The 144,179-nt window shown below is 41.1% G+C and overlaps 2 protein-coding genes across 3 annotated transcripts; one reads left to right on the top strand and one right to left on the bottom strand.

Moving 5' to 3' along the window:
• The first annotated feature begins 17,740 nt into the window (after positions 1 to 17,740).
• Positions 17,741 to 20,667, top strand: TEX37 (testis expressed 37). Its single transcript, XM_046660694.1, has 3 exons — positions 17,741 to 17,767; positions 18,501 to 18,593; positions 20,245 to 20,667. Exons 1-3 carry the CDS (start codon positions 17,741 to 17,743, stop codon positions 20,665 to 20,667), a joined length of 543 nt encoding a protein of 180 aa, XP_046516650.1.
• Positions 20,668 to 39,929: 19,262 nt separating this feature from the next.
• EIF2AK3 (eukaryotic translation initiation factor 2 alpha kinase 3) lies at positions 39,930 to 108,357 on the bottom strand. Of its 2 annotated transcripts, none has more exons than XM_046661866.1 (17): positions 107,844 to 108,357; positions 96,113 to 96,242; positions 76,761 to 76,955; positions 75,170 to 75,300; positions 73,278 to 73,512; positions 71,648 to 71,810; positions 70,574 to 70,714; positions 69,827 to 69,949; positions 68,012 to 68,232; positions 67,536 to 67,648; positions 64,226 to 64,348; positions 60,898 to 61,047; positions 58,841 to 59,621; positions 54,782 to 54,949; positions 48,897 to 48,998; positions 42,419 to 42,481; positions 39,930 to 41,132 (listed from the first exon to the last, which is right to left on the bottom strand). In XM_046661866.1, the coding sequence occupies exons 1-17, from the start codon at positions 108,143 to 108,145 to the stop codon at positions 40,932 to 40,934; spliced, it is 3,342 nt and encodes a 1,113-aa protein (XP_046517822.1). In that variant the 5' UTR covers positions 108,146 to 108,357; the 3' UTR covers positions 39,930 to 40,931. The 2 variants fall into 2 exon arrangements, with proteins under 2 accessions (XP_046517822.1, XP_046517823.1); XM_046661867.1 differs by lacking the exon at positions 107,844 to 108,357 and adding an exon at positions 94,717 to 94,768 and having other exon boundaries at positions 96,113 to 96,228.
• Positions 108,358 to 144,179: the final 35,822 nt, after the last annotated feature.

Here is a 144,179-nt window from a genome sequence, read left to right as displayed (position 1 = left end):
ATATTCTTGTTTGTACCTGTTCTCCTTCCAGAAAGGGAGTCAGGGTGGCTTGCAAAAATATTGACTATGCAACAAGAATAATAAGTAGGGAAAATAAGAACAGGAAAAGTTAAAGCCAAGATCAAGATGGCCCACAGCCTGTGGATGAGAAGCAGAGCTGGCTGGACTCCTGGAAGCTGGTGCGAGAGGCAGAGGGGACCGTTCTTTCCTCATCTCTGAGCAGGCGCTGGGGCACCATGGGGGCAAGTCCAACAGCAGTTGGATGACAAAGAAATAAATACACAAGCAAGGTAATTGCAGGTTGTGATGAGGGATATGAAGAAAATAAAAGTTAAACATGGTCACGTGATTTGCAGTATCCATGAAAATAGAAACATGTCCATTTTTTTTTCTTAAGAAACAGTTTTTCCTGGGGCCAGCCCCGTGGTGGTGTGGTAACTGCATGTGTTCCGCTTTGGCATCCTGGGGTTTTGCCCGTTCAAATCCTGGGCATGGACTTAGCACTAGTCATCAGGCCATGCTGAGGCAGTGTCCCACATAGCACGACCAGAAGGACCTACGACTAGCATATACAACTATGTACTGGGGGGCTTCGAGGAGAAGAAGAAGAAAGAAAAAAAGGAAGATTGGCAACTGACGTTAGCTCAGGTGCCAATCTTAAATAAAAAAAAGAAGCAGTTTTTCCTGATTCTGAGAATTGAGAGAAAAATTTACCATGAGTCTTACTTTTTTTTTTTTTCCTGAGGAAGATTCATCCTGAGCTAACATCTGTTGCCAATCTTTCTCTTTTTGCTCTAGGTGGATTTGCCCTGAGCTAACATCTATGCCAGCCTTCCTATATTTTGTATGTGGGTGCTGCCACAGCATGGCCGCTAATGAGTGGTATAGGTCTGCACCCGAGAACCAAACCCATGCTGCTGAAGTGGAGTGTGCCAGACCTAACCACCAGACGATGGGGCCAGCCCCCGAGTCCTACTGTTTTTATTTTTATGCATTTTTTTATTTTGGAGGCCCTATTATGGTTGCTCCCTAGGGATATAATGGAGAAAAAAAGGACAAGGACTCCCCCGCCCTCTAGACCTTTAGTGACATGAAGGAACCAGGTCCCAGGTTCTGATGATGTCTCTCTCTTTCAATAGCTTTGTCTCTCTATCTCTCTGTCTCTCTCTCATCACCAGGTCCTGTTGGTTCTATGTCTTTCCTGTCCTCCGAAAGGTTAAATGAGCCGCCTAGAGTAACACAGCTGATTACGGCAAGCTGGGCCAAGAAAACAAGTTTCTGAATAGTAAGTCCACTTTCTTTCCATAACATCCATCCCTCTGGGTAATCAAGTGTTAGAATCTAAGCTGTTACCTTCTTGGCTTTGACCAGTCATAGGCCCCGTGTGGGCCCCACAACCTTTGCTTACCAGTTAAATTGAGTTCAAATGAAGATCAAAGGCAATCTCAAACGAGAGGTATGATTCAGCAAAGACCAGCTTACCCGCTGAGAGGTGTGTGTGGGAAGGAGAGGGCCCTTGTCACTGAGAACAGCTGTGCACGACACAGCTGTGCACGACACAGCTGTGCACGCAGCCACCGCACCCCAGCTGCCACCCTAGGGCTCAGCTCCTCCAGGAAGTCTTAGACGCCCTCACCATCCCTACCACACGCTTACTCTGAGTTCGGAGCCCCTCTCTGGGTTCCCACAGGACCCTGTGTCAGCCTGTTTCCCTGCATCGTAATTGCCTCTTGGAGGTGACTCTTCGGTGTCACTGTTTCACTAAGTGGGTTCAGGAAGCACCTGCAACAGGGTCATCTGGGTGTTGTTCGAAATGCGGATCCCCTGGCCCTTCTCCACTGAATCAAATTCTCTGGGGTTGAGGCCCAGGCACCAGAATCGCTAAGAAGCTCTCCAGGTAATTTATAGGAACTGCGTCTTGACCTCTGTTTTAGTCTCGGGTTCTGCTGGACCCTTTGTAGCCTCTTCATCTGTATTTGTCAGTTCATTGATTAATAACAAATAAGTCATGTGTATGGGGGATTATCCAGGGACGGTGTGCCTTGAAGGCTTGCAGCTTCTTGAGCTCTAGGAAGATCTCTGGCCCTACCATGACTCCGCTTTGCCAAGAAGCCTGTTGCACAGATTTAGGCTTTAGGAAGTGTCCTGGGACAGAGGGTGGAGGTGGATTGGCAGAGATCCAGGCTAGAGGTTCCTTCAGCTATCCAGAGGAGAAGAGCTAATGATGAGACCAAGGAGCCTTATGAGGATGGAGAGAGAGAGGCAGATAAGGGGGCAGGAAGGAATGAGGTAAAGCAATAGGACCCAGCGATGTGGGAGACAGGGAGGAGGAGGCATCAAACCAACTCTCAGGTGGCTTAGGGGACCAGTGAGGCCTTTTGTAGAGAACAGAGGAGTCTGCATTTGAGTCACTCACAGTGAGTCTGGATAAATTACACAAATTCTCTGAGCCTCAGTCACCTCATCTACAGAAAAGATCTTATTGCAAGGGTGAAAATGCCGTTAATAGGGTTACACTACTTGTTGTAGCATCCAAGAAATATATAGTTATATGTATGAATGTTGTTGTCATCGTTATTGCTATTACAGCCAAAATGGTACTAGATATGGCTGGGATTACCAGGGGAGGAATGCTCTCAGTTTGGATATGCTGAGTTTGAGGCATCTGTGGGGCATCCTAATAGAGATATCTGGAAGTTCTGGATGGGGTGCTGAGAAGACAACAGTTGGATGATCTAAATTTGAGATTTTGCTGAGCGTTGCAGCAGATGAACACTGTGGTAAGGGGGCTTGAGGATAAGAGAGTGGCTGAAGCGATGGGCCATGGGGGTGCGGCTGGGAGGGAAGAGGCTGAAAACAGGAAGAGACTGAAAATGAAATGGGTGAGGGACTACAGTGGAGTTGATGAAAGTGTAGTGTTTCGGAAAGAGTGAGAAAGCCGGAAGGAATTGAGTTGGTGGTTGGGGATGTGGGTGTTTAAGGTTTAGAGGGGATGAGAGATGACACATGGGACCTTGAAGTTAAAGTGGAGGGAGGAGAACTTAACTGGCATGGAGAAGGTGATGGAATGCTGCTCCAGGCTGTAGGGTGGACCTTGCAATGACCTGCAATCATGCCTGACTTGGATGGAGACGGTTAGAGAGGAAAACCTGTGCTCAAATCTGATAGAACTCAGGAGGTGGGCAGACGTCTGGGACACGTTGAGGTTTCAAGGGGTAGAGCCAGATGCAACTGGCCTCACCAAGCAGGGACTGTCCACAAGGGCAGACGAGGAATACGTCAGATGCGCTCTCTATTCTGGAGCTTGGAGAAGGCCTTCTCTGCCTGGAACATTCTGGTCTGTAAAGCCTAGAAGAATGAAAAGACATCACTCACGGGGCTGAGGTGGGGGCTGGTTATAGTAAAATGAAAGTGCTTCACAGCATCTCCAAAGGTCCTGCCTGCTCTGCCCTTCTACGATTTGAGCATAGGGACAAAGAGGATATGGCACTGTGCTTGCTGGTGTGTAGAAGCTGGAATATGTGAGTCTGAAGGAAAAGATAGGTATTTTGAGGGGCGGCTGAGATATGTATTTGTGGCTCAGTGTCATTGAACAGCCAGGCTCAGAGCCCTGCAGGGGCTCCCAGGCAGTGTCGAATGGTGTTGCTGGGGGAATGGGGGATGTGTTTTAGCAAGGCCCCTGATCTACAGGGATGTGGTTAAATAAGGTCCCCTGAAATTCAGGGCTACCCGCAACTTCAGAATGTGACCTTATTTGGAAATAGAGTCTTTGCGGATATAGTCAGGTAAAGATAGAGATGAGATCACACTGGGTTAGGGTGGGCCCTAAATCCAAAGAGGGTGTCCTTATAAGAGACACACAGAGAAGACAGCCACATGAAGACTGAGGTAGGCAGAGACTGGGATTAAGCTGCCACAACCCAAGAAACGCCTGGGGACACCAGAAGCTGGAAGAGGCAAGGAAGGATTCTCCTCTAGATGCTTCAGAGGGAGCAGAGCCCTGCTGACACCTTGATTTCAGACTCGTAGCCTCCAGAGCTGTGAGGGGATAAATTTCTGTTGCTTTAAGTCACCAAGTTTGGGGTAACTTGTTCTGGCAGCCTTAGGAACTGATACAGGGAACTTCCCACTGAAGCGAGTTTTAACTGCTGGGGCCACCACCACCATGCACAGAAAGCTGGGTATGGCAGAAAAAATAAATGTAATAGAGAGCTCCGAGAAAGTGAGTGCCCAGGTGAGGTGAGGTGAGAGACTAAGGACAATCGGGGCCCTCTGTATCCAGGGGTTCCGCAATTGTGGATTCAATCAACCGTGTATGGTAAAACAGTACTGTGGTTGGTTGAATCCGGAGATCTGGAACCCGTGGATAAGAGGGGAGGACTAAGGAACTTGAGCATCCGTGAATTTTGGTATCTGCAGGGCATCCTGGAACCAGGCCCCCATGGTTATGAGAGACAACTGTATTACAAAACGCATCATGCACCCATCCATTGGTGATTAAAGCAGGCACCTTATTCTGCAAACCTTTTGGAGGAAAGCAAAATTGCCGTGGAAATCAGATGATCAAGACTCATTACTAAAAGAAGAATGAGAGCATTTGCAAGGCGGTAGTGGTGGTGATCAGAACCTGAAACGAGCCAGCATCCTACAGCCCAGGGGAGGTGGAGTGGGATGCTCAGAAGAGGGAGAGCAGGACAGACACCAGGCAGAAGTAGGCCCAGGCCAGCTCCAGGACTGCTTTCTAGCCACCTGGTTAAGATTATCCTGGGTCCTCTGTGAGAAGAGAGTGGACGTCCTTGCATGGATTGACACATGTTTATTGAGCACCTGCTTTGTGCCAAGCTCAGGCCCAGCATGGAATATTAGGGGGACAAATCTCACCCCCACAGAGCAGATAATGTCAGTTGAGATTTTGTTTGCAAGTAACAGAAAACTCAACATAAATTGACTTACACAATAAAAGGAACTTGTTAACTCCGGGAACTAAAAAGTCCAGTGGTCTAAGGGTTACAGCGCCATTCAGCCTGGACTCTACTTCATTTCTCTGGGGTTCTTTTGGGCCTTCCCTCTTCTCTGTATCACTTCCAGCCTGGGGTTGACTTCTCTTTTGCTCAAAAGAGCCAAATATCTTGCATCGTTGCAGGAGGGCTACCAGCAGTATTTGTGGCAACTTGCTTTACACTCAGGGAGGGAGAGAGCTGCTGTCCTGCAGTCACTGGACCGTCGTACATCCATGTGTCCACCCCTGACTCAATCATAAGGCAAAGGAAATAAGATACTCTGATTGGCTTAGACCAGTACTACTCAAAGTGGAGTCTTCAGGCCAGCAGCATCAGCATCCCCTGGGAATTTGCCAAAAGTGCAAATCCTCGGGATCAGAATTGAATCCGAAACTCTAGGAATGGCGTCTGTGATGAACAAGGCCTCCAGTGGTGATTCCAGTGCACGTTGAAGTTTGAGAACTGTTTTTGGATGAATCGGATCCCGTCTGTGGAGCTGGTGGTGCAGGTTATTCTACCCAAACTGCATAACTGCTATGCAATGGCGGAAGGACAGAATGGATACTGGGGAGACAACCGTAATGGCCATTATCCTTAGTGGTTATGACAGCTAGCATAATAGCCAGCATTTATTGAATTCTCATTCTGTGCCAGGTCACTGTGCTGCACACTTTACATGCATGATCTCATTTCATCCTCACCTCAAACCTTTGAGATAGGTACTATTAATATCCACAACAGCTGGGGAAACTGAGGCCGAGTGCAGTTGAGTAAATTTATTAGGGCTTAGTAGCTAAGTGTCAGGGCTGGAGTTAGAACTCTAGCAAATGACCCCACAGGCTGTGCGATAATAGACAGCCAGAAGCCAGGATGTATGATAAGCATCATGACAGAGGAAGTTGTGCCTTGGGAGCATTGTAGAGGCACCTAACATACTCCAGAGGTGATTAAGGAGGGCTTCTTGGAGGAAGTGACCATCTGGGAAAACTAGGTGAAGAGGAGGAGGAAGAGTATACAGAGGCCTGAAGCCCAGAGATGGCTGGGCATGTGTGAGGTACTGGCTTCACTGTGATGTTGGAGATGGGACGAAGAAAGAGATAGACAGAGCCTGGACCTGAAAGGGCCTGTGGACCAAGTGAAGAGGTTTGGCTTTGTCCTAAGGGCATGAAGGAGCATAGCGGGTTCTAACCCAGGGGAGGAATTCACTGGACTTGTCTTTAGAAAGATGATCCTGTTTGTAGGGTGGAAAATTGAGCGGAGGCAGAAAAGCTAATTAGAAATCCATTGCAGGGGTCGATCTCATTAAAAATGCTGGCAGCTGGGCAAAGGGCAGGGAGAAAAACAGACACATTTGGGGACTTAGTGATTAACTGCTTGGCTCTCGATTTTCTGGCTTGGGCTGATGAGTGACCCTCTTCACAAAGACCAGGAAGAGCAAGTTTTGGGGGCATGAAGTTCAGTTTTTGGCCTGATAAATTTAACAAGAACTTCAATGAATTGTCTGTGTAATTGCTTTTTTACATATAGGGTTGAGTTTCTTTGAGGGATGGGTAGCTATCATTTCTTGGGCTTTTACTGTGCACCAGGTTATATGTATTACTTCTCATCGATTCAACTACTTACAGAGGTAGGCATTCTTGTCCACATTTTCTATAAGAGGAGGCAGAGTTAAATAACTTTTCCAGGAATCACACGCACAAATGGTGAGACAGCTGAGTTTGAACTCGGGGCTGTACTGCCTGCACAGAGTCATGATGCTTCCCCAAGCCACAACCATAACTAGGGACTGCTATGGATCATGTGTGTTTGTGCATTATTTCTAATCATTCATGTGAGTAGTTATGTATATAAAACCCATCCCAGAGAGTGGAATCACAGAGGATAGGGCATGTCCTTTGTTCACTAAGATACTCCCAATGCCTGGCATATAGCAGGTGCCCAGCAAATATTTGAAGGAAGGAAAGAAGGGAGGGAGGGGGGAACCAGTGAAAGCTTCCAGGTGTTGTTACATGTAGGTGGTTAACTGGTTTTAACCACTGAAACAGTTACACACAAGATTTTCGTAGAAAGAGTACGAAAAACCAAAATTCTACCTGTGTATATTAGATGTTACAAATGAATATGAAGGGGGAGGAAATCTCTGAGAACTCAAGACTTTTTTTTCAAGTTTTAAAGCTTTTTTAAAAATGAATTCTTGTATATATCTCTGAGCTATTTAATAAATGCTAATTAAGTGAATCAGTAAATGGCATGTATAATGTCATATGCATAATATGTCTTGAAATTTTCTTATTTCTTTTCCTAATGTTATTGTTTTCGGTATTATCTTACATCTGATCTTGCTGGAATATACACAAAGAAGCCCACTGAAATCAAGTTTCATTTATTTCTAATAATTCTCTACACCAGGGTAATGGACTAGATATAGGGTCACTTGACTGCTTGCAAAAATGCTTCACGCAAATGTCTAATCAGTCATAACGGGGTCCTCAAAGACTTGCCTATGGGCGAAATATCACCAAGGTCTTCCTCAATTGTCCCCAGACTTCAGGGTACCAAAGAATCCACTTAAGAGTTTGTTTAACAAGCTGATTCCCTTGCCTGACTCCAGCCTCCCCCATCAAGTTAGGATTCGGAAGATATGCAGTGGGGTCTTGGGACCCTGTATTCTTAGCAATTGCTCCCGGAGGTCCAAGGACCATGCTTTAAGATCCAGCAACTTATCCTGAAAGTGTTTGTGACCCAAAAAGTCAGTCTTCTTCCCAACCTCCTGCTGCCAGGTTTGCGTTATGAGGTATGAGGGGACTGACCTCAAAGTGGCTGATCCATCAGTCAACGCGATTCCTGGGAAGATGCTCCTCTCGGCACTTCATTCCAATGTGATGGCATGGAGGGAGATCCTCTCACAGATTACACCGCCAGTGCCAGGTCAGGCAGTGGGGGAATGGGAGTGTGACTTACTGATCACCTTGCCCTTTCAACATCTAAATGGCCTGACCCACCACTGACCCCAGACTCATGGCCCAAAAAGCATTTGAAAGAATTTAGGAAAGTTGACAGAGGTACAAGGAGGCAAAATAGGCATTGCTAATATGTCACAGTAACTATTAGGCAGGGTAAGATCTTTTATGGACAATATTCTTCTTCTAATTCTTTTGGGCATAGAATCTTTACCATTACCATCTTCATCATCATCATCATCAACAATCACAATAATCAATAGTTACTGAGCATTCGTAGGATGCGTCTTAGAATTATTATAAGAAATTAAGAAATATAAGAATTACCATAGGAAAGAGACCCTAGGGGATATAATTTTTCATTGCATTTCCAAGCCTTTGGACAAAATGATTTTATTGAGCCATCTCCAATGGTATCAAGATAATTCTTTAATATCTTCACAGAAAGAGTTTCTCCTTCTCACAGACACAGACATGCTTCCATTTCATATAAAGACATATTATTATTTCATAGGGTGGATGAAACTATGTTTATTTAATCAGTTCCTGCTGGTGTAGCTTGTTTCGGGTTTTTGCTATTTCAAGCAATGGCATAATGAACCATGTCACACCTATCTTTGCACATGTGAGTGATCTCTGATATAAGACTAACATCTAGAAGTGCAATTGCTAGGTCAAAGGACGCAGCCATTTAAATTTTGGCAGGTGCCTCCAATTGTCTTCAAAAGGTTATGGCAGTTTATACTTGTAACAGTAGTGTATGAAAAAGTACCTGTTTCCTCATGCCAGTACTGGAAATTATATTTTAAACTTTTTTTTGGCACTCTGATAGGTGGAAAATTGGATATGTTTATTTGCATTCCTTTAATTTGCAATGATGTGTTTATAGGTCATTTGTGTATTTTTATTCTGTAAAATGCTTAATCCTTTGCAAAACATATAATTTTTTAAAACATTTTAAACAGAGGTTAATTTAATTTTTAAAATGGTAAGCTTCATTTATTGGGAAAATGTATGATTTAAGGGCACTGAAGAACTCATTCCTCACCTGTGTCACACAATTTGAGCCTTACTGTAATAGAATAGAGAGAAACTGATAATCTGGATACATTTTTTAAAATGTTTTTGCGCACCGTTGAAAGAACTGAAGCTTTTCTGAACAAGAAAATAAAACAAATTAAGAATCGCAGTGTGAGCTCGCTCTGCCAGTCGCCGTGCTGGACACGGCCGCATGTTCCACTGCCGAATCTCCTCCCACAATTCTTTGGTGTTGATGTGATCCTCACCCCCACTTTGACAGAGTTCTTTCCCCTTTCTGCTGAGGAGATCACAGAAATAGAAAAATGAAGCAGACAAAGATGGTTATAGTGACCCTTTCTGAGGCCCCAACCGTGGCACAGCCTGGCAAAGTTCAGCTTCTGAGCAGGCGAAGCACTCTGGGAAGCATTGGGATTTCCAATGGGATGTTGATGACTTCCACCCGAAGACCATCAGGAACCCACCTGGAACTGAACAAACTGGGTTTATGTCCAGTTGCAAAAAGGGAGAGACGCACAACAGGGAGCTTTCAGATTTGGGGGTGCGAAAGTATTTATTATTGGATTTAGGCTTGGGTTAGGTGATTTGAGGGAGAGTTCAAGGAAGTGGGGCTTCGCTCTGGATTGTACGTTGTCAGGAAGCAGGTATAACTCTATAATTGTGTATCTTAATAATTCTTCTCTCAGGCAGGAGGAAAAATTTGAGGCTAGAGAAGCAGCGGTCACTTGCTAACTGGGATAGAGAGGTGTTGGGTCACTTTTGTGTGTTGGACGATGTTCCTGCTTTGTGTGGGTTCAGACATAATTACAGAGGGTCCTGTTTTTGTCTTGATTCACTGTGGTCACAGTGGTCTTGTCTGATGTGGGTGTTGTGTGAAACTGTTTATGTTCAACAGGAGAACACCGCAGCCTGGCTGTGGGTGCCAGCCTCCAGGTCAGGGGCTGCTTTTCACTTTCTCAGGGAATTTGAGGACCTTGTTTGAAATGAAGACTGTCTGCCAAATTCCAGCATATAGGTTGCTCTCTTTAGAACCCCATCCTCTTTCTCTCCAGGTGTGCAGGGGCCACATGGCCCAGTGATTGAGATCGTAGACTCTGGCCCCAGGAGTCTGGAGCTGGAATCCTGCTTCTGTCACTTATTAGTTGTGTGGGACCCTGAGCAAGTCACTTATTCTTTCCATACCTCACTGTCATCATTTACAAAATGGGGAGAATAAAAGGGATCTATATTTCAGGGTTATGGTGAAGCTGTCAGGACAGCACCCAGCACAGAGAATGTGCTCTGTTGCTACCATTGTCACCAAACGTCCAGTCAATTCTCAGAGCCTGGCTGACTGTAGGAGCCCCCAGCTGTTGTCATTTCTCGGTACTCTCCTCTTTCCTGTCTGTGCTGCACACTTCTCCCACACTAGTCTTCTTAAAAAGTCCCTTCCATCATGTTCTCTTGAGTGACATGTTCCACGCCTACTCTTGTTTATTGAACATGTACTATGGGGTCAGGTATTGGGCTGAGCAGGGCATTCATACTTACGGGTCTAGTCTACGGGCTCAGAGGAAATTGAGAAGCAAAAGGCAGTTCAAATCTTTTGGGGAAGTAAAAAATGCATAACTAAGTAAGACATGGAAATGGCATCGATTAAGTGACAGATATCTGCTGCAGTGTCATAAATGTTCAGAGAAGAGGGATGTGGTCAAGCATGAGAGGCAGGAAGTGGTTCCCAATAGAGGTTGGGGGTTGGCAGAACCTTCAGGGATGAGCTAGATTTGGACAAAGAAGGCTCTTCATTGAAGACTTGATTTCAAGGCCACACCTTCTCTGCCATTTCTCCTCTCTAGACCAGATGGCCGCCTCTGCAGTCCCCTAGTTGTGCTTGCTCATTCTCTTTGGCCACTTCCCTCCTCCCCCTCACCAATTTGTAAAGTGCTAGATGGCAGGAACCTTGCGTTTTTCATCTTTTATCATCACCCCAACAACACCCCCTTCCTACTTCTACACACACGGACACACACACAGCATCTAGCACCATGCCTTGCTCACAAGGCAGCCAATACTAGCGTGTTGAACAAATGAAGCAGAAGGCCCCAAGTTCTTATCTTATTTAACAATTTCATGGACTCTTTTGGTATCATTTCTCATGTACTGTGCACGTCCACCATCCTGCACGCATGACAGGCAGGGCCCTGACCTGCTGTCTGTACAAGTCCCTGAAAGTTTCTAGGCCTCATCTCTCTCCCCTATAAAGAGCTGGGGTGGCCCAGCCAGGCTTCCTCTAGGCATGCATAAGAATCCTAAGAATCACCAGTGAAACTTGTTTAAAGGTAAATTCTGGGGTTGGCCCCTTCTTCTAGAGATTCTGACACAGAAGGTGCAAGCAGAAATCTGGATTTTCATATGTATCCTAGGGCACTCAAAAGCAGAGGGTCCCTGGGCTGCCTTTGGAGGAACCCTGCAAGAGGTGGTCCAGCTAGTTTCTGACTCTAGAATGGAAAAGGATGACAGACCCTATGTTTGGGGCTGGTGAAGGCATCCGTGTGGGGACAGACCTCTCCAAAGCACAAACACGTCTTAATTTTCAGAGCCATCCACTTGAAAGCTAATGACCCAGATGTGAGTCCCCAGGGAAAGTCTAGAAGAGCGAGGCTGTGGGACAGTCCAGGGTCCCCACTCTCCTCTGAAGATGCATTACTTCCGCAGGGCCCGCCCGCCCTCCTGTGCAGCAGGGGCCAATTCTGATTAACGCCAATGATCTTTTTTTGTTTGTTTGTTTGTTCTTCACATGATGGGGTTTCTATTTCTGCTGAGGGCCCTCCCGGCTAAGGCACCCCGTTTGGGAAAAGCAGCGTTTGCTAAGCCCTCGGAGGCTCCTGGCTCCTGGAGAGGGATCAATATCCCCTCTGCTCTGGGAGGAGGCCTTTGTAGTGTCGACTTGTTGTTTGTGTTTCAGGCTCTAAGGGAAGGTTTGCTCCTAATTAAAGGCGTAAATGCTTTAATCCCTGGCCTGGGGGCTTCCCATAGAGCATTAGCCGTATTAGGAAGGAAATGGATTGTAATCCCTTTAATATAAGCCTGGAGGAACTCGAGGGCTTCTGGTTTGGGAGAAGAATTTCCTCCTGTGATTTACAATATTAACATGCTGAATTTGCATAGACAGAAACTCAGGGCCCAGCTTTCCCACTAGGGAAGGCCCAGCGAAGTCTCTCTCAGATGAATGCAGGTTACAATAATTAAGCTCCTACAGCATACCCGACCAGAGGCCAAGTCATTGAACATGTTTTCTCCTTTGGTTTTCTCATCCCACCCTGTGAATATATATTGGGCCAACTATTTTATCAGTAAGGAAATGAAGATGTGGAGGTGAACATCCTCGCTGGAGGAAGGAGGGGAGGGTCTTGGTGAGAGACTTTGGTGCACGTGTGCTTTGTATACACCATTTATTGAATCCTGTCCACACAATGTCATTTTGTGTGTGCTCCTTTATACCGTTTACTTCACCATAACCATGCTTTTAGAAATACACTCATACGGTACTGGTTTCTGTAAGGCAATTTAGTTTATCTCAGCCTACACAGTTTGAACCCAACACTTCTGTGCAATTTAGGCTTAGAGAAGAATACAGGGTTTGCTTTCTGGTTTATTTTTCATCCCTTACAAATGTGGAAAAGATCCCCCTTGCATGCTGCTAAAGGAGACAGCAAGAACCAGGAGAAACTTACCTGCGTTTTGTACTCCAGAAAATAACACGTGTCATTCTGTAAACACTGGAAAAGTGGTACACTTGACGTTTTGCAATGTTTCAGGGTGAGCTTACAAATTTCCTGGTTCTGTTGTAGTCTGGATGGAAGGAGCCTATGCACACACAACTCAGCATTTCAATTCTCGGTGAAGAGATGAGGACACGGAGACTCACGGAGGGAAGTCACTTGCCACGCTGAGTCAGCGGGCTCCTGCAGGTTGCTGCACTAATGTTGTTGCTGAGTTAATTCTGAAGACAGGAGATTCTGAGAAACCCAAGTGCAGCAAAGATAGCAAACACAGGGGACCAAAAAGAGGCCTGAGTACATGGACCCCGTGACCTCTTTACCCCTCTGGCTGATTGGCCCTCCTGCTGCCCTTGAATACCCCCTTAGGGAGGCCGCGGGATGCTCTGTAGAGCAGCATCGCACTGCAGGGCTGTGTGGGAGGCTAAGGCAACTAATAAGATAAGTTCCTTCTGTTAGTTTCAAATACCACCTGTATCACCGCAATTCCAGGGTGTGTACCACACGTCCAGAGCCTTCTTCCCTGAGCTAGAGATCCTTCTACGCAAGTGTTTACTCCCCTGCTCCACTTGGAACCCAGACAGGCTGCACAACTGCAGTAGGACCCAAACTGCACGAATGGTCTTACTCCCCAAATCGGCTTCTCCCCCAGCACTTCCCCTCTCATCAAAGGACCATCCTACCCCAATGACTCATTCCAAAAATCAGGGAATCATCTTTGACACCTCTCTCTGGCTTGTCCCTGCCACTTCCTAATAATGATTAAATCCTATAGAATTTGCTTCCAGATGCCTCTTGAATCCCCCTACTCTTCTCCATACCCACCATCTCCTCCAACCTGTCCCAGTCACCATTGTCACCCAGTGACCTTCGAACTCTCTTCCCCTTCCCCCAGGCCATTGTCCACCTGAGTTCTTTTTGATATGCACATCCATCGCCTCATCCTTCTGCTTAAACTCCCCAGTACTTCCCATTATTCTCAGGATAAACTCCACCGATCCTCCTGTCCCCTGCTAGATGAAGCCCCCACCTCCTCTCCAGCCTCATCTGGAGTTCCTACTTGTCCCTCCTCACTCCGCTCTTGGAGAGCAGCCTCTCTCTTCCACACAAGATCCGTGTCCCTTCAGCCCTGCGGCAGTCACGCAGTGCTCTTTAGGACGGAGTTAAAATGTCACACTTGAGGCAACTCCTTCCTGACCAACCCCTCAAGACTAGGTCAGGTCCCCACACCCATATTTCTTCTTCATGGCACTTGTCACAATTGTAATTAAAGGCTTACTAGTGCGACTATTGATATATGTGTCTAAAATTATACCGCCATTTTGTCAAGGCAGAGACCGTATCTGTTTTATTTCACTGCTCTAATCATGGGCCCTTGCACAGTGTCAGGCACAGAGCAGAAACTCAGAAAATATGGGTGAATATTGGTATGGAGATCACCAAGTACCTTCACAGACATATCCACTTGACTTCCCACTTTCATTTCCAGGTGGATATTACATGCCTGTTTTACAGATGATCAAACTGACTTCTTTTGAACAAACATAATTTACTCAAGGGCATGAGGATAGTATCAAGATTTGAAGTCAGGACTCCAAAATCTACTTGGTGATATTTTCCTGAAAAGTATATCAGTAAGGCCCCAAAATCACTTGTCACGGCCCAGCTGCCCCCTCTTCTGCCATCTTTGCAGCCGTCTGTGCTTTACCCTGTTCTTTGCCATTTCCTTCAGTTTTATCAAATTCACAAGCACTTCTTAAATCCCTACACTTAGCTGAGAGTGCACTGAGGGATAAAAAGACCTAGTTTTTTCCTGAAGGATCCACAGTTTGTTAGGAGAAATAACTACTTTAGCTCTCCAACCTTGAATTTTTTGGAACTGCTTCAGCTGTAAGTTACATAAACTCAACTAAAATTGGCTTTAGCAAGAAAAGGAAAATATTGGCTGACATAAATTGCAAAGGCTAGATGTAGTTCAAGCTTCAGGCGTGGCTGTATCCAAGGGCTCATGATGCAGTCACTCTCTGTCTCCATCTCTGGGGTCTTCTTTTCTCTGCTGACTTTATTCTTGACCAAACTCTCTCTACATGGGCAAAGATGGCAGCAACAGGCTCACATTGTTCTTAGTGCCCCACTATCTCAGAAAGAGAGAGCCTCTTTCCCAAGAGCTGGGGATGATGCTCATCACCCGCCTTAGGTCATGAATCAATCATAGTGGCCCAGAGGATGGAATATTCTGGGGACCGCATGTCCATTTAGAGCTGGAGTGATGTCAGCACCACTCAAACCACATGATCCCTATGGAGAGAGAAACAGTTCTCTAAAGTGAAATTGGCATGCCATTACAGAAAGAAGGAGAAAGTCAGAGACTCACAATGCACTCTCTCTCTTGGCCTCATGCCCTCAACCACTCCTCTCTTTGGCCCGTCTTCTTCCAAGTTCTTCCTGTCTTACAGGCTTTGCACTTGCTCACCCCCAAGCTGGGAGCCCCTTTCCTCCATATCTTTGCGTGACTTGTTCTTTCTCACACTTCATATTTCTGCTCTAACTATACCTCTCAGAGAGGCCTTCTCAGACCCCCCATCTGAAGTGGCCACTCAGTCATTCTCTCACACATTGTCTTGTTTATTTCCTGGATCTGATGGAGGCTGAACTGCTTATTACTTTGTCTACTCTGTGTTTTGCTCTCATCAGAATGTAAGCTCTGATCAAGCAGGCATTTCCATTGATTTTATTCACTGTTGAATCTGCAAGGTTCAGAACAGTTCCCAACACAAAATACGTGCTCAGTAAATACTGGTTAGAAAAATGAAAGGAGTCTGTGATGGCATCTAGTGAGACCCCAAGGAGAGCTTCATGAAGAGGGGGCCCTTAAAAAGAGTGGAATTTTTTTTATTGTGGTAAATATATATAACAAAATTTACCATTCTAACCATTTTAAAGTGTACAATTTAGAGGCATTAAGTACATTTACAATGTTGAGCAATCACCACCACTATCCATTTCCAGAACTTTTTCACCCCAAACTGAAAAATTATACCCATTCCTCCCAGCCTTCTGGCAACCACTATTCTACTTTCTGTCTCTAAGAATCTGATACTGTAGATAACTCACATAAGTGGAATCATACAATATTTGTCCTTTATTGTTTGGCTTATTTCACTTAGCATAACGTTTTCAAGATTTATCCATGTTGTAGCATGTGTCAGAATTTCCTCCCTTTCCAAGGCTGAATAATATTCCATTGTGTGTATATATCACATTTTGTTTATCCATTCATCTGTTGATGGACATTTGGGTTGCTTCCATCTTTTGGCTATTGTGAATAATGCTGCTATGAACATGGGTGTATGGGTATCTAAGTTCATGCTTTCAGTTCTTTTGGGTGTATACTGAGAAGTTGAATTTCAGGATCATATGGTAAATCTATGTTTAATGTTTTGAAGAATTACCAAACTGTTTTCCACAGCAGCAGCACCATTTTGCATTCCCACCAGCAACGTACAAGCATTCCAATTTCTCTGTATCTTTGCGAACACTTGTTATTTTCTGTTTTTGGATTATAGTTGGGTGAAAGAAGGTAGAATTTTGATGGCTAGAGGAAGGATAAGCCAACCTTTCAGGCAACAGAGGATTGGAGGGGCTTTGGTATAAGGTGGATTCAGTCACACATAGTCTGACGTCATAATCTAGTTGTGGTTCTGTTTACCTCCCTCTCCTGAAAATAGATCAATTCCGTAGAGTATTGGAAAGCCTTTGCCTCCTGGGTACCCTCCAATGTTGCCAGGGTTCATGTTGGCTGAGGTGTGCTGGGATACCAGCAGCTCACTGTGAGAAAGGGTGAGCCATGGACATGGGCACTGACATACAGGCAGGTTGGCCAGCCACCCCATCACTATGACTGGGGACTGTGACCAAAACAGCCTGCATCATGTAGGTCAGGATTCATCTCAAAGGCAGGCGTGGCAGAGGGACACATCAGCAGGACTCTCCGTGTGGCAGGGGCACCTGGACTTGGAAGGGCAGGAGCATCGTCATCCCCTTGGCAGAAGGAGGGGTAGGTACTGTTTGCACTGAAGCTGGTCCCCAGCCTCAAGAAAAAAGTTGTCTATGCGCAAAAAGGAGGGGACACAAAGGCCAGTTGAGGTCTGGCAACCACCCTGCTGGGCCACAGCCCACTGAATGGAGTAGGGCTCAAGGCAGCGTTCTGTGGGCATGAAATGGAGCATCAGTCAAGAACTTAGAGGGTCACGCACACAAGATAGGGTGAGCTCAGAGAGCTCTCCAGTGCCCGGGCAGTAAGGTGAAGCCCCTAGGATTTCAGGGCTGGGGGGCGAGGGCCAGGGTTGGACCTACAAGCTGCTATTGTTCAACTGGGAATGCAGAATCTCACAACTTTACCCTGGCTGCCCCCAATTTCCACCAGAAAACATAGTTGGTGCTTCTGAATGAGACTGCCTCTAAGGCCTGGGCATGAGCCTTGCTTCCTGAGGGCAGTTCAGGGCCCTGTTCAGTGGGACCCATGTGCTGGAGCAGCTCATTCTGGCTCTGAGAGCCCATTCAGTGCACATCTTGGCAACTTGGTGTCAGTGACATGATATTGATAGCTCAAAATGAGCCAGGCGGGAGCATTTACAACACAGAAATTGACAAATGCTATAAATTGGGGCTTATTTGCCCCACAAAGGTGATTGTTAAACATACCAGCATACCACTTGCCCTGCTATCAGACTTCTGCTTGAGAGATAAAACAGCTCTAATTCCTCCTGAGTCCTGCTCCAGCCCACTGTCCCAGGGCCCCTGCCCACCAGCCCATTTATCCCTGCTGCCACCACCATTCCCTGGATGATTGCATAATGTGCAAGTTGGGGCTAAGAGGACTGGGCGTAGCGCTTGGTTGGCACAGCTTTGGGGACAGTGGCTGTTTTCCCTGCCAGTGGCAGAAGCGGAGCTAACCAACTTGTCTGTGTCTAGGTCGTCTGTGATGGCAGGTGTGGTGTACCCCAGACAGGTGAGTGCTGGGAGATTCTGTCCCTGTGACCATCTCAAGATTGGGCAGCCTCAGCAAGCAGCCCTCGGGGGGAGGAACAGGCTCTTTGGGGCTCCCTCTGGTTATCATTCTGGAACAATGGATTTTTTTTGAAACAGGCAGGGGAAAGCTAAAGGTTTACAGTTTTCAGGGGGTTCATTTATGTATTCAGAATGCATTTATTGGGCATCCTCGGTGTGTCGGGCACCATGCTGGGCTTTGAGGCTGAAGAGATGCCTAAGATCAGGTCCTCATCTAGTGAATTTCATTAACTCATTTATAGTACGCCACAATAAGTGCTGTAGCGAGGCATGTAGAATGTACTATGAAAGCAGAAGAGAAAGGGTTTAATTCTTGGGAGGTGGAGAAGAAAATGGTGGGAGAGATGTTTTGGAGATGTGACATTTAATCTAGGTCTTAGAGGATATGTAGGAGTTTGCCAGTCAGCGAGGAGTGCAACTAGCGTTTCTAGCAGGAGATCAGAGCATGTGCCAGGCACCTGTGAAGAGTGGAAAGAAGTGAGGCGCGAGTGCAGAGGACCCAGAGGGGAGCCCAGCAGGTGAGAAGTAAAGGCCAGCAGAAGGCAGATCATGACAGGCTCCGAGTGCCAGGCCAACAGTTGGCCTTTGTCCTGCAGACAGTGAGAAGCCACTGAATGCATTTAAGTGGAAGAACAAGATGGGATCTATTGTTTTGTATTCTCCTTGTCCTTAAGGCCCCTGTGGACTTAGACATTTACCAAAGCTCCTACATGGTCGACTATAAACCGTACGGGAAGCACAAATACTCCCAGGTCACATCGCAAGAGGTAAGCAGTCACTCAGTCTTGTCTGTTCAATTGCCCACTGGAATCTTGATTTCATTTTTATTATGTATGTGGACATTGGGGGCACTTAGAATAATATCCGATGCCAGGAGATCTAAGGGGATTTCTATGTGTATGTGTGGGTATGTTTTAAAATATACATTAACATATGTTGTGCAAACAAAAGAGTGTAAATAACATACAATTACAGTTTAAATAATATCGATAAAATAAGCACCAATGTACCCATTATCAGCCAGCTTTGAACATAGCACATTAACAGTGCCTTAGAGCCCCCGTATGCACCTCCCTGCCCTACCCCTCCCCCACCTCCAGAGGTAGCCACTGTTCCGAGTTATGGGTTAATCATTGCCGTGTGTGTGTGTGTGTGTGTGTGTGTGTGTGTGTTTTAAATACTTTACCCTGTGTGTATATATCCCTCTAAACAAATTGTTCAGGTTTGCCTTTTTTGAACTTTGTTGTATATTGGGTCATACTATTTGTACTCTTCTGTGACTTTTATTTTTTCTAAACATTATGGCATATTATTCATTTTCTGCTGTGTTGTATGACATTGCATGAATATGCTGCCGTATATTTGTCCTTTCTCCTGTTGGTGGACATCTGAGTTTACTGTTTTGTTACTCCCGACCCCCAAATACTGGAGATGAGTATCAACGGAGATGAGGCGCAGCCTCATGTGCAAGAGGTCACCCATCCCAGGAGTGGAATTGCTTGTCGTAGGTGACATTGCTGTTCTCCAAAGTGGTGGCACTGGTTTACTTTCTCACCAGCAGATAGTCCTGTAGCTCTCCAATGTTGCCATTATCACACTTTTTAATTTTTGTCAATTTGGTGGGTTTGAAATAACATTTTCTTGTGGTCATAATTTTCATTTCACTGATTATTAATGAAGTTCAGCATCTTTTCATTTAATTTGGATATTTATTATTCTGCTCATGTCTGTTCGGGTCTTTTGCCCATTTTTCTATTGAGTAGCTTGCCTTTTTCCTATTAATTTATTGGAGTTCCTTAAATATTCTGGATATCTTCCATTTGCCAGTTATGTAAGTGGCAAAACTCTTCTCCAGTTTATGGTTTGTCTTTTCACTCTGTCTTTCAGTGAATAGAAATTCTTATTTTAATATAGCCAGATGTATCAGCGTTTTCCTTTATCATTTGATCTTTTTAAGTCTTGTTTAAGAACTCTTTTCCTATCTTGAGGATCTCCACTAAAAAAAATAAGATCTATACAAACAAAGGTGGAACAATTTCTGAGATGCATTATTTAATGGAAGCAAAGTGCAGAGTGGAATTATAATATGCATCATTTGTGTGCAAACCAGGGGTGTGGATATATACATATGCACTTATGTAAAATATTTCTAGAATGATGCCAAAAGCACTGATGACAGTGGTTGCCTCTGAAGATGGCAACCAAGGGAAAAGGAGAATGGGAAAGAGACTTACTTTTCAGTGTAAACCCTTTTGTATTATTTCAGTATTTTCTTCTGTTGTATATATTACCATCCAAAAACTCATTGGAAACTTTAAAAAATAGAGAAAAGTGTGCTCTGTCTTGGGTACTTCCAAGCAAGCTGCATCATCTTTCATCTCTCTCAGTCCTTCATTCATGTGTGGTTTGTCTCCGCAGCAAATGAAGCTGGACACCCAACTCCAGAACAAAGAGTTTTATAGGCCAATCCCCAGCCCCAACCCCAAGCTGGAGGATGGATACCCTGCCTTCAAAAGACCTTTCATGACTGCCAAAGACCTGGGACACCCTGGTTTCTTCCCGTCACAGGACCTGGTGACCACTGCGGAGGACGAATGCAGGTTCACCAGTATCTGCCCTTCCATGTACCCAGTTTCCCATGCTCTGTACCTGGCCCATGGTGACCCAAACCTGGTCCACCAGAGCGCCGACTTTCCATGCCTGCTGGAGCCCCAGCGCCAGCCTGCTGCAGAGGAGGACAAAGGCTACATCCTACTGCCTGGTTGCTCCTGTCCTCATCACTGTAGAGTCAAGGTCCCCATCTTGAACCGATGGGGACCCTTGATGCCATTCTACCAGTAGGAAGGTGAGAATGCCTTCCAGGGGCACTATGGAAATCCTTCCCTCTCACAAGGAAATCCCTGCTCTGCCCTCGGAGTACAGAGAGGAGAAGCGAAAATAAAACCTGGGAAAGATGTTCCAGCAGCACAGGGACTGTACTTGTTCCACCTTGCTCCCTGCCTGCCCTGGGACACAGCATCCCCAACCCAGAAGGAGGGAGGGAAGGAGGGAGAGGGGGGGAAGAAAGAAAATGGGTATGTATGGAGGGCTGGATTTGTGTGATGGTTCATTATAATTGAGTCCTGCTGTAAAGACTTTTACTGTTTTAGGCATTTACTTACAAAATGGGAAAAATCATGTTTCCCATAGTCATCTGAATGTTGGGTGTGATTGTAAAACTTGAAATACTGTTGGATAACTTTTCCCCTCGATACTCTTATTTTAGTTTATTCACGACTCCCATCCCTGTAGCAATCAACAGTAACCATTTAGAGGGCATCATTTCATGCTTTTCTTCTTGCTCAGTGGAGCTTTTGTGAACATATACATGTGTGAGTCAGTTAGGATATAGGCTGAGCTGCCGTAACAAACAGAACCAAAATACAGTGGCTTGAACAACACGCTAGTTTCTGTCTTGTCTAACAGTTTGGAGGTAGGCAGTCAAGGAGGGTGGAGCATCTTTGCTGTGGCTTTTGTCTCTGAGTCTAAGGTGGCTGCTATAGACTAAATTCTGTCTCCCCCAAATTTGTATGTTGAAACCCCAACCCCCAAAGTGATTGTATTTGGAAATAGGGCCTTTAGGAGGTAATTAAGGTTAAATGAGGTCTTACGAGTAGGGCTCCAATCCGATAGGATGGTGGACTTCTAGAAAGAGGAAGAGAAAGAGAGCCTCTCTCTCTCTACACACACACACACACACACAAACCCAAGGAAAGGCATTGTGAGGACACAGTGAGAAGGTAGCCATTTGCAAGCCAAGAAGAGAGGCCTCACCAGGAGCCAAACTCTGCCAGCACCTTGATCCTGGACTTCCAGCCTGCAGAACTGTGAGGAAAGAAATTTCTCTTAAGCTACCCAGTCTATGGTGTTTTGTTATGGCAGCCTGAGCAGACTGATATGGTGACATTCAGCTGTTGACACTTTTCAATTGGCAGAAAGCAAGAAACGCCCAGGGGAATACAGGTGCATTCTCTTTTAGGGGCACAATGCAGAAATCATATTCTTCACTTCTAGTCATGTCATCTTGGCTAGAGTTTAGCCGCATGGTCCCACTAAACTGCAAGGAAGGCTGGGAAATATAATCTTTATCCTGGGTGGCCACGTGCCCACCTAAAAATGAAAAGTTATTAGTATAGAAGGAGAGGATGGATTTTGGTGGATAACCATCCACTTTTGCCACAATACATGAGAAGCCTTTCCCAATGGGAAAAGCTCTCTTCCACCAGCGCTTCCCTAGGGAATCTTGTTACAATGCAGATTCTGGTTCAGTAGCTGTAGAGTCAGGGCAAGATTCTACATTTCCAACAAGCTCCCAGGTGATGCCAATGCTGCTGGACACTAGACCACACCTCAGTAATGAGGCTATACAGAAGACAGCTTCCTTTTCTCTTCACAGGTCATTACTCACAGATCTAATCATTTTCAATGGCTGCACGATATTCCATTGAACTGACAGATCTTGATTCATTAAACTATTTCCCTATTGGTAGATAGTCATGCTTTTCCAATTTCCTCCCTACAAATGCTGCAATAACTACTCATGAACATACATCCTCACAAATGATGCTTTTGTTTCTGTAAGACAGAATCTTACAAGCACTGGGTTCACGCTGGGTCAAAGGGGATGGGTATTTAGTATGAACAGACACTGCCAGCACAGCCCACTCCCTGCCAGCTGTGGGTCCTGGTGCTTCTTTTCCCAGCTCCTCATTAGCACATGGATATTATCAAGCTTTTTAATGTTTTCCAATTTGATAAATAGAAAATGCTATCATCATGATTTCAATTTGCAATTACCTAGATATTACGAGATATAGGATCTTTTTTGTATTATTAGCCATTGGGTTTCTGAGTTGCATCTTTTTCTCTTGAGTTGTTTATCTTTTTTCTCATGAATTTATCAATGTGATATTGCACATTAGCTATGTTAGCCCTTCATCGAGCCATGTTCCACATATGTTTTGTCTTTAATTTTAAATATGTAATCTGAACATATTTTTTTCTAGTATAAAATTAATACCTTCAGTAGAAAATTTTGCAAAGTGAAGAAGGATGTGAAGAAGAAAAAGAAAAACCCCATCTAACCCCACTGCTCAGTCAGTGACAATCACTGTCAACATCTGATGCCCAGGGCAGCAGGACAATGGTTAAATTCTTGGGCTGTGGAGCCAGACAAAACTGGGGTTCCACCCAGGCCTGAGTTTGCTACTTACCAGCTGAGGGGTACTCTAGAAAGGTACTTCTCTCTGAACAGCAATTCCTCATCTGTAAGAGGCATTAATCTCCTATCTTTTGAGGGAACGCTGTTTGCACAGCGCCTGAGATATAGTCAGTGCTCAATGAGACATTTTATATATATATTTACAAATCTCACTGAACACCTAACTTTAAATTCTGCTTGGTCTTAGTTGCATTAACTTTTAAAACTTTATAAGTATCTTTGCACAAAAGTACCATAATTACTCTTGTTAGACATAGCTGTTTCCAATTGTGTACTTTTCTCTTACAAATAAGGCTACGACTTTTCTTCTGTAATTCGATAGAAAAAGAGAGGTGTAGTTACTGGGTCAAAGTGTATGAATATGTTCTTGAGGCATATTGCCAAACCACTTTCTAAATAGGCATATTTCTAATATTAAGGAATCATTAGTAATTTTGTTAGGTGTGATAATGGCATTTGCTTATGTTAGAGATACTTCATTTTGAAATATTTACGGGAGAGATGATGTCTGAAATTTACTTTAAAATGCTCTAGCAAAATGACCAGTGTTATTAAACTAGGGGAATGTGTGAAACAATATTAACGAGGAAGTGAAAGTTGTAGCTGGGCAATGGGTACGTGGAAGTGCATTATGGTACTCTCTCTACTTTTGCGTATGCTTGAAATTTTCCGTAATAAAACATTAAAACAGTAAGAAAGGAAGGAAGGGAGGAAGGAGGAAAAGGAAGAAAAAAGAAAGATGTACCCCTTTAGATGACCACTAGCCATCTATAAGTGCGTCTAATTCATAATATCCTTGCCATCCTTGCTACTCTTATTAAGAAAGAAAAAGAAAGAAGGAAGGAAGGAAGAGAGAGAGAGGAAGACTGTTTGTTTGATAGAAGAGTTTCTTTGATCCCCAGGAGGCTGAATAATTTTGTAAATGATCGTTATCTCTCATCAGTTGTAAAATGCTTCCTTACCAAGGTGTTCCCTTCTCCTTTACCTGTGACAATCTTCAGTGAATCTGTTTTAACCCGAATGCCTTCTAAGGTGTCTACAAAAGGAAGTGTCTATGGACGAAAGTTCACTAATCTCAATGTTTGTTAATAACATCTTTTTGAGTGTTCGGTCATGTGGATCAGCTGACAGTTCTAACACATAATTGATTCCATAAAACAATTTAATTGAGGTGAAAACGTTAATAACAATAGCTACTTTTTACCAATCACTTATTCTATGCCAGACTCTTTGTTGCACACATCGTGGGCGTGATTTCATTCTCATATACAGATGAAGAAACAGAGGTTCGGGGAGGTTAAGTGCCTGGCCCAAGGCCACATGTGGCAAAGCCGGAATTTGAATCCCAGATCTGATTCCAACCCCAGGGTTTTATTCGTTTTTGGAATGTCACATGTTGTTTTTATCATAAATAAATGATGGAAAGCCCTTTAATACGGTAGTTGTTTTGCTTTCTAATGGCCAGGTTTTGTTGATTAACCAGCCATTGGTGTGAACAACTGCCTGCACTGAGAAGATCGGTCCAGAGCTCTCTTTCAGGAGTTCTGAATGTGAGATGTCCAGGAGGTCATAACCTGCATCACAGACTTACAAGGGATGTGACTCGCCGTGCTTGCGATGTAAAATGGATCACAGAGATGTGCCTGGATGCCACCATAGGAGTGGATGGAGCGAGAAAGCCAGCTGTGACCTGGGTCCCCTGGAACAGGAGAGGACCGTGGCAGGGGAGCCCAGGGAGGGATCCGCTCAAGAGAGGATGAGCCGAGACCCCAACATGCTGCATCTGAGGTGCTTCCCACAGAGAGGCCTGAAGGCTGATAAACTGGACTGCGTCTGGGAAAGAGCCACTGAAGTCCTGAGTTCTGCCTCAGAAATCTCTCTGACTTGGCCCTCATCCAGACCCCAGGGCAGCAGGCTTCCTCTCCCGGCATCTGGGAGCGCCCCCTGCAGTTCCTCCCCATGTTACCCGCTGAGAAATACAACACCCGGCTGATTATTTCTCCTCTCCCTGATAGCCACTCCTCTGGGGCCCTTCACATGTGGCACCAACCCTCCCAAGCTCATCTCCCTGCCTTACCTACACGCACACTCAACATTTCCCACCTCTGTGCACCTGTGCACTTGCTGGTCCTTTCTGTCTGCCAGACAGCCCTTTCTCCTGCTTCCCCGCAGCCGAATTATTGCCTCCTCGGAAAGCCTGTTTTGACACTCTCCTAACAGTTTGCTGTTCCTGCGTGTTCCCACATCCCTTCATTCCAACATCTCTTAGAGGGGCGCTGTGGGGATTACATGGTGAACCCCTAGAGCCTGGCAAATAGTAAAGGCTCAATAATTGTTAGATTTTTTTAAGCTTTATTATCTTTAGAATGCTTACTGTTCTATTTATTTCTGAGAGTGTTTTATTTATCTTTGCTGCTCCTGGAACCTGGCACAGAGCAGATGCTCAATAAATACTGAAGGAATGATTGATGGGGTGAGAGGGAGAACGGCTTTCCAAGGGGAGGCACTGGAATGAGCTGGCCCCGGCCAGACCTCCAGGCATTGTCTGTAGCTGCTCTCCAGGATTGTGTGTCCAGCAGCTTCAGGCTCCCTGCTGGGTTCTGGGTCGCCCTTCAACCAGGAAAGCTCTCACTACCTGGCAACGTCAGGTGAAGTTCCCTTGGCAGACACTCCCAAGGATGGCCCACAACTTTGCCCACTGAATTCTACCCTCTATTCACTGCAGTCATCTTTGGGAAGACAGAGGACTGTGGGATTGGGTTTGGGCCACCCCCTTGTGCCTTCCTAGCCTCATCACTGGCCTGGCCCAAAAACTGTGTTTAATCAATAGATCCAGGAGAAGCCTGCTTTGGTCAACAGATAGTTTAATAGTCTCAGAAGAAGACTCAGCTCCTCACACAGTTTATTCCTGGGGCAGAACATGGCTACATACCTGCGGCCACTTCCGTCTGTTGTCACTCCTCTTGCATTCTTTAGAGCCCCCTGAGGTCCTTCAACGTAAGGGCGAGAGGACGGAATTCTGGAGCAGGTGCTGTGGAGGTGGACCCATGGTGCCACAGGGATGTGCCAGCCCCAGCGCCAGGCGCAGCACGCACCTTACTAAATGCCCACCATAACCATTGTTTTAATACAGCTGTCACCCCACTTAACAGCTGAGGAAACCTAGGGCTCAGGTGACTTGGCCAAATGTCACAGCATTTGAAGCTTGGCTTCTTCCCTCCATGAAAATCTTCAGTTTTCTCATCTATAAAATGAGGATAATTACACCCAGCTCACAATGTACATGCATGCAGTTTAGAAAAAAGTTTTTAAAGGTTAATAAAGTGTTCCTTTCAAGTGTCAACATAAAAGAGAGTGAACTGACACCTTTTTCCTGCACTTGCTTGTAGATTTGCTGCTGCCCCACACTGTGCCCCCACCCCCACCATGATGTCAACCTGACGGGATGCTTTTGTCATTTCCAGGCCTGGGGAGGGGCCTAGATGATGAGGCTAAAGAAATAGGACTGGGAGGCTCCAAGATAATGCTAATAGCCCTCACATGTGTATATTCTTCAGCGTTTACAAAACACAGCCACAGATGGTATCTCCCTTAATTCTCATTTCATCTCGGTGACACAGGAATTCTTACTCCCATTTCACAGAGGGATAAGTAATCAGGCTGAGCGGGGACACAGACCCCGGGCTTGGACTGCAATGTGCCCTCCTCTAGATCACGTAGCCACTCACTGTGGATCACGGACTCCGAAAGAGTGCCTAGCAGGGGATGGCATCTGAGCACCTCGATAGAATGCTGATTCCTCAGCTCCCCCAGATCTGGATGGAGAGTCAGTAGGTCCGGAGTGAACTCCAAGCATTTGCATTTTTATCCAGTTCACCTGGAGCTTGGGTCGCTGGTGCTCTGTGGATCACACTTGGAGAAGCAGCCACAGAGGGTGCAGAGTTCCTCGAAGTCTCGGGGCAGATAGCAGTGAATCTCTGCTGGAGATAAACTTATAACTGGGGGGAATGGGGCTGGATGGGTGGGCGTGGGGGTGAGGGTGGATCAGAGCATGCACATATTGAAATATCCCAAGAATGTTTTGGCCAAGCTACATGCCAGAATGAGTCCATTAATAAAAACATTAAAAATATGTATATTCCACTTATATGGGGTACCTAGAGTAGTCAAATTTATAGAATAGAAAGTAGAAGGAATTGGGGAGTGTTTAATGGGCACAGAATTTCAGTTTGGGATAAGGAAAAGTTCTAGAGATGAAAAGTGGTGAGGGTTGCACAACAATATGAATGTACTTAATGCCACTGAACTGTACACTTAAAAAGGGTTGAAATGGTAAATGCTATGTTATGTGTACATTTTATCACAATAAAAATACATATACACACATTGGAAAGGGAAGCTTCTCAAAGTATGAATAAAGCCTAGAAACTATAAATTAAAAAAATTAATATGTTTCCTACATAATAATCGAAATTTCTGCATGGAAAAAATGCCATGAACAAAACCAAAAGCAAAGAACAAACTGGGAAAATATTTGCAACACAAATGACAAAACACACAAAGAAGAAAAAGACCAACAACGCAGGAGAAAAATTACTTTTTAATTCAATCATCCACTCTTTTAGCAAATATTTAATGTATTTTATGTGCCAGGCACAATTCCAAGTGCTCAGAATATAGCAAAAATAAAAATAAGACAAGGAGACTCCATACCCATTTGGGAAAATAACAATAAACTAAATAAGGAAAGTATATGTCAGACAGCAAGAAACGGCGTGGAGAAAAGCAGACAGGAGATGAGAGAGAGGTGACGGGGAATAGGTTAAATAGGTTTGTCAGGGCAGGTCTTGCTGAGAAGGTGACATTTGAGCAAAGCCCTGGAGGGGAGAGAGACCTTCTCACGGGGATGAGTGAGGTCGCATGACCAGGCAAAGACCCTGAGGGGGACGGGCCTGGGAGGCCATGTCAGGGCAGCAGAATGGGGTCAGAGGAGTCACAGGGGTCCCTCAGGATTGTCTAGGGACTGGTGAGCAGTTGTAAAGGCTCCTGCTCTTATTCTAAATGAGATGGGAGCCACTGGAAATTCATGAGCAAAGCTATGCCATGACCTGGTTTCTGTTTTTAAAGACTTTGGCCACTGGCTTGGGAACAGACTGAGAGGGCAAAGGCAGAAGCAGACAAGTGGGTTACCACGATGCAGGTGAGAGGTGGTGACTTGGACCAGAGTGGCAGTTGAGGAGGGGGAGAGGGTGAAGTGTGGGTGGATTTGGGGTGTAGGTGAAGGTACAGCCAATGGGATTTCCAACAGATTGGCTGGGGGGCCTGTGAGAGAAAGAAGGGTGGCAATGATGACTCTGTTTTGTTGACTTGTGCAAACTGGAGAGATGACCTGCTTTTTGTTGAGTTGGAGAGGACGAAATGAGTCAAAATGGGGTTGAGGGGAAGATGAGTTTGGTTTTGGAAATGTTAGGTTAGAAACATCTCTAGGACATCTAAATAGAGATTTGAGGAGGCAGTTGGCTACACAGGGGAGGGGTCAAGAGAGAGGTCAGGGCCTGCTGGAGATAGAAACTTGGCTTAACAGCCTATGGAAGGTATTGAAAACCAGGAGACCTGAGCCCATTGACAAGGCATGGAAGTGCTCCAAGGAATGAGGTCTGGGGCAGGTCAAGTTTGAGAAGTTAAGGAGATGTGGAGGACCTGCATGGTGGAGGAAAACCAGGGAACCATGGTGTTCTGGAAACCAGGTGAAGAGAGGTGTCAGGGAGGAGGCAGGGAGCAGCCGATCAGCTGCGTCAGATGCTGCTGCTGGGCCAGGAAGCAAGGGGACTGAGGACTTTCCGCTGGATGCAGCAAAAAGGTCACTGGAGACCTGGAAAGGCAGGGTGTGTGTGTGTGTGTGTGTGCGCGCGAATGGGAGACAGGGCGAAGGGGGAGGGGAGAGGCCGAGCAAGAGAGAATGAGACAGGAGAAATGGCAGCACTGGGTTTGTACAGATAACTGTTGAAAAGCTTTGTTGAGAAGTAAAGGGTGGGTGAGGGGGCAGGAAGATGGGCAAAGACGTCGAAAGTTCACAGAAAAAGAGACACGTGGCTTTAAAACACGGGGAAAGATGCTGAACCTCATAATCAAATAAATGTCTATGTAAATAACAAAGAGATGTCGTTTTACACCTATCAGATTAGGAGAGATTAAATAGTTGATACCATACTGTTGGAAGGGCAGAGACGACAACTCTTATCCACTGTTGTTAGGACTAAGTTAGTGCAGCCTTTCTGGTGGGTAAGAACACACACTTCAGCCCGGTAATTCGACTCCTAGGAATTTGTCCCAATGGATAGAGTCACACAGGCACTCAATGACCGCACAGGCATATTCACAGCATTATTATTTATCATAGCAAAGCCCTGGAACAAATCCAAACATCCAACAACTAGCCTCACGGCGCAGCCACAAATGGAACACGAGCAGCTGTACGTGCAGATGCAGCATAATTGTTATGCACGAGTAAACAAGGAAAGCAGGTGTGTATCGTCTCTGCTCATTTGTGACGAAAGGGGATACCTACATGCTGCCATGGGCTGGGAGATTTCTGGGAGCACACACAAGAGACTGAACACAGGGATGGCCCTTGGAGGGAGGACCGGGGTTCAAAGGCGGAAGACACATTTTACTTCATGTCCTTTTGTACTGTTCAGAATTTTAACCAGGGACATGCACTGCCTTAAGAATTAAATTTAAAATAAAAACGTGCAGTGGGGTCATAACATGTAGATTTGGAGGGGACTTTCAGGTCATCTAACCCAGTTGTTCCCACCCCCCACTCCATGGCTGGGCTGCATCAGAGTCACCTGAGGGCTTGTTAAGACACAGAACTGATGTGCAGAGTCAGCCTCTGGTGCTTGATCTGGCCATCTGGATTACAGCTCCTCAGGCCATTCTGAAACGGGCAGGAGAATGCAGTGGGCACTGTGCTCACCACGAGGTTCAATTTCCTGGAGAAACTGAGGGCTGTACAAGTGCCAACCACTGTCCTGGAGGCTGTTTTCCCCACAGTGAACAGTCAGGCAAGAAGGCAAGAAGATTCCAGGGAGCTTCGTTATCAGTAAGAAGAGACAGCTGATAAAATGATATAATAGCTAACATTAACTATTGTACAGAAAATAACTAATGCTTTTAACAACTTTATGAAGACAGGCACTATTATTACCCCCATTGTATAGATGAGAAAACGGAGGCATAGAAAAGTCACACAGCTAGCGAGTTGCTGAGCTAGGATGGAACTCCAGCAATCTATCTCTTCAGATTATAAATACAAAGGAAAAAAAAGGACATGAACTAACAGAGTGCGGCACACCTCTGGCTTTGGTGGTCAGAGCAGACCTTCCTGAGACCCGACAGGTGAAGCTCTGGGGGGTGAGAGACTCGTGGCAAGCACAAGGCTACCTGATGGAGAAGACAGCTGGGCCAGTGTAAGTGTCCCTGGTCTTTGAGAATGGATAATTGAAGGACAGACTGAGTGAATATCTGATCATCTTGGAGCAATAGTTTTCTTCTGGTGTGACTCCTTCGTCAGGTGGCAGGAAGTGCATTGCCTATTCCTTTACGTGTCAGTTCCCTTCTTTAGAAATTTCTTCTTGGCTTGAGCTCTGCTAGATTTCTCCCAACAGCCATTTTCTCTTCTATGTTAACAGAATGTCCAAGATTTTTAGCTGAGCCATGGCCACCTAGGAAAAAAGACTTTTCCCAGCTTCCCTTGTATGAAACGTGGCCATCTGACATCCAGCCAATGGGCCGTAACCAGAAGGGATGTATGCATCCTCCCCTCCTGCATCCTGCAGCTTGGACAAGCTATGAGCCAAATTGGACCTTGTAGGTAGTACAACTAGAGACAAGGGGGCTGGATTCCTGAGTGGTACACAGCATCATATCAGTTCTGGAGTGTCCCATGGGAGAGAAATAAACCACCAATGGTTCTTAACCTTGGCTGCACACGGCGAGCTTTAAAAAAATACTGATGACTGCCCGCTTGTCCTCAATTTCTGATGCAATTGGTCTGGGGTGTACCTTGAGCGCTGGATGTTTAAAAATCTCCCCAGCCAAAGTTGAGAACCATTGGTTTATGGCACTGTTGATTTGGCTTTGGTTTACACACATCTAAACTTGTATCCTAACTTGTCCAAGCTTGGGTGGGTGGGTTTTGGCTCTTAAAAGCGGGACAGGTCCTCAAATCTAAAGCCAGGTAACATGCCTCCTACTACTGACATCTTGTTCTGCCCTTCATTGGGATGAAGGCTGATCAGGAGGAAAGTCAAAGAGACTGAAATCCTGAGATTTAACCTTCGAGGGGGAGTTTCCAGGTGAGGGTCGTGTGGGTGGAGGGAGTAGAGAGGAGTTGACAAAGGGAGAAGCTGAGGAGCACGGAAGCTTGAGGAAAGGCCAGTGGTTCAGTCATTATTCCTGAACAGAGAGTGGGCACACGGTGGTTATCCAGAGTTGAGGCTTAGCTGGGTCAGTTGGTGGAGGGTCTTGCACGCCAAGCTCATGAATTTGACTTTGAATCTGATCATGACCAGGACCTGTCAGAGGACAATAAGCAGGGAATAAGAAGCATTGCCAGATTTGTGCTGTAAAACATTCTCTGTCATGTTACCATGAGTTGGTTCAAGATAGCAGGTGGGGAGACCAGTTTCGAGGTCCAGTGGGAGGTGATGGAGACCAATGAATGCAACCTACTTGAATCTGAAGTTTTACTAAATGCTTCACATTGTTGATTTACCTTAAGCTTTTACTCAACCTAGAGTTCTGATTGTCTGCACTTGTACCTTTTCCGGGCCAGTCCTTCCTCAACCTATGTTTGTTTAGATTTCAGGGATCTGGAGGAAGAGTCATAGCTCCTTCTAGAACAGCCCCTTTCTTAAGAGTTGCTCAGAAGATATTAGTGGAATTAACCATGGCTCAGCTGCTTTTTATCTTGTTGGTGCCAGCTCTAAGCAGTCAGGCTGGGGCTAAGGTACAGGAGGAGTGTTGAAGTAAATCTGAAACCTCACCCACAATCTATCTCAAACATTAATGTGCCTATGAATCACTTGGAGCTCTTGTTGAAATGTGGATTCTGATCCAGCAGGTCTAGAGTAGAACCTGAGATTCAGCATTTCTGTGGATGCTCCTGGTCCAGCAGCCACAGTATGAGTGGCAAGGCCTGTGGTTCTCGGCCTTGGCTGCACATGAGAATCACCTGGGAGCTTTAAAAAATCCTGATGCCTGGGCCCCACACCCGGAGGTTGTGATTTATAGGGCTGGAGTGTGGCCTGAATACTGGCATTCTTTAAAGGCCGCAGTATTCTAATCTGCTGTCAAGATTGAGAAGTAGTGCTTTAGAATCACCCAAGGAGCTTTTTAAAAATGTAGGTTCTAGAACAACCACCCCTAAAGCTTTTGATTCTTTAAATCTTGGAAGAAGCCCCAAAAGAAATGTGCATTTTAGCAATCACCCCGGGATATTCTGCTGCAGGTGAACAGCACTTCCACTGGAACCCTTCCCTCTCCCTCTTCGTGAAGATGCCCCAGCAGTGATTATCGGAATCAGAGCCAGATCGGCCCCCCAGCCTGGTTCACTAGCCAGGTAACCGCAGGTAAATCACTTAAAAAAAAAAAACCCCTCTATTTGTTTTTCCTACTAAAGTTAATATACCTGTGTGATTATTTCTGTAGAGCAGACTCCAAAAGTGGAATTGCTGCGTCAAGAGGAATTGGCTTATAAATTTAGACAGATACTGACCAAAAAATTCTTTGAAGTGCATCCCAGTTTGCATTCCTAACTGTGGGGAACAGAGTTTTTTTCATCACACTTTCACCCACACAGGTAAATCTTTAAAATTTTTGCTATCGAAGAATGGATAAATGGGATCCCATTGTAGCTTTCATTCGTATTTCCCTGATGAGTAGCGAGGTTGAATCCTTTTCATTCATTTATTTAAAAATATTTACAATTCACCTGATTTGCCAGATTATACTTATTGGGGGTAAATCCTTAGACTTAGTAAGCCTCAGTTTCCTCCTTTATAAAATGGCGCTATAATATCTCCCAAGGTTGTGAGGATTAGATACGATTTCATGAATATACAGCGCCTAGTATAGGACTTGGTATGCAGCACGCGTTCCAGAAATGTTTGCCTTTGAAACCCACGAAGGAGCCCACCCTCCTGCCGCCCAGCAGCCCTGAGCCCCGGGCGGTTCATCCAACTGGAGGGCGAGGGCGGGCGGTGGGTGGTAATTAAGGCCCGGCGGTGGACCGGCTCCTCCCGCCCGCCTCCCCTTCCTCCCGCGTAGCATCAGCCTCGCATCGCACCCCCATTGCCGAGGGTACTCGCTGCCCAGCCCGCCCTCCCGCATCTGCCCCACAAAGAAACAGGCCACTGGACTGATTTGGTACAACCGGTCTTCCCAAATCCCATGGCCCTTGCGGAGAACTCGGAGCCCCAGCCTCTACGCGGAGCCCCAACCTCTGCTCGGTGTCTTGTCGCCCCCACGCGACCAGTCTGAGCTCTTCCTCCCCGGGCCCGGTCTTTGCATGGACAATTTCTGGCGCCGCTCCCGGCTGCGCCGGAGCCAGACTCCGGCTCCAGCCCAGAGAATCGATAGCGCATCCACATATCTTTGATCTCCAAACCCTCTGGCCACGCTGAGTGCCGGCTCCCTGCGGAGTCAAACGACGGAAGACTCCCCGGCTACCCTCTTGACCGCCAGCTTGGGGTCAAAGTCCTGGAAGAAAGAAGGAATTCTCAGCACCACCGCCTCACCCCACCCCACACGGCAGCCCCAAATCCCTCAGTATAACAATGGACATCTCTCGATTGCTTTAATAATAACCATACTTTCATATTTGCATAACACGTTATCCTCACATAATCAAATGCCAGCCACTAGTCCTTGTCATATGTATATTCGATGTCTACATTTTCGCAGAAACATTATAAAGTTTTATAAGGTATATATTTTATTAGGCTATTGTTTATCTTTCCTTCGCTTTCTGTTTCCTTCCTTCCCACTCCTTGAGTAACAGTAACAGTAACAGTAACAGCCAGGGGTTGTTTCCATACTTTTCCCTCCATCGTATAATCATAGATTTGCGTATAGGCACATATTTGTATAACTCTTTAACCCATACTTATGTCACTTAATCCTTGCAATAACTCTTGGCCAATTATGTCCATTTCAGAGTTGAGGAAACTGATTTCATTTTAAGCCTCTACTTACTGAGTGCTTACTACTGATCAGATTCTATGCTAAACGTTATATATCCTATCGCTTTTATCTTCACAACGTGTCATTTGCAGTTGGGGCAACAGAGAGCTGGGGGGTGGAGGCGGGGAATTGTAAAGAAGTAAACAGTAGTGCTGCCAGCTGTGATTCCAAGGCCCAGCTCATTCTTGTCACCTGTCACTCCTCGAAAATGCCCTCTGGACTGAAGGGAATTCAGGAAGTGGAATTGTTATGCTAAGAGGGTGGTGGAATGACAAATGGATTATTACAAGCTTCCTGTTATGTTACTGTAGTTATTTTAACAATTGCATTATTTCTCACATGTAAAACAGCAGTGAAAATATCTGAGTTGCCAAGGTCCTAGCAGAATTAAAGGAGACCATGTTAAATCCTTCAAAACTATAGAGCAGGATGCAAAGATGAGATCAATTAAAATATTGTAAATGCTGTTTATTGGTTTTCTTTTCTTGTTTTATTAATTCAATATTATCAATCGCGAAAGTAGTGCATCTGTTGGAAGCAGTCAAACAATACTGAGATGCATATTGGAGCTAATAATCTCCTCCCTCACCGCCCTCCCCAACTCTCTCTCCTCTCCTTAGGCAACCAGTGTGGCCTTTGGTGTGGATAGTTCTAAACTTTATGACCATGAAAATATTTCATTTAAACAGATATAGAAGCTGTTTCGTTTTGTTGCAATTGTATGGTTCACACACCTCGGCAACTTGCAGATTTGTCACTTATCTGCTTAACAGACATTTAAGAATTCCACTTACGCTGCTGACTCATTTGCATAATATCCATGGTATGAATGTATCTTCATTTAGTCAGCCATTACCCTGAGGATTTCTTCAAAAGAGCCTTTGGGAGAGAGAATACCCTTGTCTCTTCATTACTTCTCAGTATCAAACCCTCTCCCTGCCTCTGGGCAGGTCTGTGACCTTTCTGGGTAGTGAAAATGCTCCCAAGCTCCTCCCAGAGGCACCTGAGCTCTGTGCCAGCAAAACCTGCATTGTCCCCTCTCCTTTTCCTGCCCACATTGTTGCTGCTAGCAAGAGAGGAGTTGATCCCAATGTTGCTGTCATCATTTCTGCCCATGTTCTCTGGGGGCTGCCTAAAAGCTCACGTCACTCTTTCTTCGCGAGCGTGGTGTGTGCAGTTGCTTCTGTTTCTCTCCGTGTCTTCTCACAAGACTTAGGATCAAGCCATTCCTGGCTAAGAAACAAAAACAGAATCATCCCATTCCTCAATGGATTTGAATGGAAACTGGTAATAAAATCAGGTACAACTCCAAGCAGAGACATAGGAGAAGAACCAAGCTGGGTCTCTAAGGAATCGCAGATGAGATGGCACACATACTTATGCTGTATCAAGGTCACTTACATCTTACCATATTACTCTGAAGACGTCACTATCTGGACAGTTGGATGTGTTTTATTCAAGAACTGATTTTTCTCTTTGTTTCTATGCTTCTGAACTAGTAGGTTGGTTCAGCAATAAATATGTGAGACCTTTTGTTTGAACTGCTGTTGTATCCTGGTTTGTGAAACAGGGAATTCCCCCTCCTGCCAGATCTCACATGGCACTGTCCAACAGAACTTTCCGCAATGACAGAAATGTGCTCTGGCTCCCAAGTATGGCTAGTGTGTGTATGGAACAGATTTTTAAAATCTTATTTGATTGTAATTAAATAGCTCCCTGTGACTAGCGGCTCGTTTTTTTTTTTTTTTTTTTTTGAGGCCTGAGCTAATTAGCCCTGAGCTACTTACTGCCAATCCTCCTCTTTTTGCTGAGGGAGACTGGCCCTGAGCTAACAACATGCACATCTTCCTCTACTTTATAACGTGGGACGCCTACCCCAGCATGGCTTTTGCCAAGCGGCGCCATGTCAGCACCTGGGATCCGAACTGGCGAACCCCAGGCCAGTGAGAAGCAGAACCGGTGGACTTAACCTGAACTTAGCCACTGCACCACCAGGCCGGCCCCTGATCAGAGGCTCTTAAACCTTTGTAATGGGAAGTACATATACTGCATGTATGTGTCATCCCTGTACCTGAGGGTAGCACATTCTTAAAACAAATAACATTTTTATATGGTCTTCAAAAAAAAAAAGCTCACCTCGTCTCAGAAGACAGCAGATAGGGAGCCACGCACTGCAGCATCCCCGGAAGAAATCCTTCAAAACACATTACAGAGCAGTCACAGAGGAGCCCCCTCCGGGCTGTTGGAGGCCAGCATGCCTTTAGTTGCTGGAAAAGGGATGTTGTTCTGTTCCCACTGACCTAGCTTAGGTTCTGACTCTTGCGGGATAAAGGCCTCCTGCCTGGTTCCCGTCTCTAGCCCCTCCTCCCTCCAGTGCACCCTCTTTCTCAACTTGCCCCGGTGATCCTCAAATCTCAGCTTGTCCTCCCTCAGCTCAGAAACTTTCAACGGCTTCCCATTTTCTCCGGAATACAGCCCCAACTTTTTACCACAGAGTCCTGGGCAACTCATCATTTTCAAAAAAGAACATCTGTCTCCAAACCACACCCTCCTTCTTCTGGATTCTATCCAAGTTCCTGCATCAGAAGCCCAGGAGCCATCTTCTTCTCCTTCACCTACATTCAGTTAACTCCACTGTCCTGGCCTTTCTGCCTAAAAAATAATTCTCAAATTGCTCTATTTCTCTCTGCTTCCACTACTGAGATCGCTCTTTCTCATTCCCCCCCTTCCCGGCCAGCCTTCCCGCGGGCTGTTCCCGCTGCCTTCCCCAATCTTTTCTCCGTGCTCGGGATGGTGCAGAAGAATCGAAGGAAGCTGCTCCGCCGCTACACAGCGGGGGCGCCGCGCGAGGGGTTAGGGATGCGAAGACCGCCGGGAGCGGCCGCGCACAGATTGCCCCTGTGTTTATTGTTTCAAGTCATTGTCCTCTTGAGGAATTTAAAAGCAGCTCACGGCAAAAGCATTATGGGTGTTGGTACGGTTGAATTTTACCATATCTGTATGTTTATGTCAGTCACCCGTGCACACGCTTGTTGCGTTGTTCTCAAGGGGTGCTGTATGTTTGGAGGAGGGGAATACCTTTACAGGCAGAGGAACGTTTTTTTATCTCAGTCCTCAACCGTTTGTGAAAAGGGGAAAACGAGCCCCCTGGTGGCAGCAACCGTGGTTGCAGGTGTAGAATCTGGAGGGAGTCGCCTCAAGCAGTGCCTGGCAAACCCAGTGATGGAAAGAGCAAATGTCCCCGGAGGGGGGCCAGAAACCATCCAGAGTTCCTGCTCAGCCCTCGAGTCCTCCAGGAGTAAGACTGAGTCGCTCAACGGCCAGTGGTTGGTTTGGAAGCTTGTTCTTGTCTCCACTTTCTCGGAAAAAATCATTGCTTTTGTTGTAAATGCATGGAGAAAAGTATCAGTGAGAATACGGAAAAAGAAAACCACCTCGAACGTCATAAATGTCTGCTCTTCATAAATATCTACTAGGAAAAAGCAGAGTAGGTAGCTCATTTTCAGAATTTTTCAGTCTTCCTAACCTCTGGACCAGCACTCCCTTCAGGACTGTTGCCTTCCTGAAAGGCAGAAACTGGAAGATGCATGTGTGCTTTCTCCTGGCAGTGTCAGTAGGGGTGTTTGGCTCTCCCATCGGAAGCCTTCCCACGTGGGCCTGGCTGGAGGTGGGGGATGTAATGCACTCCAGTCAAAGATGAGGGAGAGGGAGTTAGACTAAAGGGGACAGCATCAGGCAAAGCCACGTGGATGCTAAGTGTCCCTGCCCATTTCTCCTTTTTTTTTTTTTTTGAGGAAGATCAGCCCTGAGCTAACGTCTGCTGCCAATCCTCCTCTTTTTGCTGAGGAAGACCAGCCCTGAGCTAACATCTATGCCCATCCTCCTTTACTTTATACACGGGATGCCTGCCATAGCATGGCTTTTGCCAAGTTGTGCCATGTCTGCACCCGGGATCCGAACTGGCCAACCTCGGGCTGCTGAGAAGTGGAACATGCGAACTTAACTGCTGCGCCACCAGGCTGGCCCATCTCCTCACCTTTAAATTAAAGCATAAGGTCTTCTTCCTTTAGAAACCTTGCAGGATTTGAGACTCTTATCTGTTTGTAGAGTCAAAATTGTTCAACCATTTTTTCACCTTCACTTTTGCTAAATATTTATTGTAGCAACTGGTACATTTCTTTCCCTCCTCCTTTAGCTATTCACTTCCTAAGGGCTGCGGCTATGTCGGGTTTACATGTTATGTTCTCCAAATTCAACTCCACAGATATGTGATTAAAGTACCAGGCTTTATGCTAGATGTTGCTGGGATTACAAGAAGATGCGCCCCTACCCACTGGGACCTCAGTATTAAGGAGGCTGACTTGCACCAGTTACTGGCTCATCTGTGGCCTGACAATGATTAAGCGTTGTCAAGTATAAAGTGCTAAAAGGAGAGGCCAGTGTGGAGAGAGGGGGCTCAGAGGGATGCCAGAAAAGCAGCTTGCGGGGGGAGGTAGGGTTTGGAGTCAGGAGAAAGGCTCTGGGTGAGAAGGCAGGAGACTCCATTCTGACCTCCTTTGAGGACACGCTAGGTCCTGCTGGCCCAGCCCCTAAACTTCCTATGCCTGCTTTCCTACTGGTAACCAGCAAAGGCACAGGCAGAATTAAAACGAAAGAGGGCCTGATTATATCATGTAAGAAATTTGCAAATCTGTAGACAGCTTGGTCCAAGGGAGTAGACAAACCCTGACCAGGAATCAGAACACCTGGGATTTGGTCCCGATTCTGCTCTTGCTAGCTTTGTGGTCTTGGACAGACCACAGCACCTCTCTGGGCCTGAGTTTCACCAGAGGTAGAATGGCAGTAATAAAGCCTGCCAGGGCTAGCTCCCAGGGTGGTTGCGAGGGTCAAATGCAGCTGAGATTGAGTTGGGTGTGCGGGGAAGAAATCAACAGGATCCCTGACTGGGTGAAGAGGAAAGGAGTAAGGAGGTTGCGACTGAAGCTGGCCAAGCAAGAGATGAAGAGAGAAGATGGGCTGGCCAGAAGAGCAGAACCTGAGAAGAAAGGCAATATTCAAGCCGCACTGTGAAGTGAGAGTGTGGATAGAGCGTACGAAGATCGGTGATATGTTTTTCCAGCTTACGAATTGCTCATAACTTTGCAGGGCAGACGTTATTTGTCTGTAAAATGAAAGTGATCATGCATTTGACCATTAAAGGTTATGTCTAGCTGGTTTGTGCCATGTCAGTCCAGCACGTCATGGGCCTCCATACGGCACAGGCCAGACACACTGTGATACCAACACAACCAGCATCACCCCGGCCCTCTTGTCTGCCAGGTCTCCCTTTAGGGCAGGGTCCTCTTTATGTTCCCGGTCCCTGGCACAGAGTAGGCCCTGCACAAATGTCTCTTGATTATGTCTCCACTGAATTTTGAAAAGGACTTGGTCCTGTTAGGTCTTTGGGAAATAACAGAGAAGATATCTGTTTGGAATTGGATAGGAGTAAGTTTTCTTGAGGGTAGAGTATGACCTTCCTAGATCTATCACACTATTTTATAAATTTGAAAAACTACCATTTTAGGGCTAATTTCCCAAAATAAGAGTCGACCATAAATAATTTTTAAACTTTTATTAAATCATTTAGACTTGAAAGAAGTCACAATAGTTAACACACTTAAGTGTGTTCTGTACACCACCAACCCAAATGGATTGAGTTCAGAATTTTTATAAATAAAAAATAAACATATTTACAGTGAAAAATAAAAACATGTTAGCAAGTTAGATGATTAAACTATTATTTATAATCAGTTTTGGAAAAGTACCAACCTACAGGATTACATATGAGACACTTGAGAATTTATTAGGTCTAAAAAGTCCATAATTGAAGAAGTTAGTTGTAATATATGATTCATTTCTTACTGCGGCTTTTTTCTTCCCCAAACCAAAACTTTCGACCAATTTACATAAAAAGCTTCATTCTCCCTTTATTGGAGGTAAAAGTACAAAAAGCTCCTAAAATTCTCCCTAGAACCATCTAAGGAATAAAGCTATTTAACGCTACAAAGGTCACTATAAAACTAGCTCGGGACATAAACCATTATACAATTGTGCCACTTGTCCTCCAAAATAGTGCAGATTCCTAATTTACCCACCAGGGACAAAAACGGAGTCAGCTTTTTTGGAAATCAGTTTCATAACCACCACCGTATCTCTAGAAAGCATATTCTAGAACAATATAGTTACCACATATAGGGATTTTCATTCTTCTGTAGTATAAAAATATTTTCCTTTTAATTCTCTCTGTATTTTAGGGATTGCTTCCACGTCCCTAGGCAAAAGGTGAGGGCTATAAAGCGTGGCCAGCCAGTTTCAAGAAACCAACGAAGAAAAAGGACCACACGCGATCGAGTGATAGCCCTCTCCTCGAGTAGCGCAAAAATCAAGAGTTGGCTCAAATTAGGTGACGCCCCAAAGTCCAGTTTAAATTTCACTTAGAAAAAGTAGTCCTAAACAAAATTGAGCAAAGAACAACATTGTCAAGTCCACGATTTTGGAAAGCCACATGTAAGAGGAGGCTATTCTGTGTCACGTGTTCGGAGTTCGGAACAACTTAAGGCTAACTGCTCGGCAAAGGGCTCTGGGAGTTGCTGGGCTGTCTGGAAGGTTTTGTTCCTGATGAGCTCACGGAGCGAGACCTCTGTCTGAGCACTGTTTTCCCTGGAAACTCCAAGTCCTCAAACACAGCATTTTCAATGATGTTTGTAGCTTCAGGCCGTTCCATGGGGGATGGAGACAGCATGTCTTGAACCATCACGTGCTGAAATATAAAAATTGTTTTGTGATAAAAGGGTCAGGTTTAGACCACTAAACAGTCCCCTAAATCAGGAGTCAACAAAATTTTTCTGTAAATATGTTGTTTGCGAGTCAGTTTCCGAGGTGACTTCTCAACTGTGCCACTCAAGTACAAAAGCACCCACAGACAGTCTGTCGACAAACAGGCATGGCTGTGTCCCAGTAAGATGCTATTACAAAATTAGGGAGCAGGCTGGATTTGGCCTGTGGCTCATAGTCTGCAATCCCTCCCCCAAATACATATGGACCATTTTGGGGTAATTGGTTGTTTTCTAACATATAATAAAATAAATCACATCCTTGAAGCACAGACATAATCTGACTTTAAAAATTAATTCATCTTGCAACTGCATATGAATCTACAATTATCTGAATAAAAATTTCAATTAAAAAATAAGCATGCCAGAGATCAGTACCTAACACCTTTTCTTGATTTTTTTTTTTGAACCCCTTTTAATGTATTCTTAAGAGCCACCCTGGGAATTTACTCATCAACTTTACAAAACACGTAATAACAAAATAATCTTTAGTGAAACATATTTCATTTTACATTACTGTATCTCTATATTATTATAAAGTTCATGTTTAATGTAATCCTTCATTATACTTACAATATTGAAAGATAAATTTAGACTTTTTCCAGTTTGATAATTAGCCCACAGTCTAACTGACTTCAACTTAAGAAAATTGAAGATTTATCAATGTATAAATTTTAAAATGATAATTTGTGCACCAAACATATTACTAAATAAATAAGAGCTGCAAAAAGACACTTAAAAGTTTTCATCATCAAGACCAGCTTAATTTTCCCTTCCCACTCTTCTGAACCATTACTGTGTCCCTTTGAGTGGTTGAACCCCAACACACATAAACAAAGGAAATGAGTGCCTTTTTTTTTCTTTAAAGAAGCCAATTTTTTAAGATCTCTCCCCAGTTCACTAAGATGAAGAGATTAATGGCACAGTCCTAACAGCAACTCTAATCCTGTGAGAGTGCGCTAGGAGTTCAGCTGTACTGAAGGCAAGGTTGCTGCAGTTTTCACATAGGATCGTGCAGCGTGGAGCACAGGGCCCCGGGCTGAGGCCAGTCTTTGGTTTTAACAAGTTGTGTGCTCTTGGAATCAGCTTCCTTTCCTCTCTTGACCTTTGGCTTCCTCATCTGTAAAATGGGAAACCAATGAACTGACTGCTAAGGACCCTTTAGGTTCTAAATATGATTCTGAACAAAATAAAAGATGAGAATTATACAAACCTCACGAGGATATTTCTGAGTAAATAGTGGTGGAAATTTGAGATTTCTTACATCGGTTAAGATCTAAAATGGAAGAAAAGTGTTACTTATCTTTAAATCTGTTTTGACATATGGATCTGTTTAAACATAAAAATATTTTTTGATGCTCTAACAGAGTGCCTAAGAAGAAAGGCTGGATATTAAACAGATGGAAAACTTATCAACAGCATTTCTTAATTTGATAATCTACACAAAAGTGCTTCCTGAGCACATATGTAACACCATCAAATTGTCAAAATCTAGAAAATAATTCAGGTATAATTATGTTTGAATTGAATATATGATACTGACACCTGGATTTTAACTGAACTGGATTTGTGTCAAAAACAATTCAATCACTCATGAATATACGTTTGTGTCCTTAAGTGGGTAACTTTTCTCTTAGTCTCCAAGCTCTGTGTATTTGATATGAAAGGGTATATTCTTTTTCTTCTTTTTCTTTTTCTTTCTTCTTTCTTTTTGAGCGAAGAAAACCGGGTCAATTGTGCTAAATACAGAGTATAAAACTAAGCTATTGAAAGTTCATTGGGAAATTTTCATACAAATTATCACTCTCTTTATGTTCCAGTTTCCTTATCTATAAAACAGGGGTAACTGGGCCCACTTTGCATGATTGTTTTGAGAATTAAATGAGGTAATTTATTTAGCACAATGCCTGATATTCCTTTTATAATGACAACAAAAATAAGTTTTGAAAAATGAAATAAAGCAAATATGTCTTCATATTTCCTGAGAAATAAGCTGGAGTGTACTTAAAAAACAAAAATAAGGACTGGGTTGGCATTTGTTACTTTGCACTAATGGAAAACAGAAACTTCACTCGAAGAATCTATGCTGCAGGCCCTGGAGGGGAGGGTGTCACTGGCTAATAGGTAGGTCATACCAAAGTAAGCGCAGATAAATTAGCCTTGAGTGTGGACTCACAGAATTAATCACATAACATTTTTATTTTAAAACTTAGAATTTTCAAAAGACCTTGACCATAATTCAATGGGGGAAATGGAAAGTCTTTTCAACAAAAACATAAGCATAAAAGAAGAAATTGATAAACTGAGCTTCAAAATTAGAACTTGCTGCCCTTTGAAAGACACTACTGAGAAAATGAAATGGTAAGTCACAGACTGGAAGAAAATAGCCACAATGCATGTATCTGGCAAAGGGCTTGAAAAGACGATGAAGGTCATTAGTCATCAGAGAAATGCAAATTTAAATCATAATAGGATTCCATTATCCCCCTATTAGAATGGCTAAAATTTTAAAGACCAAAACATAACTGTTGGCAAGGATGTGGAGGAAATAGAACTTTTAGACACTGCTGGTAGGAATGTAAATGATACTTTCTTATAAAGTTAAACCACTCACCACATAGCTTATCCATCCTACCTGGGTAATTCCCCAAGACCAATGAAAACATATGTCTACAAAGAGACTTGCTCACAAATGTTTATAGCATCTTTATTCCTAGATGTTTCTCAATAGATAAACGGATACATGAACTGTGGTATATAAATATACACAGAGTGGAGTATTAATAATGAAAAGGAATGAACTACTGACATCCTGAGTAACATGAATGAATCTCAAAAACTTTAGGGTGAGTCAAAGAAGGCAGACACGAAAGAACATATACATGGTATGATTCCATTTAAGATGAAATTTTAGAAAAGACAGAAAGCAGATGAGTAGTTGCCTGACATAAGGGCAGGGCCTGAAGGAAAGGGATGGACTGGGAAGGAGCACAGGGAAACTTTCTGGGTGATAGAAATGTTCTATATTCTGAATGTAGTGGTGGTTATGTGGTGTATAAATTTGTTAAAACTCATCAAAATGTACATTTAAAGTGGGCACATTTTATTGTCTGTAAATTATACCTCAATAAAATTGATTAAAAAGAAGACCTTGGTCAAATCATTGAATAGTCTGTTTTACATTCCCTAATAGGATTTCAGAAGAGAGTTCTGGCTAAACATGGCAGATTTTTGACTACATTTGCAGTAAACAGTTTCACTGAAACAAGTGCAAAAGAATGTACAATATATAAATAATGTCTATAAGAATGAGTGCAGTGGAAGAAAAGATCACATTTTTGTTAGAAACAAAGTAGATGGAAGCATAGCAACTACCTTAGCAGAACAGAGGCAGGCAGACCAGGGTGCCCACAGGGGAGAATGTCTATGAAGAAGGAACTGACTAGCTGTGCAGAACCTGAGAGTGTGGGGGTAAGGCTCAAGGATGACAATAGGAGAATTATCTGAAAGTCTGCGGACAGAGTAATATATCCCCATATGAACATATGAGGTTCATTCTCTGGAGAAACTGAACCAAGGAAGTCCAGACTTAGAGTCACTCAATAGAGAGGAATAAGAGTGTGCTGGGACGTGGGCATGAAAACAGTAGGATGAAGTGAAGATCTGCCTGCTAAATAGTAAGATAATCTCCATCCCCAGCCCTCCACTACTCTTTCTCAGGGAGGAGAATGAAGCCTTCTTCTTTGCAGAAAATGACTGGTGCTAGAAAAAAGGCCTATAGATGCTGACAGGTGGGGAGTTCTCCCCTACACCCCAAGGTAAGAACCGGATTGCAGCCCTTGCTGTGAAGTCTACTTCTAGTCGCCAATTTAGAGCCCAATTCTTAAATATGAAAAACAAACATTTCAAAAACCCAGAGTTGAGGTCTTGGTGGGGAGGGCGGTAAGTGCGACTCTAAGGAGCAGCAGGGGAGTTCTTTGTGGCGATGGACAGCTCTGTATCTAGACTGCAGGGGTAGTTACACAAATCTGCACCTGAGATCAGATAACACGGAACTATACACACACGGTACCAGTGTCAAATTCCTGGTTTTGATATTGTACTACAACTAGGTAGGATGTAACCATTAGGAGAAATTGGGTGGAGGATACACTGAATCTCTCTGTATTATCTTTGCAACTTCCTGTGGATTCATACTAAGTTCAAAATAGAAAGTTAACAAAAAAAGGAATCCAGAGGAAAGAGACAGCATAGAAAGAAGAAAACTTAAAACGTATCCATACACATAACTGAGATTCTCAGAGATAAGCGAAGATCCTGAATCCATGTAAAAAGAACGGACTGCTATAAAAAAGGAACAATCATGGACAATAAAAATTGGATTGTCAACATAAAGAAGTAATTAGGAAAGCTGGAGTAACAAGTTAAGGAACTCCTGCAAAGAATGGTAAAAAAAAAGACAGAAAGATGGAAAATACGAGAAAAAAACAAGGCATTTATAGGATTAAGTCAGGGGTTCCAGGAAAAGAAAAGAGAAAAATTAGGGAAGAACTTATCAAAGAAATAATATAAGAAATTTGCTAGAACTGAAGGATTCACTTCTTCTAACTGAAAGGAGCTGCCAGGTGTTACGTACAGTGAGGGGGCTGGAATCAAGCAAAGGACTGAATCTTCTAACAGCACTGATAAAAATAAAGCTGTAAAAGCTTCCAGAAAGAAGAAAGCAGGTCAAACAGATCCCATATAAAAAGATCAGGTATCAGAATGGTGTCAGCTTTGCAATAGCAGCAGTGGAAGCTACGAGGCAATGAGGCAATGCTCTCAAGGTTCTGAGGGCAAGTATTTCCACCTAGATCTGAACCTGGGCAATTTATCAATTGTCTGAGGATTGAATAAAACACCTTTTCAGACGCCTGAGGACTCCAAAAATTTCTTTCTCAGGAATTTACTGGAAAATGTGCTCTAGAAAAATACAGAAGAAAACTACATAGCCTAGGAAACAAGGGATCCAACCCAGGAGAGTGGGGAGGTATATTCTTGGGTGACGATTTATAGAAGGTCTGGCGGATAATCAGTACAGACTGGAGGACAAAGGCTTTGGGAAGAAGGACTCTAGAGGGGGGGAAATATATATATACACACATATACAAAATATTTACATATATATAATGTATAAAAGCTATATTGCACAGAGAAAATGATATGTAACAGATTTCGAACATTTATTTAAAATTACAATAAAGGTTCATAGAAAACTAAGCAATTGAGAAGTGGCAATTCTGAAAAAGATGATTGCATCAGAAAGAAAAGAAAGTCAGAGTACATTATTTGGTCTAGCATAGAACAATATTCGCATGAATTTGCATAAATACCTACTATTCATTTAACCAACATTTTTACATAACTACATTTTCATTGAAATAAAATTCACATAAATAAAGTTCACCTTTTTAACCATTTTACAGTGTATATTTCAGTGGTTTTTATTCTATTCACAATGTTGTACAACCATCGCAACTATCTAATTCCAGAACATTTTCATCACCCAAAAAGAAATGTTGTACCCAGTAAGCAGTCACTCTCCTGTCCTATCTCCCCCTAGCCCTTGGCAATTACTAATCTACTTTGTTTCTATGGATTTGCCTATTCTGGACATTTCATATAAATGGAATCATATGATATGTGACCTTTTGTGTCTGGTTTCCTTCACTCTGTGTAATGTTTTCAAGGTTCATCCATGTTGTAGCATGCATCAGTATTTCATTCCTTTTTATGGATGAAAAATATTCCACTTGGTGATCTAGTAATTAAGATTCGGCACTCTCACCACCATGGCCAGGGTTCGTTCCTGGTCATGGAACCGCACTACCCATCTGTCTGTTGTCACACTGGGGAGGCTGTGTGTTGCTGTGATGCTGAAAGCTCTGCCATTGGTATTTCAAATACCAGCAGGGTCACCCAGAAAGGACAAGTTTCAGTGGAGCTTCCAGACTAAAGACAGACTAGGAAGAAGGACCTGGCCACTCACTTCTGAAAAAATTGGCCATGAAAACCCTGTGAATAGCAGCACAGCAATGTCTGATACAGTGCTGGAAGGTGAGAGGATGGCACACAAAGACCGGGCAGGGTTCTGTTCTGCTGTACACAGGGTCACCAGGAATGGGAATTGACTTTACAGCACTAACGACAATATTCCATTGTATGGGTATACCACATTTTGGTTTTCCACTCATCAGCTGATTGACATTTGGGTTGTTTCTACTTTGTGGCTATTATGAAAACGCTACTATAAACATTTGTATACAAGTTTTTGTGTGGACCCATGTTTTCATCTCCCTTCAGTATATACCTAGGAGTGGAACTGCTAAGTCATATGGTAATTCTACGCTTAACTTCTGAGGAGCTGTCAAACTGTTTTCCGTAGCAGCTTCACCATTTTACATTCCCACCAGCAATGTACGAGAGTTCCAATTTCTCCACATCTTTGCCAACATTTGTTATTTTCTGTTTTTTTTTTAATTACAGCCATCCTAGAGTGTGTGAAGTACTATCTCATTGTGGTTTTGATTTGCATTTTCCTAATGAATAATGATATTGTGCTTATTGGCCATTTGTATATCTTTGTGGAAATGTCTATTCAAATCCTTTGCCCATTTTTTAATTAGGTTGTCTTTTTGTTGTTGAATTGTAATAGTTCTTTATAAATTCTGGATACTAAAACCCTATTGGATATATGATTTACAAATATTTTTTCCCATTCCCTGGATTATATTTTCACTGTCTTGATAGAGTCCTTTGATAAACTTATAACTACATAAATTTTGATGCCATATGATTCCTGATCCTTTACATATGTTGGACCTATTTTATTTTCCTTTCTGGAAGCTTTTACGGCTTTTATCTCTGGTGTTCTGAACTTTAGTCATTTTGTTTTTTTTAATTTTCCTCTTTCTTTTTTTCCCCATTTATTGTACAGAACGGTTGGTAGGTCCTTTCAGTTAGAAGACAGGAGTCCTTGGGTTCTATGTCAGAACTACGTCATCTTTTAGTATAGCCAGAAGTCAACAGGTAAGGTCTAAAACTGATAAATTAAGAATGATGACAAGAGCATAAACTTTGGAAATAAGGAGGTAAGCACCAAGGACAACAGATACAACAGTTGAGGGTGACCACTTATGAAGGATGGGGAAGAATGTGACAGAGGCCTACTTTTAAAAGACTTGCAGTGCTATCTTCCTTAAAAGCCATGATCATGGTTCATTTTGAGAAGAAAAAAAACTAATTATGCTTAGTTTGCCAGCTTTTAAGTATACAAGTGTGTGGCCACTTGTATTCTGGAAAATTCTTCTCTGACCAACCACTACCGTCACTCCCTCTCTAACCCCCACCCGCATTACCCTGTAATTCCCTTAGCTTTGCACTTACTACAAATTTATTGAGTGCAAGATATTAAGTTATGATGAATTTAAGCAACAAGAAATAAACAACTCAACTAAATAATTTTTGAATATTAAGCTTTAAATGGAAACAAATAGTCCACAAATCCTTCCTGTATAGCTCACATGACCTCTTCCATTTCTAGTTAACTAGTCTGCTGGTATTAAGAATAATTTACTCTTCTTTTAAAACTCTTTTTCGTAAATTTTAGACTATTTCTTTTTTCCACCTTTTTTGAGGAGGGGGGAACTTACCCTGACTCTCTCCATCTGAGTGCCAAATGGGTATAGCAATTCAAATAGGATGAGGCCTAAAGAAAAGATGTCCACTTTGTGAGAGTAGTTCTTTCCATGAATCTGAAATCCCATATAAAGAAGAAATATTAGCAAAAAATTAACAGAGACAGTACAATTGGTAACATGGCATTAGGGCATCCCAGAGTTAATTTAGTCCCTTCTTGGTTTAAATGTAATTGCATATGTAAAAATGTTAGCAAAGAGTTAATAACCTCTCAAGCCTCTTTTCTCCAACTCTCTACAGCAAGAGTAATTAAACTACTCAGCATTACAGAAGGAAAGCCCAGCTATAGCTCTGAGATATGCATCAGAAGAAAAGGCCGGCAGAAACCTGGAGCCTTGCAATGCTAAAAAACTTTGTGGGAGCCAGTAAAAGCTGCTCCACTACCCCCAGGTGAAGTTTTTCAAAGAGAACACTATCTAAAGTAAATCTCTCATTTCTAATCATCTTAGTCTCACCCATTTTTATGAGAAAATCTTCATTACTCCAAACCACTAATCAACTGTGGTTAGCCCTCATTGTGGCACTTAATTATGGACTACTTTGCATTCTTAGTTGTATTTTTCATGTGTATATTTCTTATTCTCCACAACTAGATTATAAAGTCCTGGAGGGAAGGGAATGCTTCTTTTGTATTCCTACCATCCAGCACTGGGCTAAGTATAGAGAAGGCACTCAATAAACACTGATTTGTTAAAATGAACAGATGAATTACAACCCAACTACTCTATTAAACAAAGCCTCATTCAAATTAAAAGCGACCTCCTGGGACTCAGAAGAACCCTTTTATTTGTGAAAATTACTTTAGGCACATAATTTGACATTTGGCAGAGGCTAAAGAAGGATGTCACTTTGGGAATGCTCCACACCAGCATTTCCTAACTGGGGGAGTCAGAAGGTAGTAGCGGGCGATCAGAAGCCCTGCGCAACTCCTCTCTAACCCACACTTGGTACCTGTCTCCCTGTTCCTCCCATGAGCTAGTCTGCCTCCATGCTTACAGAGTATCAGATAGGGAGATTCAATGACGGTGTCAGCTGCATCACCGTCCTCTCTCCCCTTACCTCTTATCCCTGGGGTTTAGGAAGCATTCGAGGAAAACATGTTCAAAAACAGCTTACAGGGGTACAGTGAAAAGGACACCCTCCTAGACTGTTTGGAGAATATAAACTAACATACCTTCATGAAAAGCAATTTGGCAACAAATGTTTACTCCCACTTAATGGTCCTATTTAATTTCATCCACCCTAGGGTAGATGGACATGTGGACAGAGACTCTGTACGCAGGGATAGTTATCTAAGTGATGTTCCTGAGAGCAAAATTTACAAGTAACCAAAACGTCCAAAACTAACGTTGAATAAATTGCTTAACAGAGAGAATACTATGCAGTTGAAAATATTTTCTAAGAACATTTAATAATGTGAGAAATGCTTACATTTTAATACTGTATCCAAAATTGTACGGATTAGAATCACAATTTTGTTTTCCACAATAAGGTATGTAGAAATAAGATGTGTAAATATACGCATAAAAGGAAATAACCACTGTTAATGTTTTAGAGCTTTTTTTTAGTAAATTTTAGACAATTTTTTCTTTATACATTCCTATATTTTCCACATTCCCTACATAGAGGATAGGTTAATATATAATGTGAAAAAAGCATTATTTAATACATTTAAAAAAACAAATGCAGGCTCATGAACACATAAAAAGTGATCTTTACAAAATATCCAAAAAATAAGGAATTAAGTACAAAATCTCAAGGGGGCAGAATATGATACACCCTTTTAGAGTTTACATTGGTTGTTGCATCACTGTGCAATCACAACCAAGAACAAAGTAACTGTGGTCTCTGCTCATTTTCTCCTAAAAGGATAAGAAAATTAAGAGCTTTGATAAAAACTATTTTAAAGCAATGTTTTAGAACAACTTCTGAGGCTTGGGGAAGACAATCCATACAACGTATTTTGAGAGACTTTTTAAAAGGATGTTTCATAAAGTGACAGTTTCTGAATTTAAAGAGGATTATTAAGAAGAGAATTACGACTGTCTATTTTTAATTACCTTATTTTAACTACTGTACACTGCCATGACAAAATTTCTACAGCTATCCTTGACTTTCTAGGATCTTCAACAATAGCAAATATCACTTGTCATCAATCTGTTCCTCACTTAGATGGCAACCCTTGCCTCCAACACACACCCCCCCCCCCCCAGCTGCAAACTAAAATATAGTCAGCACAGCAGTGTATGTGAAGTGGCAAAGACTACCTCCTTTTCCGAGGAATTGTGGATATTCCTCTTTGATGGTGCATCAAAACTCAGTAAGTGATAGTTTCTTAAGTCGTTTGCCCTGTGGAATCTGAAACCCTATCATTAAACGTTTTGTACTCTGTTACGTTAACATCCTTGGCCCATTTTGCACTTTGAAGGGATCTTTTACCCATCCATTACCCAATGGATCTCATGATTTTGTAACACTGTGCATTAGTAATTTGGAAACTATTGGTTCCCTAAATTAGGCAACTTTTCCAAAAGTTGTCGCAATTCATTACACCATATTTAAAAAAAAATCTCTTTGATTAATATCACCAGCAGTCTCTCCAGAAAAGACTTTAAGTATTAGGAAACCGTCAGGTTCCCAGTGGTGAAGAGTTGAAAAAGAGTCTCTTAAGGAGCGAGCCCAGTGGTGCAGTGGTTAAGTTTGCAAGTTGTGCTTCGGCGGCCTGGCGTTCGCCGGTTCAGATCCCCGGGTGCAGACCTACGCACCGCTTGTCAAGCCATGCTGTGGTAGGCATCCCACATATAAAGTAGAGGAAGATGGGCACGGATGTTAGCTCAGGGCCAGTCTTCCTCAGCAAAAAGAGGAGGATTGGCAGCAGATGTTAGCTCAGGGCCAATCTTCCTCAAAAAAGAAAAAAAAGTCTCAAGTGAAAAAAGCAGGTGCAGAAATGTGTGCATAGTATGCAAGCTTTTGTGTTGTGGAGGGAAAGATAGATATTATTTGCTTACATTTACATAAAGAAACTTTGGAAGGATGTGCAAATAACGAATGGGGACAGTAGGCGGAAGGGAAGTGGCTGGTGGGGACTAGGCAGGTGAGGGATGGGTGGGAGGGAAACTTTAAGCTTCTTTTTGAACCATGTGAATGTGCTACCTATTGAAAGTGAATTTTAAGAAGGGAAACATAAAAATACTGGCAATGGACATCAAAGCCAATTAACTATATGTATCAATGACTTGTGAATATGGATACCAAATTGAAATTGAATTTTACATTCAAACCCAAACTGTGTTCTTAGTAAAAGCTCCATAATTTTAAATATAGTGGTCATAATAAGCCAAGTCTGTAACTCCCACGTGATGTTAACAAAGAGCAGGAAATGGAAGATGGTAAGAACTGAGAAAGAAAAGATGAGAGTAAGGATTTGTATTTGATGTATCTAAATCCAGATCCTAACTCCTAAATAGAATTAAAAATAATATTTCTACCTTCTGTATCACTGCAGAAGATAAATGCAAACTACAACCAAAGGAAAGGGTGTGGAAACACAAAACACAAAACAAAACTTAACGTGATGCTAAAGCCAAATATTAGTTACGACAATAAATAAATGTGTTTAAATTTCCCTATGAAAGGAAAAACTTCAGATTGGGTTAAATTTTTTTTCAAAAAAAAAGGTTAAAAGGGGAAGCCAGATGAAAAATATACTAGGCCTTATGTATAGCTGGCACTTGAACATTTATCGATGAATAAATTGATATACTTTCATTTCAAACTTCTAGACCACAAAGAAACATCAGTGTATTTGGAAACACAGAAATTGTAACTGTCTATGAACAATACAATAAAAAAGATTATAGTAGTTTGCTTTGATTTTGGTTTTTTATTTGTTTTTGCTTCTGTTCTGGCTAGCTAGAAATTTTTAAAACCCTCCTCAACAACTATCAGGTGAATAATGAAGTAAAAAAAGCTTACAAAGAACTAAGAAAATCATGACAAAATGAAAAATATTGAAATTCATAGGAAGCTATCAAAGTTCTATTTGGAGATAAATTTATTTGAAAGAGCTTCATTATATAAGCACATGACTGCTTATTTGCACATCCTTCCAAAGTTTCTTTATATAAACATAAGCCAATAATATCTATCTTTCCCTCCCCAACACAAAAGCTTGCCCACTATGCACATATTTCTGCACCTGCTTTTTTCACTTGAGACTTTTTTCTTTTTTGAGGAAGACTGGCCCTGAGCTAACATCCATGCCCATCTTCCTCTACTTTATATGTGGGATGCCTACCACAGCATGGCTTGACAAGTGGTGCGTAGGTCTGCACCCGGGGATCTGAACCGGCGAACGCCAGGCCGCCGAAGCGCAACTTGCAAACTTAACCACTGCACCACTGGGCTCGCTCCTTAAGAGACTCTTTTTCAACTCTTCACCACTGGGAACCTGACGGTTTCCGTTAATACTTAAAGTCTTTTCTGGAGAGACTGCTGGTGATATTAATCAAAGAGATTTTTTTTAAATATGGTGTAACGAATTGCAACAACTTTTGGAAAAGTTGCCTAATTTAGGGAACCAACAGTTTCCAAATTACTAATGCACAATGTTACAAAATCATGAGATCCATTGGGTAATGGATGGGTAAAAGATCCCTTCGAAGTGCAAAATGGGCCAAGGATGTTAACGTAACAGAGTACAAAACGTTTAATGATATGGTTTCAGATTCCATAGGGCAAACGACTCTTAAGAAACTATCACTGAGTTTTGATGCACCATAAGAGGAATATCCACCATTACCTGAAAAGGCTACTACAATATTCCTCCCTTTCCAAGTGCACATCTGGGTGAGGTCAGATTTTCTTCATTTACTTCAGCCAATATAACATATTACAAAGGACTGAATGCAAAAGCAAATATGAGAAGCTAACTCTTTTAAGTCAGATATTAAAGAGATTTGCAGAAATGTAAACAAATGCCAATCTTCTCATTAATTTCTTTTTGTCTTGGAAAATATTTTTCATAAAAATATCTTTAAGATGTGATGGGTCTAATATTATTATTTTTAATCGCATCAATAAAATTTTATAAATGTCTCAATTTTAATTTCTAATATGGCAAATACGGACAGAGAAAATCCCATATGAAAAACTCTTGGAGTCCAAATCATGTTTACAAGTAAATAGGTACTGAGATCAAAAAGTTTGAGAACCACTGATTTCGGCATAGAGAAGCTTGTGAGTATCATTAGCCTGGAGGTGGCTGGGCATGCTACTCTGAAGCCCCCAGGATGCCCTGCTCCCACCAGGCTTCCAGTCTCTGTCCTGTTTACGGTGCTTTTCCTTTGGAGACTAAGCATCCCACAAGGCAACGTATCCCAGCCTATCTACCTCTATTTCCTGCCATGGTACATTGTAGAAGTTGCCCGTGAATTACTGTAGCAAGCAGCTCAGTACAGTACCTCTGGCTCTAGCTGGCTCTGAAAACAGTTCCTACGTAGCTTACACAAGGTCAACTGGAGTTAAGTTTGGGAGGCCGGCATTAAAGGTCTCTTTCTAAATTTCTGGTGGCTGTCAGGTTCTGACAGGTTCTGCCAGAGGGTGAGCATGTTTTGTGCGTTGTGAGAATTTTTCTTACTCCATCCCCGATTCAGCTTGTAGAAACTGCACCCTAGCTGTGTTGCCTGTGGAACACCACTACCAGTTTCCATAACTTCCCGATTTTATTTTATTGGGTATTTTAGGTAGAATGTGGATGGAGATTCATGGGGCACTTCTAGCTTGCTGCCATGCTAACCAAAAATCTATTTTTAATTCAGAAGGAAAACAAAAAACTCACCTGCTCTGGGCTCATATACAGTTTGGTCCCCACTTGTCCTGTGTGTCTGGCGTATGCTGGCATTGGGGTCAGAACCATCTGCTCTTCCTCGTCCTGGTCCATTGCAGTCACTAACCCAAAGTCTCCGATCTTGACTACGTCGTCCATTGTAAAGAATATGTTGGAAGGCTGGAAAAGTAACACAGACCAGACCATGGTGGGTGTGCGTGGAGAAGGGGAGGAAATGCAGAGAATTATTTAAATGATTACAGAAAATACATACAAGAAATTAGACATTCGCAAGCATATTCTCTTCAAAATGGGCTAATATGAAAAGGAAAACAATCCTTCGATGCTAGGCAAGTACTGGGAGTAAAGAAAAGGGAAGGGTAGCAGGAGAGAGAGCATTTCCTGAACATCCGTTTAAACCCTCAGAGATTCACACTCCCCAGGGTCCAGGGTACTTAATCCTCAATCTTACTATTCTCTATACTCTCCATTGGCAAGTTTCTCCACATTTATGACTTAAACTATGATTATAATAACAGTAATAATAATAGCAAATGCACATATAGCACTTGCAATGTAGCAGGAGCCATTCTAAGCTGTTTACTACTAACTCGCAATACTCACAACCCCATGAGTTCTGTTAGTCCTTCATTCTACAGATGTGAAAACCGAGGCCCAGAGAAGTTAAGTAAATTGCCCAAGGCTACCCAGCTGGCAAGTGTGGAACAGAGATTCAAACCCAGGCAGTCTGGCTCCATGAGTAAAGGACTTCTGCTTGACTGCCACATGTCCAGCATTCAGGACAGTTCTTGCCCTGCGGTAGCTAATCACAACTCTCTGATGAATGCAGGGAACAGAGTGATCTTCAAGTCTGTGTCTGAGAGGGGAAAGCAGGCTCCTCAAGAGGAATCTGAGCTCTTAACTACAACTGTGTGCTGCCTCTTCTAACACCAATATGCTCCCAGACATTCCAAGACTCCTATCCCGAGTTCCAAACTCTCCTATGCAACTGTTTATAGGATATATCTAACCACATTCCTCCGGGGCTCCTCACACAAAATCTCCTGCACGAAATATACCATCTTTCCCTCAGAGCCTGCTCCAACCCTGCTAACATGACCACCATTCACAGCCCTTGAAACAGGGAAAAAGAAGGTCATTTAGTTCATGAAATTGAATTTCATCAGGCTTCAAATACTGCCAGACAAATAACATTTTATTCCCAAACTCCAAAATCTCATTATACAATTCTGACTTTGAAGCAATGAAGTTATTGCATATAACCAAAGTCTACAGTAATAACCTCCTGCTCTCCCAAAAATAACCCTATATGAGAGAGAATAGACTATGCTGCCTTAAATTTCAACTTTTGCCCCCCCTCCCATCTCCTGGTGTCAGCTGTTACTTACTGAATATTGCAATAGATATTTTTTTGGTTCTCCAGCATCTATACCCCTGTGATTCCACCAGAAGTATCCTGACTATGCAGCAACCCCAGGGTTCCTGTGGAAGCTATCTTGAGGTTGCATAAATCAATCAGCGTAATCCTATCCCCTAGCCAGGAGACTCATTTAGGGGTGAGTATGTGTCCTTGGCTTATCAATTAGAAGAAAATCCAAGACTTCTGATCAATAGTTGGGGAAAGAGACAATTTTCTCCCCACTCCGTATCCCACTACCTCCAAAAGGTAGTTACATTAAAACATGTAGGCCTAAGACTCGCTGGCAGATATCCAGAGACTATGAAGGGAGGGTTTGCCTGCAAAAGGAAACAAGAAAAGGGCGGTGTGGGGGAAAGAGAAACGAGGGTCTGGTCACATCACTTGATCCTGGATAAAGCTTTACCTGACTCTTGGACAGTTCAGTTACATGGGCCAATAAATTTCCTTTTTTGATTACAATAGTATAAATGCTTTTGGTTGCAAACAGAAGAATATTCAAAACAAAATGATACGAGCATACAGAATGTGTCAGGCACTGTGCTAAGGATATAACAGGTGAACAAAACAGACACGGCTCCTGCCCCTGTGAAAACCAGAGGATAAATAACACAAGTGTGATGAGAATTACGAAGGAGAAATACCAGGTTCTGTGAGGACACTGGGTATTTAAGCAACTGAAAAAGCCCAGTGTAACTAGAGACAAGAGAAGAAAAGACGAGAAGTCAGTCTGGAACATCATGGGCCAGAGAGTGCTAATGACAAAAACTGACCAAAATACAAAAGGGCGATGGGCCTAGAAGGGTTAAAGTTGAGCTCAAACACTTATGTAGGAATGAACAGAATGCATAGCCTTTTCAACTGGGAATAAAAATCTTGGGGGAGTTTCTTCTGCCACACTAGCAATCTCTAAAAGGAATTTATCTTTAGAAAGGAATAAACTTTTTGATTTCTAGAAAAGCTAAAAGGAAAATAAATTTTCTTCTTGAAATTTTTTTGATGCATAGACAAACATAGGAAAAATCTTTAGATAAAATTGTACCATTAAACAAATACTCACCAATATCTCACCAACATTATAAAATCAGAAGAATGTTCAATATTAGTAAAAACACAATTATACTGCCTTTCAACTTGGCATTTTGTGTGTACAGTAAGTGTTAAGCACAAGAAGAAGCCGTATATCAGCTCATTGCTTCCCACCAAATGATACATGTTTACCATATTCAAATAGCCAGCACTCAAGTTGGGTATCTGGCCTGTTGAAATTGTCTTCTCCCTTCCAACCAAAATAAATCATCTCTGAACTTTTCATTCGGTGCTAAATAATTCCTGACATCAGTTTGGGCCCACCAACATCAAAATCCATGAAGCACAGTGATTATATATAACTCAATAACAATTACTCTGAAAGATAGGAATTATTTCTAATTATTGCTCCTATTATTGCAAACGCTTAAAATGTACTCAAGGATCAAAAAACCTACAGCTGACTTCAGAAGAAAATAACTCACCCGAATAGCTGCTTTGGTGCCTGAGACAAAAAGTATGTGGTTACATAAAAAGCTGAAAATACTTAAAATGAGTGTAAATCTATCAAGAATTTAAGATACTTCCATCAGAAAAATATTTATATATGCAGTACACATCTACTGATGATCGCTATGAGCAAATGGAATAGGGCAGACATTAGTCAAATAAAAGTTCTATATACTTATTTCAGAAACACACACTAAGGAAATATTGCATGTTTTAGTAAGAATCTTAATTTAGCATACTGTATTGCTACAATAGTCAACACTATATACATTGAAAATAGAATCAAAGGTTTTAGACCTGTCAGCATCACCTGGCTAACCATCTGCTACCTTTCACTGTCTAGCTTCTCATCTCCTTCCCTGAAGCCTAAAAGTTCAGGACTAGGGGCAAAAAGTGTGGCGATCTGCCCAATTCAGAGCCAGCTAAGCAAGGAAGCCCTGCCGATCCTTTCACTACTTCGGGGCCATAGGGGAATTTGTGTCAGAGTTGCTCAAAGCCCTAGGGAAAACGGTACATCTGCTCATGGTAGATTTCACATAAAGGTTTTTTTTCATCAGGAGATTGGGAATACTTTTTACTGTAAAATGGACATAAACACATCATAGAGGAGAATTCACAATTTGCGCGCAGGTTTTTTTTTTTTTTTAAAGATTGGCACCTGAGCTAACACCTGTCGCCAATCTTTTTTTTTTTTTTCCTTTCTTCTCCCCAAAGCCCCCCAGTACATAGTTGTGTATTCTACTTGCAGGTCCTTCCGGTTCTGCTTTGTGGGACACCACCTCAGCATGGCCTGATGAGTGGTGCCAGATCTGTGCCCAGGATCCAAACCAGTGAAACCCTGGGCCACCGAAGCAGAGCTCGTGAACCTAACCATTCGGCCACGGGGCCAGCCCCGCCTGCAGTTTTTAAAATCTGAGACTTCTCATTTTTACAGTGGCCTTTTCAAGCTACTTTCCCAGACCTCTGCTCCTGATGCCTTTACTTTCTTCCACTCTCAGGGGTACCTCAGTTAAAACTGACAAGTACTCCAAATACTGCTCCCATTCATAAGATGTCAGATTGAAACTCTTGAGTAGTGTTCCACAAATACAGACCTTGAGGTCCCTGTGCATGAGCCCTTTACTGTGCAGAAATTCTACTGCCTCCGCGATCTGCAGGAAGATGTGCAAACACATGCTCCTCTCTCTCTCCTCTATGGTGCATCGACTGTTCATCCAGTCTTTGAGGTTTTCCTTTCTGCATAGCTGCATCTGAATGTAAAGATACACTTTCGGCGAACTGGGCTGGAGTTTTTCCGTAGTGTTTTTAGTGAGATCTAAACTTAAAGTGGTTGGTCTTGGAGGAGAAACAGATAAAGTAGGTTCAGAAGAAGAGTTGCTACTGGAATGCTTCAAAGCAGTCAGTTTATCAGCATCATGGTTGCCGATATGCAGTGGGTTAGTTTTGAGCTCTTCTTTACTGGACGCATTATCACAGCCAGAATCTTCAAATACTATAGAAGAGGATGTTCTCTCCCTTGACCTGACATAAGGAGAAGCTTCAGAAGGACAAAGTTCAAAGGAGTGCCCCTCATCATTGCCATCTATAGTACCATCTCCCACATCACAGTCTGTAAGGCAACTGTCTTGGAGATTGTACACTGCGTCCACCGACCCACTGATGTCTCCATGGTCCGTTCCTGAAAATTCCAGTGGAGAGAACTGGCTCTCAGATGAACTTGTCTGGCCACAGGAAATGCCTACTGAAAAAGACCTGCTCCTTTTTGGCGAAGGAGCTATGATTTCAATATGTTCTTTTGTTGAGAAAGGATCCATTCTGCGTATTTTAACTGATGGTGCATCCATTGGGCTAGGAGAGCTGGGTGGCCAGTCTGTGCTAAAAGTAGGAGAAATACAAAGGGATGAGAGTGAATATGAGTTGATTAAATTATATGAACTACACTCTCTGTTTTAAAAGTTTCAACAATAATAAAGCCAGTTACCAAATGACAAACAACGTACAGATTCAATAAAAACATGCTATAGGAGACAAAGGACAATACATTCCATCCATTCCTTCCAAAAAACTTACTTTGAAAGCCTAATTTCATACTTGAAACAGTTATTTGGGGCTGTCACACCAGCACAGCCAAGGCTTTTGTGCAAAACGCGAAATGGTGAAGGAGAACACCAAGAAGGACAGGACTCCTCAGTGACCATGATTCTGAAGCCGCTGTTCAAATCAGGGCAGCAGCTCACCGGGCCTTGAGACAAGGGGCCACTTCGCCTGGTCCTTCCATGGTTTGGCTCTTGGCTGCATCTATAACAAGTGTCACTGTAACCAATTACTTCATGTGGATCTAGGGCTGCGTTTGGTACTTTAAAAAGGCAGAAATTTTGGGGCTGGCCCCGTGGCCGAGTGGTTAAGTTCGCGCGCTCCGCTGCAGGCGGCCCAGTGTTTCGTCAGTTCGAATCCTGGGCGCGGACATGGCACTGCTCATCAAACCACGCTGAGGCAGTGTCCCACATGCCACAACTACAAGGACCCACAACGAAGAATATACAACTGTGTACTGGGGGGCTTTGGGGAGAAAAAATAAAATAAAATCTTAAAAAAAAAAAAAAAAAAGGCAGAAATTTTACTCCAGCTGCTTGGTAGTCTATTTGCAGCCTGCTCCCTCTTTGCTCTCATTTAGTAGTTTTTAAAAAGGTTTTCCTTCCTCCAGCACGGCATATTTAACATGGGAATTATTTTCAAGTTGCCTAACCTTATGTATTTTTAACTGCAAATAGCATTAAACTACTTTAAAAAGGAGTTGTAAATTAACTACTAAGAAACTAAATAAAAATTTAAAGTAAAAAATTGGAGACAAAAGCAGATAATACCTCTTCTTGAGAAAAGTCCTATAAATCCCTGGTAAATCACAATTCATAGGGCCCCATCTACTAATAATTTTTAAAATTCATGTTCTAAAACTGGAAAAAAATTCATGTGCAAAAAACTAAATCAACTTTTCACCTAAATAGCTAGCTAGAGGATGTTCCAAAACATGATGACAGAGAACAAAAATCTGTTTTCTTTAAAAAAAAAAAATCCCTAAAGTTTTTGTTCGCATAAGCAAAAAACCAGTCAAAAGAAAACTAGTTTTTAAGTTTGTGTCTAACCAAGTTACCTTTCATCTTTCAGCCAAATTTCGTCCATTTCTTCTTGCCACTTCTCTGGTGGTGCTTCCAACCAAGCATTGAAATATCTAACAATTCCTGGGTGTTCAAGCTTGGCTAAGGCTTTAACCTCTCGCATTACCTTTTCCCGAGCCAATTCCCTGAAACAGACAAAAAAAGAGATTGAAGGTTGCTCAGATCTGAAGAAGCAATCATATCCAACAGTAAAAAATAATAAAACAAAATTCTCTCTTAAACTTAAAACTAGAAATAGACGAGTTAGCCTAGTGACACAATTCTAAAATGCTACATAGTAAGTCTTGTATTAAAAAAAATACACACGTATTTTAGTACTCTTTTTCTTCTAGAAGTAAGTGCTACAGACATACCTATTGCCTCATTCAAATAAAGCTTTCTTGGTTGACTAAGAATGAATGACTCCAGAGCCGTAAAGATTATCGCTTAATGTTCGTTCATCAGGAGGAGAGTGGATAGGTTAAGGGAAGTAGTCAGAAAAGAGCTCAGCATTGCAGCTCAGGAGGATGGAGAATGACCACACCGACAGGGTACATACTATAATCCAAAAAGCTTGTATTAGCACGTCCGTCTGTCTGTCTGTTTACAGCAAGCCTGAACTTGTTATTCAAATTACTGAATATCACAGGCAATGACGTTTAACTAGAAAAACATCTGGATTTGATCTTCTTTGACAGCTTTTCTGCTGGCTCTAATCTCACATTTCTAAGGGTCCTACCATCACCTGAAACAACATAATAAATACAAGTTATATCCTCTTCCCTCCCCAGGAGACTGTCAGCTACTCCCACTTTCCCCTCTGTGCTTGGCATTGTTAATGTCCCCACTCTCCCAACCCGGGAATCCTGGTACCTTTTTAAATTCTTCATCTTCTAAGTCCTCACATTCAGTTAGCAAACTCTATCAGCTCCTCCTTTGCAATTTCTTACTCCTTCTCTCTTCCACCTTCACTGCTGCTGCACTAATGTTCTGTATCTTAGGACTGAACTTTTGCAAAGAAAATCTCCTGGTAAACATTCTAATCTCTGACCCTTTCCTCATATCAGCCATCTGCACATCACCTCCAGAGCCACCTCCACCTTGATCACATCATTCTTCTGCTCAAAGACCCAACTGTCTACGGAATAAATCTAAATTCCTTTGTTTGGTATTTAGGGTACTGCAATCCATCCCTTCCATCTTCTCTTCCACATCCCCCACTACCCATTCTTTTTTTTTTTTAAAGATTTTATTTTTTTCCTTTTTCTCCCCAAAGCCCCCCGGTACATAGTTGTGTATTCTTTGTTGTGAGTCCTTCTAGTTGTGGCATGTGGGACGCTGCCTCAGCGTGGTTTGATGAGCAGTGCCATGTCCGCGCCCAGGATTCGAACTGACGAAACACTGGGCCGCCTGCAGCGGAGCACGCGAACTTAACCACTCGGCCACGGGGCCAGCCCCTCCCCACTACCCATTCTTACCCTTTGCTCCAGCTACGGCAGAACACCCTCCATAGTCTATTCCATTTCCAAGTGTTTGCCTAATGCCTTTGCTCAGGCCATTGCATGTACTTGGCCATCCCTCCCATACACGTCCATCTACTGAGGGACAGGCTACTCTTGAACACTCAGTGCAGACATCATCTCCTCCACAAAGTTTGCCTTCTTTGACTGCCTTTTAGCTTCATTTCTGCTTTCTTCATGAGAAGCTATTTACGAAGCTAAGCCACAGGTCACAATCCTCCTTGCATTGTAGGAATATTTGAGTATATGTATGAAAGCATCAGAGTTACAGGTTCTTGAGGGCAGAAGTCTTGCTTAATTTTACATCCTATGTGGTGCTTAGTATATATTAATATTTAAACTACTCAAACACTATGTACCAAAGAAAAGAATTAGTTCCCTAGTACTCAAACCCATCCCACTCCTGTGTCCCTATCTGTTGGACAGAAATGTTTAAAGGACATTTAAACAGTTAGAAGGACAGCCCAGCAATTAGTGCTCATTTAATTAAGAATCCACAGGAGCCTTCTACAAGAGACAGAAAGGGAGGTGTTACTGAAAGCTCTTCATCTTAAGCATCACACTGCTCTGAGACAGAAATTCCACTTCTAAGAATCTAGCCAAAGGAAACAGATGTGGTCAAAAATTTATATAAAAGATAAACACTACAAAAATTTTTATGTGTGTGTGTGAGGAAGATTTGCCCTGAGCTAACATCCATTGCCAATCCTCCTCTCTTTTTCGCTTGAGGGAGATTAGCCCTGAACTAACATTCATGCCAATCTTCCTCCACTTCTATGTGGGATGCCTCCACAGCATGGCTGATGAGTGGAGCAGGTCCACACCGGGGATCCGAACTTGTGAACCTGGGCTGCCAAAGTGGAGCATGTGGAACTTTAACCACTCGGCCATGAGGCCAGCCCCCTGCAAAATTATTTTTAATTGCAACAAATTAGAAACCTAAATGTTGAACAATAAGAAACAGTTAAACAAAATAAAGCACATGTGTTAACTGGACTATTATAAAATACTTTTAATGTATTTTAGCATTTTAATAAAATACTCAATAATTACATGGAAAATGCTGAGGATACAGTGCAGGAAACAATAGATGAAACTGTACTACATTGGTAACTGTGCTACCAATTAGGTAAATTTATAACCAGGAAAAGAAAAATCAAAGGAAATACTCTAAAATGTTAATATTGGTTATTACTGGGTAGATCAGACGCAGATGGTTTTTGTTTTAATACTTTTCTTATTTTCCATAATAAATATAAGTTATTTTTAAATGGTGCTATGGAGTAAAGCCTATAGTTATTAAAATTCACTATGGGAAAGTCCTAAGTTGTGAAGAATCAAAAACAGGGCAGATTTTTTTTTTTTTTGAGGAAGATTAGCCCTGAGCTAACTACTGCCAATCCTCCTCTTTTTGCTGAGGAAGACTGGCCCTGAGCTAATATCCATGCCCATCTTCCTCTACTTTATACATGGGACATCTACCACAGCATGGCTTTTGCTAAGCTGTGCCATGTCCACACCTGGGATCCGAACCAGGGAACCACGGGTCGCCGAAGCGGAACGTGTGCACTTAACTGCTGTGCCACCGGGCTCGCCCCTGATTTTTTAAGTAGACACAAAACAATCAAAGTAGATCACATCTTTTAGACAGCTGGTTACCTGGTGGTACTTAGAACATGAGATTCAGATGATCAGAAACTACGTTTTCTCTAGTCTCTGTGGAGTATAGTAAGAAGGACACACTGCCTATGAGATTAGATAATATAGTGCAAACTCCAAGGTTACTGAAAGTACCATCCATCACCTGTTGGGGAGACGGATTCTCTTGATAGCATAATTGCAGTCATCTACTTTGTTTTTAGCTTCAAAGACAACTCCAAACCCGCCACGACCCATGCACTGAACCGGTTCAAAATCTGTCAGATACCTAAAGGCAAAAAAAAAGTTAAAAATAGTTTTAAATTTTGTAGTAAGGTAATAAGTAGTTCAATCTTATTTTATGATATATAAAAATGTGTAAACTCAGTAAGTCTCACAGAACTTATTTTAATAGAGTATAGTTTAATTCCAATAGCATTTTTTGTTCTTCCGTTTGTATAAATGAAGCAAATACATTCTAATTTTTCTCCTAGGAAATTTTTTAAAAAATAAAAAAGCTTCTGCTTCATTAGGAATCACTTGTTAATCACTTGTTCTGACAGAGCTGTACTACTGTTCTGTGCTATCCAATGCTTTCCATCATTTACCAAAATATTTTATCCTTAATTCTCTAACCTTTTACTCCTGGGGCATTCTGTACTCAATTAGAAAACGTATTTTAATCTTATGTCAGTGCCTGTAAATTTTATGGGAAAAATTTAATCAATCCTATTATATTTAAGTACTTTTTTAGCCAGAAGCCTCTCTAGGAACCAAAGCTGTCTGAAATTGGCTGGCTTGCCTCACAAGTCGGTATGCTCATCACCAAAGGTATTCAGACAGAAGCTAACTCACCATCTGTCACTTACAGATGGACCTCCACATTGCAGCCTATTTCTCCCTCTAGTGCCTAACCTCGCTGATCTGCACTGTATATTCCAGCCAATCTGCACCAGACTCACAACTTTGGGGCCTTTGCTTGTGCTATTCACTCTATTGGGACGGCCTACTTCTTTGTACTTCATGAAAAGCTACTCTCTTTTCATTCTGCTCATCTCGCCACCTCTGTAATGTCTTCCTAGACCCGTTTTAATGTTCTCATAGCACTTTGCACATAACACTTACAACTATTTAAACTTAATTTCAGTATTTTGCAGTTATTTGTATGCAGCTCTCTCTCCCCACTGCCACTGAATTGTGGGGCACGTGAATGCAGGAAAGCATTCTTGTTTCCCTTTGTATTTCTAGCACCTGGGCTTATGTGACAACTACAAGGTCTAACAAATCTGTTGAATAATGCATGAATTAATAAATGAATGAATGCATGCTGGGGAAGTTATTTTTCCAGCCACATAGGGGAGAGTTGAATTAGATTATCACTTTGGTGTCACTTATAAGGCTAAGTTTATTACTTTATGATTTGCATACATGTATTCATTTAGTAGTTGGCTCAGCTGGTTAGAACATGAGTTAAGGAGGACAGGCAACAGATCCAACCCTCTAAGGGCCAATTACCTTCACAGAGAATGAAGAGTAATAATCTGTATTCCTAAAAATAGCTAGTCAAGGTACTTCAGTACAAATCCATCTCCCCAACTGCAAAAGCCCATGAAATTCACGGCCTACTCCTGGAGGGCCAACTGAATTATCTTCCTATCTTAAAGAAAACACCCATATGAAAATGAATGTACCTTCTGAAAAGGAAAACATCCTATATATGATTATATACTCTAGAAATCTAACTATCATCTTGCCTAAGGTCCCAACTGACAAACAACAAAGTTGGGACTAGAACTTATGATTGAAGCAGAGTTCATGCTCTTAATAATGCCTAGAACATGGCAGGCACTCAATAAACATTAGGAATCATTATGGGGCTCCTGTATTTTAAAAACAATCAGCTGTATTCTTTTTATTGAATAAAGTTAAAAGAAAATTAAGCCATTCAATTTTAGAATTTGAATTTTCATTTGAATTCTCTCCACAACAGCCTTACAAATTTTATTCACCATACCCTACTCCTCCCCTCATCTCTACCTAACTCTTACTCACAATTTAAGGTTCAGTTAAAATGCCACCTCATTTACGACACCCTCTTGAATCATCACAACCCAGAGTCAGTCACTTAGTTCATGGGTTTTTTCCTACACGTTTATGTTACCCAGTATTATCTTCCCCCACAGACTTTAAGCTCCTCCAGGACAGGACCAGCACATAGCTGTTCAGAGTAAATGTTTAAAGAACAACGAATGGCCTCAGGAGTGGATTACCCATGGGGAGCTGTCGGGTCCCTCTGTCACTGCTTGCTGGTGTTGCCGGCCACCGACGTATTAGTCCACACCATCATTAGAAATGGTATGAAAGTCCTAACCATTTGTTAGTCACCTAGTCAATCTTGCTTTGGAAAACTAGTAGCTAAAACAAAGTGATTACAGTCAATTCTCAATTCTTGATAATACAGTATGAATGTATCTTAGATAAATTAAGTCCACAGATAATCAAAATATCACTCATTTTAGCTGTAATTTTCAATCTTTTCTGTTATAAAACCATGACCCTAGATATTAAGCAATAAGGTTCTATATCTTTTCTTTGACCTCATATCCCTGACATGTATGATATCAGAGTGTATGATATAAAAACAAAGGAAAAAAGTAGCAATAATCCAAGTAACATGAAAAATTAACCACAGCACCATTTCCTGTACCACAAAGCATCAAAATCTGAACAGCTGACAGAATGCTAACAAATTCTCTACTTTTATTTTACTTTCAAAGTGTTTGAATTACCTTCTTTTTAGGTAACCCACTTCCCTCTTCTGCTTTTAAAAACGATCTGTTCTATTGGTATATTTTCCCCCATTTTTCTACTTCTTATTCTAGACAGAATAAAGATGAAATAAATAACTGACAATTCAGTAACATATGGAGATTTACATATACTCTAATAATGCAATAACTCCTATTTGGTACTATTCATGCAAAGCCCAGTACATGGTAGACCCTCAATAATTATCTGTTTAAGAACTTAATTTGGTGGCTGAAATTCTTTTCTTGGTTTTTTTTTGAGGGGTAAGGAAGATTGTCCGTAAGCTAACATCCATGGCAATCTTCCTCTATTTTGTATGTAGGACACTGCCACAGCATGGCTTATTAAGTGGTGTGTAGGTCCACACCCAGGCTCCGAACCTGTGAAAGCTGGGCTGCCAAAGCAGAGCAAGCGAACTCAACCACTATGCCACTGGGCCAGCCTCTGGTGGCTGAAATTCTAAACTTCTCTAACACTCTATTTCTATTCCTGTTAGGGTACATACCACCTTGAATAAGTTTAAGATACCTGAGGGTTAAGTCTGTTTTATTTACCTAGATGTTTGAAAAAAAAATTTAAACAAGATCTTAGTTTAGAGACCATTTCTTTGATTCAAACAGTTGCCACCAGAAGCTAAAACACACATATTTGTTTTATAAGACTCTTACCGTGATACGTAGCCAGAATTTTTTACGTCATTCGAGCCACTGTCATTAGCTTCTCCACTTAAAGAGTCATATTTATTTTCAGTTTGACACTGAGTTTCAGATTCTTTCCTTTGCTGATAAGGTGAGGAAAAAAGATCACTGTCAGCAACAAAGCTGAACTGCAGTTAGCTAACAATCTTAGGCCAGAAAATAACATTGGAAAATAAACAATATCGAGAAAAAGAGAAGCATTATAAGAATACAAAATACAACATTTCCCTTGTAAGAGAGAAGTGGAATGACAGGCATGGAAGCCAGGTTGCAATGGGTTGTATAATGAAGAGGAGGTAAGGAGGTGGAAATGAGAGTATGGGCAACAAGGATCTTATGGTAAAACTTAAGTAAAGGTGCCCCTCGCCGCCCGCCCCCACCACACACAATAAGTTTTCTAATCTCCCAACACTTTGAAATAAATTAGATCCTAAAAAATGTCTTACCCTGTGAGGATGAGGATGGAAAAGTCTGCGCACGATAAAAGTTGTTGCTATGATACAAAACAGAATAGTTGCAACTATTTCTTTCCACCAGGGCAAGAGGAGAACCGGATCCTTTTTGCGGATGGTCTTGCTGTAGTTTGGGTTGTCAAGAAACCTGACTGTGATCTGAGTGCTCCGCTTGTTCCTCTCCCTCTTGTAGTATGGTAGATAGTAACCATTATCTGCAAAACAAACATTCAAAACTTTTCTTAAAAAAATAATGATAAACTGGGGGCCAGCCTTGTGGCCGAGTGGTTGAAGTTCCCCATACTCTGCTTTGGCAGCCCAGGTTCCCGGATTCTGATCTTGGACATGGACCTACTCCACTTGTCAAGCCAGGCTGTGGCAGCGTCCAACATACAAAGTAGAGGTGGACTGGCACAGATGTTAGCTCAGGGCTAATCTTCCTCAAGCAAAAAAAAGAGGAAGACTGGCAATGGATGTTAGCTCAGGGCAAATCTTCCTCACCAAAAAATAAATAACAATAATAATAATAATAAAGATAAACTCATATAGATCCACCTTTAGTTGTTAAAAACTATTTTCCTAAGACTTATAACACAAATTCCTTTCTTTAAAGTTTCATCTCTTCTGTAATACACTTTGACAGCCTCATTTACGTTTTTATTTTTTACTACACAAATATATTTTCTTTGATTTCATAAGCATCATAAATTTTTTTATATTGAATAATAAGACTAGAAAAAAACTTAAGGGCCACCTCATTCATTACCTCATTAATAATCCAATCATTTAAATGCAAGAAAGAATCAGATAGTACCCAAACTGCCTTCAGGGATTTTAAACTTTCCTTTCATTTTAGCATCAATAAAAGACCAACTTTAACCATTATCATTCTTAGCAAGCTGAAAAGAAAATGGCTCCCTCACGCTCTTTGGTTTATCTCAGGCTGTCAATGAGTTTGTCCTAGAAGAGCAGCCTGGCTTTTCTGTCTTCTACTTTGCACCATGTGGGCAGATTACGCAGTTCTCTCTTACCTTGCATTTTGATCCATATCTCATAAAGGCTGCTGTTTCCAGTTCAGAGCCCTCTGTTTTTTTTAATCAATTTAAATTATATAACAAACTCCCAGTTCTAGCATCTAGGGTAACTGATGAGGAGTCTATGTTTTTGTCTAATGCAGATTTGAGGATTTTTTCATATCTAACTGATCAAAAGACTTTCTTAACTGAAGACACCCTCACATTAAATACACAAGAATATATTTCATGTCAAGTTTCACCTATTCTTGACTTTTGGGCTAATTTCCCTTGTCTGAGGACAAAATTAAAATAACCTTATTTTATAGCATTTTCATGTAGCTCTGCAGGAAACACTTGTTTTCTTCATTATACAGGCTATTATATACACTATATTAGATTGGCTGATAAATGAGAACTAATAACAAGAACTAATGCTTATTGAACATTCACTATTTGCCAGGCACAGTGCTAATTAAGACTATACATGCATTACCTCATTTAGACTTCACAACAATGAAACAAACAGATATTGGGATTACTATCCTTATTTTACAGATAAAGGAACTGAGACACAGGGAAGTCAGGTGTACAGAACGCAGCAGAATTGGGCATTGAACCCTGGCAATCCAACTTTGGAGCTCAGACCCTTGGCCACCATTCACAATATAGCCTCTTAAGATATTTTATATTCACCCTCCAAGTGATTACGTCTCATCTGAACTCTATTAATTAATTTCAAATTAATAAATAAAATAAAACTCAGTATTTTCAAGCCAAGCGTAATCACACTTACCATATGGATACTGCAAGATTGAAAGTGCTCCATTACTGTACTCTTCATGAGAAAACTTATCATTACTAAGACATTTGTCAAATTCATCAGACCCTACCAAGACAGGAGTTCTGGAAGGAGAATCTAAAAGAAAATGGCAAAATCTTAACATACAACTTTAATGAAAACCCATGTACCTCATTCATTCAAAAAGCAGATATGCAACCACAGTTCAGTTCAAACACACAAGTCAACAAATGGCTCAAGGTTCTTTCCCTGGAAAAGCACAGTCTTGTAGAAAAGATGAGTTAATTTAAACAAGTAATTAAAATATGATATGACATGTGTGCTAAAAAAATACGCAGGGTACAGAAAGATAACTGAAGGAATTACTAATTATTCATCTAAGGGTCTAAAGAATATGACATGATAACCAGATGATTTTTCATGAATATTCTTAATATAAATATGCTAAGAGCTAAATGATTCTTAGGCATGGTCAATGAATGGTTAAGATTTTTTCTAAGTTGTACAGAGAAACATTTTATTAACATTGATTTCTACAAAAGCAACTGCTGCTTCAATGAAATCATGTGCTAAATGAGAATTAAAATTCATTAACATCTGAAATACCTTTCTAGTTTAACAGAAAATATAGAGTACACAATTGTCATGATCTCTGCGATATTCAAAACCAGGGCAAAGACAGTCCTGATTAGGCTTCTAAACATCTTTAATAATATTTATAAAGGTTCGTAATTTACTTACGAATTAAGGGTTTCCATTTGATTGTTGGCAAAGGGATAATCGCATTTTCATCATTGACGTTTTCCAAGGCCTTGGGGCTTGTGGGAAACTTTTCTGAAATTCTGACTGACGACTGCAGATACAGCTGGCCTCTGTACATTCCTGAATCAACGAGAACATAGCCGATTCCGTTTAAAATCAAGCACCAATTAAGTTTTTCCAAAAAGATTCATTTTGATTTAATAAAATTCGATTAATTCTCTTTATTTCTTCATGTGCTACATAGATCTCTTCACAGAAAAATAATGCCTGACGCACTCAAATGTGACCCAAATGTTATTCAATGAAAATAGGATAGGAAGGTACACGCAAGTTAATAATACTTTTCAGTAACCACTGGAAAACCCTTCCAGTAGGAAAATTCAGAGAAAAGAAGTCACGGTACTCTTAAAAAAACTAATAGCTTAGATGAAGTAACTTCCTCCTCAAGGAAACCTAAACACCTGTAATTCCAGAGACACTGCTAACAATCCAGTTAAACACTATCATAACTCATGTGTGACATGTTAATCTTTCAAATTCTTGCATTTCCTTGAAATTGAGGGGTGCGTAGCACATTGATAGAGCTTAAAGAATATTATGACTATTTGACCACGAACACAAGTTCGAAAAATCAGGTTTGAGGATTTTCAAAATTTCGTTTTTATTTCTCAGATAAGTTGTAGAGATGCATAGGAAAAATAAACATAATGTTTAAGAGGGAGTAACCTGATATAGATGCAAATACAACTGAAGAAAGTTTTAGATTTTGAGGATATACAACTAATTTGAAACCATGCTACATAATGGCAACATTTCTAAGCCTTTCTAACATAGGTCTCAGAATACACTATAGTAGTTAAAAGTTTCAGAATTGGATAAATGGAAAAACACAGCAGGAATGGAAACCAAAGTACAAATCTTAAGGGCAATCTAAGCTGGAATACATATTTAGGAATTAAAACTACTCTAGGCACAGCTGAAGTAGGATAGAACAATGAAAGAACAAAATCTACGTCGATATGTACTATCACTAGGTAAGACACATCTACTTACCCAAGTAAACGCTGTTCTCTGTGGCTCCTCGGGCAGCTTCCACAATGTCTTCTTCATCTTCTAAAACTTCATTATTAGATGTATAACTCGTATCATCAAAAAGACTGATGGGAATGACTTTGCCATCCTTAACCAACCAGGCAGATGCAATGGGAGTACAAAACTAAACAAAAATGGAAAATAAATTTGAAATAAAATTTTAAAAAATATTATTATTAACATTAAATTAAACATAAAAATATTTAAATTTAAATAATTTCCAGCAGTATGTTTGTATTCCAACTCCAAAAATACCACTTAAAATCACAAATTTCTGTTTAAATTTTTATTTTTCTAGCTTTATTGAGGTATAATTGACAAGTTAAAAAACGTATATATTTACAGTGTATAATGTGATCCTTTGATATATGTATACACTGTGAAATGATTAGCACAATCAAGCTAACATATCCATAACCTCACATAGTTATTTTGTGTGTGTGCGGTAAGTACATTTCACAATGTATATACATTTACCAGATCATCATGTTGCACACCTCAGATGCATAGTGTTTGTCAATTATACCCCAACAAAGCTAGAAAAAAGTTTTTAAAAAAAGATCTACTCTCTTAGCAAATTTCAAGTATATAATATAGTATTGTTAACTATAGTCACCACACTGTACATTATATTCCCAGAACTTATTCATCCCACATAACTGAAACTTTGTACCCTATGACCAACATCTCCTCATTTCTCCTACTCCTCATATTCTGGCAGCCACTATTCTACTCTGATTCTATGAGTTTGACTGTTCTAGATTCTATATATAAGTGAGACCACGCAGTATTTATCTTTTTGTGCCTGGCTTATTTTAGTTAGCATAATATCCTCCAGGTTTAGCCATGTTGTCTGTTGTCACAAATGACAGGATTTCCTTTTTATTTTTGCTGAGGAAGACCAGCCCTGAGCTAACGTCCATGCCAATCCTCCTCTACTTTATATGTGGGTTGCTGCCACAGCATGGCTGATGAGTGGTATAGGTCCATGCCCAGGATCCAAACCCACGAACCCAGGCCACTGAAGCGGAGTGCCCTGAACTTAACCACTACTCTACTGGGCTGGCCCTGGACTTCTGTTTTGAAGGCTGCACAATATTCCATTGTACATACATACACACCACATTTTCTTTATCCATTCATCCATTGAGGGACAGTTAGACTGATTCCATATCTCGTCTATTGTGACTAATGCTGCACTGAACATAGAAGTGCACATATCTCTTCAAGATACTGATTCAACTTCCCTTGGACGTATAACCAGAAGTGGGATTGCTGGATCATATGGTAGTTCTATTTTTAATTTTTTGAGGAAGCTCCATATTTCTTTCCATAATGGTTATGCCAATTTACATTCCCATCAACAATGTACAAAGATGCACTGTTGTACACTGTTTACCAACATCCTCACCAACACTTACCTTTGTCTTTTTCATAAAAGCCATTCTAATGGGTGTAAAACCACAAATTTCTTAAATCAAAGAGAACAAGTTGAGAATCCAAAATGGCAGTCATTTCCCTCTCCCCAATGTGTTTGGTCAAACTGAGAAAGGAAGAAACATATTTATAAATTCTCAGTGGTTTTAGGTACCTGGTACTCCCATTCCAGATGTCCGCCCTTTTTACTAAACGCCATAACCTTCCAATCAGCAACTGAGACCTTTATCACTGTGTCCAACATGGCAGTTTCCTGTTCTTCCAGATCTGAAATAATTTTAGACTCTTCTTTGCTTCCACTGGGTTTTAGGGTGCTTTCAATAAATCCGGCTCTAGTTTCCATGTCTGGAATATACCGAAGTTCAAAGTGGCCAACACTGAAATTCCACCTTAAATTTACAAAGGTGTGTTTTAGAAATTCACATTTAAATAAATGGACCCAATAATAAAGAACTCTCCTAGATTGAAGCAGCAAACACTAAAATTTTGTGACGAGAAAAAGAACAACTCAACACAATCTTGAGGAAAGGAGGGCTTTGCCAATTTATGCCACAAGAGGGCACAACTTTGTCCTGACCCTTTAGAAACAATGGTTCTAAGAGTTGCGAAATGGCAACAGCTGTGGGATAGATTTTTCTCTTAAAAATTAAGAAATGTTCACATTTCCAAATCAGAGTGATTTTCTCAAACATGTCACCTTAAACTGAGGCAGCATGCAGTCTGCCTTACCTCTTAATTATGGTCTGGGCAATTTTCATTCAAGTACAGAGAAATTAATATGTCCCAAAAAATCAAAGTAAAAGGCAAGACGAATGCTTCAATTTTAGATTTATATGAAAACACAGCCTTGAAATACAACGTGACCCAGTATACCAAACCTTCAAGTCATGCCACCTCAGCTCCAGTCTCAGATCTCTACTGACTGAGACCTGGCAAGTCATTTAACCTTGTCTGAGTTTCAGTGTCCTTATCCATAAAGTGGCAGTGATAATGTTTCCACCATAATTAATATATAGAAAAATCACAACTATTGACAACACAAGCTCTTGTTACTTTGATATAAAATGGCTAAAGAATTCTGACATCTGTTAAAAAATATGTACTTAAGGAACGTGGATTTTAGACCCCAGACTCCTTCTATTCTGGTAACTCAAGATCCTGCTAAGTTGAACATCTGCTTCTATGGTGCCTGAACAGCCAGGAAAACACTCAAACACTGAAGGAAACAAAATCCTAACAGGATAAAGAAGGTCAGGTTGTCAGCAGATCAAAGGTCACAGTCCAGTTAACGTACAAAGAATACATTCTTAACCGAATTTGAGAAAATAATTTCCGGGAAAGGAAACTGAATTATATTCCATCAGACAAAATCTAAAAGTCTGTTCACTTTCAAAAGACAAAGATGGGATCTAAAATTATTTTTACTATATGAGCAATTTAAAATTTAAGTATTAGGTTTGAAAAAAATCAAGCATGTGATTTAGGACCAGCATGTCTAATCCAATCTTATTTTTTAATCACCTATTTAAACATAAAAATTACACGAGGAATTCATTATTTGAAAAAGGAAACAAAAAAGAATTTGACCAAATAAATTATACTGTAACACTTTAAGAAAACAGACTAAAGTATTGTTTTAAAATTGAGGTAGTCAAACTATAAAACTACCTACTAGAGAGAGCTAAGGGTCAAACAGGCACACGCTAAAATAAAGCACATTAGCTTCGTCAGAAAAGCTTTCTACATTCAAAGAACTTCAATCAGTGAGGTTGCTATGAAAACATCATTAACCTAAGACTAAACTAATATGCAGACATGGCATGGGACTCCTTCTTGTTACCATCTCCTGAAGCATGTGGTGAGAAGTCCAGGATCTGTTAATAACCATGAGACCATTTTTAATTTAGGGCCTAGATTTCTCTTTAAAAAGTAGTATGCTTTAGGGCAACAAAATAGTTCAGAAAATCTCCACAAAGAAAAATCCAATGAATTTTGGTGTTCTTATACTTCTAAATTATCTGACACACGACATTATTTGATACACACTTCTCATTGCCACTACGAGGTCCAACAGCTCGAACGGTTTTCTGGGTGCGCTGCAGAAGCAGGATGTCCTCTTGTTCCATTTCATCATTATCCCATCGGCGACAACCCAAAGCTGAACAGATATACCTCACCTGAAAAGACCGAGACAAAATCAGTAAAGATTATAAGTTACAGGAGATCAGAGACATTAAAAGAATCTCTATAATTTATTTAAAAAATGTGTAAAAAGTACCCAAGTCTTAGGAAGTATCAGTTAAATTACCAACTCCTAAAAGGAGTAATTTAGAACCATAAAACTACAAATGAATATTTATTTCAGGGAATAATTTTAAGGATTTAGATAATTTTAGTCTGTCTTTGAGGATTTCCATGGAATATACAAGAAGAAATGGATAACCAGTTGTGATAGCTTAGCAATAACAACATGAATAAAATTCTAGGTGAATTAAAAAAAAAAATCAACCTCAGAGTTTCCATACAACAGAAGTATTTAGTTTTTAAAAATTTAAACCTTTTCTAATAGCTATAGTATTTAAAAGGATGTCCTGCAGATCTTCATTAAAAGAAAAAGGAAGACTCTTGCTATGATCTAAAGTCCTCAAAAAGAGAAGCATTCCTGCTCGAATATCAGAATTTTGTACCAGCACATCAAATCAGAGAATTAGATGGTTGGGCTCAATCCCCGTGTTTTACAGGTGAGAATACTGAAGCAGACAGAGGCTCGCAAGGCCTCCTCCGTATGAGGCAGATACAGGTGGTGGAAAAAGCAGAACAGCATCTGCAAGAGCAAGAAGGTGCTATGGGCCTAACACTTAGATAAGGAAGCGCTGAAAACCTCAAGGGCAAGAGCTCATTTTCCTATATTTCCTTGTTTTAGTCTTAAGTCCATATACAAAAAATATTCAAAATCAAGGTGTTAAGGAGTTAAGAAAAGATTTTTACCTTTCAAAAAAGGATGTTTTTAATTAGTTATTCCTAACAATGAATTTACATTACAAGACCCAATCTTAGAATTGGATTATATTATCCTAAGAGTTAATATTGGAGAAAGTCTAGGTCATTAAGAGCATGACTTTATCATCAGACATATCTAAGTCAAATCTGACCTTGGAAGTTTCTGAACCTTTTAAAGTCTCAGTTTTCTCATCTGTAAAATGAACACAAACTTTCCTCTTGGATCCTCTTGCTATAGGATCAAACTAGATAAATAAATGAGTAGGAGCAATTATTCTAATTGAGATTCTTATTAATCTTTGGAGGGCTCCTCATCTGTCCAAATGGAGACAAAAATATGTAACCCCTAGTAATACAGTGAAGATTTCAAAATAATGTATGAAAAACACACAGTAGATCATATTTATTAATTCTCTGCCTCCTGCTATTCCTGGCTCTGTTATTTATTCTGTTATCTTGGATAAATTTAGTTTCTCTTAGTAATATTTTCCCCTTTCTACTTCACAGGTCTTTTGTTAAAACAAATGACATCCTCGGGGAAAAATTATAATTTCACCCAGTAATAGTATAAGAAATTCTTTCTTCTATCCCTATTTAATCTGATTTCTCCCCAAATAAATTCAACATTTTTACTCACCTTTCCACTATATGCACTGAGTCCATATGTAGTGAGAGACTTTCCTCCAACCAAAACAACATCATCTCCAAATTTATAAGAAGATTCAAGAAGTGACTCAACGGTAAAAGGAACTGTTTCCATGCTCTCACGGTCTCGGTCCCACTGGAAGAGGTCTCCATCCAGGGAAGGAATGATCATCTTATTCCCAAATACCTAAAATAAAAGTTAACTTTTAAAAGGATCATAACTTTAAGAGTAGTAACTAAGAGCTGAGCCTTGAGCCTGATGTACTGTAGCCTCCTTCTGAGCACAGTTCATCAACCAAAGCAACCTAAAAGAACTGTCAATCTCTCCTGGGCCTACACGTGATACTCCAGGATGGTTTTTCTCAAACTCTGTTTGCCACGGGCCAAGACCATCCCCTAATGAAAAGTGAGTTATCAGAAGAGAGCTCTGTGATCAAGTGAGTTCAAGAAGACATTACTACAGCAGTTCTTTCGGTATTTACTATTGTAATGTAGTACAATATGGCTTTCTAGCGAATGGATAGTATATGCAGTACTTTCCAGGCATATTTTATCCAGGCCAATTACTGTCACAGGCTTAGATCCAAGGAACACAGGTTGATTCAAGCAGTGTCCCATCTTTTCTTTTTTTTTACTTTCTCAAATCTACTATGAGCTAGAAGCCTAGCATCCAAGCTTACTGATTTTATGCTCTTAGTTGTCTTTCCTCCTTTTAACAATATTTATTGAGGGCCTACTGTGTGCCAGATACTATTCTGTTGCTTAAGATAGACCAGAGAGCAAAACAAGTTAAAAAAAAAAGAAAAATCACTGCCCTTGTGAGCTCAAACTCTTGTGTTGGGAGACAAACAACATAATGAATAATTATAGAGTATATTAGGTGATAAATGCCATAGGGAAAAAAATAGAACAAGATAAAGGGGGACTGGAAAATGCGCATGTGGGAGGGGAGGGGACTGTTAACAAGGAGCTCAGGGTAGGCCCCAGTGAGACAGTTAACACTTGAGCAAAATCTCAATGTGAGAGAGTTAACCATGCTGATATCTGGGGAACAGCCTTTGCAAAGGCCCCAAGGTGGAAGGATATCCGTTGTGTTTGAGGAAGCACAGTGAGAGCGAACAGGCTGCAGAGGCAGGGGTGGAGGCAGCGAGAGCAAGCGGAAGGCACCAGATGATGGTGGCTCTCATCGATCGGGGTGACAGCACCGGGGGTGCGGAAGGTGGTTAGATTTGGGATACAATCGGAAGGTAAAGCCAACAGGATTTCATGTCGGATTCCCTGTATGGAATGATCAAGAAAAAAACAGCTCAGGATGACTCTCAAGGTTTTGGCCAAGAACATCTTGTTTCTTGAGAAAGAGTATCAGTGCATGGCTTTGTGACACTGATCTTTTGGCATTTAAAAATATATACAATTTGACTTACTTCAGCTAATGACACATCTATTTTCCTGATCATCCAGGCTCAAAATTTCAAAAAAAGGGAATATGAAAGAAGCATGAGTTTAAAAATAAAAAAAACAAAACTCCAAACAAATGTTGGTTTTAACTCTTTTAAAAAAAATTCTTTTCTATGCACTTCTTTGTTCCTTAAGCAGCAGAATCCCATCTTTAAAGGGATACTTACTTGAACACTCCCATAAAGTCGCTAAGAGTTCTAAGCTGGTGCCTGGCTCACACATCCTCCCCTCCCCCAGCTCTGCCCTCTCCCATGGGGTTCTGGGGAACAGGTTGAAAAACACTATTCTAATCCATTTCTTTCTTTCATTTTCTACTTCAAATCCTTCTATCTCCTGCTTGAACTATTACAATAGCCTCTTTACAGTTCTTTACTGAAAATTTCCTCAATGTAACCTCTACGTATCTTCTAGATTAATCTCTGAGTCTCAGAGTTAAGCCTGTTATGACACTATTCAAAAATCTTCAACAACTCTCTATTATCTTCTTATTAAAAACCCCAAATCCTAAGTCTGACATTCAAAGTTCTCTAGACATGACCTCAAACAACCTTTTCCTCCTGTTTTTCACTTTTCCCCACATGGGCGGAAACCAGGCATCATTACTTAAGCATGATACTTCATGTTATTTTTATTGTTCGGTTATGTCATTGTCAATGTCATTTCTTCTTCCTGGAACACCCTCCTGTACCAACACTGCCCACTGAAATCCTATCTGTCCTTCAAGCTAGCATCACTTATGTTTTTGCTTTGAAATCCAAGAAAATTTTGGCAGTGTCAGTTTGCTGATCAAAGTCTTCCCATTCCTTAATGTACTTTACTTTTTAATGTAACTATAAACTGAGACACCATTACATTCTCAAAAATTGCTTATTGTACTTCTGAGAAATATTTACCTGGTATGCTGTTTTTACATTTATGTTGATACAGTGTTTACACAGCGGCTGTAAAGTAATACACTCAAAGCTAGGGCCCAGATTTTGTTATCTAATTCCCTTCTCCACCAAAGGAACCAAGGCTCCTGGGAGAAATGGCTGATCCCAGGGGTGGGACATGGTAGGTACAAGATGAGTCTTTAACATCTTATTCTCGAAAGTAAGGACGTGATCAAAAAAGATGGGAGATTGCCACTGACCAAATGGGGAACAATTTAAGTACCAATTAAGTACTGAATTATAAAGCATTGGAAAAAAAGGAAATCATGAGTCCATACTGATAACAAATAGATAAAATAAATAATATATGAGGGAGAAGGGAGGGCTATTACTGAAATAAAATGCTAAGTGTCTACCGGTCAGTATGAAAGGAGAGCTGGAGTTGGAAAGATTAGCATTTTGCAACCATTGTAGTAAAGACTGCATCAGGCAAAAATCAGCAATGGTGTTAAATCTAGGTGGACATTTTGATGAGGAACAGGATATTTGCATGTTCTTAGTGTTTCCCCACAGACTGCTTATTAGTTACAAGAAATTTTTTGAAAACAAAACCAGTAACTATATAGTGGAGAACTCAGACAGTACTTTGACTGGATGATCAAAATTAACAACATTGATTAACCATAGACAAGATGCCCTGAGAGAGGCCACAGTGTCACCTATGTAGTATTCCAGCCAAGAATGCACAACCTAAATCTAATCAAAAGGAAACATCAGACAAGTATAAAATGAAGAAATTTCACTTTTTAAATAAAAGGACAGAAAGATTGTATTCTTCAAAAATGTCAATGTCACAAAAGGCAAAGTTTGTGGATAAACTCAGATTAAAAGAGGATATCATGACAAATCAATGTACTACCTGACCCTACACTAGAGACGCTGTACCGGGGGTGGAGGATGTTATAAAAGACATTACCAGATCAACTGGTAAAGCTGGAATACGGAAGGGAAAGTACCAATATAAACTTAGGAAGTAGATAACTATACTGTGATTATGTAAGAATATATTAGGAAATATACGCTGAAGTCTTTAGGAGTAAAGGGCCGTGATGAATAGTCAATTTATTTTCAAATGTTTCAAGAAAAAAAAGTGTGCAGGAGGGGTTAGGAAAGAAGAGAGAGAGAGAGAGAGAGAAAGAAAGAAAGAGAAAGAGAAAGAGACAGAGACAGAGACAGAGAGAGTGCGCGAGTGCACAAGCACTCAAATGATAAAGCAAACAAGGTTTGGGATAGGTAAATCTGGATATCTAAGGGTTAGGTTTTTGGGGGTTTTTTTTTTGGTGCCACTTTCATTTGTGCAATTTTTTTGTAGTTTGAAATTATTTCCAAATAAGAGGTTAAAAAGAAAAGAAAGGCACTCAAGACGCTTGCAGGAGCTCTGTAACTAAACTCAGAGGGCTATACCATTAAATCAAAGGTTCATCATAATTCAAGGTATTTAAAGATCTCCAATTATTATTCTTTATTGAAAAAACATTTGCTTTTTAATAAACTTTCAAATGACATTGGTATGTAACCCACCTCATATCACCTTAGAGTTTTAGCATTACTATTTCATTCTTTGCTTTCTTATCTTTCTTGATAACAATAGATAACATTTTATTTTCAAAACATCAAAACTTTTTATCTTTTGTAGACTGTCCAACTTGAAGTTGCCATTAAGAACAGATTTAGGTCATAGCACACATACCCTGAGAGAATATATAGTATTAAGCCAATATGATCTCACACTTTGAGTCACATATCAGTTAGAAAATCAAGTATTTACTATTCTCTGCCTTCCATATTATGTTAGGCATTCTGTATTCTATTTACTAGAAAAGTAAATACAAGCTATGATAAAGTTGAAAAAGGTGTTTCAGTGGTCTGGTCTTGTCAACAGTAGTACTAGTTAAGTACAAACAGGGAAAGTAGGTGTGCATCACTAGGAGGAAGAGGAAGAGGAGTTAGTGGGTCTGTGGTAAATAGTTAACAATTATTTTGACTTGTTCGTCTTCTATTAATAATCTCTTTTCCCCTAAAGCACGTCGTTAGGGAGCATGATGGCTCCTAAGGGAACAAAAAAAAACCACCCAAACTGTCAAACTGATATGGACTAAAATTCATCTTTGCTTCAAGGATGATCTACATGCCTCCAAATGTAAAACAAACATCTGCAATTAAGAAAATATGGTGGGGCAAGCCTGGTGCCCCAGCAGTTAAGTGCGCATGTTCCGCTTCTCAGCGGCCCGGGGTTCGCCAGTTCGGATCCCAGCTGCAGACATGGCACCGTTTGGCAAAAGCCATGTTATGGTAGGCGTCCCACATATAAAGTAGAGGAAGATGAGCATGGATGTTAGCTCAGGGCCAGTCTTCCTCAGCAAAAAGAGGAGGGCTGGCAGTAGTTAGCTCAGGGCTCGTTTTCCTCAAAAAAAAAAAAGAAAATATGGTTTAGGGGCCGGCCCCGTGGCTGAGTGGTTGAGTTCTCGAGCTCTGCTTTGGCAACCCAGGGTTTCGAGAGTTCAGATCCTGGGTGAGGACATGGCACTGCTCATCAAGCCATGCTGAGGTGGCATCCCACATGCCACAACTAGAAGGATCCACAAATAAAAATATACAACTATGTACCAGGGGGCTTTGGGGAAAAAAAGGAAAAATAAAATCTTTTAAAAAAAGAGAAAAAATAAAATATGGTTTAAACAACCAAGATGATTTGATATGATTGCCCATATCGAGAAAAACTGCCTTATTTTAAAAGTCAAATCTTCATCAGCATAAACCTAATGAGAAAACTTGCAAAACCCCAAACAACAAAAAAGCATTATGATTCAATACTGAATCATCATGACATATTTCTGGATTATAATTTTAAAAGTTCACTTAAAAAAATTTTTTTGTATTGAGGTCATAATAGTGCACAACATTGTTAAATTTCAATTGTACATCATTATTTGTCAGTCACCATATAAATGTGCCCATTCGCCCCTTGTGTCCACCCCCCACCCACCTTCCCCTTGGTAACCACTAAACTAAAGTTCACTTTTAAACAGCTGCTCTTCACTAATTGGCTGCTTATGAGTCATACACATGGCTGCTAACCTTTGCACCAATCTTTGTAGTCCTTCAGGCTGCATATGTGAAAGCAGATGGTGCTTTTCCTTGAGAGCCACAAGAAGCGATATGCATGCAGTTCAGGTAGAGAGATGACATCACCCCTCACAAGAGCATTACCTCACTCTCCCAGCATAGGAATGAGTCACCCTGACAGTCAGCTGCAAACCCATTGGTAAAAAAAAAAATGTGGGTTACTGTGATGCACTTTTACATTCCACTGATTTGTAATTAGCTATTTGTTCTGATTCGCTGCTCTGCATCTCAAACTAATTGTGTCACTTGCATCCTCCTTCAGTCATTTTAAAAATATATAAGTTCTTGTTATTTTGTATTCTTTTTCTGTTTTTTCCTGTTCATAATTTTAAAATAAAAGGTTTGCACACTGGCTAGCAAACTTAGTACCAAAGATCCAATCAAGGTCTTTATCCATGCACACACAAAGCAGTTTAGTAAAGTAATTCAATTTCTATTTCCAAACGAAGTCTAAATGGCCTAACGAGTGCTAGTGGCACATGTAATCTGGGACTGCTATTTGAAATTAGAATGTGAAAACAAGAACTCTATTTTGAAGTGGTAAAAGGAACTTCCACTGAGAAAATAAAGGAAGTACGACTACGAAAACAAATAGAACCAGCAATAAAAACAAAAACAAAAATTCCTCCAACTATATGAAAAAATATTTTTTCATTTGGTTCTTCCTTCTTTTTCCATGCACCCCACCCCCTCATCGACACATTCACTTTTTGGGGTATGTTCGACTTTATTTTAACTTATGAAAATTTTGAAACATACAAAATGTAAAGAGACCAATATAAGCCTTCATATATCTATCATCCAGTTTCAACAATTATCAACATTTTGCCAATTGTTTCATCAATTCTCCACCTACCCACTACATATATTGTTTACTAGAGTACTTTAAAGTAAATCCCAGACATCATGCCATTTCACCATAAATACCTCAGCATTCATTGCTGAGAAGTAACTACCATGCCAAAATTACACCTAAAATAATTAAGAGTAATTCCTTAAAATCATCTAATATTCAAATTTCCCTGATTGTCTTCAAGATATATTATACAATTGGTTTGCTCCAACAAGCAATTCAAACTCCACATATTACATCTGATTCCTTTTTTTTCCCCAAAAGAGCCCCTTTCACTCCCTTTTTCATACAGTGATTTACTTGAGAAACCAGATTATTCATCCTATAGAACGCCTCATAGTCTGGATTTTGCATGTCATCTAACTTGTGTCTCATTCCCTCAATTTCCTGAAAACTGTGATTAGACCTGGAGCTCTGACCTGATGCAGGTCCAATTTTTTGGACAAGACGACTCCATAGGTGGTGCCATGTACTTCCTATTACATTAGAGGTGAGCAAACTACAGTTCATGGGCCAAATGCAACTCGCTGCTGTTTTTGTAAGTACAGTTTTATCGGAACACAGTCAGGCTCATTGACTTACGTACTGTCTGTGACTGCTTTCCCCCGACAACTACAGAGACTGTATGGCCCACCCAGCCCCAGACCTTTACTACCTAGCCCTTTACAGAAAAATTTGCCAATCCCTGTGTCTTGTCGTATTTGGTACAAATAATCAGCGGATTCCAGGGAGTCAGCCTGATCTCTCCATTTTAAAGTGTCCCATTAACTTCTCACCATTTGAGTATCAACTGATCATCTACTATTTCAACAAGGGGAATATATTGATTTCTAATTCTATCATTCTTTCTGCATTTATTAGAATTTTTCTGTAGAGAAGAACTTCTCTCTCATTCGGCTTTGGAAGCTGGATTTGCATACGCTAGCATTTTCTCAAGAAAACAGTCTCAGAAATTAAACACTTTCAAATCCAAAAAGTTTTAGCCAGTGTGTTCCCTAACCAAGAAAGAGGGAAAAGGAACACACTGGCCCTGGCAGTGAGGAAGGCCAAGTCCCAAGTACAAGCTAAAAAGCAGTAAGAGTTAAAAGAGATGAGAGAGGGAAGAAAACGGGGGAAAGCATGTGGTGAGACGCAGTCTCATCAAGCGTAGAGACAAGGGAGAATGAACACAGACTATAAGGGAAAAGGATGGAAAAAAACCCCAATTATCCTAGAATATTCACTAAAGCGCCACACAGTCCTGTCCCATTTCAAAAACTCCCAGCATCTCTAGGATAATACAATAACTGTGTTCCAATGATGATCCCAGGGAATTAATAAAAAGATCAAATTCACTAAGATTGGGAAGATGTAAAATACATGAAAAACACTCCATTAAAAGTGTTAAGTTGTGCACTTTTTTCTCACCTGGAAATGCCCTTTGCCAAGAATGATTACTTTCTTCACCAAGCTGGTTGTTTAGCAAACTGAGGTAGTGGGGCAATAGCAGGCACCCAACATGAGAAATGGAGACGTGTCCACAAGGCGATGACTGCACCCCATCCAGCCCCATTCCTGAGTCCCTGACTCCACCAGCCACTCACTACGTGACCTTGGACAAAAACTAACACCTTACCATTTGCAAACTTCCTCAAATTAACTTACTGCACTTGATCCTCAAAATTACTCTCCACAGCTATTTTAACAAGTATGCTGGGGGCCAGCCCCATGGCATAGTAGTTAAGTCTGGTGCACTCCACTTTGGCAGCCCAGGTTTGCCGGTTCGGATCCCGGGCACAGACATACACCACTCATCAAGCCATGTCATGGCAGTGACCCACACACACACAAAAAGATAGAGGAAGATTGGCACAGATGTTAGCCCAGGGCTAATCTTCCTCAAACAGCAAAAAAAAAAAAAAGAGGGAGACTGGCAACAGATGTCAGCTCAGAGGAAATCTTCCTCACAAAAAAGAAAAAAATAAATAAAAATAAAAAAATAAAAGGTATGTCTCTTGGTCTCCAAACTACTGATTAATGTTTTTACCCTTCTGGGTATCCACAGGCCTCTTGCTTTTTCCCACTCCTTTCCCTGCTCCCCCAATTCCTCCACAGTCAAAATGGAAAGGATTTTTGACATTCTCTTTTGCTATGAGACTTTCCATGAGACTGATGAATCAAAATGTTTTCTCAGTGAGCCAGGTGCCAGTTATCTCTAGTTGTGGAAGTATTTATATTTATAAATATTTATAAAGTATTCACACCAACTAGCAGTTAGTTGGGGAAATCTGGAAGAAAGTAGGAAAATCCCTAAAATCCTAATAATACCAATCTATCCCTGAAGCGCTTTTTTCTCTCAGTTTTCTCTGACTCATCACTCCTGACCGGAGTTTTATAATGTTAGAGATTCTAAAAGTTTGGTTGCAGATAATCTTCTCACCCTACTCTCTTTCAGGGTGATCGCTCCTCTCAGTTCCCATGACACAAGCAATTCTAATTTTCTCTGCAGCCCAGATCTTTTCTCTGTGCACATAAGACCCATACAGGCAAATGCCGCCTTAACATCTCTGCTTGGACGCGCTCAATCACTGCAAACTCACTGTGGCTAAACAAACTCAAGTTCCTCCTCTCTACACCTGTTCTTAAATTACTACTAAATCCTCCTTTGGTCTTTTAATTCCATAAAGATCTTCCTCCTTAAACTTCTTTTGAATCCATCACTTTATTTCACTCCATTTCCTCTGTCACCACCTCAGTCCACACGATCATCCCCATCTGCACTCTGCAGTCTCTTAACTAGTCTCCCCACTTCTGCTCTTGTTCCTGTTGCAGTCCATTCTCTACAGTCCATATAGACTGTATACAGTAGGTATAGTCGGTACAGTACAGGAGAGACTGGTTTTAGTAGGATCTTAGGGATTTTTCCTGCTTTCTTCCAGGTTTCCCCAACTGCTAGCTGGTATAAATACTTTGTGAATGTTTATAATAGCCCCAAAATTAGAGATAACTGGCTTATGCAGGCATACTGTGTTTTATTGCACTCCACTTTATCGTGCTTCGCAGATATTGCATTTTTTTACAAATTGCAACTGTGTGGCCACCCTACATCCAGCAAGTCCATCAGCACCATTTTCCAACAGCATTTGCTTATTTTGTGTCTATGTATCACATTTTGGTAATTATCTCAACATTTCAAGCTTTTTCATTATTATTATTGTTTGTTATGGTGATTTGAGATCAGTGATCTTTGATGTTACTATTGTAAATGTTTTGGGGTGCCCATATAAGACAGCAAAATTAATCAGTAAGTGTTCTGTGTGTTCTGACTGCTCCACCAACCACTGTTCCCCTGTCTCTCTCCCTCTCCTCAGGCCTCCCTATTCCCTGAGACACAATATTAAAATTAGGCTAATTAATAATCCTACAACGGCCTCTAGGTGTTCAAGTGAAGGAAGAGTTGCACATTGCTCATTTTAAATCAAAAGCCAGAAGTGATGATGCTTAAGTGAAGTAGGCACGTTGAAAGTTGAGACAGGCTGAAAGCTAGTCCTCTTGTGCCAGTCAGCCAAGCTGGGAATGCAAAGGAAAAGTTCCTGAAGATGCGACTGAATTGCTGCAATCTCATGACCAAACGTTAACAGATGAGGTGCTTCTTAGGGATGAGCAAAGCAAGTGATTTCTTGAGATGGAATCTATTCCTGGTGAAGATGCTGTGAAGATTGTTGAAATGACAACAAAGGATTTAGAATATTCCATAAACTTAGTTGATAAAGCAGCAGCAGCAGAGTTGAGAGGGTTGACTCCAATTTTGACAGAAGTTCTACTGTTGGTAAAATGCTATCAAACAGCACTGAACGCTACAGAGAACTCATTCGTGAAAAGAAGCATCAATCCATGTGGCAAACTTCATTGCTGTCTTATTTTAAGAAATTGCCACAGCCACCCCAACCTTCAGCAGCTACCAGCCTGATCAGTCAGCAACCATCAACATTGAGGCAAGACCTTCTACCCGCAAAAAAATTACGACTCACTGAACGCTCAGATGATGGTTAGCATGTTTTACCCATAAAGGTTTTAATTAAGGTATGTACATTGTTCTTTTAGACATTATACCATTACACACTTAGACTACAGTATAGTGTCAATATAACTTTCATATGCCCTGGGAAACCAATAAGTTTGTGTGACCCACTTTATTGCAATATTCACTTTATTGCGGTGGTCTGAAACCAAACCTGCAATATCTCCAGGGTATGCCTGTAATGCAAACACCTCACTGAGCCAACCCTTTGGTTCACCAGTCTAACTCCAAGGCTCACAGCAAAAGAGAACATCAGGACACTCTTTCCATTTTGACTGTGGAGGAATCTCTCCCACTTAAAATCCTTCAATTTCCTGTGGCTGAGGATAAAATCCAGAATGCTTAACATACACCTTACTAGACCCTGCACAACCTGCCCCTGGCCTCCCTCAGTGGGCTCATCTCTACTACTCTCCCCAACCCTCATCCTTGTTGCCACCCTCACTTCTTTCAGTTCCTTGAGCACACCATAATTGCCACAGCAAGGCCTTGATACAGGCTATTTCCTCTCCCAAAGCAGTACTTGCCCCACCTCTCTACCCATCTCTTGCCAAGGAAGCCCCTTCTCCTCACACCATCTCAGTTGTAAACACCATTTCTTCTGAGAAGCCCTCTCTGATCCTCCAGCCAGGTAGGTCAGGCATCCTTCCTAAGTTTCTCTTAGTTCCGCCCTTCCTTGGGGCAGTTCCCACAACTCAATCACATTATTTACATTATAACTATTTCATATCTGTCTCCCGAGCTGGCTCCACATAGTGCCATGTAAGTTCCACGAGGGCAAGGATCTCATCTTGCTGCATCCCAGCACACAACCATGTAAGACCCCCCAGCCCCTTAATGATGAGCTGGGTTTTGGATGTATTAAGTTCAGGTACCTTTGTCTCTCCCACTGGGCTCGCTTTAGAGGCAGTTAAGTGCTCACAATGTGCTGAGCAGCATGCTAAGTCTCCTTATGATGTCTTCGAGTAATAATTATTCTTGATAAAGCACATTAAGAATTATAATTATTAGTACAGAAAACACAAATGCACCGGTAGGTACTGAGGTATTTCAGAAAGCATGAAATATTGGAAACAGGGCAAGGAGTAAGTGCAAATTGGATCTAGAGTTGAGTCTCAGCTTTACTATATCAGACAAATCTCGGAACCATTTTGAGCCTCAGTTTTCTCATGTGAAAACTGGGGGTTAATAAGAACATTTATTTTACAAGGCTATGTCGAGGATTAAAGCAGAATGGGTTTGATATCATTTTGCAAGCTATAAAGTGCTAATCAAACAACAGGTGTTATGTAGATGTAATGATCCCAGGTGCTATTTTGAACTTCTAATGTAATTCGTGTGTGTGCATAATATATAAATACTTATTAAAGAAATAAGCTTAATATACTTATTATACAAAAACATAAACTCTTAATCTGACCACCTATAAATTCATCATGAGTCTTCTTTCATTCTCTATATGGAAACTTCAGAAAATAAATATGATTCCTTAACACGAAATTTCAAAAAGGCTTTTAGAATTCAAATAGCTGCTCCAAAAGTAAATTCAGGTGAGAGTAGAAAGCTTAATTATGCCAGGTGAATTATTTCTTTCCCAGCTCTGGATTCACAACACCCATTTAAAAACAAAGCCTCAACACCAGATAAAGATGAATTCAATATAAGAACTAAATATATCAAACTGTTACCTGTCTTTGATTTCCCAGAGATCTCTATCGGCCCTACAATTCTTCTTTGATTACGATATAAGAAATTTTGAAGGATTGCAAAGTACTTTATTGATCCCAAAGATAAACAATATTAAAGAAAAGTTAACAGGCATAATTTTGTATATTTTAATTCGTCAAAAGGGATACATCATGTACGGAACATAAAATGGTAACTCTTAATAAACCAAAATGAGCAATTGACCAGACTACTAGACGCCAGAACTGACTATTCGTGACTTTAAAAGAAAAAAAAAAAGATGCTCCAACACTGTCGTGTTGAGCAAATACTTTTTTTATTTCCCTGACAACACTGAACTTTGATGGGGAGAATAAAGGAAGCTTATTTGTTAAAAGTAAAGTGCTCCTGGGACTCGTACCTCAAAGACTAAGGAAGAGGGCATCATAGTTAACAACCAGTGAGATAATCTAACATGAGGGATTATGGGATCTTTCAGTAGAACTGGATATTAATCAGAGAAGGCATCCACATGACATGCTTAAAAGGCAATGCAGATTTAAAAGAAAAAAATGCAGAAGAAAAAACCAAACTTCAAAGTGATCTGCTATATACTACCATCAAAAAGTGTGAATTAATGCCCCAAAGCAGTGAAATACCAAGTAGATAAAAACTGTTTCATTCTTTGTTTCCTTAACGTACAGTCAACCTACAAAAAAAAATTACCTCAAGAAAACTACCAGACTATCTTTTTAAGCATACTTTTCACATTCATGATGAAAACAAGGATTCTAGTAACTATCTCCGCCTTCACTTAGATTAATGTACAGTCATGAAGTAGATAAGCAATGTGCTTAAGAAGTCAATTTCTTAAAAAATACAGTCATATCAATTTCTCACTTGGCAACATGCATGCTGGAATAAATTGGTGTGGTTCACAGCATTGCTTTCAGCCATGCTAGAAATTAACAAAACAAAATTAAATCAAAGCACTGTTTCATTTCTATAATTAAAAGAAAAGCAATTAACCTAAGCAATTATTCACATATTGGCTTGCTACATGACTGACAGTGACTTTTCAAAATAAACCACCATCTTAGATGACCGAGCCAGGCTCAAAAAATGCTGGTTTATGTACAAATGAAAAACTGCAAAATGACCAGACATCTTTCAGAACAAGTTAAAGAATCTTTAAAAGAGATTACAGATCCTCTTTTAATAAAGCAACACTCAAAAGGGTCTACTAATGGACTCTTTTGGAACAAATCAGTAACCATGAAAAGTGTACTCTTTGCAAAGGCTCCTCCCACCTTTGAAGGCCCTTCTTAATGAAGGCACTCTGATGTGCGGCTGGGAGGAGGTTGGAGAGCTCCAGCATCATAGTTGTCTGTTTCTGCACCTGTCTGAAACAGAAAGGCGATGTCCCCTGGGGAGAAACATACCCGAAATAAAACGAAACCCCAAACTCTAACCATAGACTTATAATAGAGTTGTTTGTTCTTTTTAAGAGGGGAAAAAAAGGGGGTATTTTAACAGAAAACCGAAACAAAAAACAAATATGGGATCTCTAAATAAAGAAAAAGATAAAAGTATTGTCTAAGGACAAAGTAGTTATACACACATAATTATAATACACGTTCTAAATAAAGATAAGGAAGGTCTTTGTATTTATGAATGTGTTCCAAGACATACAGAAGAAGATAGTTTAAGGATATTACATTTACTCAGATTTGGTAAAGTGTGATCCAAATGCCACCAGAGTCCCCAAAGAAAAACTATGCTAATATGTTACAAAACAAAATTCTAAGACAGTCAGTGAGGAACCAAATCTACTTAGGGCTTTTTCAAGGTTGAATCTGCATATAAATTACCAGAGGAAAGCAAATCAGATTTCATCTCACGTGGTCCTTCTGAAAAGTAAAAACAAAATTCTTAGCTACCATCAAAAGTATTAGGCTTAGAACTTAGGGCACATCTGTTACCTTGGGTTCATCACTTATTCTAACACACACACACACACACACACACACACACACACACACACACTCTTGTGGCTTGGTTTATATAAGTATTCTTTTGAGGAAGTTTGTAAATACCTAGTCAAGAGGAAAGAGTGGCAAATCAGATCTGTGTCCCAAGGCACCTGAATCTTCCTGCAGCTTACAACTCCTTCTAAATATAATGTAAAACACTTGTTTTTGATAGAACTGTCAGTATCTCTTATCCTCTGGGAACTTATTTTTTTCACCGACATAATCAAAACACACTAACATAATACACTATTTTATATGCCTTTTGGATCAGAAACGGTTAAGAACAACATTAGAGCAGGCCAAGAGGCAATGAGATATGCACCTAACAGTAATTTCTAATGAATTTGTCCTTTATTTTTAAAAAGAATTCTGAAATGTAGTACAAAAAAAGGGAAGTTCAAAAATCGCTGTAGATAATTTATTTGGGTGTTTCATGTATTTGATGGTACCTGATTCCTGAAGTTAGAACAATCTTTAGAGAGTCAGTCCAATCCCATAATTCTAGAGCAGGAAATGAAAGCAGGACTGAATTAAAGAATGCAGTCAGGTCACACAGCCAGTGAACAGAAGAATGGTGACTAGAACTGAAGCTCCTGAATCCCAGTCCCTCCTTCCACAACCCCACACAGCCTAAAGCGCTCCTGCGCGGCTTCTACTTTATCATTCCAGCAAAAGTACACGTGAGCCGTAAGCAATGCCTCTTTCGTTAATAACTTCAAAATTATTACAGTCTATCAAATCTTTTATTCTTCAGCTCCTCCTTATTAGATTAATAAGTAACTCTAATAATTGCTGCACAGAGAATACATCTTCTCTGGCCTTCTGGATTCAATGTGTTTCACCTTCATACCGCTCTTGACGAAAGCTTGGAGAACGTGACATTCTAATACAGGAGTCTCCAGATGAAGCCATGGATCTATTTATTGTCACCTGGGTGGCTCCTGCCACATCTCTACACCCGTTCCTTCTGCCTGGTGTACCTAGCCCTCCTCCTTACATGACCCTTTCCTACCAAACGCTGGGCTTCAGACAGACAAAATTAACCATTTCTCACAAAAAGTCAGACACTCATAAAGTATTGTATCAGATGCATTTAGAAAAGTATTGTTACTCTATGCATTCAATTCAGGGCATTTCAAATAACAGTTTTTGATCCTCTCTTTGTGGTGTTTTGTCCAACTTCTGAACATAACTTCTAGAAGCTGAGCAACACACACCTTGCTGAATAACAGATGACTCAAGCTCACCATACACTCCACTCTCCTTGTCAATATGTTCATAATCTCACAAATATTCTTATAATATTTCTATTATATACTAGATCAGCAATTCTCAAAGTGTGGTCTGTGGACTCTTTCAGAGGTGCAGAGGGTCAGTTTTCATAAGAAGGTGTTATCTATCTTTTCATTGTGTGATATTTGCACTGATGGCGTAAAAGCAATGGTGACCAAAACTGCTGGCGCCCTAGTACGAATCAAGCACCAAACTAGTAATCCTTGTGTTCTTCACTGTCACACACACGTAGCACGAAAAGAAGAAAAATGACATTTTCATTCAAGAATATTTTGATGAAACAATAAAAAATTATTAATTTCACTAAATTGTGACCTGAGTCCATGTCTTTTTGCATTCTGCACAACAATGAGGAGGTATGCATTGAGCACTTCTGCCACCCGGTGAAGCACGCCTTGAGGAAAAGCGCTCACGAGACTGGAGTTTTAAGCTAAATTAGCAGCCTTGCTCACAAATCTCCATTGTCACTTGAAAATTTGAGAGAAAAACTATGGTTGTGAGACTAGGGTATTTGGCAGACATTTTCTCAAAAATAAACAAAGTGAACCTCTCACTTCAAAGAAAACAACTGACTATATTAGTGATAAAATTCAAGTTCCAAGTGAAAATGAGAATTTTGGAAAACCCGTATCTACCAATGTGAACTTGACAGCTTCCCAGTACTTAAGGACTTTTCTAATGAGGTCATTGGTGAAAGCAACAAATTCGGTTTTTTAAAATATTCTATAAGGAAATGTATCAACATTTGGAAGATCTGTGCAACTCAGTGAATTAATATTTTCCAAATGATGTTAGAAAATCATACGCGAGTAAAAGATAAGACAGACAAATGGATGTTAATGTAACAGAGTACAAAATGTTCATTGATATGGTTTCAGATTCCACAGCACAACTAACGTTTAAGAAACTTCCACTTGTTTTGGTGGGGTATCAAGAAAGAACGACCCAATCATATGAAAAGGCTACTAAAATACTCTTGCCTTTTTCAACTACCTATGTATGTGCCTGGATATTCTTCTTCATATGGTTCAACCAAAACAACAATGCAACATATTGACTGCAAAGCAGATACAAAAATCCAGTTCTCTTCTATTAAACCATGAACTGAAGAGACTGGCAAAAATATAAAATAATGCCACTTTTATCATTAAATTTTTTGTATTGAAAAATATAGTTATTCTTCATAAAAATAAGTTATGCTATCATGCAACAGGCTCATTGTTTCCTTTTAAAGATTTAAGAAGTCTTTTTAAAATTTCTGTTTTAATTTTTAACATGGTTTAAGTATAGACAGATATAACTGATGGGGGAAAAAAGCTCCTTGGAACGCTTCACAGTTTTCAAGAATATAAAGGGTCCTGAGACCATAAAGTTTGAGACCCGCTATACTAGATGAACAGCCTGGGTTGTGAAGGGGAAGTGTACACAAAATGAGGAAATGGCTTCAGAGCAGGCAGAATCGAGTACAGTCAGACAACCCTCGGTTCAATTCCAGCTTTGTTATCTAGTCTGTGACTTCAAACAAATAATTTCCCTGAGCTTCAGTTTCCTCTTCTACAAAATGACACTAACACATCAACCTCAGAAAGATGGCTGTGAAGATTACACTGTGTGTAAAGTATATCACATGTATATTTTAGCACTGGGAACAATGCTGTTGTCATCAGTATGTCTACATAGTAAACACACAGTCTCAAGAAATGGTCCCAAGAACTTAGGGCAGTTGTAAAATCTAGTAAATGTATTCTGTTACCACAGATGGTTCGACATCTTTATATTTTCTAATTTTTTCCTGTAAAGCAGAAAATTAAAATCTAGATAATGCAAAGAGGTCTCAGAATTCTTCTGCATAAAAGGTGGCCAGTGAGCTTTTCATTTATTGTGTAATGACACAATAACACTTTTTGAATATGCTTGCGATTCAACATTTCAAAGCATTCTATCCAAAGGATCTAAGGTTGGGAGTGAGTGGGAAGGAGGACACTTAAAATGAGGGACCCTTAGGCGCCAGCCCCGTGGAGCAGCAGTTAAGTTCACACATCCCGCTTCAGCAGCTCAGGGTTCACCAGTTTGGATCCTGGGTATGGACACATGCACGGCTTATCAGGCCATGCTGTAGCAGGCGTCCCACATATAAAATAGAGGAAGTTGGGCACGGATGTTTGTTCAGTGCCAATATTCCCCAGCAAAAAGAGGAGGATTGGTGGTATATGTTAGCTCAGGGCTAATCTTCCTCAAAAAAAGACCCCCAAAAAACAAAAGACCATTAATAAGCCACAGAAAATGATAAGAACTAGGGACAATGAAAAAGTTGAACTGCAGTTTAAAAAATAGCTAACATAATTGCGATTTGTAAGAAAACCTTTGAGTATAACTAGCTGCTTATAATTTACACACACTCAATAGCACGCAGGTTATTACAACTGTTTGCATTCTACTTTGTCATAGCATGCAACTTATTTTGTGCGTGTATTTTAGTTCGCAAACACACACATGCTTTGTACCACTACAGCACACCGCAGTATTACCTCAGATGTAAACAGCTTACGGTCTTCTGATTTTGCTGACCATCTTTTATGTCTAGTTTAAAAAGAAAGCAAAACGTGCATACCCAAGCTGAAGCCAGCAGAACACAACGAATGTTTAGTTCGAGCAGTAATTCATTTGAAAATTATACTTGTTCAAAATTTTTAATGTAATTTACAATCAAATTGCTATTTGTATTAATAATTCACAATACAACGGAAGTTCACTATTCTCCAGATATTTTCAGCATACTGTCTAAGAAATAGGGGACACCCTGAAAGTCCAGGCAGGGCTTGGAACACAGCAAATGTGGAGCTGGGCAGTGCCATCTCCCTAAGTTCCTGCCTAGATGCTCCAGAAAAGAATCCAGGCTGGTTTTACCAGAGAGCAGAGGGGAGAGCAGCTTTACTACCAGAAAATTCCATCACCGCTAATCAGGTCATTCTCAAGCCCCTCATGTTAGGTTTGTCTTTTCTAAACTTAATACCTGCTAGGAAGCTTCTTGACAGGGAAAAATTGATCATGAAAGGAAAAAACAGTACCCTACGGAGTGTCCTATGGGAACAACTTGATAAGGGAGAAGGCTGAGGTATTCTGGAAGACAGAGGTGACTGCTTTCATGTCAGCAGTCACAACTCAAAAGAGGGACTTACTTTAAATGATTTAAACAGGAGAAAAAAGCTCCAGAAAGGAGAAAGACTTAATCTATCAGAGTCAGGACTAACAGTGAGGAAAATAAACTTCCCTCACCTAACCACCCCCGCAACCTCATCAAGGTAGGCAGTGTCCCCACTGTCTTGATAAGGCACTAAAGCTCTGAGGGGTTAAGCCATCTGTCCCCTGTCCAAGCCTCTGAGTGTGTGCCACAGTAGTTTTGGAAAAAAGGTTTCTTCTTTTGCAAATAACCAAATTTGTTTAAAATTATATTCCAAGAAAACTTCAGATGATTTATGCTTACAATTAGGATATACACTTGAGGGAAAAAATTTATGGGATTTTTGTAGCATGTATTTCTAACTATTAAAACAGTTACTTTTATTTGTTTTACTATTTCAAGGGAACTTGTGATAATAATAAGAAATCATGATCATGTTACAGTTCAGATAATGAGTTATACTGATACAGCAGACGGTATCCTCAGTCACTCACTTACATGATTAACTCATTTAATGCCAAAACAATCCTAAGAAGTAGGTGATATTACCCACCTCATTTCACAGGAGGGGAACTGAGGAACAGAAAAGTTAAGTAATTTCCCCAAGGGGACACAGACTGTAAAAGGCAGACAGGCCTGAAACGTAGGCAATTGAGCCTAGAATGATAAAATACATACTATTACATCAGCAGTTGCTCATTATAACTAAGTTTTCCAGGCAACATTTAATAGAAAATTCTTACCTCTGGTTTGCTAAGGCTTGATGAAACCAAGGAACCGGATCCCACATCCAAATCCCACTGCTTTTTACCATGATTCTCAGGATCCAAGGCAGCAATTCGCCCATCTAAAGTGCTGATAATCACTAACGATCTGTGAATTTAAAAATTAATAGGACAAAGTTTAAAAGATATCTAAGATATTGGGCACTTACTCCACACACTCGAAAGGAAACCAGCCCCTCCCCAGGCCTCTATCTGTAGGATAGAAAGGGGGCCCCCTCTTCACGCCACTTATAGTCTTGCCCCCACTATCTGTCTTCAGCCCTCTCAGAAAAATCACACTATGTCCTTTATCTGTGTATGTCACTTATGAAAAGCCCCAGACTCTGAAGTCACCCCTCATTCCCACGCTCTCATGCCCATATGAACTCAACATTTCCTGCTCGGTCCTCCTCAACCTTTCCCCAACTCCTGAAGCCTTCGCCCCTGAATGTTCATATAACTTCTTGCTCTAATAGAAATCTGGCTGTCCCTGAAGACACTGCTTCAGAAGCAAAGAGAATTTTTTTCTCCATAACCCCTGACCCCTGGGCCCAGGGATGGGGTAGGTGTACTCCTTGCACCTCGCTACCATTTCCAGACTATTTTCTTTCTCTCCTCTTTAAAAATCCTCAGGATCAGATTGTTCCATCCATTAGCCCTCCTAGTAATTGTCCACTGACCCTTGGGTCACTAGCCTCACTCTTTGAGGATTTTAGGTCCTGGTTTACTGTCACTAGTAACATCTTTGTTGGGTTGTCATTATCTGTCTACCTTGCCTCAGCCACTCCTGTGGTTAGACCCTAACCCTTGTCATTACCAATCGCAACTTCCTTGTCCCACTGAAATTTCAAGCATCCCACCCCCAGCCACCAAGCCCTCTTTCCAGCTCACTTCCTCTACTTCCCTGACTCCAACAAACCTCTGACCCCGCCAGAACCTATAGGTCACTGATCCTATTACTTTTACTGTGACTTTCTCTACCATTATGCCTTCACTTCTTTCTTATCCAGTTTCAATTCCATAGTCCTTCATTCGAAGCACTTCCTTGCTTACACCCTCAACTCCCTATCCCCTCCCTCACATGCCGCACTGGACCAGCAGAACTCCAACCCTGTTATATCCAACTTTCTGCCTTTTCTCATTCTTGCATCTGTACAGTTGAATGCGGCTGAAGAAAACCTAACTATGCTGACTGGTCTCACTTTAGTTATAACTACCAACCTCAAAAGGGCTATTCATGATGCTCAACAATCCTATCACACGTCCCCAGTTTATCCACTCTCCCACTGTCCTGGGTTAAGTAGTTCATTTCTCCTTTCTCCTCCAACACCAGCTTCTCTAAGCTCATGCATCCCAGGGACTGTGCCTCCTGTTTCACTAAGGAAAACAGACATAATCAACAGATTGCTTCCCACCATCACATCTATCCCTTTATGAGCACCTGGCCCCATGAATTTTACCTTCCCTCCTGCCTCTGCAGGTGAACTCTCCATATTGCCACCGGCTACCAGCACTTCTGCTCAGGCAACAGAGCTCTCTCTGGTGCACAGGTGAGGACTTGCTCCTGCAAATCTCTCTGGCTCGCATCAATTATCCCCTCTCTACCAGAGCATTCCCCTCAGCATTCAAACCTGCTATTACTTCCTCCAACTTAAAAACCAAACCAGATTAAACAAAATCAACCACTCTCCCGGCTCCAGCTTCCAATGCATCTCTTGCCCCACTCTGATACGAAACTCCTTGAAAGAGCTGTTACAGTATACTCCATGTCTCAAATCCTCTCCTCCCGTTCTGTCTTGAACAATTTCTAATCAAGTTTTTGCCTCTACCACTCCACTGAGCGGGTTCCTTGTTGGAGTCACCAATGACCTTCATATGAAAAAAATCCTGTGGTCACATCTCGGTTCACTTGACCATCTCGCAGCACCTCACCAGCTACTTCTCCTGCCCTGCATGGAACACACTCCACGCAGCTTCCAGGTCACCATACTCAACTGATTTTTTTCTTCTCAGTTCTATGCTACCCTTTCTCAGCCTCATTTCTGGTTCTTCCTCATCCCTCCTATCTCTTAAAATATTCTTTATCTACCTACATGCACTTTTTTGGGTAGTCTCATCCAATCTCATAGCTTAAAATACCACCTGTATGCTAGCAACTCCCAAATTTATATCTCTGGTTCCAAGCCTCTCCCCTGAACTCTGGACTTACGTATCTAACTGCCCACAGATTCAGATTATCTTACAGGCTTCTCAAAGTTCACATATCCAAAATCAACACCCCCAGACTGACTCCCCCAATTCCTCAAACACATCACGTATGATTTTCCCTCAGGGCCTTTGCAGCTACTGTTCCTTCTGCCTGGAACATATATGCCTGGACAGGCTGCCAACAAACATGAAATGAATTTGACTTTGAATGAAAGAATGTATTGCATAGTTGTTCTGGGAATTTGTTGGGTATATTTGTCTGCTTCAAAGACCAGGCAAATTCCAAGCACATATAACTATGCTCCTGGTTAGGATTATGAAATACAACGTTTATCTTTTCTATCTCACTTGACATACAATATATACAAATTCAAAGTAAAGCTAAAAGTTGACCAAGACAAAACAGTTCAAGTAAACTCATTTGAAATCTCTCAAAGAACCTGTTTATCAAATGAATAAAAACTGTTAATTTAGTTCCCAAACTATACACTAATTCTCATTTTGAATTTTTCAAGTGGTAACTTAGTCTAATTTGTGAAAATAAAGATTTCTGCCACACTACGAACTCTAGTAATTTTAGATAACAGACTGCAAGAATGGGAACAACTCAACTCCCCTCCCCACACATTATCCTGCTTTCTGAAGAGCTTCTAATAGATTTTCTAGAGAAATCTTTTGAGAGTTGGGGGAGGAGGAGGAGACTTTGAGTAAGAAAATTATTTTATAATGACAGATATAAAATATTCACACCTTAGATGTGCCAATTTACAAATAAAAGCAACAGAATCCAATTAAGTTAGAGATCAAGGGCTCAGAGCTAAGTTAACTCTTTCCTAGTCCCTTTGTAGAAATGTCTAGTTTTTCTGTTAAATAACCATCAACCACAAATAAATGGTTGAATGAAAAAAAACTCTAATTGAAACAAAACAGTATAAGCAAAGAATGTTAACCCATGAAAAATTACAGAGACCACTGGAACACTTCAGACACTATTTTTTAAAAATTCAGAGCCAACATTGTTTATTTATCACCATAGGCATTCTACCTATAATTTTAAAAGGCCATAATTTTTCCGAATATGTAGCTACGTGTGCTAGAGACATATACAGAGAAGAAAGATAAAATTCTAGCTTTCCTTTTCAAAACAAAGAAAAATCCAATAATAAAATATGCATATGTGTGTCTTATGTGTATATAAGGACACATTTTAATAAGTCATTTGAGTTTAACACCTAATTAGTCTTTCACTGAAAACCTACCAGATGGGGTGCATTTAACTGAGTCAAAGATTCTGCTTTTTAAAACAAACAAGATATTTTCAGACTAGGAACTACTATATTTAAAGTATGTGTAAATGTGAGCAATAATTAAAAGAAACAAAAACATATGGGCAGGAACAATTAGGTACATCACTCTCTTAACTGCTATTGATACTTAATGTAATCTGGTTCTTAGATTTGAATAGGTACCCTTAATTATTTTAACTCCTCTTAATGGGAATAACAATAAATCCCTTTAACAGACTCTCTCGGGTGTCAAAAAAAAAAAAATCCTTCATCCTCTTGTCTGCTACAAGCTGGCTGTGATATTCACTATAGGCTCCTACCTGAGCATGTCTCTGGAAGGGAGGTACCCCTTCTGCTGTGGCTGGAATTGAGCAGCACTACCAGGGCAAAAGAGATGCCAGGATTTAGACTATTATACCCAATCACAGCCTAAGGGAGAGATGCTCATCGACATACTATCGATGGAGAAAGCATCAAGTAGACAGACACTGCTGTGAAAGAAAGTCCTCAGGCTGAATGCTGGGATAATCACAGGCAGCAAGAAGATGTGGTGTTTAGAACAAACATCAATGAGAGATGAAAAATGAATCCCCCCTCCCCAAAATAGGGAGAATATAAGGCAATTTATCTCCATATGATCCACTCACCTTATACTGAGGTTTCTGTGAAGATGAAAAACCCTTAACTTATTCAAGAATTGAAGCGACTGTAGAGGCAGCATTTCCAGTGGAAAGAATCGGGGCTTTGAAATCAGGCCTGAGAGCATGTCCCCCTGGCTCTGTCTTATTCTCCTCATTGCTTCATTCAACTTGTTTTTCATAAGTAAAATAGGACTATTTCACCTAGCTCAGCATAACTCAAATTCGCCAGACCATAAAATTAATCCGGAGTGCTTGTTAAAAACCAGTAAAGGGTCACAGCTCCCATCCCCACAGAGAGCTTGAGAGAGCACAGCTTAACAAGTAGCTCAGGCCAGTCTCATGATAAGGCCAGTTTGGCAAACACTGATTTACCTCAAAGGGCTACTTCTTTAGAGTAAAAAAAATAATGTATTACCTGAATGAAGAACGTCAATTGATCAACTCTGTCAGTAAACTCTTTTAAAACTTCTCTTTCTCACTTACACTTTGCTTTATTTTACAAAGGCATCTGTCTGGATGATTCAGCAGCAAGCACACTGTTCTCTCTCCCATGACTCGACTCTTTGAAGCGACTCTCACACAAGGCCATCAGTGACCTCTTCCTAATGGCCAGATCCATTCTCCTAATCAGGTTTGTCCTTGCAGCAGCACCTCAAGCAGTGGCTGGCCCCTCATTCTGGACATTCTTCTTTCCCTGGCTTCTATAGGACCAGTCCCCCCATGCCCCAGGTCCCCCTCCATCCTCACTTATCATTCTTATAGCTTTCAATCTCTAACAAGCAGGCCATGGAGTTCTAGCTGGAGCCACTGTCCATAGCTTCAACACTATATGTAATATGACAGCTCCCAAACCTATGCAGTATTAACAGTTTGTCTCTCTCCCAGCTCTAGTTCTGCATACTTGTTATTGCCACAACACATTCAGAAAATTTAACTTCTCTCTCACATCTTTCTCCATCCACCCTATCACTTAAGATTTAAATCTGACGTCAACTTGTCTCTCATGCTCTACAGTGAGACAATAGTCATGTACTCTTGATTCTATTTCTGAAGCTTCTTTTAAACCTTTTCTTTTCAATCTTTTTAAAATCTTTTCTTCCACCACTGGCCTTGTCCTAGAACAGATTCTCATCTCTCATCAGAACACCGTAAAAGCCTTTCTGACATATTTTACTGCCTCAGATCTCTTTCCCCTCTGCTCTTTCAACAGTTTTGTTTCTATAACAGAGATCTGATAAACTTCTGAAGCTCCCTGTGCCCAGTGAATAAATGCCACACTGCTTGGTATGGCACATAAAGCCACACATAATCTGACATAATCCCTACCCTACTGTCACACACAGAGGTTTCTAACATTTTCAGCAAAGTTCTCTGGTTCATTTATTTTTTGTCTCACACCTTAAATGATTTCATTTGCCCAATAAACATCACGTCTAATGAATTCTGCCATCATTAGAGGAAATATTTAAGTACCAACCAAAATATTCAAGATTTCTGGGGAGAAGTAGCTAAAATTACCATATTAAGTTTGCTGTAATTCTAGTTCAAAGCCAAGAAACTTAAACTTTTTAATTAGCCCTCTCCTCATTGAATGTCCAATTTCCATTAGGTTATTTTAAAATACCGACAATCTTGTGGATCCCCATTTTTACCTTTGCAGATCCATAAGCATCCAAGAGCCTTGCCTTGGGAACCACTGCTGTGTGCCCTTGATCACATCAACCCTGCTGCCTAGACAGTACTTGACACTTCACATTCAAGGACTGGCTCACTTGACACTTCCAATCTCTTCACTCCCATACTACTCTTATGTCACTTATTATCCATTACAGTTAATTCTTTAACACAAGTATCTTCCTGGCAGACTTGGTCCATTTATCTACCCTCAGCACCTAACAGTGCCTAGCCCCCAATAAAATGCAATAAACGTTTGATGAATGAATAAATCTTGGTGGGGCAGACACTATTATTCACATAAAAGAAAAACCAAAAAGAGGATGAGAAAGATGTAACTAGCTTAAGGTCATGCACCAAATAAGAGGTTTTGGACAGAAGACTGAATTTAAGTTTTCTAACTCTAATTCTATCATTCTGTGACCTGTAAGTTTGCATAAGTGTCAACTACTATATTACTATAATGTGCAGCTTTTACTCCTTCCAGAAATCTCATCAAGATGCCATTTATCTTGTTCCTGCTCTATGCCCTCACCTGAGCAGAAATGACCGAGCATTATGCCACAATGAATACCCGACTTTAACAAACTGTTTGCTTGGACTTCAGTCACCCAGGACACCTACCTATTTACAATTAAGTCTATCAGAGTCTGACAAGTAGATACTATATTCTTTCATACAATAACTTTAGAGGATCCTTACTGCCTGCAGAAATTTCCCATGTGGAAGAGAAGCTGGTGACAGAAGAATATTATCTCCATTGAATCGTTTCTACATTAACAACTGCTTATTTTAAAACTGCACATTTCCTGTCTTGGGGAGGGGAAAAAAACCTCCACAAAGTTAAAAATTTGATTTGGTTAAACCTCCTTTTTTGATGTAGCCAAGAATCCTCAACCTAAATATATGCTCTCACTCAAGGAAGCATATGTTCTTGTTCAAAACCAAGCTAGGACTAACTGCACTTTACTTTTTAGTCCTCACCTACTAAGTAAATCTTCAAATCAAACTTCCTTTATATAAACATGTGATAAGACTAGCCATGCCCCAAGTCAAAACAAATCAAATCTCAAAAATTACCAACTATACTTCATAACTTTGACATAGCAGCTAGACCTTAAAGAAATACAATCTAAGTTTTTAGTGTTATAGACAACATGAGCGTGACAGATATCCTTTTCCTATTGATTAAAACATTTTTTGGAAGCACTTTTTCTACTTTATTCTATGAAACATTTTTCAAGCAAAATGGTTATTTACAAATAGAACAGGGTGAAAAAAATAAAAAGTAGAATTAATCTCCCCTCTCACATTTAGTTCTGTAACCTACAAGTGTTCCTCTTTGTATTTTAAAACATTTTGTAATAAAAATATAGAAGCAGCTCGTCTTTGACAAAAAAGGAAAAAAACAGATGGAGTTCCCAAGCAGTATTTAGGGAATGAAGAGCCATGCTGAAGCTACAGCTCACAGCAGCTGATAAAAACAGGTCCTCTGCTGCAAAATGCCTAGAAGTGGAAAGGCTGCTGAGTTCAAACGAGGAACAGAGTCTCCTCAATCCTGTCTCGTATCATATCTAGAGTCCAAGTGTCAATTAAGCTAAAAAGACACCTGTAGACAGGAAAGATAGTCCATTACTCGCCTAAAGAATCAGTTTCGGGGCCGGCCCCGTGGCCAAGTGGTTAAGTTCACGCACTCCACTTCGGTGGCCCAGGTTTTCGCTGGTTCGGATCCTGGGCACAGACATGGCACTGCTCATCAGGCCACACTGAGGCGGTGTCCCACACGCCACAACTAGAAGGACCTACCACTGAAAGTACACAACTATGTACTCGGGGGCTTTGGGGAGAAAAAGGAAAAGTAAAATTAAAAAAAAAAAAAAAAAAAAAGAGAATTAGTTTGGCTTACAACTTGTCTTGAAAGTTATGCATAAATTTCTTTAAATGTGATTTTCAGTCAATTTTAAAAGTCTAGGGTTGGAAAAATGACCAGTGTTAGGACCAGATGACTAAGTTCCCTTTCAACACTGTATTCTGAAATTCTATTATCCAATGGTCATATTAAAAAAAAAAGCATGTATGCTGAAAATCTGAGGAAAACCAGATTTCTGGACCATTGATTCACAACAGATCAGTTTATGAAAGCAGAGAGGAGAGAGAAATAAAGAGGAATTAAATCATCTTACATTTGCAAAGTATTTCCATGTTATCTCATTAAATCCAAAAAATTCAGTTTCCAGATGCACAAACTGAAGAAGCACCATAGATTAACGTCAGACTTAGCACACTTATTACAGGGGAACGAGAGACAGAGGAAAAAGGAACAAATACTTTACCACTTAGCGTGATTGTTAAGATAAAACTAGTTCCTTACAACTTCCCAGGTTTTCAAATGTCCTCGAAGATGCTCATCCCATCACAAGAACCCCAAGTGATGCTTTGCAATTTGCAATTTGTATTGGAGTCAGAAAACTGGTAACTCACAAATGCCAAGGGGCATAAAACCTAACAGTGAGAGGAGATTCCAACTTTCTGCGGTGACCATCCCATTTAAATTTCAACTAAATGTAATGTTTAACAGAAGCGGCACTGACAAGACTGCTAACAGAAAAACAAGCTTATTTTAGCTACTTTCTCAAGAAAAAAAAATAGTTTACTCACTCATTCACATGCTTGAGATGCAGAGTAAGCATTTAGAATGAGGCCAATAAAAACGTCATCAAGAGAAAAAACAATGAATTAGCAAGTCTCGTACTGCTTCTTGGGCATCAAAAGACAACATGCAAAATAAAGATTTTAATTCTCCACCTCTCTCTTTTTAGAAGTTTCGTAAGTGCCATAGCTCTTCACAGCTGTTTGTAATCAACGCTTGGTTAATTCAAATCTGCTCCCCTAATCCTCTTCCTTTAAACAAACAGGATATTGGTCTATTATTATGGAACTGATATTGTCTGGTTTTTTACTCTTTTTTTAAGAGCACTTAGAAAAAAGTCCTATAAACTTTGCATATTTATCTCTTGTTGACCTTACCATTTACTCACCTACGATTTCTCAAACTTTCCACACTATCTTAAGCTACCATACAGACCCCTTAACCTGGGCCTATCTCTTCCCAGCCAATTCCATTTGCCGAAGATCACTTACTCTCTGCTCCGCAAAATTCCTCTATTTTCATTCTTCTTGTTTCTGAGAAAGAAGCAGTCCTTCTGTTTACCAAGTAGATCCTAACTACCTTCACCTCCTCCTTTATTCCTTTCTTTTTCAACCTGTCTATACAGGCTCCCTCCTCTAACTGTATAAATAACATTAGAGGTCCCTGGTCCTAAAACCTGCCTCCCATCAGGTTTAAAAGTGAGGGAAGGAGGAAGTGGGGCTGAAAAGGATGAATCCTTAACTTCTTGCAATCTGAGTACTCTCGACTGCTTTACTTAAATTCTTTAAGTGGGCTCATCACCAAATCCCTCATTCTTCTCAGTCCCCACCCTACACCTCCAGCCTAGCCAGCTGGATTTCTGTCTCTTTTGCTGGCTCATCTTCTCTAAAATACAAGGCATTTCCTGAGGTTTTATCATGAGGCTCCTCTTTCTCCCAGCTTCAACAACTTTGATCACTCACTGCCACCTGCCTATCAAATGTCTCCCTCTGGATGTCCTGCCTGCACCTCCGTGTCACCATGTCCAACACCAAACCCCTTACCTTTTCTTCCCCGCTCCCCCAATCTCTCAGTTTTCACATGAGTGCTTTCACCTTCTGGCCACCCAGTCTCAGTATTTGGATGGGGGTGCCAAGCGAGGAGGAATCAATCCAATTGCCAGCAACCAAGACTCTGCCTCAAATCTCTCCCCACTGTCCTATATCCACTTAACAGTAAGCCTCTCATCTGATCCACTAAAACACTCTCCTTGTGGTATCCTGACTTCAAGTTATCAGGATACAGTATTGCTGGAGAAATATTCCTTAAGCACAAACTGCATTCAGGCCTGGCATTCAAGATACTCTATACAATGCCTCTCACACTGTAATGTGCATGTGAATCACACAGTGATCTTGTTAAAACTCAGACACTCACGCAGTGGGTCTGGGTGGCACCTCATTCTGGATTTCTAACATGCTCCCAGGTGGTGATGATATTATTAGTGTAAGGCTACATATATACAATATGACGCCAATTTATTTTTTTATCCTCATCTTCTACTCCTCCCTGTCCAGGACACGTGTATGTATGTCTGTATCTCTCTAAAAACACACAGGTCACACACACACACACAGATGTGCACAAACCAAATGTTCTCTAAACATACTTCCCAGCTTCTGTTCCTCCTGCAGTTTCCTCAAGTCCAGTATCTGCCCATCTTTTCAGGAACCAACTCATTCTGCGACAGCCTTTTCTTATCTTCTCACTTACCTCACCCCCATACCCCACCCATTAAACACCACAAAAACCTTGAGACACTAACAGCACTTAATTTGCACCACTTTTGCATGGTAATGTCATTATGGGTTTTCTCATTTAATCCTCACTCCTGGACTGCACGCTTCTCTTGGAGGGCCGGTTACAGAGGGTCTATCTGCTACCCTCTGTAACTCCATGCCATCCCAATAAGTACCTGCTGCAGTGGATTTGTATTCTAAGAAAAATGAAACATCTTACTCCACTTCATGTAACTTACTTTGAGCAGGTGCTTCAGAAGTTTCTTTAAGATAAACAAAAACAGTCTACCAGGAAAGTTAATTCATTAGCAAAGCCTATGAAAATTTTGTCAAATATTTGATGCTTAAAAAAAAAATCTACATATAAACATTCAAGCGGTGTCTACAGAATTTTAGTACTTATCCTATTTATAGTAGTCTCCAAATATACAGATCAAAGTCCTGATAGCTAACTGAAATTTAAATCTAATTTGTTATGATCTAGTAATTACTACATTATAACCTAACCACACTTTCCAAACCAGATAGTAACCCTCCCTAGTTTAATTTATCTAATGTTCCCTTTATCATTCCATTTGTTAAATGGGGCATCACTTTTTCCCCCGGCTGTGCTAAGATCAGCTGTCTGCAAAATATTTTACCATTAGAATGCCTTACATTCGTGTCCACACTTTGAAAACTGCTTTAAAACATGTATCTTGAAGTAAAATTTTTAAGGAGGCTCAGCTACTCAACCAAGACGACCCTATATTAAGTGTTTATATGGTAAACCCTCTAAATGTCAAAAAACTGCCAAAATTCAAGAACCTACCCATAGCTCTTAAATTTTAATGGTTCAAGAATTGTCTGGAGCACTTGCTAACCTTGGGGTATGAATCAGAAAGTCTGATTGAGTACATCTGGTGTGGGGCCTAGAAATCTGTACAGTTAACCAGCATCCCCAGGTGATCCTGATGCAAGTGTTCCGCAGATCTCAATTAGAGAAATACTGGCCTCAACCCTGGCGCGTGGGCACTACAGGGCTGTGTTGAAAGGGAAAATGTAGAAATCTCTTTGTAACGTCCTTTCCCCAAACAGCTGTCACACCAGCACAGTCACTGGGTGACTGATGAAAGAAAAAAAAGGAGAGCTGGAAGTTCCTTGGGGTAAGAATAAAGCCTGAAAAAATCAAAGAGGGAAAGTGGCGTTCTTTCCCATTTCTGCGCTCCAATCTCGGAGCATCCCAGACACCTTCCAGGATGCTGCTGTCGCCCGCGAGCGAGGCGCCAGCGCCCGGGAGCGGAGGGAAGTCTGTCGCTGGCCAGGGGGATGGGACGGTGGCCCCGCGCTGTCCCCAGGTCACTAACTGTCCTCCGCCAGCGAGAGGCCACAGCCGACGGGGATCTCGGACCCCCGATCCTCTGCGGCGCGCGCGCGCGTCAGCTAATCGCCTCCCCGGGTCCGCGGTCCGGACACTGAGCCCGCGCCCCTCACCTGCCGCGTGGCCGCAGCTCGGTCACGTCGTCGGGTTCCGGCTCCTGCGGCTCCTGGTCGCCTGCGGCCGCCGGCAGCCCCTCGGCGTCCTCCACCGTCACCTCTGCCGCAGTCACAGACCCCGCCGCCGGCACCCGCGCGGCCGAGGTGGGAGCGGCCGCAGCCCCCAATCCAAACGCCGCCTCCGCCCTCGGCACAGGGAGGTCGGGAGCGCGCCCCGCGGCCACCGTCCCTGCCACAAGCCCCAGCAGCAGCAGTAGCAGCGCCCGCGCGAGCGGCCCCGGGCGGGTGGCGCGCTCCATCAGCGGCCCTCCCCGCGCGTGGGCATGGAGGTGCAGCCGCCGGCGCCTGCCTTTCCTGCCGCTCGGAGCCCGACTAGGGCGAAGACGCGCTAGGGACCCCGACGCCGCCCCAATGCCTGGACAGCCAGCCGCGTGCCCCTGGCCACGTCTTAGCCCGGCCTCTGCCACCGCCACCTGAGTGACAACCTCCCTCAGACATCGCCCATTGAACAAACTTTCCGCGCGTCTCCTCTCCGATTGGCTGCGCCCACCGCCACTCCGGGGACCGAAGCTGGTGCTATTGAAGAAGGTGGGCTTTCCCGGATTGTCAACATCACGCCCGCCAATCAAATCGTATTGTCGTCTCCCGGGGTCCGGCCCTCTTCCGGACGTAGTTACCAATGAGAAACGCCCCTCCCTGTAGCTTTCTTACCTGATTGGTGGACCCCGCAGTTCCCGGAATACCTTTCCCCGGAGCAGATTGGCCATTGCGGTAGTTGGCCCTGCCCCTCAAAGTGAGGCGCTAGAGAAGACTTGAAGATCATTGGTGGAAGCGGATGCCCCTCAAAGGTCTGAGTTAACTTCTTCTTGATTGGTTGGAAGCGGCACTTACTACGTGGCGGATTCTGACTGTGGAGGAGAGTCCCTGGTGGCGGGGAGGCTGCCGACCATTAAAGGAGCTGCCTCTGTGGCTCTTCTAAAGCCTAGTCCTTTGGAAAGGCAAAAGCGAATCAGGAAAAATAAGTTACCGCACAAGACGTGTGGTCCCTAGAGGTGGAAGGGATAGGGCGGGCTCAGGGGAGGATGCTGTTTGTGGCCGCAACAGTGCTGAGAATTACACCCGGTTAGAGATGCCAGAGACCTACAGATGATCCAGGCTACCTGACACGCCCCCTTCCTCGTTATGAAGGGGAAGGAGCCCAGACCCGGTGCACTTACGTAATTTGTTCAAGGTCACGTAGCTAGTTATTTGCAAAACCATGATTTTAATCCAAGTCTTCTGACCCTGGTCTGGCATGCTTTGTACCTCACTATAGGGCTTTACTGAAGAAAGAGATAAAACTGCAAAAGGCCCAACTGGAGAAGATTTGAATGTTCAGCTAAGGCATTGGAACTTTTCGTACCGCAGTTAATGACACCTTGAAAATTTCTGAGCCTGAGTGAAGTGATAAGAGTTGTGGTTTACGAAGATGCATCCGGCAGCAGTGATGCAAAGAACAGCATCAGAGATGAGGCCACTAGTTGGAAGGCTGTAGCTAGGAGGCTATCGCCCCGTCAAAACTCTGGAGATTGTTAAGAAATATTTGCATACAAACATGCTGTAATTTCTTCTGTCCAAAAGCAAAACAAACAAAAATCTCCACTTCCCCCTCCACCTTCCACCATGTTTCCTTGTTCTTCAGTACTGAAACCTCTACAGTGTTCTAAACTCCTTGTCTTCAGTTCCTCTTCTCTCCTTCTCAAACGCACTGCAGTCAGGGTTTCATGCCCACAACTCCACCAAAACTGCTCTTGCCACCTTTGCTAAATTCAAAGGACAACTCTCAGTCTTCATCTTATCAGCTATATTTAACCCAGTAGCTCAGTCTTTCCTGTATAAAACACTTTTCACTGGTTTTCCTACTTCTGCATAGGCGAGGTCATAATCCTCATTAGAGCCTCATTTTACCTTAATCTACTCTTTAAAAGCCTTTTCTCCAAACACAGTTACATTCTGAGGTAGGGGGTAAGGACTTCAACATATAAATTTGTTGAGGGGGAGGTAGGGGGGCACAATTTAGTTCATAACACCCAGAAACTCACAGGACTTGTTCCCCCACTCCCTTCAAGGCTCTGGTACCTTCCCAGTGAAGCTTCTCCTGACCACCCTTTTTAAAATTGAAACCCATTCCCCACCTCTCTTCCTAAACTCCTCCCTTGCTTTATTTCTCTCCTTAGACCCTAAATACTATCATTTACATATTTGTTTTGTTTATGGCCTGTCTCCCTCCACTCCTATATAAGTCCTATGAGGATTTGTTCATTGATGTATTCCAGGAACCTAAAACAGTGCACGGTGTTTAGTAAGCATTTAATAAATATGTGTTCAATGAATGAACAAATTTATTCAACAGGACAGAAGGGGAAGAGACAAGTGGAAAGGAATATATTGTAGTTGCTGTAGACAGAAGGGGATGATCAAGGAAGCAAGATCCCAGAATACCTGGAGGAAACAGGGGCATGCCTTCCACGTAGAAAGTAGAGATTAGGAATTACCTAATAAGAAGAAGTTATTTTGAAATGAAGATAAAATAGATGATAGAGCTCAAACTAGCTGGTCATTATTTTCTCAACAAAACAGGAGATAAGATCTCCTGCCTGTGAGGGATTTAATAGATAATATGAGGGAGGTATTAGAAAATTAATGAGATGAAAAATGATTGTTGACTACTTGTAATGACCTATTTGAAATTAGCTAGTGTATATATTTTAGTGAACCTAGTCTTCATGGTTTTATAACTTTTTCAAAAAATGATCATGGCATGAACAATAATCTGAGCTATAGGAGTCTGCTAGCCATCTGTAAATGATGTGGCAGCTTGTTCATTCATTTATTCATTACCATTCAGGGAGTACCCATGGGAATAAAGATGTGAACAAAACAGGCATGGTCCCTGCCCTTCTGAAGCTTAACAGCTATGTAGTTAGGGAGACAGGCACTACTATCATCATTACACATATATTTACATTATAAAAACAAAGACAAGTGCTGTGATGAAAAAGGCACAGGCAGAAAATGCCAATAAGGAGAGTCAGGCTTTATACTCAGGAAAAATACATGCAACTATTTTCATTTTGGGAAAAGAAGAAAAGTCCTGAGTCATGGTCAGCTGACTGGGAAAATAACTTGGAGGATAGAGAAGAGAGTCTGCCAGTTTTAAGACAGCATGAAGAGTCATGGTGACTGCACAGAACTCTGAGTGCCTCTCGGAAGTGGAAGAAAAATTCGGACCAGGCATAATAGCTGATCAATGAGTGTGAGCCAGGAAAAGAAGCTGGTGCTTCGGTACATGAGCCAGGGCTGCCCAAAACAGTTAACATTCTGAAACTGAGCATGGTCCAGATGGTCAGGAAAACAGCTCGGAGATTTAGAATCATAGACTCAGTCCAATATAGAAAGTCTGTATCTATTGAGATTATATTTGGTTGTAAATAACAAAAACCTTCCATATAGTGGCCGAAACAAGTAAGGGATTTATTTTTCTTACTGACACAACAGCTCCACAATTATGTTTTATTTAGTCTTATTTTCCTTCTGTTTTTCCGTCTTTCATGCACGACTTGTGTTCCTCGTGCTTGTCATCTCATGGTGTCAGGATAGCAACTCCAGCATCACTTCTTTATTACAGGTAGGAAAAAGAGGAACCACAAGAGACATGTACCCCCTGAATTTGCCCTCTGTCAAAGAGCTTTCCTGGAATACTGCTTGGCAATCTTCTTTTGTGAAATCTCTATTCAAAGCATTTATAAAGGGAAGAGTTTATACGCGTGAGCACCCAAGAGAATTTGCCACACAGTGAAATATGCCATGCTGTATCAGTTGGCTATTGCTATAATAATGCTGTGAAGGAAACCATCCCAAAATGCAGTGGCTTAAAGCAACAAAAATATACTCTCACACCCTTCCCCTGGGGGTTGACTGATCTAGGTAGAAGCTGTTTTTCTTATGACAATGGCAGAAACACAAGAAAGATGAGTGGAAATTTACTGGGCCTCTTAAGGCTAGAGTCAGAACTGGAGTACTCTTACTTCTATCCACATTCCATTGACTGAGGCAAGGCATATGACCAGGCCCAACATCAATGGGGCAGGAAAATATTCCCTGCATCTAGTGAGAGAAGCTGCAAAGACACATGACAAAGGATTTTGGAGAATGAAAATATAATCTACTATAAGTGCTATGAGAGTAATCTGTTATATCTATGCCTAAATCTAGCATGAGTAATTGCTTCAAAGCAATAGAAAGATATGGAGATACCACTCTATATCTATTAGAACAGCGATGTGAAAAAAGCAAAGATGATATCAAGTGCTGGGGAGGAGGTAGAGCAGTTGGACCTCTCATACATTGCTGGTCTGCATGCAAAATGGTAAAACTATTTTGAAAAGAGTTTGGCAGTTTTTTTATACAATTAGATATACGCTTACCATATGAACTAACAATCCCACTCCTAGGTTTTTACCCAAGAGAAATGAAAACATATGTCCTCAAAAAGAGCAGTATGTTAGTGTTTATAGCAGCTTTACTCATAATTGCCAAAACTGAAAACACTGAAAATCTCTATTGACTAGTGAGTGGACAAACAAATTGGGGTATATCTATGTGATGGAATACTACTCAGCAATAAAAAGGAACAAGCTACTGATACATGAATGACATGGATGTATTTCAAAAGCATTGTACTAAGTTTAAGAAACCAGATACGAAAGAATATATACTGTATGATTATATATGACATACAGTATACATATATGATATGTGTCATATATATGGCATTCTGGAAAAGGCAAAACTATAGTGACAAAGGCCAGGAGATTGACTACAGAGGGTCACAAGGGACATTTTTAGGGTGATGGAAATATTCAAAATCTTGTTTGTGGTGGTGGTCATCCAAGTTTGTCAAAACTCGTAGAACTGTACACATAAAAAGAATGATTTTTTGGGCTGGAGACATGAACAGACATTTCTCCAAAGAAGATATACTGATGGCCAATAGGCACATGAAAAGATGCTCATCATCGCTGACCATCAGGGAAATGCAAATCAAAACTACACTAAGATATCACCTTACACCCATTAGAATGACAAAAATATCTAAAACTAATAGCAACAAATGTTGGAGAGGTTGCGGAGAAAAAGGAACCCTCATACACTGCTGGTGGGAATGCAAACTGGTGCAGCCACTATGGAAAACAGTATAGAGATTCCTCAAAAAACTAAAAATAGAACTACCATACGATCCAGCCATCCCACTACTGGGTATTTATCCAAAGAGCCTGAAGTCAGCAATCCCAAAAGTCCTGTGCACCCCAATGTTTATTGCAGCACTGTTTACAATAGCCAAGACGTGGAAGCAACCTAAGTGCCCATCAACAGACGAATGGATAAAGAAGATGTGGTACATATATACAATGGAATACTACTCAGCTGCAAAACAGAACAAAATCATTCCATTTGCAATAACATGGATGGACCTTGAGAGAATTATGTTAAGTGAAATAAGCCAGCAAGAGAAAGATAATCTGTGTATGACTCCACTCATATGAGGAATTTAAAACTATGGACCAAGAACAGTTTAGTGGATACCAGGGGAAAGGTGGGGTGGGGGGTGGGCACAAAGGGTGAAGTGGTGCACCTACAACATGACTGACAAACATTAATGTACAATTGAAATTTCACAAGATTGTAACCTATCAATAACTCAATAAAAAAAAAGAATGATTTTTACTGTCTATAAATCATACCTCAATAAAGCTGACCAAAAAGGAAAAAAAAATCAGTATAGACCTTTTCTCTTCTACCTTGCCCTGAAAAAGTCAGGACGATGGAAAAACTGAGATCTTACTTGTTTGAAAACTAAAATTTCAAAGATTCTTAGCCAGTTAAGTGACAAGATGAACAAAATTAAATGTGGTTTGGTTTGATGTGACATATGACATGTAAATAAGAAGTTTAGGGGTGCACCTTTCTTAAGCATTACAAGTTGCTTGGTGCAGATTAGATGATAGGACAGAAGAGGAATTCAGGAGGTTCTGATTAGGGAATGCAGAACACCTAACAAGCCTGGTCTTCTGGCTTTAAAAGGATGAGTGTGCTTAAGTCCTGTGTAAAAAGGGCCTGGGATCCCCAAAGATCTAGCCTAAAGACAAGGGATTGTTCCAGCTGTAGTGAGGAAGCAGTTTATCAATGCTTCTCCAAGTGTGATCCTGGACAGACTTACCAGAAGGTCAGAGAATGGGGCTCAGGTTCCCCATTCTAGTCTTTCTAATAGTCTCTGGAGCTCCATGACCCATCACTCATCTGTCATATCTTCATAGCGATCCCCTCCTCCTCTGCAGTCATCATCCGTATTGTACCCACTCCAAAATGCTCTTCTGCCACTGCCTAGCCCAGAATCATAGCCTCAGTCATAGTCTCTGCTGCCTCAGTCATCATAGCAATCCTGGCACCTATATCAATCCATATCCCAGGATGGGCTATCACAATACCCACCCCAATCCTGATCATATCAGTCTGAATCATAATCATAATGATCGTGACACTTGTCCCCAAAGCTATTATCACCTCTTCTAGGCAGGTAGTCTTCAAAGCTCTCTGTGGCAGGGTGGGCTCTCCAATCTTCACCTGTTTTGTCAGAATCCCAATTTCTATCTTGGCCAAAAGAATGATCATTCCTGTCTTTATCTTGTGCTCGATTAGCAACGTCAATCCAAATTCTCTCGTTACTCAGAGACTTCATTTGAGGCTCAGGGCACTGAGCAAGGAATCTGAACTCAAGTCCTCAAACTCAGCATAATTCAAATCTTTCAGCCTCTCCAGATTGCTGGGTTCACACAGTAAACATATTGCGCTGATATTTCATCCTCTAAAGAAATCCTTAGTGGAGTATTCCGTCACATCATAGGCAGGTTCCCTAGAAAAGCAGTGTAAGGCAGTGATTTGAGAAGATGGCTCTGTACAATATTGGGTTCTTGAGCAGCCTGTGGAGCAGTGGGCAGGATGGAACTGTCAGTTGGAGGAGCCAGTGCACGTGGTCACCATTACTGTGCCAAGTGGTTGAAACATCTCCTTCTAGGTTGTCTGTTTCATTAGTCCAGTTGACTGGTTTGAGGACACAGGTGCTTCCTCCACCAGTCCCCCCATCCTCATCCAGAAAGTCTGTTAAGGAGATAGTCTTTCCCTTCTTATTCTGCCTTTTTGCTGAGGCTGCCATTTTGGGAGAGGGAGAACAGTCAACCCATCTGTGATTATGGAATGTCCCTCTTTATTTCTAGTAATCTTTCTTGCCTTTTTTTTTTTTTTTGAGGAAGATTAGCCCTGAGCTAACATCTACTTCCGATCCTCCTCTTTTTTGCTGAGGAAGACTGGCCCTGAGCTCACATCTGTGCCCATCTTCCTCTACTTTATAGGTGGGGCACCTGCCACAGCATAGCTGGACAAGCGGTGCATAGATCTGCACCCAGGATCCTAACCACCAAACCCGGGCCGCCGAAGCAGAACATGTGAACTTAACCTCTGCGCCACCAGGTCGGCCCCTCTTAAAGTCGACTTTACCACAGACGGGGAGAAAACATTTGCAAAAAGACATATCTGACAAAGGACTGTTATCCAAAATATACAAAGATCTCTTAAAACTCAGCAATAAGAAAATGAACAACTCCATCAAGAAATGGGCAAAAGACCTGGACACCTCACTAAAGAAGACATATAGATGGCAAATAGCATATGAAAACACCCTCAAATTATATGTCATTAGAGAAATGCAAATTAAAACAACAATGAGATACCACTACATCCCTATTAGAATAGCTAAAATTCAAAACGCTGACAGCACCAAATGCTGGCAGGGATGTAGAGTAACAAAAAATCTCAACCATTGTTGGTGGAAATGCAAAATGGTACAGGCACTTTAGAAGATAGTTTGCTGGTTTCTTACAAAACTAAACATACTTTTTTCTTTCAATCCAGCAGTTGTGCTCCTTGGTATTTACCCAAAGGAGCTGAAAATTAGGTCCACATGAAAACCTGGGCATGGATGTTAATAGCAGCTTTATTCATAATTGCCAAAACCTGAAAGCAACCGAACTGTCCTTCAATAGGTGAAAGGATGAATAAACTGTTGTACATCCAGACAATGGAATATTATTCAGTGCTAAAAATAAATGAGCTATTTATCAAACCGTGAAATGACATGGAGGAAACAAATGCATTTAGGATACTAATCATAATTATTTTGTAGTCTATGTCTGATATCCTCAATATCTCAATCTCCTGTGGATCTGATCCATTTTCATTTGTTCCTTCTGATTTTCTATCACTTGGTTCTATTTATTGGTAGATTTTTGCTCAAATACTAGACAATGTGTATGAATAATCATAGAAGTTCTACATGATGTTTTCCTTCTCCAGAGGTAATTTAATTTTCTTTTGGCAGAAAGAGTAGGGGCAGATTACCCTACCCCAATTAGGGAATGTGGTAGTGTGGGGCCAGGTTTTAAGTTTTTTGTTTCCACTTGGTCCATACTACTATCTGCAGTCCATCTGGAGTCCCAGCTGAAAGCCTGGAGTTATTTTTCAGAGCTCCAACTTCTTGCTGGACCCTGACTTCCAATTTTTGACTCCTCAGCACAGTGAGAGGGTTTTACATTTTAGACTCTTATCTGCACCTTTCTGCTTGACCTCTGGGTCCTGCACTTTCTGCTTATAACTCAGCAAATGTCTCAAGGAGGGAAATGGTGGAGAATGTTACCTTGATCTCATTGCATTTTCTTTCTTCCCCATTCTTAGTCCTTCAAGTCCTAGATGCCTTGGTTGCTTTCTGATACCTTCAACGATTTGTTTTTTTGTTTCTTTTTTAAATCTAACTTTACAGTCATTCTCAGTGAGATATGTGGTTTAAAACCAGCTCTTATGTCAGAGCTGGAAGCAGTTGCCCACCTTCTGACAGCGAAGATACATTTTTCAGTCTGGCCCCCTTGTAAAATTACAAGCTCTGTGAGGATTTGATTCTCCACCACTTTTCTTTATTTGAACCATGTGGATGGAATATTTGCTCTCAGAGGACACCATATCTTTTGGGTTTTATTGAGCAGAAATGAATCTTTTATATAAATATACAGCTTATATTTTTTCTGTTGCCTATGACAATTAAAATAGTATTAGTTGGTGCTAATTTGATAAACGTAAATCCCGGCTTAGGCCTGAAGTGCCAAAGAGGTTTAGCCAGATGATCCTAGGATTATATTTAATTTAAAGGATTATCATTCAAATAAAAACACAAAACAAAAAACTTATTCTGTACTTGTGGACCATTGAGAATATATTGTTGACCCCCATGTGAGAAATAATTTCATCTAAGCTTAGTGATACAAAGTGACACTTCGCATTTGTTTTACTTATTGCTACCTGGTTGTTTAGATTTTTTTAACATAAAATTGTGTGGATATTTTCTGTAGAGAAAAGGGACATAACATTATGGAAAAATGGAACTGAAATGACCACAGAGAGCCCCTGGTGACAGTGACCTCAGAGTGCACCTCCTAGTCTTTCTCCACCCTGGAACATTCGAGAGGAGATCAAACCTCTATCCTGAAAAAATAAAATAAAACTCACTGTCTTTTGGAAAAAACAAGAAGGACCAACTTGCCAGGATGCAGTTCTGGGAGTGATGGATTTTCTGGACCTTGAGACTTTCTGTTTCAAAACAGGAAAACTCCGAGGCAAACTGGGATATGTTGGTCACCTTCCATGGTGGCAATAGACTGGGGATCCTGTATGTCAAAAATAAGCTCTAGGCTGTATAGATGGAAAGTACCTCACATAATAAAGGCTGTATATGACAAACCCACAGCCAACATCATACTCGATGGAGAAAAACTGAAAGCCATTTCTCTGAAACAGGAACAAGACAAGGATGCTCACTCTTAACACTTACTCAACATAATACCGGAAGTTTTAGTCAGAGCAATTAGGCAAGAAAAAGAAATAAAAGGGATCCAAATTGGAAAGGAAGAAGTGAAACTCTCACTATTTGCGGATGACATGATTCTATTTATAGAAAACCCTAAAGAATCTGCAAGAAAACTATTAGAAATAATCAACAACTGCAGCAAAGTTGCAGGATACAAAATCAACATACAAAAATCAGCTGCATTTCTCTGTACACTGGTAAAAAACAAGCAGAAAGAGAAGCCAAGAATACGATCCCATTTACAATTGCCAAAAAAAGAATGAAATACCTAGGAATAAATTTAACCAAAGAGGTGAAAGACCTGTACACTGAACGTTGCTGAAAGAAATTGAAGATGATACAAAGCAATGGAAAGATATTACATTCTCATGGATTGGAAGAATTAACATTGTTAAAATGTCCATATTACCTAAAGCAATCTTCAGATTCTATGCAATCACAACCAGAATCCCAATGACATTCTTCATGGAGATAGAGAAAGAATCCTAAAATTTATGTGGAAGAACAAAATACCCCAAATAGCCAAAATAATCCTGAGAAAAAAGAACAAAGCTGGAGGTATCACACTCTCTGAATTTAAATTATACCACAAAGCTATAATAATTAAAGCAGCATGCTACTGGCATAAAAACAGACACACAGATCAGTGGGACAGAATTGAAAGCCCAGAAGTAAAACCACACATCTACAGGCAACTAATCTTTGATGAAGGAGCCAAGAGCATACAATGGAGAAAGGAAATTCTCTTCAATAAACGGTGTTGGGAAGACTGGACAGCCACGTGCAAAAGAGTGAAAGTAGACAATTATGTTATACCATACACAAAAATTAACTCAAATGGATTAAAGACTTGAATGTAAGACCTGAAACCACAAAACTCCTGGAAGAAAATATAGGCAGTACATTCTTTCACATTGGTCTTAGCAGTATCTTTTTGAACACCATGTCTACTCAAGCAAGGGAAACAAAAGAAAAAATAAACAAATGGGACTACATCAGACTAGGAAGCTTCTGCACAGCAAAGGAAACCATGAACAAAATGAAAAGACAACTCACCAACTGGGAGAAAATATTTTCAAATCATATATCCAACAAAGGGTTAATTTCCAAAATACATAAAGAACTCATACAACTCAACAATAAAAAAATGAACAACCAACTCAAAAAAATGGGCAGAGCATCTGAACAGACATTTTTCCAAAGAAGATGTACAGATGGCTAACAGGCACATGAAAAGATCTTCAACATCACTAATTATTAGGGAAAAGCAAATCAAAACCACAATGAGATATCACCTTACACCTGTCAGAATGGCTATAATTAACAAGACAAGAAATAAGTTTTGGAGAGGATTTGGAGAAAAGGGGACCCTCATACACTACTGGTGGGAATGCAAACTGTTGCAGTCACTATGGAAAACAGTATGGAAATTTCTCAAAAAGTTAAAAATAGAAATACTATATGATCCAGCTATCCCACTAGTGGGTATTTATCTAAAGAACACGAAATCAACAATTCAAAGAGATTTATGCACCCCTATGTTCATTGCAGCACTACTCACATTAGCCAAGATGTGGAAGCAACCCAAGTGCCCATCGACTAATGAGTGAATTAAAAAAAGATGTGGTATATATATACAATGGAACATTATTCAGCCATAAAAAAGACAAAACTGTCCCATTTACAAAACACAGATGGATCTTGAGGACATTATGCTAAGCAAAATAAGCCAGACAGAGAAAGAGAAATACCATATGATTTCACTCATATGTGGAAGATAAACACATGGATAGGGGGAACAGATTAGTGGTTACCAGATGGGAAGGGGATTGGGGGGAGGACAAAAGGGGTAAAGGGGCACATATGTATGGTTACAGATAGAAACTAGAGTGTTGGTGGTGAACATGATGCAGTCTATACAGAAACTGATATAGAGTAGTGTACACCTGAAATTTACACAATGTTATAAGCCAATATGACCGCGATAAAATAATAATAATAATGAAAAGAAGCCATAGGCTTTCTAGTAGTCTCTGATTTGCTGCATTTCCCACCCTTACTCCAAACACAGTCTCAACTCCACTTACTGCCAGATAATCCAGTTTATAGCTCTGCTGCCTGCACCTCCATTCTGTGACCACATGGGCTGTTAATCTATTGTCCAGGTAGTCGGACTTAGTCTCTCTCTATGCTGTGATCCTAATTCTTTTATGACTCTGCCATAGGATTTCGTATTAAAAAGAGGGTGAAGGAAAAAATATATCCACATATTCTATCTATATCTGGGTCTCTCCAGAAGAAGTAAACAGATCACAAGGTCGCCTCTGGGACAATAAATGATGGGCCAAGGGACAAGGCTGGGAGGTTAGGAGGGAGACTTTTTCCGTTCTTAGCAGTTTTATTGAGATATAATTCACATAGCATACAATTCATCTACTTAAAGTATACAATTCAATGTTTTTAATATAGTGACAGAGTTGTGTAACCAGGAGGGAGACTTTTAAATGTATATCCTTTTGTATCTTTTGAATTAGGAACTATGATAGTATATTAACTACTACGATTTAAATAAATAAATAAATAAATAAATTAATTAATTAACAACAACCAAAAAAGTCTCTGTTGCCCTTGTGGTTTATCATAAAATTGGGCAGGAGCTTGTAAACCGACTCAGTGTTTTCTACTTGTTTCATACATTCGTTCAGTTCTTCAACAAAGACTGCAAATGCCTAGTCTGTGGCAGACCCACTGTGTGCTGAGATTTCATACTTGGACAGGAAGTATTCTTGTCCTTGGGAGCATACAGTGTTCATTTTATATGTTCCTAGCAAAATTGGTAGTTCCTTGGAGGAACATCTGATCTATACCCCCTTTTGCATTCTGCACCCCTCAGGCAGTTGGGGACACACACTTGGTGCTTATGGGATAGATGCAATGAAAAATAAAATAGGGCCCAAGGCACATCCCAAACAGATGGACCCCTCCAAGGTTTTTAACTGGTTGAGCAACTTTTGTTGCCAAAAGTCAGAGGATGGAGGGGAGCTCATCTTAAGATCCAGGCCTTTCCTTCTTGCCTCCCCATGGACCCTGCCTCTTTGCAGAATATTGATTTCAGCAAAGCACACAATCAGCACTTTCAGGCACTTGTCACTGAGCATGGCATCTCAGGACAGCACCACGCACAATGGAGTGATCACACGTTTGTTCTCATAACTCCCTCCAACTTGGCACAAGTTAAAACATTTTTAGAAAGATGTTTATGTTTATCTTTAGTGTCCTTTCTTAATTCACTCTAATTTTCTACAATGAACCTATGTTACCTGTGTATTTTTTATGTTAAAAATAAAATGCAGTCCTCATGATGCCTCCTACAAGAAGCCTTCCTTGACTCCTCCCCTACCCCCCATGGTAGTTTTGGTTCCCTTCTTTAAGTTCCCATAAGACCCATGAACACCTCTAGCACAGTACTTACCATAAGATAGTTTAATCACCTGCTTCCCCCTTAGACCATGATTCCCTTACAGCAGGTGCTGTGCCTTTCATAACTGGATCCCTAGGGCCTCGCATAGGGCCTGGTGCACAGAAGGAGCTTTCTTCTTTCCAACTCCCCTAAGTGTCCTGCCTTTAACACCCAACTCAGTCAACAACTAACTCCACACCTGTTCTCAGAGAAACCAAAGAAGACTTCTTCTCTTCAATCTACCGATATGTCGTAACTGACTACCCAACACGGTGCCATGAATATGAGAAAATGAGGATTCCAGAGGGACCTGATGGGCATACCCATCTTGGGAATGCTGGGAGTCAGGCATGTCCTCAGGCATATTATTTAGGTGAGAGCTATGTTCCTCTGGAATGAAAAGTAAAGGGAAGAGGGTGAGGAATTAGGGACTGCAACTGTATCTTGAGACAAGATGTAAATTGGGAGGTGGAAAGGCAGTGAAGGCATGAATCTCTGCTTTGGAGGACAAATAGATGGAGGAAGGACAGAGCATCATACAAACACTGAACTTACACAAACTCAGTTAGATGTACTCAGCAGAAAGGAAGGGAGGAAGAGGGCGAGAAGCAAAAGTGGGAAGGGGTGGAAAGAGAAGATACAAGAGAAATAACCATTTAAATAATACAGGTTTTTATATTTTATTAATATACAGGTGATCCTATCCAACATTCCACTCGGTGTTGTTCCTCAAGAGCTTGAGAGGGAGAAGTGGCATATGCTTTACCTTTAGTGTGCTTGGATTCAGCTTTGACTGCACTTGAATTACCAGGAGAGCTTACAACAAAAAAATACAGATGCCTGGATCCCACCCTCAGAGAGACTGATGTAATTAATTGGTTAGAGTTCAGCCTAGGCATTAGACTGGTTAAAAGCTCTCAAATCATTTTTTTCCCAATTTTCTTTATTGTGGTAAAATACAAGTAACATAAAATTTACCATCTTAACCATTTTGAGGAGTACACAGTGATATTAAATACATTCATAATATTGTACAACCATCACCACCATCCGTCTCCAGAACTCTTTTCATCTTGTAAAATGAAAACTGTATACCCATTAAACAATAACTCTCATTCTCCCCTCCCCCAGCCCCTGGAAACCATGATTCTACTTTCTGTTTATATGATTTTGACTACTCTGAATACCTCATATAAGTAGAATCATACAGTACTTGTCTTTTTGTATTTGGCTTATTTCAATTAGCATAATATCCTCAAGGTTCATCCGTGTTGCAGCATATGTCAGAATTCCCTTCCTTTTTAAGGCTGAATAATATTCCACTCTACGTATATAACACATTTGGCTTATCCATTCATCAGTCAATGGACATTTGGGTTGCTTCCACATTTTAGCTAATGTGAATCATGCTGCTATAAACATGAGTGCACAAGTATCTCTTTGAGACCCTGCTTTCAGTTCTTTGTGTATATACCCTGAGGTGGAATTGCTGGGTCATATGGTTGTTCTATTTTTAATTTTTTGAGGAAGCTCCCTGCTGTTTTCCACAGTGGCTGTACCATTTTACATTACCACCACAGTGCACAAGTGTTCTAATTTCTCCCCATCCTCACCAACACTTGTTATTTTCTGTTTTTTTTTATAGTAGGCATCCTAATGGGTGTGAGGTGGTATCTCCTTGTAGTTTTGATTTGTATTTCTCTAGTGTTACTGATGTTGGGCATCTTTACATGTGCTTATTAGCCATTCATACGTCTTCTTTGGAGAAATGTCTATTCAAGTCCTTTGCTCATTTTTTAATTGGGTTGTTTGTTTTTTTGTTGTTGAGTTTTAGAAGTTCTCTATATACTCTGGATATTAATCCCTTATCAGATGTATGATTTACACCTATTTTCTTTCATTCTGCAGGTTGCCTTTTTATTCTGTCGATAGTGTTTTTTGACGCATAAATTAAAAAAATTTTTATGAAGTCCAATTTGTCTATTTTTCTATTGTTGCCTGTATCTTTGCTGTCATATCCAAGAAATCATTGCTAAATCTAGTGTCATGAAACTTTGTCCTATGTTTTCTTCTAAGAGTTTTATAGTTTTAGGTCTTTCATCTAGGTCTTTGATGCATTTTGACTCAATTTTTTTTTTTTTAAAGATTGGCCCTGAGCTAACATCTATTTCCAGTCTTCTCTTCTTCTTCTTTGTCCTCCTCCCCTTCTTCTTCTTCCCATTCTCTTCCTCCTCCTCCTCCTTTTTCTTCTTTTTCTCCTTCTCCTTCTCCTTCTTCTTCCTCTTCTTCTCCCCAAGGCACCCTGAACATAGTTGTATATTGTAGTTGTCAGACCTTCTAGTTCTGCTATGTGGAACACTGCCTCAGCGTGACTTGATGAGTGGTGCTAGGTTCATGCCTAGGATCCCAACCGGCAAACACCTGGGCCACTGAAATGGAGAGCATGAACTTAACCAGTCATCCGTGGAGCTGTCCCCTCGAGTTAATTTTTGTATACGGTGTTAGATAAGGGTCTCACTTCGTTATTTTTTTTTTTTTAAAGATTTTATTTTTTCCTTTTTCTCCCCAAAGCCCCCCGGTACATAGTTGTGTATTCTTCGTTGTGGGTTCTTCCAGCCGTGGCATGTGGGACGCCGCCCCAGCGTGGTCCGATGAGCAGCGTCATGTCCGCGCCCAGGACCCGAACCAACGAAACACTGGGCCGCCTGCAGCGGAGCGCAGGGACCCAACCACTCGGCCACAGGGCCAGCCCCTCACTTCGTTATTTTACATGTGGCTATCCAGTCTTCTCTGCACTGTCTGTTGACAAGACTGCCCTTTCTCCCTTGAATGGTCTTGGCACTCTTGTCAGAAATCATTTGATCACATATTCAAGGGTTTATTTCTAGGTTATCTACGCTATTCCATTGGTCTATAAATTTGACTTTCTTCCAATAACACACTGTTTTGATTACTATTGCTTTGTAGTAAGTTTTGAAATCAAGAAGTGTGGATCATACAGCTTTGTACTTCTTTTTCAAGTTTTTTTTTTGGCTATTCACAGTCACTTGACATTTCATAGGAATTTTAGGATAAGGTTTTCTATTTCTGCAAAAAATTTCATTGGAATTTTGCTAGAGATGGCATTGAATCTGTAGATCATTTTGGCTAGTGTTGACATCTTAACATGTTAAGTCTTCCAGTCCATGAACATGAATGTGTTTCTATTTATTTATGCTTTTTTACTTTCTTTCAGCAATGTTTTGTAATTTTCATTGCACGAGTCTTTCACCTCCTTAGTTAATTCCTAAATATTTTATTCTTTTTGATGCTATTGTAGATGGAATTGTTTTATTAATTTCTTTTTCAGGTTGTTTATTGTTAGTGCATAGAAATGCAACTTACTTTTGTGTGTTGACTTTATATCTGCTACTTTGATGAATTCATTTATTAGTTCTAACAGTTTTTGGTGGGATCTTTAGGGTTTGCTACACATAAGATCAAATAATCTGAAACAGAAATAATTTACTTCTTCCTCAAATGATTTTATTGTGCAGCCAGTGTTGAGAATCTCTGCAGTTGGGCTTGATTCCTAATTACCGCTCCTAGTATGACTTCATGCTGTGCTGAGTGTGGTTCTAGTGTTTAAAGACATGTTTTTGTCACTCAAAATGACCTCCAAACTCAAGTCTATAATTTCATCTGGTGTTCATCAAAGGGAAAAGCAACCTGTTCCAATGTTGTCTGTGTTTGACTTATTAAGAGTTTATACATCTGTATACTCTTCTTTGTGGTATTTAAAGGGTTTCAAAGGTGATTTTTAAAACCCACCCATTACTTCCTCCTCCTATCCCCAACTAAGTACCACTCTTATTAGTTTCTTGCGAATTCTTCCAGAGTTTTTTTAAATGAAAATTCAGCTAGTGCAAATATTTATTATTTTCCTACTTTTGGAATATACGGTGCTCTATTCTGCATCTTTCTTTTCTTTACTTTTTATTTTATTATTTTTTAAAGTTTTTATTTTTTTCCTTCTTCTCCCCAAAGTCCCCTGGTACATAGTTGTATATTCTTCATTGTGGGTCCTTCTAGTTGTGGCATATGGGACGCTGCCTCAGTGTGGTTTGATGAGCAGTGCCATGTCCACGCCCAGGTTGGATGTCCAACCAACGAAACACTGGGCTGCCTGCAGTGGAGCACATGAACTTAACCACTTGGCCACGGGGCCAGCCCCTCTTTACTTTTTAAATATAAGAATATTTTGGTACTCTAGCACCCAAATCTTGAAATGCAAATTTTCACTTAAAGGAGCCAGGAATTCCAGGAGAAATAGCTTATTCCAGATTTGGACAAGAAATGTACAAGATGGTCTTGGAATGACTTGTCTTACAAGAAAATAAGAAAGCTTTCAAAGACCAGCAGAGGCTGCAGGGGCTCCCTCTGGGAAAAGATGGGACAACATGAGCATCAACAGGATTGAAAATCATCAAATAAGCACTTCCTAATGATAAAAGGAAAAATCCAACAAGAAGATATAATAGTTGTAAATATCTATGTGCCCAATAAGGAGCATCTAAATACACAAAGCAAATATCAACAGATATAAAAGAAGAAATTTATAGCAACACAATAAAAGTATGAGACTTTATGCCCCACTTACATCAATGGGTAGGTCATCCAGATAGAAGATCAACAAGGAAACATTGGCCTTAAATGACACATTAGACCAGATAGATTTAATAGATACCAACAAAAAGTTCTACCAAAAAAATGCAGAATACACTTTCCTTTTGAATACACATGGAATGTTCTCCAGGATAGATCACATATTAGGCCACAAAACAAGTCTCAAGAATTTAAGAAGAGTGAAATAATATGAAGCATCTTTTCCAACCACAATGGTATGAAACTAGAAATCAACTACAAGAAGAAGGCTGGAAAAGTCACAAATATGTGGAAATTAAACAAAATGCTACAGAACAATTATTGAGTCAATGAAGAAATCAAAGGAGAAATCAAAAAACACCTGGAGACAAATGAAAATGAAATCACAACATACCAAAACTTATGGGATGCAGCAAAAGTGGTATTAAGAGGGAAGTTTATAGAAATATAGGCCTACTTCAAAAAAGAGAAAAAAATCTCAAACAAATGATCTAATATTATACCTAAAGGAACTAGTAAAAGAAGAAATGAACCCTAAAATTAGTAGAAGGAAGGAAATAATGAGAATCAGGAGACAACATAAATGAAATAGAGACTAAAAAGACAATAGAAAAGATCAATAAAACTAAAAGCAGATTCTTTGAAAAGATAAACAAAATTGACAAAACTTTAGCTAGACTCACTAAGAAAAAAGGAGAGAAGACTTGAATAAATACAATCAGAAATGAAAGAGCACACATTACAACAGACACCACAGAAACACAAAGGATTATAAGAGATACTATGAAAAGCTATATGCCAACAAACTGGATAATATAATAGAAATGGATAAATTCTTAGAATTGTACAATCTTCCAAAACTGAATCAAGAAAAAATAAAGAATCTGAATAGACTAATTGCTAGTATGGAGATCAAAACAGTAATCAAAACCTCTCCAAAAACAAAAGTCCAGGACCAGATAGCTTCTCTGGTGAATTCTACCAAATATTCAAAGAAGATTTAATACCAATCCTTCTCAAAATCTTCCAAAAAATTGAAGAGGGAATGCTTCCTAACTCATTTTACGAAGCCAACATTACCTTGATATCAAAACCAGACAAAGACGACACAAAAAAAGAAAATTACAGGCCAATATTGTGGATGAATACAGATGCAAAAATCCTAAACAAAATATTAGCAAATTGAATATAACAATACATTAAAAAGATTATACACTAATTAGTTAATTGGGATTTAATCCAGGGGTGCAAGGATGGTTCAAGATCCCCAAATTAATCAATGTGATATACCACATTAACAAAATGAAGAATAAAAATCACATGATCATCTCAATATATCCAGAGAAAGCATTAGACAAGATCCAGCATCCACTTGTGATAAAAACTCTGAATAAAATGGGTATGGAAGGAAAGTACCTCAACATAATAAAGACCATATATGACAAACCCACAGCTAACATTATACTCAAAGGTGAAAAATTGAAAGCTATTCCTCTAAGAAGAGAAACAAGACGAAAATGCCCATTTTCACCATTCTTATTCAACATAGTTTTGGAAGTCCTAGGCAGAGCAATCAGGCAAGAAAAAGAAATAAAATGGATCCAAATTGGAAAAGAAGATGTAAAACTGTTACTGTTTGCAGATGACATGACCTTATATATAGAAAATTCTAAAGAATCCACCAAAAACTATTAGAAATTATAAACAAATACAGTAAAGCTGCAGAGTACAAAAATCAACATATAAAAATTAGTTATGTTGCTATATGCTAACAATGAAGTAGCAGAAAGAGAAATCAAGAATACAATTCCACTTATAATCAAAACAAAAGAATAAGATACCTAGGAAGACATTTAACCAAGGGTGTGAAAGACCTATACACTGAAAACTATGAGACATTATTGAAAGAAATCAAGGAAGACACAAAGAAATTGAAAGATATTCCATGCTTATGGATTAGAAGAATTAACATAATTAAAATGTCCATACTACATAAAGTAATCTATAGATTCAATACAATCCCTATTAAAGTCTCAATGACATTTTTCATGGAAATAGAACAAAGAATCCTAAAATTTATATGGCATGACAAAAGATCCTGAACAGCCAAAGCAATCCTGAGAAAAAAGAGCAAAGCTGGAGGCATCACACTCCCTAATTTCAAAGTATACTACAAAGATGCAGTAATCAAAACATCATGGTACTGGCTAAAAAACAGACACACAGACCAATGGAATGGAACTGAGCACTCAGAAATAAACCCACACATTTGTGGATAGCTAATCTTTGACAAAGAAGCCAAGAACATATAATGGAGAAAGGAAAGTCTCTTCAATAAATGGTGTTGGGAAAACTGGACAGCCACATGCAAAAGAATGAAAGTAGAACATTATGTTACACCATACACAAAAATGAACTCAAAATGGATTAATAACTTGAATATGAGACCTTAAACCATAAAACTCCTAGAAGGAAACATAGGCAGTATGCTCTTTGACATCAGTCTTAGCAGTATCCTTTTGAATATGTCTCCTCAGGCAAGGGAATCAAAAGATAATTCACAAATAAGACTACATCAAACTAAAAGGCTTCTGCATGGCAAAACAGAAACCAACAATAAAACGAAAAGACAACTCACTAACTGGGAGAAAATATTTGAAAATCATATATCTGATAAGGAGTTAATATCCAAAATATATAAAGAACTCATACAACTCAACAACAACACAAAACAATTTAAAAATGGGCAGAAGATCTGAACAGACATTTTTCTGAAGAAGATATACAAACGGCCAGCAGGCAAATGAAAAGATGTTCAACATCACTAATTGTTAGGGAAATGCAAATCAAAACCACAATGAGATATCACTTCACACTTGTCAGAATGGCTATTATTAAAAAGATAAGAAATAAGTGTTGGAGAGGAAGTGGAGAAACGGAACGCTCATACACTGCTGGTGGGAGTATAAATTGGTGCAACTACTATGGAAAACAGAATGGAGATTCCTCAAAAAATTAAAATTAGAGCTACTACATAATTCAGCTATTCTACTTCTGTGTATTTATCCATGGAACATGAAAACACTAACTCGAAAGTACATATGCACCCCTATGTTGATTGCAGCATGATTCACAATAGCTAAGACTTGGAAAAAACCTAAGTGCCCATCTGTGGGTGAATGGATGAAGAAGATGTGATATATACAGTGGAATAAGTACTCAGTCATAAAAAAGATGAAATCTTGCCATTTGCAATAACATGGATGGACCTTGAGGGTATTCTGCTAAGTGAAATAAGTCAGATGGAGAAAGCTGAATGCTGTGTGATTTCACTCATATGTGGAAGATAAAACGACAACAACAACAAAGAAACACATAGACATAGAGAATAGATTGGTGGTTACTGCAAGGGAAGGGGGCAAAGGAAATGCAAAAGGGGTAAAAGGGCACATTTGTATGATGATGGATGGCAACTAGACTTTTGGTGGTGAACACAACGTAGTCTGTACAGAAGGTGAAATACAATGATGTACACCTGAAATTTATATAATGTTATAAATATGTTATAAGTATTTATATAATGTTATATATATAATGTTATAAATGTTACTGCAATAAAAAAATAAATCAAAAAGAAAATAAAATCATCAAATATATTTAAATCCATAATTTCAAAAGACACTCCAAAAGTATGTCACCTTTGGAGGATTTTGGAGAACCTCATTAGTTTAAAACTGGAAAAAGAAGAGAGGAGGATAGTGGATCAAGCATTTCTATACAAACTCTACCACTGAGTAATCAAATATGATGAGGGAGGTTTCTCTTTATAGAAATATTCTAGCATATGAAGAAGGAATGATAGAAACAGAATTCAGCTATTCTTCACCTCTCATGAATTACAGACATAGGGTCTAGGGCCATGGCAGTGGGTTCACAATAGAGAGACAGCCAGATGTAATATACTACCTAATAGAAGTTCACACTACTACTTATGAAGTCATCTGGCTGCCAAAGAAATTTAAAAAATCAAACCTAAATTGGATCAAGCCTGTAGATATAACTACCAGTTCATGGGGAAGACAAGGGACAGAGGAATATTTCAAATAACTCCACAGAGATTTAATAAGAAAAATCCAGACTATGTGAAACAACAAATAAATTAGAAGGGGGAAAAAAGAGATGGAGGAGATCTTTTAGATTAAAGGAGATTTAAAGATATCAACCAGTTACAATGTATGCACCTGTGAGGAAAAGAGGTAACACAGCAGGCCTGAGACTGCTATCCTTAGAAAGCCTGCTTGCAAGGCTGGCCCCTGGCTGGCACCTGGAAACTTGGATTCTGGATGGTTCTCATCAGTCCCTAACTGATAAGAATGGCTCACTGTGCACACACCATAAAAACAACGTGGTTTATGCCAAATACCTGCTTTCCTTCTGGGAATCTGGAATATTGGTATATGCTAGACAGCGAGTACCTATATGACTAGCCCCCAGTAAAAACCTTGTGCATTGAGTCTCTAATGAGTTCCCCTGATAGACAATATTTCACACATGTTGTCACAGTTCAATGCTAGAGGAATTTAATGCATCCTATGTAGCTCCTTTGGAAAAGGACTCTTGGAAGCTTGCTCCTGGTTTCCTCTGCACTTCACTCCGTGTGCCTTTTCCCTTGCTGATTTTGCGTTGTGTCCTTTCTTTGCAATAAATCATAGTCATGAGTACAACCATATGCTGAGTGTTATGAGTCCTCCTAATGAATCACCCAACCTAGGAGTGGTCTTGTGGACCCCCAGACATAGTATCTTATTTGGATCTGGATAAAACAAACAAACGAAAAACTAGAAAAAAAAATGAGACAATCAGGGAAATTTAAACACAATATAATGATACCAAGAAATTATTAAGTTTTTAGAAATGGTAATAGTATCATGGCTCTGTTTAAGAGATACATATATCGAAATATTTGTGGATAAAATAATAATATGATGTCTGAGATTTGCAACTAAATAATCTATAAGGAAGTGTTGGAAGTGGGTGAGGGTAAAGATGAAAAAAGACAGGCCATGAGTTAATGGCTGTCGAAGCTGGAGGGTATGGCTATGGGGCTTCATTGTACTGTTTGGTTTACCGTTGTATAAATTTGAAATTTTCCACAATAAAAAGTTTTTTAGAAAGAATATATCTTGGAGACCTTTTAATTTCAGCTTACAGAAATCTTCCTAATTTTTTTCACTGCTGCAGAGTATTTCACCATATGAGGTGGTCCTTTGTGATTTGCCTTGCCACTGTTTTTAGAACCTGACCCTCATGTCATGTGCAAGTCCACTTGAATGCTTCTCAGGTGAGCACCTAGTGGCTAGTCCCAAATCCCCCCAAAAATAACTATTAACATGAAGAGCTGTAGTGTCGGCCAGACCAGGTGAAAATGTGGTGATTCCTAGAGGATGTCCCAATTGAGGCAACATGAACTGGGACAAACACTGCAGTAGAGAGAGATTGTTGTTACCACAGGAGACCCCGGGGTTAGCAGTGTCCAGCAGTATCAGAGTCTAGAGTGGAACAAACGTTGAGTCAGCAGCACTATCCTACCAGGGTCTCCAGGTCTTTGAGAAACTAGAGGAGGTGAATTGTACGGCCAGAGGGCAACAAGTCTGTCTTTCCAGGATCGCCAGATTCTGTGGCTTGTGGCACTTGTGCTATCTTAGGATAACTGATCCTAAGGCTTTGGGAGAATATGTCAGTCAGGATTCTTCCGTGGAAAGCCACAAGAGTCAACTTTAATCATTTTAAGAGAAATTTTAAAAGATACATTGTTGTTGGAAGGATATGGGATAGCTCATAGAATTAAAGGAAAAGCTGAACAACCAAGTCTCCGAAAGTGTAGGAACCGAGGCAGCTTTGGGGCAATCTAGGAAACAGGACCCAAGGGACAGTCTCTTCAGAGAGAAATCATCAGGAGAGAACTACCTCTATCCTTTTCTTTCCTGGAGTCACACCATTAAAGTTCACCTTCCCTAGAGAGGGGAATCTTTGACCTACCTTGGATTATGAGTCCATTCTCAGCTAGAGCGGGGCAGACACCCTTGGTCAATAGTCCCCTCAAGACTGCACAGAGTGGGTAGGGAAGGGGAGCATTCTTACACGGAAATCAGAGTAGCTCCATCAACTTCTCGGGGATGGATGCTGGGCAGACAAAATACCAAATGTCTAACACTGAGGAGAGGAAGGACTCTGGGATGGGACCTTAGCAAGGCCAACTGTGGAGCTGGAGTTCCAGAAAGACTGCGTGGGCCTTAGAGAGTCAATCTCTTGAGCTATAACCTGGGCCTTGATTTCCTCTTCATTAGTGTAGCCTGAGAAACAAGGGCTACACCAGAGAAATAGAAGGCTTAGGACTGTCCTGCCTTTTCCCATTCAATAGAGGTTTTAGAACTGCCTGGACATGAAAAAATATATCTCAAACTAATCAAAGAGGAGAAACAATGTGAAAGATTCCTGGACAGGAGGACGTGCAGTGACTCTCTACAGCTCGAGGCAAGAGCTCTGCTACTTGCTCTTGACAAATAGGTTTCCATCCATTGGCCCAGTTAATGAGGGCTGTGTTTGCAGCCTCTCCCAATTCACCAGCACAGCCAACTCACGTAAATCCCACTGTTTGAGAGGCTCGTGTTGCCTATTAAAGGTTGTTGTGCTGTGACGCTGAATTGTGAAAATATAGAATAGTAACATTCCTGATCATGAAACCAGAGCATATTAAATAAACTCAGGAGAATAGATTTAGGGAAAGCTAAGGAAGTTACTAAACACTGGAGTGATTTATCCACGAGGCTTTGGAATTTCTTTCCTCGGATATCTTTAAATACACAATAAAATAAGTTTCCAGCTAAATATCAATTTCAAGATGGCTTTTCTGGGTTCCTCCTGTCCTAAGTCTTTTTATTCTCTCAAGGGTCAAAATATAAAAAAAATAGAAAATATAATGTGTCTTTGAGTTATAATTTTGATGACCTTTTGGGTACATTGCATAATTCCTGGCTTTCACCTTCTGAAGCTTGGTTGCTGAGATTTAGATAATGGGTGGCTGTTGTCTTTATTCATCTGTTTTCAGAAAGGTCTATGACCTTTGACACAGTTATGAGAGCCCCTGGAGATGGCATTATTAAATTCTAATCTTGCTTTACCCACAATCATACTGAGTCACTGTAGCAAGCTCCTGACTTGTTTCTTAAGCTCTGTTTCTTTCTCCTTTTCCTCCCTACTTCTTCTCTTCCTGTCTTGTACATTTATTTTGATAAAGCCAAGGTACTAACGGCATCAGTGACATTAGTTTACTTCTCAGTTACCTTTGAATGTGCACAGTAGGAGAAACAAACACCCTTCCTCTTCTATTGTGTGGTTACAGAATAATTCCCATTAATTTTTTTTTTTTTTGAGCAAGATTAGCCCTGAGCTAACTGCCGCCAAGCCTCCTCTTTTTGCTGAGGAAGGCTGGCCCTGAGCTAACATCCGTGCCCATCTTCCTCTACTTTATATGTGGGACACCTACCACAGCATGGCTTGTCAAGCGGTGACATATCCGCACCCGGGATCCGAACCAGCGAACCCCGGGCTGCAAAAGCAGAACATGCGCACTTAACCACTGCGCCACCGGGCTGGCCCCATCCCATTAATTTTCTTAAAAATTAAGGCAGTTGGTCATAGAGAAGGCTAGTGAAAAGAGTTTGACTTAGTGCTGATCCAGAACTAGAAAAATAATTCAGTGTTTATGCTGTTGAGCATGAGTCAGTAAGTGTCATTTTCCTGGGTTGAATAGAAACAACACAGGTAGTCATAAAACGAAGACGTTGAGAGATAATCTTGATAGTCCCTTCCAACCCAAAGGTCATTTGGCCCTACATTTTCATCTATTTGCATTTCTAACCCTTGCATGCTGGTTCTTTCTTGGCAGCATGGTGACAGGGTAGTATTGTCCATTCTCCTGAAGCACAGCGGGTCAGGGCTGCCCCCAGCTGGGGTATGACCCCCCCCCCCCCCCGGCCTGAGTTAACTGCTGTCTCCTCAGGACCCCTGCAGGACCCAGCACTTAGTAGACTCTGGATAAATACTGGTTAAATTATGAATGAATAAATGAATGACTTGAACAAGCACTGTTTGCCTGGACTTCTTCTGAAATTAAGACTATGGGTTCTCCACCCTTCTCCTAGTGCTGACATTAGAGAGGGTCCAGGAAAAGGATTAGTTCAGTGAAGGCCAGTGTTATCCCATGCCTTAATGCCATCCTCTAACAGCCACATTCTGAGTGCAATGATCCACAAAGGGCTGAGATGACGTGGATGGCTGTCAGCCTGCTACATTTGGTCCTCTTCTCTGTCTTTAGGAACACAGGCTTCCTCTTTTGTGGTTGTACTTTGAGGTAAGAAGATGTTTCCACATTTTTCTTTTCTCAGCAGTCTGTAGCTTCCTGAAATCCTCCTTTCACTGTGAGAGCCGCTTCTTAGCAGCTCCTGAGTTCCAGAAGCAGGAAATATGTATTTATAATAACCTCTTCCTGTTGGCTTGGTAATTGTGCTTCCAGTAGGGTAACAATCACCTGACCCTGGAGCTGAGCCCCAGTTTCACTCAGAGAGGCCAATAGTGACTCTGATATGTATCTGTTTTTCTGAAACCCTGGAAGTAGACGTGGCTGTAGCCTGGCTGCTAGAGGGTGGGGCCTGAAGGATCTGTGCCTTTCTTTACCAGTTTATTCTAGGAGAACTGGCAGAAACTGGAAAAGTGAGCTCAGAGAGAGACTGTGAGGGGGAGGAGTGTCCTCCACCGTCTCCTCTTGGCCACCTCCCCGATGACCATCTCCCTCTTTGCTAAATTGATCGGGGAAACTTTGATCTTAGTTCTGAAAGGAGGCAGAAAGAAGCTGTTTCTATACACAGCTGTGGCCTCCCACGTTCCTCTCAGAATGTTTTTTTTTAAGTTAAAAGGCCAAGCACATCGTGAACTTGAATGTGTACCAGGTAGCTATAAACAGCTCAGCAGGGAGGAGCAGATATAAACCCCAACTAAGTGTTCTTGAAGGATGGGAGACAGAATCTTCTGTCCGAAAGGAAACTTCTGAAGTGTAGCAATATAACAGCTGGTGAATAGAACAGTGTCCCATGTACAAGCACCGACTTAACTCTCGGCCAGTCCTGATCATATTTTACCACTCTGCGCAGTCACTTGGGTATATTCTCAGCTTGCAGAGGTGCAAGAGACTCTTTTTTGGCTTTACTGTGGTGGCTAAAGGAGGAAACTATAGTTGGTCCTCTGCATAACCAAGGCATATAAATAACCGAAACCATAAAGAGGGAAGCTTTCAGAAAAGCCCTTTGATTGTCAACCCCAGCTCTTACAACTCTTACAGCCCCCAGAGCTGTAAGGGCCTCCAGAGACCAGGCGGCTCTACTTATTGTTTTAAAATCCTGAAGGCCCTTTGTGTGCATACTCTAGGACAGGACCTTTGGACATGGACCTTTATTGTCATTACAAACTCAGTAAAGCCTTTTTTAGTGAGCAAAAAGGTGGGCATGGACTTCATGGGTTCCAGGAATGGTGAATTTGGTTGCAGAAGCCCATCACTGAGCAGAAATTGTGGGAGACACGGCTATAGAGGAGGGGGCGGATCGCGAAGGGCCTCTCGTGTCACACTAAGGAATTTGTTCTGCAAGCAAAAAGAAGAGAAAGCTGAAGAGTAACAGGAAAAGCGTCTTTAAAAGAAGATTATATTATTTCATGTGTTCCATGAAACTCTAATCCCAAGAAATGCTTCTTGAAAATAGGGTCCCACAGACAAATAATTTTTGGAGACCCAGTCCACACCAGTTCTGGAATCCCCTGGAGATTCATAAAGTGCCTTTGTTTTAAAGTCTCTGAACAGTCTTAAGAAATACTTTACTCTACTTAACCCAGGGAGAGAGAAAAAAAGAAGAGCATATTGCTAGGAACCTGATTCCATTTTTCTAGCCAATACTGCAACAGTGAGTTTGTGGGTAGCTTCGCTATCTGTACCAGTATACTGTCCAATCTATTTAGTATCAGGCAACTATAACTCACATGTCCAAACCCCACTAGCAAGTGACCACAACATAAAGTCCCATTGATGGTAATATTTAAAAACTCAGTGTTCAGTGCCTTTAATAGAAAGTCTTGTGTTTCTAGAGAAACAGGTATAGTCCCAATGCCCTCTGGGCTTGGCCAGTTTGTGGTTCTAGTTAAGTTCCTTTGGCTCTCTAGTTTGGAGGAAGAAAGGGCTAGAGGGACAGTCCCTTCCTTCTGAGACCTGCACCAAGCTCACAGGGTCCTGCTCTGCAGGCTGCCGCTGTTCCTCACTGTCCGCTCACCTCCTGCCCTCATTCCTGGAAACCTTTTGCATGAAGCCCTGTGCTCATCTCCTCTCTCACCAGCAGGGAAACTCATTTTGGAAGGATTGTTCCTGGGAGAGCTGTAGGCCCCGTGTCATGGTTCTCCCCTTCTCAGAGCATAAAACACACTAGCGTGCCAGATGTATGTAATGGGGAGAGCTGGGCCTCAGAGCCACCTCCTGTATTAGGCAGGGTTCTCCAGAGAGACAGAAACAATAGAGTGTGTGCATTTATATATAATAGAGAGAGAGACAGAGACAGAGAGAGAGAAAAAGACTTATTGAAGGAACTGGCTCATGTTGATGAGGATTTTTAGGCTGCTTAATTTAAAACGGTTTATGATGAGGATTTTAGGCTGGTTATTTTTAAAACTGCAGATGAGAAGCAGGCTCCGAGGACTGGAATTTTGCTTGCCCTTTGGAGAGACATTTGCATTTGTGAAGGAAGGGGGGATGACCTTGTAGGGACCTGAAATTGGCCACCCCAGGACATGTCTCTTTGGCATCGGGATTGTTTAGGGCTGATTGCTTTCGATAAACTGGGACAGGGAAGGAGGCTCTGGGGAATGGAACTTGCCCTTGTTGGGACACATTTACATTTGTAAGGTAAATCTATCTGTAAAAGGTGCCTCTCTCTCTCTGTACCAGGAAGAAGAGAGATGACCTTATCCCTAGAAACTCTTAATGGGGAAGGCAAGAACTTAAGTTGGTTGCTGTCTGGCAATCTCATGTAACTGATTTAGGATGGTGGCTTCTGACCTTTACTTAATCCGATTTGATTCTTGTCTAAAAGTCATGGGATCACCCAATGACCGGACCCCACCTGCACTGATACCATTTTAACTTTTTTTCATGTTCTTTCCTTTGTCTTGTAAAGAAATGACTCACATACCCATGCCTTATAAAATTAACCCTAACCCTCAACTCGGGGCAGCAGCAGGAGCTCTGACTGCACATGGGTCCTGTCCGCATGCCAGCGGGGGCAGCAGCAGCGGCTCTGCCTGCCCATGGGCCCTGTCCCCATGCCAGTGGGGGCAGCAGAAGCGGCGGCAGCAGAAGCTCTGACTGCCCATGGGTCCTGTCCCCATGCTATTCTATTCTCTAAATAAAAGAGCACTACTGCCAGACCTTGAGAGTCCATGAAATCTTTCTTTCAACTCCTCGGCTCACTGACCCCGCATCATTTCGACTATGGGGCTGAAAAATCTGAAATTTTCTGGGTAGGAGGGAAGGCTATAGGCCCAGGGGAGAGGCTCAAGTCTGAAGGCAATTTGGAGGCAGAATTCCCTCTTCCTTGAAAGATCTCAGTCTTTTCTCTTAAGGCTTTCAACTGATTGAATGAAACCTACCCACATTGTGAAGGGTAATCTGCTTTACTCAAAGTTTACTGCTTTAAATATTAATCTCATCTAAAATATACCTTCTCAGTAACCTCTAGACTGGTGTTTGACAAAAAACTGGATACAATGGGATGGCCAAGTTGACACATGAAATTAACCATCACACCAGGTATGCTGTGGAGTTGGGCCCACTCTGCCAGCCTCCAAGGTCCCTCGCAGTCACTTTCCTCTCACACTGCTTGTCCCTTTCTCCAATCTGAGATCCATGGGGGTCAGGCTGTAACTAAACACTTAGCTCAGGTACAGCCAAAGTAGTGTGTAAAGTGGACAGAGCCGTTCTCTTAAACCCATCAAGCCAGCTATATGGGTTTTGCATGAAATTTGTAGTTTTGTCTTCAAAGTCTCTTTCCCAAAGAGTTTCTTCATTTTTCAAAGACTAAAATCTTTAAGTTTTATTATTTAAAAACTCAATTGAATGACAAGATAGAAATGGAAAGTATGTTGCTGGCTACCAGAAAATAGCAGGAAGACAGATACACAATCCCATAGCTTGATGTTCAGAAGACTGAATTCAGAGCATGGAAGGATATCTGGGAATGTCAGTGTATAATAGGAACAGATGGGTGGTACAAAAGGCCAGGGAGCCTGTGTCACACTCTATAGGTCCAGAGAGGGGCAGAGAATATTTTCAGCCATAGTGATTTAGACATACCTAGACTCTCAACCTCAGATTCATTAAGACTATTTGTTGGTTGGTTGGTTGGTTGGTTGGTTGGTTTTTGTGGTGAGGAAGATTCGCTCTGAGCTAACATCCATTGCCAATCTTCCTCCTTTTTTGCTTGAGGAAGATTAGCCCTGAGCTAACATCTATGCCAATCTTCCTCTATTTTGTATATGGGTCACTGCCACAACATGGCTTGATGAGTGGTATAGGTCCGTGCCTAGGATCTAAACCCGCCACCCCCAGCTGCAGAAGTGGAGTGTGCCAGACTTAACCATTATGCCATGGGGCCAGCCTCTATTTGTTTTTTGTTTGTTTGTTTCATCTATTAAATATTCTCTAAGTTTCATTTCTCTCTCCTCTTCTCATTCTGAAATCCTATCCTTTCTCTTTTTTCAGTCTTTCCTCATCAGAGATGCCAATGCTGGAATTCTTTTGGAAGCCAGGCCTCTGTCACTAACTAGTGTCTGATGACCAGTCACCTAAACTGATTTTGATACTCCTTGTCAATTTTACACAATAAACTAGTTCAGGCATCATAGTCCATTGTGAAATGTTACCCTTTTAAATCCTGGCCACTAACAATGTATATTGAGGGGATTGAGAAGGGTGGGGCCACTTAAATCTTATATAATCTCATCAAAAATGGCCTCATTACAGACTGTAGAAGGCCAGGGCAATGTTCATACCAGAGAGGTGCAGGGGGAATGCATATACACTTTGGAAGATGAAGAGCACTGCTCACCTATGTGGCTCACCTTCCAGTCTTTGTAGGTGGTGGGATCTGTCCAGCTTTGAATGAAAAACCAATTGTACCCAAAGCCAGAAAATATTTGTGAGCATCTACCCTAGACAAAACATGGTATTGATGTACATACCCTATAACTCATAACACCACATATTCTTGAATGCCATTATGTTTAAAAAATTTTGTTCTAATATGGGTCTTTTGTGGCAAGGGTTTAGCTGCTTTAGAATGTAGTGGACCACACCTTCCCCAGGCCCCGTGACATGGAGCCCAAGGGTATCACCATAAGGAAAATTTGCTCTTATCCAAGTCTTAATTGCTTGTGCAGTAATATTCTTATGAATATGGCCAGTCTGAAAGCATTTGTACCCATTAAGAAACAGTACATCATCATATCCCATTCACTACTGTGGCCATTTAATGGACATACGTAATATGGTGGGTGTTATGCTAAGTATCTAAGCAGGAGACTTTAAGAAAGGGTGTGGTCCAATTTGTAACTCCCTTGTCTTGGAATTTATTTCTCATGGTAATTTGGAAATTTTAATATTCAGCACCTTTCTGATTTTCATGGTCTCTCCAATTAAATAGCAAGTCCTTGGAATAGTAACCTAACTCCGTGATTACTTGAAACCCTTAGCGACTAAGAGGGAGGGTACCAGCAAGGTTACTAGCATCCAATCTCTGTGAGACCAGTCAGAGGCCTTAGCACTGTCGCCAAAGCACGAAGCACAAAGCAAAGTGTTTCTTTTTCTTCAGGTTAGTAGTTCTCTACTTTACTGCATATTAGATTTTTGAAATCCTGATGCTCAGACTGTACCCCAAACCCACAAAATCAGAATCGCTGGAGGTGGTGGAGGCATGGGTAGTTTTTAAATCTCCCCCAGTGTGAAACTGAATTTGAGAACCAGTGTCCCCCCAGTACTTCTCAGGCTCTAGTATTCATACAAATTACCTGGGAACTTTGTTAAAATGTGAATGCAGTAAGTCAAGGTGAGGCCTGAGAGTCTGCATATCTAAAGCTTGCTGATGCTGTTGGTTCACAGCCCACACTGGATTAACAGGGTCCCAGAGAATCTGGGTAGGATACCAAGACTTCCAATGGGAGTAAAGTCAAGACGAAGTGTGGTCAGGTGCAGTGGATGCTGTGGATTTTGTCCCTCTACATCTGTTCCAGCCTCTTCTAGTGTGCCTTCCTGTATTTTAGAGGCAGGAAACCTAAAATCTACATTTCCCATCACATCTAGGGCTCTGAATCTGATTCCCATTCCATCAGTCATAAGTGCTCAGGGGACATTTGGATTCAGAACTGAGTTAAGTGGGAAAGGTGGCATCTTGCTCTGTGGATTGTAGCAAAAGTTCTAGAGCTGGGCTAGGGTGGCAGCACAGCCCCTGGTGGCCCATTTCCTCAGTGTGGATTTGGGACTTGTTCCTGAATGCTCAGTCTTCTAGACTCTGTTTTCAAGCCTTCCAACAACGTTGTAAGCTTTAAAACATTCTGAACTAAATCCTTTCTGTATAAGCTAGCTGGGATGAATTCTCTTCTTTGAAATGAAACCTTGACCAATACACCAGGTGTTATAAGAAGAAATGCAAACAGTAACACTGAATGGCCAAGGGTAACATCTGGAATACAGGTAAAGCTGAGGTCAAAACAGACATAGCTTACAAATAGACAAGTGGTAGAGCCAGAGGATTCTCATGGACATGTTTGATGGCATCCAGGATTCTTTGAAGGACATGGAACTCTGGTATTTGTGGAAGTCCCTCACCTTTTGTTTTGTTTTTTTGGTGAGGAAGATTGGTCCTGAGCTAACATCTGTGCCGATCTTCCTCTGTTTTGTATGTGGGATGCCACCACAGTTTGGCTTGATGAGTGCACGTCCGCACCCTGGATCTGGGCCCACAAACCCCTGGCCGCCAAAGCGGAGTGCGTGAATTTACCCACTATGCCATGGGGCCATCCCCCTGTTTTGTTTTATACTAGTCAAAGTCAAAGACCTTTGAACTGGCAGCTAATCCTAAAGAACTACTGGAGTTATGAAATATTTCACTGGGGGATCCTGAAGGAGCACCTTTCTAGAAGGATGGGGAAACTCAGATCTAATATTGAAGAAAAAGTTAAGAGATTGAGAAGGGGAAGCTCCCTTATTTTCCTAGGATCCTATATGAATGGGGGTCTCCTGAGTTTGGAGTCAAGTTATATCTTGTAGCCAAGTTACCTTCTCTTTCCTAGCATGTTGCATCCCAACTTCTGGGACCAAGGCATTATTGCCAGGCTTCTGAAAACCTACATGATCACCAAGCCTTTGCCTGTAGGCTGAATAAACAATGTCTCGTACACATATATGACAATCCAATAAATAGAGAAATTGCATGGTTAATAAAATACAAATATATTTAAAATCATTGGAGAATTTACAGTAGATTTTTCATTTTGAGTTTTTTTAGGTCAACGAATACTACAAAAAAACAAGTACTAACAAGTAGAGATCTGCAAGATTTTTTTACATCAGTGAAAAAAGAGCCATCACATTCAAAGTATTGGGTAAAATTGCCCAGTCCTTCTCGAAGTAAGGATTCCACATTCCAGCTGTTTCAGCTGTGACAAGAGCTATAATAGGAAGAGTTTGTTCACAGCTGGGTAAGCAGAGGAAGAAGTCCAAAGGGTCTGAACAAAGGTGCCACCTCATGGCCCAGCTACCTGCATCTTGTGTGGAGATTCTTGGTCTAGTTCCAGTCTGGAAGCTCTGGGTTTTGTTTTTATGAAAAAGGCTCCATCCTGTCTCTGATTCAGGATCAAGGCAGGAGAGAAGCTCGGCTTTGAAGCGGTAAGTGGTAGCAGCACAGAGCTAAAAACACAGAGAAAATCCTGGACAAGAATACAGCCATTCCCTCATTCAACAATCTTGACTATCAATTATATGCCAGGCAGAGTGCTAGGCTCTGGGGATGTCCAATAACCCCCTTGCCATCAGGAGACTTACATTTGAGTGAGGGAGACATATAAATATATTGGTGACCAAATACAATGGTAAAAGTATCAGGATGGGGAGTAATCAATTAGCACCATGTTGAAAGAGACAGTGGCCTATAAACAAAGAGAAAGATTCAGTCATTTATCTTTTATTTCTTATACAAATTTCCCCGGAAGCTAACCAGAGAGTAGACAAGGGAAGGCTTATCTTTATAGACATCTATTCTGTTCCCTCAGAGAAAGATTATGCCTGAAATCACCATACCCCACGTGGGCTGGAGCAGAGAACAAGGCTGGCTGACAATGCCTTGTGATTAGCCCGACTAGATTTGGTTCTCCCAAGGGTGGTTGGATGGCAGCTCACCCACCTGCCTCAGCTCTGCCATTCTCAGGTGCCCCTATTCTCAGGCGATACCGATAGTACAGCTATGAGTCATTATCACGGGATGTTCTCCTACCGCCCTGGTCCCGCCAGATCAAACATAATGTCCACAGAGGCAATTGGCCATGGATCTCTGAGCCTTGTTTACCTTGAGAACTTGGCACAGTCACTGCAGCATATCCGTTATTGATTTACAGGCTGTGCCCAATGCAACTCTCTGGGCTCCATGTTGGCGTCCAGTTTCCTACTCCTCTGCCCCATCGTCCCTCTTTGTTCCCAGCATTGCTCATCCAGGTGACATCTTTCTTGGCCCAGGAGATCCACCTTTGTGCAGTCTGTCTAACTTATTTTAAGCATTTATTTGGTGGCTGCTCTTAACCACGCTTAACCAAATGTTCTTCATAGCGGAATGCACAGGTGTGTAATTCACATGCTCCTTGAACTTAGAGGGTTGGGGGGTGGAGTATTGCTGAAGACTGACAGTGGGTAGTTGAGTGTTTTCATCAGCAACCGCTGACCAATTCATCGCCTCTGTTTCTCCCAAGTTTCATTCCTGCATCACTCTCCCTATGCCTATGCCCAGTCTAAGGGTGAAACGGGGTTCCCACAAGAGCAAGCAGCATGACTATTTTGGGGGCCTGCTAAAGATCACTCTCTCTTGGAGCTCTTGCCTTTGCCACCAAAAATCTCACGAATGCCCTGCAGCTGGGGGTCCACCGCAGGCTCCACTCCTCTCTAGAGCCTGACCACCCAAATGGCCTGGCACCTCGGAGATGTGTGCATGCCATGCTGGAGGAGGCTGGCTGTTCTGCATCTGCACTCCCATTCATTTCAAGGACTATAGCAGTTGCATCCTGAGTTTCTGCGAGAAACTTCCAGTCATTTTCTGCTCAGCTCCAGCATCAGACTGGACAGAAGGGGAAAAACTAGTGGGGTTGGGCAGTGATGGTGCATTTCAGGATTAAGAAGGAGCACTAAAAAGTCTTCATCGTTTTCCTCTCTCATTTTTCTACCACATCTCCTCACTCCCTCATCTCTCCTTATTCTGCCTGCTTTCATGGTGAAGTAGTGTGGACAGTAGTGTTCCAAGCGCTAGGTATCTATCTTTGGGGGAGTCATCCTGGCTCCCCACCACAGACTTTTCATGAGGTCTCAGGCTCAGTGACTGAGCTGCTTCTTAGCTACAAAGTGGGGTGTGAGAAGCTGGGGTGAGATTCCAGTTGAGGAGCTGTTCTTGGCAGCAGCCCCCTTTCCTTGCACCATGTCCTGTACCCTCAGATGATGGCATGGGAGTCTTACCAGTCTGACACTATGAGTTTGCTTCAAATAGTGGGCACCTCCTGAATGGTTTCTCCTCTTCCCCTTCAGCTCCCTCACAGTCCATTCTCCCCACAGCAGCCAGGGTGATCCTTATACAACACCAACTGGATCGTGTCCTTCCTCCTCTTAAGACTCATCAACGTTTTCTCTTTACTAAGAACAACATCCAAGCTCCTTACCAAAGCCCACAAGAGCATACCTGACCTGGCCCCTGCCTACCCTGACAAACTCACTTCCGATCCCTCTTCTATTCACTCTGATCCAGCCACACTGAGTGTGTTCTGGTTTCACCAACACTTCACATTGCTCCCTTTCTTAGGGCCTCGGAACTTGCTCTTC

The sequence above is a fragment of the Equus quagga genome, chromosome 5 (assembly GCF_021613505.1).
Source record: "Equus quagga isolate Etosha38 chromosome 5, UCLA_HA_Equagga_1.0, whole genome shotgun sequence".
NCBI classification, from domain to species: domain Eukaryota; kingdom Metazoa; phylum Chordata; class Mammalia; order Perissodactyla; family Equidae; genus Equus; species Equus quagga.
This window is presented reverse-complemented; position numbering and strand designations above follow the sequence as displayed.

What these genes read in the sequence shown, in the direction of transcription:
- TEX37 (XM_046660694.1), top strand. Translation starts at nt 17,741, where the DNA reads ATGGCAGGTGTGGTGTACCCCAGACAG. An exon ending in GTGTGGTGTACCCCAGACAG is followed by an intron (nt 17,768 to 18,500) that starts GTGAGTGCTGGG and finishes CTTGTCCTTAAG; the next exon opens with GCCCCTGTGGACTTAGACAT. An exon ending in CCCAGGTCACATCGCAAGAG is followed by an intron (nt 18,594 to 20,244) that starts GTAAGCAGTCAC and finishes TTGTCTCCGCAG; the next exon opens with CAAATGAAGCTGGACACCCA.
- EIF2AK3 (XM_046661866.1), bottom strand. Translation starts at nt 108,145, where the DNA reads ATGGAGCGCGCCACCCGCCCGGGGCCGCTCGCGCGGGCGCTGCTACTG. An exon ending in ATCTGGAATGGGAGTACCAG is followed by an intron (nt 71,811 to 73,277) that starts GTACCTAAAACC and finishes ATTTTTGTTTAG; the next exon opens with TTTTGTACTCCCATTGCATC. An exon ending in AGAATCCGTCTCCCCAACAG is followed by an intron (nt 61,048 to 64,225) that starts GTGATGGATGGT and finishes TGTCTGTTTCAG; the next exon opens with GGAATTGGCTCGGGAAAAGG.